This window comes from Heterodontus francisci, chromosome 9 (assembly GCF_036365525.1).
Source record: "Heterodontus francisci isolate sHetFra1 chromosome 9, sHetFra1.hap1, whole genome shotgun sequence".
NCBI lineage: Eukaryota > Metazoa > Chordata > Chondrichthyes > Heterodontiformes > Heterodontidae > Heterodontus > Heterodontus francisci.
The window spans coordinates 98,912,013-99,033,199 of record NC_090379.1 but is presented as its reverse complement, the minus strand read 5'-3'; the positions used below and the strand labels follow the sequence as shown (position 1 = coordinate 99,033,199).

The window sequence follows — 121,187 nt, the reverse complement described above, 5'->3', positions numbered from 1 at the left end:
AATGCAAGATCTTTCATTATTTAAATGATTAGTGAAACCCAAAGCTCCATGAGGGATAAATATAGAAAATTCAGGAGTAGGGAAATCTGAGAGGCTCACTGAATGAAATGGAGATCACACTGGGAGACAGCAACCATACGTCAGTTTGAGAGGATGGCCATAGGGTTGTCCTAGCTGCTTGCTTCTGCTGTGGATACTGGAGGCCAATAAACTGAATGGCTCATTGGATAAGGTGTGGGACTGAATTGGATTCCTGCTTTGTACTGTGGGAGCTGATCTGACTCAGGATGGTTGGTTGGGTCCACACTTGGTTCTCAGCATTGCTGGGGCAGGGTGTGTATATCAAAAATAACAGCCAGCCATTACCCAGTGACCCAGCCCACTGACTCCAACCCCCCCTTCCTCTGACCCTGCGGCAGAGAGTGTTAGTATGCAGCTGTCAGCATGAATGGAATTCACTCTGCAGCAAGTTAGTCTGGGAGTTCCTGTCTGAGCACAATGTTCTCCTCCAAGATGGATGACCGGCTGGCAGTGAGGCCTTGCTCCACAGCAAGGTAAGATCACAACCTGATCAACGGTGGGGTGGTCGTGGGGGGGGGGGGGGGGGGGGCACAACTCAGCAGATGCCGGAGGTGAGGCCTGGAATCTTCCTGCTCTGGGATTGGCGATTAGTACCACACCAGGTAAAAGCAGCTCACGCAGCAACTGTCAGAGATGGAGCCTAGCATCCTCTTGTGCTCTTTGTGTGGCTTAATACAGCACAAGGTGAGAGCAGTGAACTCAGCAGAGGCCGGGGATGAGGCCTGGGAACTTCCTGCTCTATGTGTTGGGCTTCGTACCACACTAGGAGAGAACATTTCACACAGCATAGGCTTTCTGTACTTCCTGTATCTTGGACAAACATATTTGCATGAAGTGTCATCAACAGGAGGAGCTCGAGCTCTGGGTTTTGGATCTTGAGCAGCAGCTGGCATCACTGCAGTGCATTTGCAAGGCTGAGAGCTACATGAATGGCATGTTTATAGATGTGGTCATCCTGCAGCTTAAAGCTAGGCAGACAGAGAGGGAATGGGTGACCGCCAGGCTGTCAAAGTGGACCAGGCAGGTAGTACAGGAGTTCCCCGAGTGCATCTTCCTCTCCAACCAATAATTTGTTCTGAATACTGGTGAGACTTATCTTTCGTCTGGCGAGTGCAGTCAAAGCTAAATCCACGACAGCATGGATAGCTCAGCTGTACAGGGGGGCAGGAGGAAGATTGGGAAAGCAATAGTGATGGGGGATTCTGTAGTCACGGGAACAGATAGATGTATCTGTGGCTGCACACTTGAATCCAGGATGGTATGTTGGCAAGTTCAGGGATGTCACTTAGCAGCTGCAGAGCATTTTGTGGTGGTGGGGGGAGGATGAACAGCCAGCAGTCGTGGTCCATATTGGTACCAATGACATAGGTAGAAAGAGGGGTGAGGTCTTGCAGACAGATTTTAGGGAACTAGGAAAGAAACTAGCAAGCAGAACCTCGGAAGTAGTAATCTCTGGTTTAATTCCGGTACCACGCGCTAGTGAGTATATAAATAGGAGAAAAGAGCAGATAAATGCATGGCTGGAGAGATGGGGCAAGAGGGAGGGCTGGGACATTGGAACCGGTTCTAGGGGAGGTGGGACCAATACAGGCTGGACGGGTTGCACCTCAACAGAGCTGAGACCAATGTCGGCACAGGATGGTTTACTCAAGCTGTTGGGGAGGCTTTAACCTAACTTGGACTGGGGAATGGGAACCAGGATGTAACATTAGAAAGGAGAAACAAGGTGCACAAAGAATTGAGAGAGACAGATTAAGAAATAGCAAGGTATTAGGTGAGTTCAGAATAAGAGGGAATGCAAGAAGGTGTAAATTAGGTTTACAGAGCATTTATGTGAACGCATGGAGTGTGCTAAATAAGGTTAGTGAGCTGCAGACGCAGATAACGACATAGAAATATGATATTGTGGTGATAACAGAGACCTGGCTCAAAAAACAGCAAGACTGGGTACTAAATATTCCTGGATACAAGATGTTTAGGAAAGATAGGGAAGGGAAGATAGGAGGAGGGGTGGCAGTATTAATTAAGGAGAATATTACAGTGCTGGAGAGAGAGGATGTCCTGGAAAGGTCAAGGACAGAATCTATTTGATTAGATTTAAGAAACAATAGAGGTACCATTACACTACTGGGTGTATTCTAAAAGCCATCAACTAGAGGGAAAGATAGAGGAGAAAATTTGCAGGGAAATTACAGAGAGTTGCAAAAACTATAGTGCAGGGATATTGGGGGACTTTAATTATCTTAATATAGACTGGGAAAGTAATAGTGTAAAGGGCAGACAGGGGGAAGAGTTTTGAAGTGTGTTCAGGAGAATTTTCACGAGTAGTATGTTTCCAGCCCAACGAGGATGGAGGCATTGCCTGATGTGGTTCTGGGGAATGTTGTGGGTCAAATGCATCAAGTGTCGGTAGGGGATCATTTAGGGAACAGTGATCATAATATTATAAGTTTAGGTTGGCTATGGAAAAGGACATGAAGTAATCCAGAGTAAAAATCATGAATTGAGGGAGGGTCAATTTCAGTGGGATGAGAATGGATCTGGACCAAGTAAACTGGAATTGTCATGCAGGCCCCCCACCTGCCAAGAATGAGGCATATTAACTTTGCCACATGGATATTAAATTTCAAATTATTGCTGGGAAGAAGAGAAGGCCTCTTACTAGGGGTTGCCAAGCCCCTGGCTGGAAAGACATTTTTGCATATTAACAGACAGTATTTGTAGACAAAGGACCATTCCCTGACCCACCCAATACACAAAGCCAGAAGTGGTTATACCAGTCACATGACTACCCTGCTGGCCATTTTGGGGAATCTTAAATTGTAGAGACTGTTTGAACTGGCAGGAAAGCTGACTGCTCCCGACTGAAGCAGTGAAAGCATGGCCAATATGGAGCAGCGTAATTCAGGGCTGGGAACAGAATTGTTAAAACTAGCTCATCTCATCCCAAAATTTGATGTGGAGGAATTTTTGTGTCTTTTCAGAAACTGGCAAGGCAGCTATAATGGCCAGCTGAGACCTGATCCTAGGTAATGATCTGGCGGGGGTGAAGGTGGTAGCCTCCCCAATAGTGAAAGAAAGACCGCAGGAGATCAGAGAGACAGGGCCGTGGCAGGAGACGATTCCCTGCAGTTTCCCTGAATGTGTAGTGAATCAGGCCATGATCAAACCAGCTCCCCCAGAGAAGACTGAATTAGCACTGCAGGCAGATGACCATGAGGTCTGTCTGTCTGAGACTTTCTTTGGAAAGTTAGGAGACCTAAGAAAGCCTATTTGTGCTCGTTTCTTTGCCTTATAATTGGAAAGCAGTGAACAAGGATTCACCAAGAGGGAGCTAAAAACACATTGTGTTTAAAAATACAACCCTGTTACAGTAAGATCAGGTGAAGGCTGAAAGGGAACCCTAGATCTCTTTCTCACCTGGTCGTAATAGGAATCAATAATTGGCAAGCAAAACTTTAGCGGAATAATGGGCTGCCAGCAGAGATGATTTGGGTACAGTAGAGGTGCATTCCCTGAGGGGGAAAGGTAAGGCAAGAAAAGCCAGAGCTCCCTGAATGATGAAAAATTTAGAGAGTAAGATCACGCAGAAAAAGGGGATGTATGACAGATGTCTAGTTGATAATACAGGTGAGAACCAAGTGGAATATAGGACGTTCAGAGGGAAAATGGAAAGGTAATAAGACAGGCAAAGAGAGAGTATGAGAAGAGACTGGCAGCTAACATAAAAGGGAATCCAAAAGACTTCTCTAAGCAGATAAGTAGTAAAAGGGTAGCAAGAGGATGGGCGGGACCAATCAGGAACCAAAAAGGGGATTTACGCATGGAGGCATGGGGCATAGCTGAGGTACTAAATCGTAAATCATAAGAAATGGGAGCAGGAGTGGACCATTCGGCCAATCAAGCCTACTTCGACATTCAAAAAGATCATGACTGATCTGATTGTGGCCTCAGTACTTTCCAGCTTATTCCCCTTAACCCTTGGCTCCCTTGTAGATCAAAAATCTCTCTAACTCAGCCTTCCCAACCAGGATCCCCCTACTCCAGGCCCTCCCCACCCCCACTCGACCAGGCCCTCCTCCCCCAGGTCCAGGCCCTCCTTCCCTCCTCCCCTTTGCATCTGTCTTTACCAAAGAAAAAGATGCTGCCAAAGTTATAGTGAGAGAAGGTAGTTGAAAAACTGGATGGTCTAAAAATTGATAAAGAACTATTGGAATGGCTGGCTGTACTTAAAGTAAGTTCAACACCGGGGCTGGATGAGATGCATGCAAGGATACTGAGGGAACTAAGGGTGGAAATTGCAGAAGCACTGGCCCTAATCTTCTAATCCTCCTTAGTTACAGGGGTGGTGCCAGAAGAGACTGGAAAATTGCACATGTTACACCCTTCTTCAAAAATGGGTGTAAGGATAAACCCAGCAACTACAGGCCAGCCAGTTTAACCTCAGTGGTGGGAAAGCTCCTGGAAATTACAATCTGGGGCAAACTTAACAGCCACTTGGACAAGTGTACGGATTAATTAAGAAAAGGCAGCATGGATTTTTAAAGGCCCATCCTATTTAACTAAGTTGATTGAGTTTTTTGATGAGGTAACAGGGAGGGTTGATGAGGATAATGCAGCTTATGTGGTGTAAATAGACTTCCAAAAAAGCGTTTGATAAATACCACATAACAGGTTTGTCATCAAAGTTAGAGCCCATGAAATAAATGGGATAGTAGCAGCATGAATATGAAGTTTACGGAGTGACTGGAAACAGAAAGTAGAGGTGAACGTTGGTTTTCGGGCTGGAGGAGGGTATACGTGGGGTTCCCAAGCGTCGGTACCAAGACCACTGCTTTTCTTGATATATATTAATGACCTAGACTTGAGTATAAAGGCTTGCTACCCGACCCGAAGGGACCCAATGACGTGTCGGGTTCGGGTCGGGTCGGGTTGCACTACCGGGTCCGGCATTCGGGCTCGTGTCGGGCCGGGTTGGACACGCTCTATCACAGGTAAGTGGCTCCACTGGTAATTTAATTTCTGGACCAGAAAGATGGTTTTGTAACCATTATTTTACCCTTGTGCAGATCAGCAAGTAAGTGAAAAATGGAAGGTAAGTTAACTGATGGTCGGGTCGGGTTGGGTCGGGCATGGGAAAAAATGGAATGACTCGGGCCGGGTCGGGCTCGGGTCTGATGTGGTTCTGTCGGGCTCGGGTTAGGTTTTTGTTTTACAGACCCGAGCAGGCCTTCAGTTGGGTGTACAGGACACAGTTTCAAAATCTGCAGATGACACAAAACCCGTAAGTATAGTGAACCGTCAGGAAGATAGTGATAGACTTCAAGAGGACATCAACAGGCTGGTGGAATGGGTGGACAATAGCAGATGAAATTTAATGCAGAAAAGTGTGTATTTATATATTTTGGTAGGAAAACAAACAGAGGCAATATAAAATAAAGGGTACAATTCTAAAGTGGGTGCAGAAACAGAAAGACCTGGGGGTATATGTGCACAAATGATTGAAGGTGGCAGGGCAGGTTTGAAAAAGTGATTAAAAATGCAAAAGGGATCCTGAGTTTTATAAAGAGAAGCATGGAGTACAAAAGCAAGGAAGTTATGATGAACCTGTATAAAACACTGATTCGGCTTCAACTGGAGCATTGTGTCCAATTCTGGGCAGCACACTTTAGGAAGGATGGGAAGGATTTTAAGGGGGTGCAGAAAAGAGTTACGAGAGTGGTTCCGGGGAGGAGGAATTTCAATTACGTAGCTATATTGGAGAAGCTGAGGCTGTTCTCCTCAGAGAAGAGAAGATTAAGAGGAGATTTGATAGAGGTGTTCAAAATCATGAGGGGTCCAGACAGAGTCGATAGAGAGAAACTGTTCCCATTGGTGGAACATTCGAGAACCAGATGACATTGATATAAGGTGAATGGCAAATTAACCAATGGCAATATGAGGAAAAACATGTTCACACAGCGAATGATTACAATCTGCAGCACACTTCCTGAGAGTGTGGTGGAGGCAGATTCAATCGTGGCTTTCAAAAGGGAATTGGACAAGTAGCTGAATAGAAAAGATTTGCAGGGCTACAGGGAAAAGGCAGGGTAGTGGGACTAGCTGAGTTGCTCTTGCAGAAAGCCGGTATGGACACAACAGGCTGAATGGCCTCCTTCTGTGCTGTAACCATTTCATGATTCTATGATGTCCCCCAACTTGAGGGAGGTGTCCAACACTCACTGTCAAGACACAAAGGTACACACACATGTGCACATGGACACAGGCACGCACACAAACACAAGCATTTATTTTTTTATCTATTTAGAGATACAGCACTGAAACAGGCCCTTCGGCCCACCGAGTCTGTGCCGACCATCAACCACCCATTTATACTAATCCTACATTAATCCCATTACCCTCTCACATCCCCACCTTCCCTCAATTCCCCTACCACCTACCTATACTGGGGGCAATTTACAATGGCCAATTCAACTATCAACCTGCAAGTCTTTGGCTGTGGGAGGAAACCGGAGCACCCGGCGAAAACCCACGTGGTCAGAGGGAGAACTTGCAAACTCCCCACAGGCAGTACCCAGAATTGAACCTGGGTCGCTGGAGCTGTGAGGCTGCGGTGCTAACCACTGTGTGTACAAATGTGCACACATTATCAATTTCCACACGTGCACACACACATTGCAACATACACAGACACAGATGCACATGAAGACTGAACAGGTGATGCAGCCTGAACAGTGAATGTCCTGTAGGTTATTCAACCATGGAGCATGTTACTAGTCTCAAACAATGCCCAAGGATTGGCTGTATGTCAGATGTGCGATTCATAAACAGCGGTTTTGCACCTTCAATGGCCTAGTGGGTAAAGAGTACTGAGCCACACAGATTGGGGAGGCCCCAGCTTCAATCTCTAGTTGGTACTGAGTCAGCTGATCCATTTGGGATAGTATTTGGGGTTTTAAAATGTTCCCCTGGGCTTGGGCGTGAGGGAAAAAGAGTCGGGGTTCCATACCTCCACTGCACACTGCTCCCACCCCCCACAACGATCTCTATCCAGTGACCACCCCCCCTCCCCATCCTACAGTCATGCGTTGATGTCAGGCTCTGCGTGTTGGTTATCCATAGTCAAATAGTGCTCCAACATGCATTCTCGGGGTCCACACCTGAAGGGACTGGAGCATGGCCCTCAGTATCGAAGGCGTTCAGGAGCCAATGGTGTATGGAGGAACAGCAGTTTTGGCAATGCACAACAGTGGTTGTCCTGCATCAGGTGACTGACAGCATTGGGCTTAGATATAGGGCACATATTCACAAATCACTAAATGTAGCAATTTAGGTTAATAAGGCCATGAAAATACAAACAAAGCATAGGGTTCATTTCTAGCAAACTAGAATTGAAAAGCAGAGCATTTATGTTATAGAACCTTGTTTAGATTTAAGGCTACTGTACACAGTTCTGGTCTCCATATTACAAAAAGGATATAAAGGCACTGCAGAAGGTGCAAAAACCGATTTACAAGGATGATACCAGAACTGAGAGGCTATAATGTGGATAGACTGAGCAGGCAGGGGCTCTTTTCTGTAGAATATAGAAGGCTGAAGGGTAACCTGAGAGAGTGTTTAAATTTGTGAAGGGGTTTGATACGGTAATTGCAAGGAAGATACCTCCACTTGTGGAGAATACAAAACTAGAGGTCATAAATATAAGATAGTCACTAATGAATCCAATAAGGAATTTAGGAGAAACTACTTCACCCAGAGAGTGGTTAGGATGTGGAACTCACGACAACAAGGAGTAATTGAAGAAAATAGCATCGATGCATTTAAGAGGAAGCTAGAAATGTACATCAGGGAGAAAGGAATAGAGAGATACATAGATAGGATTAGATGAAGTAAGGTGGGTGGAGGATTGAGTGGAGCATAAACACCAGCATGGACCAGTTGGGATGAATGGCCTGTTTCTGCACTGTAACCTTCTGTGTAATGCTGCCCTTCCAGAGTCGAGCCTCAAACTGTCTGCCACCACTCAGACTGGCACCCAGGAAACAAGCCAAAAGTTTCAGGACAAGCTAAAGAAGGGTTTCATTTTAAAATAAATAAAATCACAATACAGTGATAGTAGGAATTTTCCAATGCAGTTTGAGATACAATGTCACCAGAAAATATCTGGTTACACTTACACTGTCGTCAACAAACAAGGAATGGCAGCACCCAGGGACGCTCCATTTCAGACATTGGGAGCCAATGTAGGTCAGCGAGCACAGGGGTGATGGGTCTAGGAATTTGGACTTGCTAATACTTTCAGGTGGCCTAATTGGATTTTGGAAGAAAAATGCCAGTCAGATGCAAATTTTAGCATCTTCATCTTGAGGCCATTAATCAGATGTTCTAAATGGGTTTAAGAGACTATTAAGCACAATTCTGGAAAGAGATAGGAAAAGGGGTCTGGAAGTGAAGGCAGGTATTCTGGGAATGACTGAGGAAAATGTGATGTGCTCGTTGATGCGAGTGGGCCTTTCCTGGTCCTACCAATGGGAGGCCCTTGAACAGGCGGTCATCCATACTGCCACGGAAAGACACTTCAGTGTCAGAGTTCTTTGGTGGAAACTAATAGGACTTCTGCGTTGTGAATTTCTACTCAGTTGTATCATTTCTAATGTCAAACAAATTATTTAAATAACTTTTTTAATGTATGTATTTGACATTTAAACAGGCGTGGTTTAAGTAGAGCTGATTACACTGCATAGAGTCTTGTTTAGCTTAGTCAATAATGGTTTGCTGCATTCTTGTTCTCTGGTCGTAGCACTGCCCCTTTATACAGTTCAATGCGTTAGCACCAATTCTAAGCAGTGGGTCTGTAGTTTGGTGCCTCCAAACCAGTGGTAGTTATAATGCAGTTGGGAGGGGAGGGGGAGGGGGAAGCGTGTTGCACCCCCCTTTAAATGTCATTCCCCACACCGCCCCCAACACCACCCCTTCTCCCCCCACTAACATACACACAGTCTTGCTGTCCCTTGAGTTTAGGATTTAATGCTGTTCCCATCTCAGGAAAACGATGCAATGGGAAGGCATGGTTATAATCCCAAAGCAAGTGAAGGGACCTATCTAAAATCAATCTGTCTGCCAACATAGCATGTTTATTATTCCTGCTCCCTCTGGGGGAAGCATCTGGAGAACTGCCCCAGTGTGGCCCAAGAGCTAGCCATGAAGGGAATCGTACACACTGAGCCCCATCCCAGCATTCAGTGGTGATGTATTCCAGAGAGTGAGCACGATTGGGATTATGGCCTTTGAGACTGCTCTATTTAGGTTGCCACCGAGGTCAAGACTACAGACCCACTAACCTTTGAACCAAACCTGTTTCCTTGATCATTAGAACTCCAGGACCTCGAGTATAATTTTTCTTCCCCTTGTCTCTTGCACAGAATAAAGGGGTCCTGTTATAACACAGTGGCTTCAATACCTGCTCACCTCAGGATGGCCAGAACAATGTTAATCTGTCACAAAACTGAACCTGGCTTTCATTGTGATTCAGTGCCTACGATCCCAGATACTAAACTACTGTAGTGGTTAGTTCAGTTCAGTTACAAAGCGAAGGTTGGTTCAGCTTGCTCCACAGAACACATTTGACTTCTCCGGTCATGCCCACTGTGCAACGTGCTTCTCACCTGGAGACAGAAGAGATTACCTGATTACATTCATTGCTTGTTAAGACTGCTCTCCTTCTGCATCATTCAGTCATCCAGGTGGGGCTGTATACATGACAGTTAGTCCGCATCCCCTTCTATCTCAAGTACAGTGTCATCCTTGGCTCATTGGGTGCCATGGGATATTTTACAAACCCTCAAGAAGGCAGATGCAGCCTCGGTTTAATGTCTCATCTGAAAGATGGCAGCTCCAACAGTGCAGCACTCCCTCAGTACTGACACTGGAAGTGTCAGCCTGGATTTTGTACTCAAGTCTCTAGAGTGGGATATGAACTCACAACCTTCTGCCTAAAAGGCAAAACTGCTACCCACTGAGCCATGGTTAACACTGAGCTAATACCACATCTCAGCAATGAAATTAATGCAGTGTTCCACAGTACCCACCACTGACATTACTGAGATACATAAAGGGCTAATGTGCTTGGGTCACGACTCATGGGGCGCTGGACATGCCTTTGAACATATTGCAGGGTCAGCTACTGACTCATAGACAAGGGTGTGCCACAACAGTCGACAGTCAGGTTTATCGGCAACAGGGGGCCCCACATTTTAAGCACCATTATTTAGCCAGTGAGGGCCAAAACTGACAACAACTGAGACAAGAAATGAAGGTGTCCCAGTAGTATGTGTCACCTTCATTATCTATGTCACTAAAGTGGCCTTTTGCTTAGCAACTGGAGGGCATTAGGCTCCAAACTCACAAAACAAGCCTTAATGAGCAGGTTTAGGTAGCTGGGTGCTGGTTGGACCCATCTGAAGCCTCAAGTGTTCAAGTCTGATTGTACAGGGAACTGCCTTCAGTGCATTGGGCTCGCGACAGCTCATTACTAGCACCAGACATTGCTTAGTTACTTCCTCACATACCAAACCAGTATGTGGCCCACCTCGGCAGTAAGAGACGATACTCACTGAACTGGCAGATGTATCTGTTGCGAGTCTTGCAACGCTGGTCGTTCCAATTAAAAGCACTTGAGACTTGCAACTCAACACAGTTTCCAAAACTGTTAAAATCAAAAGAAAGTCCAATGAGTGGAATCATGATAAACTGTGGGTAATACATTGTGCATATGTCCCATCCAATTACTGTAATGTGTACAGGAGCCCTGTTCCATTACTGCAAACACTGTGTAAAGATCCCTGTCCCTTTACTGTAAATACTATGCACAGGGACGTGCTCCCGTTACTGTAAATACTGTGTATAGGGACACTGCACAGGGGCACTGTCCCTTTACTGTAAATACTGTGAACAGAGGCACTGTCCCTTTACTGTAAATACTGTGAACAGAGGCACTGTCCCTTTATTTCATTCGGTCATGGGATGTGTGTCACTGGCTAAGTCAGCATTTATTGCCCATCCCTAATTGCCCTTGAGAAGATGGTGGTGAGCTGCTTTCTTGAACCGCTGCAGTCCTTGGGGTGTAGGTAGTTACACCAACAATGCTGTTAGGAAGAGAGTTCTAGGATTTTGACCCAGAGACAGTGAAAGAATGATGATGCAGTTCCAAGTCAGGATGGTGTGTGACTTGGAGGGGAACTTGCAAGTGGTGGTGTTCCCATGATTCTGCTGCCCTTGTCCTTCTAGGTGGTAGAGGTCCCGGGTTTGGAAGGTGCTGTCGAAAGAGCTTTGGTGCGTTGCTGCAGTGCATCTTGTAAATGGTACACACTGTTGCCACTGTGTAGCAAGAGTGAAGGGAGTGAATGTTGAAGGTGCCAATCAAGCAGGCAGCTTTGCCCTGGATGGTGTCGAGCTTCTTGAGTGTTGTTGGAGCTGCATCCATCCAGGCAAGTGGAGAGTATTCCAACACACTCCTGACTTGTGCTTTGAAGATGCTGGTCAGGCAATGGGGAGACAGGAGGTGAGTTACCCACTGCAGAATTCCCAGCCTCTGACCTGCTCTTGTAGCCACAGCATTAATGTAGCTGGTCCAGTTCAGTTTCTGGTCAATGGTAACCCCCAGAATGTCGATAGTGGGGGCATTCAGCAATGGTAATGCCATTGAACATCACGGGAAGATGGTTAGATTCTTTCTTGTTTGAGATAGTCATTGCCTGGCATTTGTGTGGTGCGAATGTTATTTGCCACTTATCAGCCTAAGCCTGGATGTTATCCAGCTCTTGCCGGGTAGATGCCAGTGTTGTAGCTGTACAGGAACAGCTTGGCTAGGGGCGTGGCTAGCTTGGGAGCGCAAGTCTTCAGTACAATTTCTGAAGCGTTGTCAGAGCCCATACCCTTTGCAGTATCCAGTGCCTTCAGCCATTTCCTGATATCACATGGAGTGAATTGGATTGGCTGAAGACTGGAATCTATGATACTGGGGACCTCAGGAGGAGGCCAAGATGGATCACTCACTCAGTAGATGCAAATACTTCAGCCATCTCTTTTGCACTGATCTGCTGGGCTCCCCCATCGTTGAGGAGCGGATATTTGAGGAGCCTCAACCTCCTGTTAGTCGTTTCATTGTCCAGCACCCATTCATGACTGGATGTGGCAGGAGTGCAGAGCTTAGATCTGATCCGTTGGTTGTACGATCGTTTAGGCACGTCTATTGCATGCTGTGTATAGGGGCACTGACTGTCTCATTACTGTGAATACTGTGTACAGGGGCACTGCTCCCATCACAGAAAATACTGTGTGCGGGGGCACTGTCTCATTACTGTAAATACTGTATACAGGGGCATTGTCCCTTTAATGTAAATACTGTGTAAAGATCCCTGTCCCTTTATTGTAAATTCTGCGTACTGGTGCACAGCTCCATTACTGTACATACAGCATACCGGGACACTGTCCCATTACTGTAAATACTGTGTACAGGGGCACTGCTTCATTACTGTAAATACTGTGTACCGGGGCACTGTCCCATTACTGTAAATACTGTGTACAGGGGCACTGCTTCATTACTGTAAATACTGTGTACTGGGGCACTGTCCCATTACTGTAAATACTGTGTACAGGGGCACTGCTTCATTACTGTAAATAAAGTGTACAGGGGCACTGCTTCATTACTGTAAATACTTTGTTCAGGGGCACGGTCCCATTATTGTAAATACTGTGTTCAGGGGCACTGTCCCATTACTGTAAATACTGTGTAAAGATCCCTGTCCCTTTATTGTAAATACTGTGTACAGGGGCACTGCTCCATTATTGTAAATACTTTGTTCAGGGGCACGGTCCCATTATTGTAAATACTGTGTTCAGGGGCACTGTCCCATTACTGTAAATACTGTGTAAAGATCCCTGTCCCTTTATTGTAAATACTGTGTACAGGAGCACTGCTTCATTACTGTACATACTGTGTATATGTGCACAGCTCCATTATTGTAAATACTGTGTTCAGGGGCACTGTCCCATTACTGTAAATACTGTGTAAAGATCCCTGTCCCATTACTGTAAATACTGTGTACAGGGGCATGGTCCCATTACTGTAAATACTGTGTAAAGTTCCCTGTCCCTTTATTGTAAATACTGTGTACAGGGCCACTGTCCCTTTATTGTACATACGGTGTACAGGGGCACTGTCCCTTTATTGTACATACTGTGTACAGGGGCACTGTCCCTGTCATAAAACTAACTTCTTCCACCCTCACGCATCCTCACTGAACGACTCCAGTGTCAATGGTGTGAGCAGATATGAAGGCAGCAGCTTGTGACTGAATGCAGCTCGAGACAGTGTGAGTTGGGAATTTGATGAGTGAAGGAGTTCGGTGCAGTGAGGGAGGAGGTGCCGTTCTGACCTTTTACAATAAAGAAGAGGTCTGAGAAAGCGAGCCAGAGGCCAGCAGCCAGACATGAGAGCCCGGAAGCATTAATCAGGTGAGCAGGCAGGTGAGTAGTTGGTGTGGTTTAAGCATTTTTTTGCTCTCTAAGTGAGGGCAGTAGTTTAAACTGGCACTGGGTAGATATAAGTATTGCATTAAATTTATAGCTTAACTAGTTGAACCAATTGATATAACTACAGATAATTGTTGAGGGATATTTCTAAATCTAATTTGTTAAATAAAAGACAGTAAAGATGGCAGGGCAGGTGATGTGTAGCAGCTGTAGCATGTGGGAGCTGGCGGACACCAGTGTGAACAATGACAACCACATCTGCAGTGAATGTCTGCAGCTTGAGGAACTTCGGCTCAGAGTTGATGAGCTGGAGTCTGAGCTTCAGGTACTGCGATCCATCAGGGAGGAAAAAGGTTACCTGGATACTTAGTTCCAGCAAGCAGTCACAACCCTTAGGCTAGGTACTTCAGATTTAGTCTGTGGTCAAGGTCAAGAAGGTATGACTGCAAATGAGGTAGGTATGGGGATCTAGAAGGTAGCACTGGAGGAGCCTCAGCCCCTGCAATTGTCCAACAGGTTCAATGTTCTTGCAGTTTCTGTGGATGGGAGCAGGGAGTGCACGGAGGATGAGCAAACTGAACACAGCACCTTGGTGCAGTGGACCATACAAGTCGGGGAAGTTAAAAAGGAATGTTGTTGTAGTAGGGGACAGTTTAGTTAGGGGAATAGATACTGTTCTCTGCAGCCGAGAGCGTGAGTCCCAAAGGCTGTGATGCTTGCCCGGTGCCAGGGTTAAGGACATCTCCTCAGGGCTGGAGAGGAACTTGGGGTGGGAGGGGAAGGATCCTGTTGTCGTGGTCCACATAGAAACCACCACATAGGTAGGACAAAGAAACAGGTTCTGCTGAGGGATTATAAGCAGCTAGGGGCTAAATTAAAAAGCAGAACCACAAAGGTAATTATCTCTAGATTGCTACCTCAGCCACTAGCCAATTTGCATAGGGTAAATGAGATTAGACAGTTGAATGCAAGGCTCAAAGACTGGTATGGGAGAAATGAGTTTTGCTTCTTGGGACACTGGCCCCAGTACTGGGGAAAGAGAGAACTGTACCGTTGGGATGGCCTTCACCTGAACCATGCTGGGACCAGTGTCCTGGCAAATCGTAGGGCAGTAGAGAGGTTAGAAAGGGCTTTAAACCAAATAGTGGTTGGGGGGGAATTGAGGGGGGGTGGTGGTGGTTCACATGAGCGGGGATTTGGAAAGTTAAAGAGAAAGGACAAGGAACTAGTGCAGGGTAATGATACAGGTAATGAGAACCAAAGTGTGACAGGAAGGGATAGCATGTACAAACATAAGAGTGCACCAGTGCACGGGCGGCACAGTGGCGCAGTGGTTAGCACCGCAGCCTCACAGCTCCAGCAACCCGGGTTCAGTTCTGGGTACTGCCTGTGCGGAGTTTGCAAGTTCTCCCTGTGACCGCGTGGGTTTCCTCCGGGTGCTCCGGTTTCCTCCCACCTCCAAAAGACTTGCAGGTTGATAGGTAAATTGGCCATTGTAATTTACCCCTACTGTAGCTAAGTGGTAAGAGAATAGTGGGGATGTGGTAGAGAATATGGGATTAATGTAGGATTAGTATAAATGGGTGGTTGTTGGTCAGCACAGACTCGGTGGGCTGAAGGGCCTGTTTCAGTGCTGTATCTCTAAATAAATAAATAAAGGTCAGAGTAGACAAAAATGCTAAAAAGACAGAATTAAAGGCTATTTATCTGAATTCACGTAGCATCTGTAACAAGATGGATGAATTAATAGCACAAATTGAAATAAATGAGTATGATAGATAGACATTACAGAGACATGGTTGCAAGGTGACCAAGGCTGGGAGCTAAATATTCAAGGGTATTTGACATTTCAGAAGGACAGGAGGAAAGGAAAAGGTGGTCGGGTAGCTCTGTTAATAAAGGATGAGATCAGTACAATAGTGAGAAATGATCTTGGTTCAGAAAATCAAGACGTAGAATCAGTTTGGGTGAAAATTAAGAAGCAGCAAAGGAACAAAGTCACTGATGGGAACAGTTTATAGGCCCTGTAACAGTAGCTTCAAAGTAGGACAGAGTTTCTGTCAAGAAATATTGGGGCTTGCAAGACAGGTACTTCACTAAATGTGGGTGATTTTAATCTTCACATCGATTGGACAAATCAAATTGGCTAAGGTAGCCTTGAGAATGAGTAACTAGAGTGTATTAGGGACAGTTTCTTAAAACAATATGTTCTAGAACCTACCAGGGATCAGGCTATTTTGAACCTGGTAATGCATAATGATACAGAATTAATTAAAGACCTCATAGTAAAGGATCATATAAGCAGGAGTGATCATAACATAATAGAATTTCATGCTCAGTTCGAGGGAGAGAAATTTGGGTTCATAACTAGTGTCTTTAACTAATAAAGGCAGTTACAAGGGTATGAAGGCAGAGTTGGCTAAAGTAGACTGGGAAAATAGGTTAAAAAGTAAGATGATAGAGAAGCAGTACAGACATTTAAGGAGACATTTCATAACTGTCAACAAAGATATATTCCATTGAGGAAGAAAGACTCTACCAGAAGGATGCACCATCTGTGGCTAACTAAAGAAATTAAGGGTTGTATCAAATTGAAAGAAAAGATGTACAATGCTGCGAAAATTAGTGGTAGCCTGAAGATTGGGAAATTTTTAGAAACCAGCAGAGAATGACTGAAAAAAAATAGAGGAATAAATTGGAGTATGAGAATAAACTAGCAAGAAATATAAAAACAGACAGTAAAAGCTTCTACAAATATATAAAAAGAGAAGAATAACTAAAGTGAGCACTGGTTCCTTAGAGGGTGAGACTGGGGAATTAATAATGGGAAACAAGGAAATGGCAGAGACTTTTAACAAGTGTTTTGTATTGGTCTTCACAGTAGAAGACACAAAAAGCATCCCAAGAATAGTAGAAAATCAGAGGCAAAAGGGAGGGAGGAACTTAAAACAATCACTATCACTAGAGGAAAAGTAATGGGAAGACTAATGAGACTAAAGTCTGACAAGTCCCTTGGACCTGATGTCCTGCATCCGAGGGTCTTAAAAAAAGTGGCTGCTGAGATAGTGGATGCATTGGTTGTAATCTTCCAAAATTCCCTAGATTCGAGATAGGTCCCAGTGGATTGGAAAACCGCAAATGTAACACCTCTGTTTAAGAAAGGAGGGAGACAGAAAGCAGGAAAGCAGCCCAGTTAGCCAAATATCTCTCATTGGGGAAAATGCTGGAATCCATTATTAAAGAAGTAGCAGTAGGACATCTAGAAAATCACAATACAATCAGGCTGAGTCAACATGGTATTGTGAAAGGGAAATTGTGTTTGACAAGTTTATTAGAGGTCTTTAAGGATGTAGCAAGCAGGGCAGATAAAGGGAAACCAGTAGATGTCGTGTATTTAGATTTCCAAAAGGCATTCGATAAGGTGCCACATAAAAGGTTATGACACAAGAGCTCTCGGTGCTGGGGGTAATATATTAGCATGGGTAGGGGACTGGCTAACTAACAGGGAAACAGAGAGTTGGGATAAATGGGCCATTTTCAGGATGGCAAATTTTAACTAGTGGAGTGCCACAGGGATCGGTGCTGGGGCCTCAACTATTTACAATCTATATTAATGACTGAAATGAAAGGGCTGACTATATTGTAGCCAAATTTGTTGACAATATGAAGATAGGTCGGAAGCAAGCCGTGAGCAGGACACAGAGAGTCTACAAAAGGATATAGGAAGGTTAAGTGAGTGGGAAAAAATTTGGCAGATGGAGTATAATGTAGGAAAATGTGAGGTTGTCCAGTTTTGCAGGAAGAATAGAAAAGCAGAATATTATTTAAATGGAGAGAGACTGCAGAATGCTGCGGTGCAGAGATCTGGGTGTCCTTGTACATGAATCACAAAAAGTCAGCATGCAAGTACAGCAAGTAATTAACAAGGCAAATGGAATATTAGCGTTTATTGCAAGGAGGTTGGACTATAAAAGTAGGAAAGTCTTGCTACAACTTTACAGGGCATTGGTGGGACTGCACCTAGAGTACTGTGTACAGTTTTGGTCAGCTTATTTAAGGAGGGACATACTTGTATTGGAAGTAGTTCAGAGAAGGTTCACTAGGCTGATTCCTGGGATGAAGGGGTTGTCTTATGAGGAAAGGTTGAACAGGTTGGGCCTATACTCATTGGACTTTAGAAGAATGAGTGGAGATCTTATTGAAGCATATAAGATTCTGAGGGGGTTTGACAGGGTAGACGCTGAAAGGAGCTTCGGCTCAGAGTTGATCAGCAGAAGGCCGAGCTAGAGACACTGCAATGCCTTAGGGAGAGTGAAAGTTACCTGGACACTTTGTTCCAGAAGGCAGTCACATTCCATAGGATAGGGTCTTTTGATTTGGTCAGTGGTCAGGGACAGGAGGATGTGATTGCAAGTAAGGCAGGTAAGTGGATCGAGAAGGCAGAAATGGAGAAGCCTCAGCCATTGCAATTGTCCAACAGGTTTGAGGTTCTCTATGCTTGTATGGATGAGAGCGGGGACTGCAGGGTGGATGAGCAAACTGACCATGGTACCATGGTACAGGAAGCCATTCAAGAGGGAGGAATAAACAGGAAAGTAGTGGTAGTAGGGGACAGTATAGTCAGTGGGATAGATATCGTTCTCTGCAGCCAAGAGCGCAAATCCAGCTGTGTTGCCTGCCCAGTGCCAGGGTTCAGGACATCTGCTCGGGTCTGGAGAGGAACTTGCAGTGGGAGGGTGGAGGATCCGGTTGTCGTGGTCCACATGGGTACTAACGACATAGACAGGACTAGGAAAGAGGCTCTGCATAGAGAGTATGAGCAGCAAGGGGCAAAATTAGAAAGCAGAATCTCAAAGGTAATAATCTCTGGATTATTATCTTTGAGATTCTGCTTTTTAATTTAGCTGGATTATTACCTGAGCCATGAGCAAATTGGAATAGGGTAAATAAGATTAGAGAGTTAAATGCATGGCTCAAAGATTGATGTGGGAGAAATGGGTTTTGATTCATGGGGCACTGGCACCAGTACTGGGGGAAAGTGGGAGCTGTACTGTTGGGAATGTCTTCACCTGAACCATGCTGGAACCAGTGTTCTGGCAAGTTGTATAACTAGGGTGGTAGAGAGGGCTTTGAACTAAATATTGGAGGGGAGCGAGGGATCAACTGAGATAAGGTATGATAAATTTAAGAGAAAGAACAAGGCAATAAGGGAAATAATAATCAGATCATGGCAGGAAGGGACAGAATGTACAAAATGTACAAAATTACAGTGTCTAGATCTGGTAATGTGTAACAAGACAGGATTAATTAGTGCCTAGGTGCAGTGATCACAACATGATTGAGCTGGCTAAAGTAAACTGGCAAATGAGGTTAAGTGAAAGGTCAGTAGAGGTGCAGTGGCAGACATTTAAGGAGATATTTCATAACACTCAGCAAAGATACATTCCAGTGAGAAAGAAAGACTCCAGGGTAAGGACATGGATGGTAATCCATGGCTAACTAAGGAAGTTAAAGATAGTATCAAATTGAAAGAAAAAGCGTACAATTCAGCAAAGAGTGGTAGCAGGTCAGAAGACTGAAAAGAATATAAAAAACAGCAAAGAATGACTAAAAGAACAATGAGAGAGAAATTAGAGTATGCGAAAAAGCTAGCTAGAAATATAAAAATGGATAGTAAGAGTTTCTACATGTATGTAAAAAAGAAAAGAATAAGTAAAGTGAGTGTTGGTCCTCTACAGAGTGAGTCTGGGGAGTTACTAATGGAAAATAAGAAAATGACAGAGGAATTGAACAGATTCTTTGCACCTGTCTTCACTGTAGAGGATACACTGGGGAGGCAGTGGCATAGTAATAATGTCACAAAATTAGTAATCCAGTGCCTAGACTATTGCTCTGGGGACATGGGTTCGAGTCCCACCATGACAAATGGTTAAAATTTGAATTCAATTAATAAATCTGGAATTAAAAGCTAGTCTAATTGTGACCATGAAAACTATTGTCGATTGTTCTAAAAACCCATCTGGTTCACTAATGTCCTTCTTTTCGGGAAGGAAATCTGCCATTCTCACCAGTCTGGCCTACATGCAACTCCAGATCCACAGAAATGTGGCTGACTCTTAAAAATGCCTCTGAAATGGCCCAGCAAGCCACTCAGTTCAAGGGCAATTAGGGATGGGCAATAAATGCTGGCCTGGCCAGTGCAGCCCACATTCCACAAAACAAAAAAAAAACAAATAACATCCCAGAAATAACAGTGAATCAGGAGTTGAAAGGGGGGAGGAACTGAAAACAATTGCCATCACCAGGGAAAGGGTACTGAGAAAGCAATTGGAACTAAAAGCTGACAAGTCCCCAGGTCCTGATGGACTTCGTCTGAGGGTCTTAAAAGAAGTGGATGCATTGGTTTTAATTTTCCAAAATTCCCTAGATTCTGGAAAGGTCCCATCAGATTGGAAAGTAGCAAATGGAACTCCACTATTTAGGAAAGGAGGAAGACAAAAAGCAGGAAATTACAGGCCAGTTAGCTTAACATTTGTCATAAGGAAAATGCTGGAATCTATTATTAAGGAGGTTACAGCAGGTCATTTAGAAAATCTCAGTGCAATCAGGCAGAGTCAACATGGTTTTGTGAAAGGGAAATCGTGTTTGATTAATTTATTAGAGTTCTTTGAGGAAGTAATAAGCAACGTGGATAAAGGGGAACCTGTGGCTGTGATGTACTTGGATTTCCAGAGGGCATGTGACAAGGTGCCACATCAATGCTTACGAAACAAAATAAGAGCCCATGGTGTAGGGGGTGACATATTAGCATGAATAGAGGATTGGTTAGCTAACAGGAAAGAGAGAGTCGGCATAAATGGTTCGTTTTCAGGTTGGCAAGATGTAACTAGTGGAGTGCCACAGGAATCAGTGCTGGGGCCTCAAGTATTTACTATCTATATCAATGATTTGGATGAAGGTACACAATGTATGGTTGCTAAATTTGCTGATAAGACAAAGATAGGTAGGAGCGTTAAGAGGATATAAGGAGCCTGCAAAGGGATACAGATAGGTTAAGTGAGTGGGCAAAGATTTGGTAGATGGAGAATAATGTGGGAAAGTGTGAACTTGTCCACTTTGGCCAGAAAAATAGAAAAGCAACATATTATTTAAATGGAGAGAAATTGCAGAACTCTGAGATGCAGAGGTGTCCTAGTACACGAAACACAAAAAGTTATTATGCAGGTACAGCAAGTGATTAAGAAGGCAGATGCAATGTTGTCATTTATTGCAAAGGAAATGGAATATAAAAGTAGAGATGTTTTGCTACAGTTGCACAGGGCATTGGTGAGACCAAATCTAGAGTGCTCTGTACAGTTTTGGTCTCCTTACTTAAGAAAAGGTACAATTGCATTGGAAGCAGTTCAGAGAGGTTTACTTGACTGATTCCTGAGATGAGAAGGTAATCTTATGAGGAAAGGTTTTTATTTATTTAGAGATACAGCACTGAAACAGGCCCTTCTGCCCACCAAGTCTGTGCTGACCAACAACCACCCATTTATACTAACTCTACAGTAATCCCATACTCCCTACCACCTACCTACACTAGGGCAATTTACAATGGCCAATTTACCTGTCACCTGCAAGTCTTTGGCAGTGGGAGGAAACCGGAGCACCCAGCGGAAACCCACACGGTCACAGGGAGAACTTGCAAACTCCGCACAGGCAGTACCCAGAATTGAACCCGGGTCCCTGGAGCTGTGAGGCTGCGGTGCTAACCAGTGCGCCACTGTGCCGCCCTGTGGCTAGGTTAGGTCTGTATTCATTGGAGTTCAGAAGGATGAGCAGTGATCTGATTGAGACATGCAAGATCCTGAGGGGACTTGACAGGGTGGATGTTGAAAGGATGTTTCTCCTTGTGGGAGAGACTAGAACTAAGGGACAAAGTTTAAAAATAAGGAGTCTCCGATTTAAGACAGAGATGAGGAGAAATTTTTTCTCTCAGAGGGTCATGAGTCTGGAACTCTCTTCCCTGGAAGCAGAGGTAGACAGATTCTTAACAAACAAGGGAGTCAAAGGGTATCGGGGGTAGGCAGGAAAGTGGAGTTGAGTCCAGAAACAGAGCGATCTTACAGAATGGCAGAGCAGGCTCGAGGGGCTGAATGGCCTACTCCTGCTCCTAGTTCGTATGTTCGTAAGATGTTTCTCCTCATGGGGGAATGTAGAACTAGGGGGCATAGGTTAAAAATAAGGGGTCTCCCATTTAAGAAGGAGATGAATATAAAGACAGTAGGAAGGAACTTAAGCAAGGAGTCAGGAGGGCTAAAAGGGGTTATGAGAAGCCATTGGCAAACAGGATGAAGGAATTTCCCAAGGCTTTTTATACGTATATAAAGAGCAAGAGGGTAACCAGGGAAAGGGTTGGCCCACTCAAGGACAGAGAAGGGAATCTATGTGTGGAGCCAGAGGAAATGGACGAGGTACTAAATGAGTACTTTGCATCAGTATTCACCAAGGAGAAGGACTTGGTGGATGATGAGTCTAGGGAAGGGAGTGTAGATAGTCTCAGTCATCTCATTATCTAAACGGAGGAGGTGTTGGGTGTCTTGCAAAGCATTAAGGTAGATAAGTCCCCAGGGCCTGATGGAATCTACCCCAGAATACTGAGGGAGGCAGGGGAAGAAATTGCTGGGGCCTTGACAGAAATCTTTGCATCCTCATTGGCTACAGGTGAGGTCCCAGAGGACTGGAGAATAGCCAATGTTGTTCCTTTGTTTAAGAAGGGTGGCAAGGATAATCCAGGAAATTGCAGGCCGGTGAGCCTTACGTCAGTGGTAGGGAAATTATTAGAGAGGGTTCTTTGGGACAGGATTTACTCCCATTTGGAAACAAATGGACTTATTAGCGAGAGGCAGCATGGTTTTGTGAAGGGGAGGTCATGTCTCACTAATTTGATTGAGTTTTTTGAGGAAGTGACGAAGATGATTGATGAAGGAAGGGCAGTGGATGTTATCTATATGGACTTTAGTAAAGCCTTTGACAAGGTCCCTCATGGCAGACTGATACAAAAGGTGAACTCATATGGGATCAGAGGGGAGCTGGCAAGATGGATACAGAACTGGCTCGGTCATAGAAGACAGAGGGTAGCAGTGGAAGGGTGCTTTTCTGAATGGAGGGATGTGACTAGTGGTGTTCCGCAGGGATCAGTGTTGGGAGCTTTGCTGTTTATAGTATAGATAAATGATTTGGAGGAAAATGTAGCTGGTCTGATTAGTAAGTTTGCGGACGACACAAAGGTTGGTGGAGTTGCGAACAGTGATGAGGATTGTCAGAGGATACAGCAGGATATAGATCGGTTGGAGACTTGGGCGGAGAAATGGCAGATGGAGTTTAATCCGGACAAATGTGAGGTAATGCATTTTGGAAGGTCTAATGCAGGTGGGAAGTATACAGTAAATGGCAGAACCCTTAGGAGTATTGACAGGCAGAGAGATCTGGGCGTACAGGTCCACAGGTCACTGAAAGTGGCAACGCAGGTGGATAAGGTAGTCAAGAAGGCATACGGCATGCTTGCCTTCATCGGTCGGGGCATAGAGTATAAAAATAGGCAAGTCATGCTGCAGCTGTACTGAACTTTAGTTAGGCCACACTTAGAATATTGCGTGCAATTCTGGTCGCCACACTACCAGAAGGACGTGGAGGCTTTGGAGAGGGTACAGAAGAGGTTTACCAGGATGTTGCCTGGTCTGGAGGGCATTAGCTATGAGGAGAGGTTGGATAAACTCGGATTGTTTTCACTGGAATGACGGAGGTGGAGGAGGCGTCATGATAGAGGTTTACAAAGTTATAAGCAGCATGGACAGAGTGGATAGTCAGAAGCTTTTTCCCAGGGTGGAAGAGTCAGTTACTAGGGACATAGGTTTAAGATGAGAGGGGCAAAGTTTAGAGGGGATGTGCGAGGCAAGTTTTTTACACAGAGGGTGGTGAGTGCCTGGAACTTCTTGCCGGGGCAGGTGGTGGAAGCAGGTACCATAGAGACGTTTAAGAGGCATCTTGACAAATACATAAATAGGATGGGAATAGAGGGATACAGACCCCGGAAGTGCAGAAGGTTTTAGTTTAGGCAGGCATCAAGATCGGCGCAGGCTTGGAGGGCCGAATGGCCTGTTCCTGTGCTGTACTGTTCTTTGTTCTTTGTATGAGGAGGAATTTCTTCTCTTAGAGGGTCGCTAGTGTTTGAAATTCTCCACCTGATAGAGCAGTGGCTGATTCACTGAATATATTCAAGGCTGAGTTAGACAGATTTTTATTGACAAGAGTCAAGCATTATGGGGAGCAGGCAGGAAAGTGGAGCTAAGGCCACAATCAGATCAGCCAAGATCTTATTAAATTGCATATATAAATCTTATATAAATTTGGGGCCAAATAGCCTATTCCTGCTCCTATTTCTTGATCTTATACTTATCTGGTCCAGCTGGTGAGGCCGACTCCATGGCTTACCCCTGATTATCTGGCTGTCCAAACGCAAAACTGTAAAAGGTGGGAAGTTCCCCGGTGTCCCAACGGAAGGCATCCTTTGATGTTTTATATGTCAAGCCTGAAAGCAGTCAAAAGAGCAAATTATCTTCAAGCAAATAAATCAGCAGAAGCTTTATCCAGCCCACTGAGTAACCATTCCCTGTGTTACTGACTGTATATTTACTGATGTTAATCCAGTTCCCTCACACTGACACTCAGTAACCCCTCCCCCAGCACCCTCTGTTACTGACTGTATCTCTACTGATGTTAATCCAGCTCTCTCACACTGGAGAGTACAGTTACTGTAACACACAGAGTAGAAGGAAGCTGGCACAGAGATAATCAATGGACAGGAAATGATGTGATAAACCCAACAGCTCACCAATCCAGAAGTTGCGTGTTTCGAAGTCTGGGTCGGTAACCTCATTTGTATTCTCTAACTGACTAAGGTAAAAGGCCAGGATATCTTGAACCTTCTGGTTTTTAATTTGTGCTAAAATCCCACCTCGCTCCTAAAGAGAAACATGAGAACAAGGATGGATCAGAAAAGACCTGCAAACATGTCACAGCAAAGAGGGAGCAGGTGCAAGACAGACCTGGAACATTGTTAATATTAAGCTTTTCGAAAGTATATCTGAGTTACAACCAGTCTGGGTTGGAAACAAGAGTGAAGGCTCATTCTCTTCACATACAATGCGTGTTCAATCTCAGCAACACGGAACAGTTTTGGAAGAAACTGCAGCTGAACTTCAAGAAGAGAGCATCTTTTGCTCTCTCTCTCCCACACACACAAAGTTCCCACAGAAGTAACTTACGCCTCAAGGCAGAAGACCAGCAAAACAAGTTTGAAAGTGTGCACTGGGCCCCAAAGAGGACTGCAAGCCCTAACTTCAATCAACGACTTTACATCCAATCCAAAACCAGTAACTGACCTCCAGCTATTACTTCAAACGTTTCCCCTTCTTTCTCCTCCTCTGTCTATATTTGCCAGTTTTACCATGAAAGGATAGGGAGGCATTGTAACATTCACACTACATTTGGTCAGGTAGCCTGCCTAATATAGCATGGGTTAGATACAAAGCAAAGCTCCCTCTACACAGTCCCATTAAACACTTCCAGAGCAGGTACAGCATGGGTTAGATACAAAGTAAAGCTCCCTCTACACCGTTACGACCAGGGCTCTAGGGCGCCCCTCTCAACCTTTTCTTGGTTTGGCTGTAACAAGGTTTAATTTTTAAAAGACCTTGTTTTTAGCTTCCCCTCAGTGATTCCTTGCTCACTGCTCTCTAATTGCGATTGCAAAGAAATCAACCAGTCAGGATTTCTCAAATTTAAACAAGAAAGGTGTAGGTTTATTAATCTTAAAACTCTAATTCAGTTAAAACTACTAAAAATACATGACACAACCACACTAGCATGCATATGCGATAAACACACAAGCAAATAGTGACAGAGGAGGAGAAAGAAGGGGAAAGATTTGAAGTAATAGCTGGAATTCAGTTACTGGTTTTGGATTGGATGTAAAGTCTTTGATTGAAGTTAGGTCTTGCAGTTCTTGTTGGGGCCCAGTGCACACTTTCAAACTTCTTTCGCTGGTCTTCTGTCTTAAGGTTTAAATTACTTCTGTGGGTCCCTGGAACTTTGCGTGAGAGACAGTGAGAGAGCGAGATGCTCTCTTCTTGAAGTTCAGTTGCAGTTTCTTCCAAAACTGTTCTGTGTCGGGCACAATTCAAAAAACCCCCAGCCAACAGGTTAGTCATGTGACTAGATCCTTGTTTAGTGCAGCCCTGCCTGCGAGATTTGTGGATTTCTTCAAGCTAACCAGACACTCTCAATGGGGAGTTGGGATACTGGCTCAATGACTCTCAATGTCTCTTGATCATCACTATTGACAAAAATCCATCTGGCAAATTGAATCGGTGAATACTCGCATTATCTTCTTCATGCAACTGTCTTCTAGAATGCAAATGTACAGGCATGTTTTCAGCCACTGTTGTGGTCTTTTTAATCAAGTTATTTCAAGTCCAGTAACCATTGAAAGATAATGTTCCATATGACGACATTAATATGTCTCATTTTGGCTAGTGTGTTTTCCGTCACAACACTGTCCCATCAAACACTCCCAGGGCAGGTACAGCATGGGTTAGATACAGGGGCCTGAGGAATAAAGGCCCCCTCGACATGAAATATATAAAAGGGGCCTGGGGTATAAAGGCCACCTTAATAAAAAAAAATGGGTTAGATACAGAGTAAAGCTCCCTCTACACTGTCCAATCAGGACAGGTAACAGCATGGATTAGATACAGAGTAAAGCTCCTTCTACACTGTCCCATCAAACACTCCTGGGGCAGGTACAGCATGGGTTAGATCCAGAGTAAAGCTCACTCTACACTGTCTCATCAAACACTTCTAGGGCAGGTACAGTACTGGGATGGCCGCTGGCTGTTTGAAGCTGCTCAGCACCAGTGAGCAACAATGAGGTTCAGCTGACTGTGGGCTATGTGCTGTGTAACTGTTGCAGGGAGGGAGAGACAGAGACTGAGAGGAAGGTTTTCTACTTATTTTGTCACCGAAGGAAAGCAACAGGAAGACACAAGAACTGAAAGATATTTTGTGAGGTTGGTTGGAGCACTGAAGTCATTTTTATTGACTGTTGGGTGTTTGGGAAAGAAGAGGCCAGAAGAACCACGGTGGGGTTGCCTGTTTCAGTAGGGGCCTCCTGTGTTGGTTGTCACCATAGAATAGGGAGCTCCCTCCCCACCCCAACTAGGCCTGGGACAGTGGAGCTGTCCAGGTGAAGAGATCTTTTTCTCTCATAGCATTGGAGCAGTGTGCCTGAGCAGCTTCAGCTGCCTTGCGTGAAGACATACCCCACCCACGCAAACAGAAGACCAGTGAAAAGACTGCTCTCTATTATTATAGTTGCGAAGACTGATTCCTCCTGGTCTCCCTCAGAAGCAGTGGTTTTCATGGTCTCCAGCGAGGGGTGGGGGTGCGGGGAACCCATCCGGGTGGAAGGAAGGCGCGGTGCAAGACAAAACATCTGGAGGCGTGCCCCCAGCCACAGAAAAACAACCTGTGCCTGAGGTCAGCCCTAGGTCTGATCCTGGGGAGCCCAGGCTCAAGGAATCTGGGCAGGAGGGTGCAGAAGTAGAAGCAGAGACCTCTACTGAGATGGAGGTCTCTGAGCCTCTGCGCCCCTCCTGGAATAAAAGGAGGTGGCGCTCCTCTGATGAGGGCCCTGCGGAACTGAGTCTGTTTCTTGGCACGGGTCCTTGGGCTCCCTCCACCACCGGCACCATCAGAGCCTCAAGCACTGAGTGGGAGCCCTGTAGCCTTCATGACAAAGGCGAGGGGGAAGCCCCAGTAAATTTGGTCACTCCTGGGGAAGGGGGAGGGGACATGCCTGTGGTGGAGGAGACTGTGGACCCCTCCAGGCGACAACATTCCATCTGCCACTGGGTCATGTGTCCTGGCTGGGGTTGGGGGTGGGACCTGTGTGGATCAATCCCCTCAGCTGCCTGTTACTGCCGCCCGGGATAAACCGAACCCAAAAGGAGATTTGAACACTGTGAACATTGTAAATGGTGCCCCATCTGCTGGGCCTGTGGGCACTGGTGTGGCTGGAGATGGCTTCCTCTCTTTGCCTCCAGTTCCGGCTCTGGCTGGATTTCTGGAGTTGAGAACAACAGTCTCCTCTGGGCCGCTCACTAGCCTGGGGACAGAGCCGGGGAGGGGTCCTGAACCGTTGGTTCCCAGAGGCCCAGTTTCCCCAGAGAAACCCGGGGAGGACTCCTCCGCCATCAATCCCGGGGGTGAGAGTGTGACAGAGGCAAGACCAGCTGACGCAACAGGGATGTCTGCCCCTCAGTGTGTGATGGGTGTGTTGGCCGCTAGCAGTGACTACCTGGAGGAGGATGGGGACTCAATGTGAGGTATGGAGGACGATATTGAATCCATCGCCAGTGAGGTGGTGGACTCCCTCGTGACCCCTACTAAGTCTCCTCTCATCCCTACCGTGGATCTCTGGGACTTCCTTGCTGCTAGCAGGGATTGCCACAATAAAGTTCAGCTGGCCCTTGACTGGTGATTGGATCTGTGCTGATCATTGAGTCCACCCGTGCCGCCCTTAAAAAGGTGGGGAAGGGCGCGGACATGAGAAAGGTTGTGTGGCACCAGTTCAATGCGTTCTTCTCTGGGTTGCTGGGGGAGTGGAAGGCTACGAGCACTTCCACTCCCACCTCACAGTAAGGTGTTGGTGACGGGATCAAAGTACCTTTAACATGAGGATATCCATAGCCAGACTCAACATCAACAGCAGCAGGGGCTCTCGCCACAGCTTTTACAATCTCTCAGTCCTCAGGGAAGGGAGGTATGCGGTGAGCTTTCTTCAGGAAACCCACACCGTTATGGGATACAAAGCCACCTGGCTCCTGGAATGGCAGGGTGGGTGTCATGTTCTCCCCTCACTTCATTTCGCTCGCCAGCTGAGACTGCGTACCAGAGTGTGGCCCTTGGAGACAGCAGTGAGAGCTGGGTGTAGATGAGAACAAGTAATTCCAGTCCATCCTACAAATAGGATGCAGTTGGCTGAAAATATAAGGGTACTGCCTCTACCTGAACAGGGTGGAAGGATTCCAAGTGGCTCAAGTGACCATCATGTTCTGGACAAAAGGCGTGTCACACCATATTGCGTGTATTATGGTTGTTGGTATACCAGCAATGGATAAAATAGCATGGGAATGTGGGTCCTTTCAAACCTTGGTCAGCAACCCAACTAGGAGACGGAAACTCTGAATCCAAACTTATGTCTTGGAGCCCTCGCTGCCACTATCCCAGTTCACTGGGCCACAACAGATGAGCTCCAGGCTTAAAGGGTGGGGTCAGTCAGCGCAAACTGCACTCCACTTTAAAGCACCACTGCGCAGGCAGGAAGGAAAGATCCACCTCAAATGCAACTCAACAAGCAAGTCTTGTAGTTATGGGAAAGGGGAGAAAACGTCAGGTGCAAGATGGCACTGGCAGCCGCAGTTCCAATCCTGCATGCAGGTGGCTCAGGATATTGTTTGTTTTGATGATGACCTGGTTGCAGATCATCACCCGGTAGCACCCTGAGTGACCAAGCAGCCATTTTGAAGAACAGCACTGCTTGCTCCTGAATTGGAGAGGGGCCTATAAAATGCTCATCTCCCTAACACTCAGTTGGCTTGCTGCAGTCAACGGGCATCTCTTAATGCAGCCAAACTGCGACAGAGAAGAAAACGCGAATTCCTAACCTCACTTTAAAAGGTGGGAAAAGAAGAAAAATTCTGAAACTCGCCTGCAGGAACATGAGAACAATGCTTGACTCTGGTGATAACAGCCACCCCCAACGACGCTCAATCCTGGTGGTCCATGAGCTGGCTAGAGTAGACATTGATATAGCGGCCCTGAGTGAGGTCCACTTCTCAGAGCAAGGCAGTCTAACAGAACACAACGCTGGCTACACCCTCTATTGGTTAGGTAGACCTCAAGGTGAACAATGCCTCTTTGGTGTCGGCTTCATGGTGAAGAAGACTATCGCCACTAAACTTTCAAGCCTGCCAATCGGCCATTCCGAAAGTATCATGTCCCTGCGCCTGCCCTTCCAAGACCAGCAGCATGCAACTCTCATCAGTGTTTATGCTCCAACTCTGAAGGTGAACCCAGCTGACAAAGAGAAGCTCTACACAGATCTCCATGAACCCATCCAGAATGCCCCTTCCAAGGGCAAAATTGTCATCCTTGACGATTTCAATGTCAGAGTGGGCCGTGACAGCCTGGCATGGAAGGGAGTGCTCAGAAACCATGGAGTTGCGAACTGTAATGAAAATGGACGTTTACTCTTGGAACTCTGTGCATAAAAGCAGCTGTCCATAACCAACACCTTCCTTCAACAAAAAGATCACTTAAAGACCACATGGATGCATCCCCGTTCTAAACACTGGCACCTGATAGATTACATCTTGGTGTGCCAGTGTGACCTAAAGGACGTCCTGCATACTACAGTCATGCCCAGTGCTGACTATCATACAGACCACCGGCTCGTTTGTTCAAAGATGAACTCCCACTTCAAGCCGAAGCCCAAGAACAGGCCTAGAGACAAACCTCAAAGAAATTTCGAGTCAGCAACCTGCAAACGTCATCTTGCAGAGATAGATATCAAGCAACCTTACAGACTAGACTGGAACATCCTGATCTCACTGCTGATTCCACTCCAGAAAAACTCTGGGATCAGGAATGTGCCTACCATTGCGGAAGAAAACCACCGACAGAGCCAGTGAGATTTCAGAGCAAACAGGCACCACAGACATGGTATTTGTACTCAGACAATTACAAGAAAAGTGTCGTGAGCAAAACAAAGACCTGTACATCACTTTCGTCGACCTCACCATGGTATTTGACACTGTGAGCAGAGATGGACTTTGGAAAATCTTTGGATTTTCTTGGATGTCCACCCAGGTTCCTGGCCATGGTGAAGCAGTTTCATGAAAATCAGTACGGACGGGTCAAGCACAACAGCGACCTCTCGAGTCCCTTCCGAATCTCCAATGGCGTGAAGCAGGGATGTGTGCTGGCCCCGACCCATTTCACCATCTTTTTCAGCATGATGCTGCAGCAGGCAATGGGAGACCTTAAAGAGGGAGTTTACGTATGCTTCCAGACTGAGGGAGGCCTTTTCAACCTCAGGTGTCTTCAGGCTCACAGTCAGTCAGACCTGCAACGTATAACATGTTTTGCCGAGGTGTCACAACACTTCGGACTAAAAATCTGTTCAAAGAAAACTGAAGTCCTGCATCAGCCCGCACCCCAAAAAGAATATAAGCCACCAAGCATTGTCATCAAGGGAACCGAGCTGAATGACGTCAAGCAATTTACCTATTTGGGGAGTGTCATCTTGTTTGTTGCCATTATAGACAAGGAAGTGGACAATAGGCTTTCAAAAGCAAAGAGACTCTGCAAACGAGTGCGGAGTAACCACAGCCTCAGAGCACAGACCAAACTCAAAGCATACAAGCCATAGTCGGCCTCTGTTTGTCGCCGAGGCATGGGTCCTATACCGCCATCATGTACGCCTTCTAGAGCACTTCCATCAGCGCTGCCTCCACAGCATCCTCAAGATCTGCTGGCAGAACCGCATCACAAACATTGAAGTCCTGGAAACAGCCAACATCACCAACATCGAGGCCATCCTCCTGCAAAGCCAGCTGCGTTGGGCAGGTCACGTTGCCCGGATGGACGACAGTCGCCTGCCCAAGCTGTATGGAGAGCTGACCACTGGTAAATGGAACAGAGGGGCCCCATGCAAACGTTTCAAGGACTCCCTGAAGAAGTCCCTCTCTGTGTGCCACATCGACCATTGCCAGTGGAAAGTGCAGGCCATAGATCGTGATGCCTGCAGATGCTACATCAGGAGGGCTACAGACACCTTTGAGACTGAGCAAAGAACCAGCATGAAAGAGAAAAGGAGGAGAAGGACAGATCCAATTGCCCTCCGCAACGAATGCACTTTCACTTGCATCCGCTGTGGGACAATCTGCCGGTCGCGGTTAGGCCTGACTAGCCACCAGCAGGCCTGCAACCGATGACTACAACCTTCTCAAAATCCTGATCTGCGAAGAAATGCCAAGATAGAAGATTTCTAGTGGGGTGACTATCTTGTTGGCCATGACATTTTAGCCGGAGATCTTGGGGGTCAAGGAGCTTGTTCCAGGCTGCTTGCTCCACCTTGCCAATCGCCTGGGTAGCATTCTGCTCCACTTTGTGAATGTGTACGCGCCCAGGCCTGCCGTGTTGCAAGTGCGCCTCTTTAAAGATGTGTCCGCTCACTTGAGCTCCATCAATAGCGGAGAGTGCGTCATCCTTGGGGGGGATTTCAACTATACCCTTGAGGTAAGGGATCACTCTGGTCCCCAGCACAGCCAAGCATCACTGGAGAAGTTGGGGGAAGTGATCAGCTCCCTCAGCTTGGTGGACGTCTAGCAGAATCTCCATCCCGACTCCAGCGCCTTCATCTGGGACCTGATCCATCTTTCCCAGAGGACTGATCTGTCAGTCGCCTTTTGCTCCCTCGATCAGGAGAAGGTGTTCGACAGCAGGGTGGATCACGAATATCTTTTTGGAACTCTGCGCATGTTTGGACTTGGGCCGCATTTTGTAGCCCAGGTACAACTTTTGTACGCCGCCGCAGAGTGTCTGGTCAAAGTTAATGGTTCCTTGATGACGCCCCTTCATTTTGGGAGAGGAGTACATCAGGGATGTCCCATATCTGGCCAATTATATACCATCTGCGTGGAGCCATTCCTGTGCTTGCACAGGCCAGGCATGCGGGTCACCCTCTCGACTTACACCATGACGTGCTCCTCAGGGTCACAGATCCTGTTGACTTGCAGAGAGTACACGAGTGCCAGCAGATCTTTTCTGCCACATCCTCCATTAGGGTCAATTGGGAGAAATGTTCCGGACTCTTGGTGGGTCAGTAGTGGGTGGACTCCATGCTGGAGGAATTAACGTCTTTTGCGTGGAGCACCATGCACCTCCTCTATCTGGGAGTCTATCTGAGCCCCGCTGAGGAAGCCTGGCTGGCAAACTGGCAGGAGTTGGAAGCGAAAGTCACCACTCAGCTAGGGCACTGGACAGGACTGTTCCAAGTGCTTTCCTATAGGGCCAAGCACTTGTCATAAACCAACTAGTGGCCTTGATGCGGTTATACCGATTGGTCACTTTGGTCCCGCACCCTGCATTTGCCACCAAGATCCAGAAGAAGCTTTTTGATTTCTTCTGAGGTAAGAGGAAACACTGGGTCTCTGCTGCAGTCCTGAGTCTCCTGATTGAGGAAGGCGGTCAGTCGCTGGTGTGCGTCCGTACCCAGGCTATGCCTCTCTGCCTTCGGACCCTGCAGAGATACCTGTACATCGAGCATCCTCCTAGATGGTGCGTGCGGGCAACTTATTTTTTTCCGTTGGGGCACTGCCTTCAAGAAGACACAACAGCCTCCAGCGGCAATTTTTGCCTCTCTGAGGGAGTTGCCTGTCTTTTACCAGGATCCATTCAGAGTCTGGAAGTTGGTCGCCTCCAGTCAGTGTGCTCCCCTGCTGGCAGAGGGGAAGGCTCTGGCGGTCCTAGTGGCCGGCTCTGGGGGTGGACTGACAGGTGGAGGAGTAGCCAAAGCCTCTGGGACGCCTCTCACTGCGGGTGTCAAGGGGGCTTGGGAGTATGGAGTGCTCCCGCCCGAGCTGACACCCACTTGACCAGAACTGCTCATTGGACCCAGGCCTGAAAACCCTCCTTGGGAGGTGGTCCCACATAACCTGAGCCGCCTCTTGGAAATGCCCTCTGTGCCATTCCACACTGCATGGATGGGTTTCCTTACGGACTGCTTCTGAACATTCTCCTCTCCCTCGCCTTTGTCTGCTGCCCAGACACACCATGCCAGTCTGTGTTGCCATCTGGTGGCGAGAAGAATCTGTGGTGGAGGTCTGTCTACGTGGGAATCCTCCCCCTTTACATAAGGGACCTGGGGTGGAGGGTGCTGTACAGGGTGGTCCCATGCAATAGGCTTTTAAGTAGGTTCACGGCCCCCCAGGCTGCCTGTAATTTCTGTGGCCTGGACGAGTCCATGTTCCATGTATGTATGGAGGGTGCGAGGTTGCAGCCCCTATTTTAATATTTAAGGGGGCAGCTCCTCAAGTTTTGGCTGCATTTCAGCCCCACGCTCCTGATCTTAGGGCTCCCGTTGCAGAGGGGTTGGGCCAGGAGGAGGATCTCCTCGTCGGTCTGCTTCTGGGCCTGGCCAAGGTAGCAATTCACAGGTCCAGGCAGCAAGCCATTGGGGGGTCCGCTGACCTGATTGTCTGCCCCTCTTCACAGTTTATGCTTGCGTCCGGATGTCCCTGGAGAGGGAGCATGCGGCGTCCGCTAGTTCGCTTGAGGCCTTCCGCGACCGGTGGGCACCGCGGGGGCTGGAGTGCATTATAGATTCAGACTATGCTATTTTAATTTGAGTTGGTTTTATTTATCTGTTTTTAAATAAGGTTATTTATTTAAAATGCAAACAAAGGGGATCTGGTGAATAAAGGATCCTTGACAAAAAAGGGACCTGGGGTATAAAGGCCACCTGTAAGGGGAAAAAAAACAGGGTTAGATGCAGAGTGAAACTCCCTCCACACTGTCCCCATCAAACACTCCCAGAAAAAAAAGAAAAAAGAAACAGGTTAGAACACTGTCCCTTTAAACACCCCCAGGGTAGCTACAGCAAGAGTTAAATACAGAGAATCTTCAAATAAGGCTTGTCCAGTTTGGTCTGTTACCAGACATTTGTTCTTGGCTCCGTAATACGTGTCTGCTTCCGGAGAGATCATGAAGCAATCCCCGTCGATCCGGATATCGCAGGTATGGAATGGAAACTCCAGCTTTTCTGTGAAGGAAAAGCCATGCATGAATTAGGAATTAAAAGGAAAAATTTGCAGTGGTATGAAGAAAGAGTGGGACGAATTGGATTGCTCTTTCAAACAGCCAGGGCAAACACGATGGGCTGAACAGCCACCCTGTCTGCTATATGATTGGATGTGATGATCAGGCATCCTGGATTCCTATAGAACGTTCCGAAGTGAAAATTCTATCACACACAGAACAGGACAAAAAAATTTGTGAAAATGGATTGTAATTGCTACCAGAAAATATTACTTAAACAGAAATCTTAAATTGGCACCTATTTCTTAACTGTCTCCACTGTATAGTTCTTAGATTTGAATCACCTTCGCTTTAACAACTATTCAATTAAGCTTTGTCTTTCCCAAATGGGTTATCATCTCACGTTACCCATTAGTGGAACTAATCAGTTGTTTTTTTAAAGAGTAGCACAGGCACCATTAGCCAAATAGCCTCCTTATAGGCCATATGTGCTGAATGGTGTTTTTCTGCACATCCTCTTTTGTCATCGCTCCACTACTGGCAGCTGTGCTTTTAGCTGCCTCGGCCCTAAATTCTGGAATTCCCTCCCTAACCCTCTCTGTCTCTCGACCCCTCTCTCTTCGATAAGACACTCCTAAAGCGTACCTCTGTGGCCCAGCTACTGGTCACCTGTCCTCATGTCTCTTTTTTTTATTCATTCATGAGATGTGGGCGTCGCTGGCCAGGCCAGCATTTATTGCCCATCCCTAATTGCCCTTGAGAAGGTGGTGGTGAGCTGCCTTCTTGAACCGCTGCAGTCCATTTGGGGTAGGTACACCTGCAGTGCTGTTAGGAAGGGAGTTCCAGGATTTTGACCCAGCGACAGTGAAGGAGCGGCGATATAGTTCCAAGTCAGGATGGTGTGTGACTTGGAGGGGAACTTGCAGGTGGTGGTGTTCCCATGCATTTTCTGCCCTTGTCCTTCTAGTTGGTAGAGGTCACGGGTTTGGAAGGTGCTGTCTAAGGAGCTTTGGTGCATTGCTGCAGTGCATCTTGTAGATGGTACACACTGCTGCCACTGTGCGTCGGTGGTGGAGGGAGTGAATGTTTATAGATGGGGTGCCAATCAAGCGGGCTGCTTTGACCTGGATGGTGTCGAGCTTCTTGAGTGTTGTTGGAGTTGCACCCATCCAGGCAAGTGGAGAGTATTTCATCACACTCCTGACTTGTGCCTTGTAGGTGATGGACAGGCTTTTGGGAGTCAGGAGGTGAGTTACTCACCTCAGGATTCCTAGCCTCTGACCTGCTCTTGTAGCCACAGTATTTATATGGCTACTCCAGTTCAGTTTCTGGTCAATGGTAGCCCCTAGGATATTGATAGTGGGGGATTCAGCGATGGTAATGCCATTGAATGTCAAGGGGAGATGGTTAGATTCTCTCTTGTTGGAGATGGTCATTGCCTGGCACTTGTGTGGCGTGAATGTGACTTGCCATTTATCAGCCCAAGCCTGGATATTGTCCAAGTCTTGCTGCATTTCTACACGAATTGCTTCAGTATCTGAGGAGTCACAAATGGTGCTGAACATTGTGCAATCATCAGTGAACATCCCCACTTCTGACCTTATGATTGAAGGAAGGCCATTGATGAAGCAGCTGAAGATGGTTGGGCCTAGGACACTACCCTGAGGAACTTCTGCAGTGATGTCCTGGAGCTCAGATGATTGGCCTCCAACAACCACAACCATCTTCCTTTGTGCTGGGTATGACTCCAGCCAGTGGAGGGTTTTCCCCCTGATTCCCAGTTTTGCTAGGGCTCCTTGATGCCATACACGGTCAAATGCTGCCTTGATGTCAAGGGCAGTCACTCTCACCTCACCTCTTGAGTTCAGCTCTTTTGTCCATGTTTGAACCAAGGCTGTAATGAGGTCAGGAGCTGAGTGGCCCTGGCGGAACCCAAACTGAGCGTCACTAAGCAAGTTCCGCTTGATAGCACTGTTGATGACAACTTCCATCACTTTACTGATGATTGAGAGTAGGCTGATGGGGCGGTAATTGGCCGGGTTGGACTTGTCCTGCTTTTTGTGTACAGGACATACCTGGACAATTTTCCACATTGCAGGGTAGATGCCAGTGTCGTAGCTGTACTGGAACAGCTTGGCTAGGGGCGGAGCAAGTTCTGCAGCACAGGTCTTCAGTACTATTGCCGGAATATTGTCAGGGCCTTTGCAGTATGCGGTGCCTTCAGTCGTTTCTTAATATCACGCGGAGTGAATCAAATTGGCTGAAGTCTGGCATCTGTGATGCTGGGGACTTCAGGAGGAGGCTGAGATGGATCATTAACTCGGCACTTCTGGCTGAAGATTGTTGCAAATGCTTCAGCCTTATCTTTTGTACTGATGTGCTGGGCTCCTCCATCATTGAGGATGGGGATACTTGTGGAGCCACCTCCTCCAGTTAGTTGTTTAATTGTCCACCACCATTCATGACTGGATGTGGCAGAGCTTAGATCTGATCCGTTGGCTATGGGATCGCTTAGCTCTGTCTATCGCATGCTGCTTATGCAGTTTTGCATACAGATAGTGCTGTGCTGTAGCTTCACCAGGTTGACACCTCATTTTGAGGTATGCCTGGCGCTGCTCCTGGCATGCCCTCCTGCACTCTTCATTGAACACCTGGCTTGATGGTAATGGTAGAGTGGGGGATATGCTGGGCCATGAGGTTACAGATTGTGGTTGAGTACAATTCTGCTGCTGCTGATGACCCACAGCACCTGATGGATGCCCAGTTTTGCATTGCTAGATCTGTTCGAAATCTATCCCATTTAGCATGGTGGTAGTGCCACACAACACGAAGGAGGGTATCCTCAATGTGAAGGCCGGACTTCGTCTCCACAACAACTGTGCAGTGGTCACTTCTACCAATACTGTCATGGACAGATGCATCTGCGGCAGGCAGATTGGTGAAGACGAGGTCAAATATCTTTTGTGTCTCATTGTCATATTTTGTCTGACAACACTCTTGTGAAGTGCTTTGGGACTTTATACGACCTTAAAGATGCTATATAAATGCAAGTTGTTGTTGTTGGTTGTTTAATTCTATGATTGCAAAACTCGCCTTCAATCATTTACCAATCGGTTACAAATTAAAATTGTCTGAAACACTTCACATAGCTAAAGGCCAGTTAACAAGAGTGCAATACAGATTGTGAACAGAAAGCTATTTAATATCACTCCGAGAACTTCCAATGGCAACTATCTGGTACTGCAACAATAAGTAACAACATACCCAAGGGCTGGGACTAGCACAGACACCTGGAGTGGTAAACAACCTCCAGTTTTAATGAGTCTAAAGATTGCTTCCATTAACGTGCGATGAGTTTTGACCTTGGGGTATCTCGTCAAGGCTGACCTGCTGTTTCTGCAGGAGTGCGGAATACTACACTTCAGCATATAGACGAAATGGTCATGATGGTGGTCCCACAGGCCATTGATCAGGTCAGGGTGTGAGAATAAGAAATACTGAAATGTTGTTTCTACAGCTTGTGGAAAATTACCGAGAAGTCATTTCTACACAACATAATGAAATCACTGAAAAAGAGAACTGATAAGGGTATGTAAGTAAAGACCTTGAGACAGTACGGCAGTTAAAAATTGTGCTTAGGCAGAGAAAAGAGAAACAGCAAGAGTTAGAACAAAGGATGTAGTGAATAAGAAACTGCCCCACTAAGATAAAGGCTGACAGCTGCAAGTTAAAACACACAATGGAGAGCCAAATAAGGTAAAACAAAAACAAGAGTTAGGGGCTAGAAAGTTAGAGTAGGGGGAGAAGTAAACAGAGGAGGAGACTGTAGCAACCATAGGATAGGTTAGTGTCATAATATGTTATAACCAATAATGTAAACTAAAGGCGTGGACAAATGGATTTGTATTGTATAAACATGAACTGAATATGTTGATCGGTGTGCCTGCTTGTAGGACACCCGATCTTGCAAGAACGTTAAATAAACTTACTTCTTCAGAGTTTGACTTGGTGTAAATTATTATTAAGTGGGCTACGTTTCTCACAATTGGGGGCTCGTCCGGGATCTCTTCATCATTGCCGGGACCGCGGCCGACGACAGACGAGAAGACGCGTCCCGTTAATTTAAAAACGGTCTCGTTTCTCTCGTTGGTAGCGGACCCGAGTAATCGACTGAAAACGATCCTAGGGAAGTCACTCTGAATGTGTATTTAGTGCGGCAGGTACACACGTGAAGTCAGGCAACTCCGTGCACGGACCAAGGTAAGAAAAACGACTTTTAAGTATTATCTTGGTGACTTATGGTTAACTGTAAGATAAGACCTTCTAAGTACTAAAAGTCCTTGAGGAGTGAATTTTACAGTCCTGCAATATAAGACCCTTCAGCTAGGAGGTGAGTACTGTATGGTATAAGACCCTTCAGTTAGGAGGTGAGTACCGTAAGGTATAAGACCCTTCAGCTAGGAGGTGAATACCGTAGGGTACAAGACCCTTCAGTTAGGAGGTGAATACTGTGGGGCAGTATAAGACCCTTCAGCTAGGAGGTGAGTACTGTATGGTATAAGACCCTTCAGTTAGGAGGTGAATACCGTAAGGTATAAGACCCTTCAGCTAGGAGGTGAATACTGTAGGGTACAAGACCCTTCAGTTAGGAGGTGAATACTATGGGGTATAAGACCCTTCAGCTAGGAGGTGAGTACTGTATGGTATAAGACCCTTCAGTTAGGAGGTGAATACCGTAAGGTATAAGACCCTTCAGCTAGGAGGTGAATACCGTAGGGTACAAGACCCTTCAGTTAGGAGGTGAATACTGTAGACCATGGGAAATAAATCGTCTAAAAAGGAAGACGATGGGAGACAAGGAAAGTCTGCCGGCAACATCCCTCCAGAAAGTCCATTGGGACGGATGTTGGAGTATTGGGATTTAGAGTCAAAAACCAAGGAGAAAAAGACCCAAATATGATCTAAGGACAGCAAGAAGGACCACCCCTAAACCCGACGATAACGACGACGATAGAGACAGAGAGTCTCCTAAGACAATGATGCCCTTGAGAGAGGTAGCAATAGGAAATAATGAAATTGGATTTGTTAGTGCACCATTAACGTCAGGAGAGGTAAGAGCGTTTAAAAAGGAAATGAAAGTCCTCGTAGAAGACCCCTTAGGATTGGCAGTCACAAAATTTGAATAAGGCCTTCGAAGTAAGACAGGAAAAGGATGAGACTCCCTCAAATTTCTTACAGCGATTACGGGACACAATGAGGAAATATTCAGGTTTAGATCCAGAAGACCCGGTTGCCCAAGGACTCCTTCGAGTCCATTTTGTAACAAAATCATGGCCAGACATCCAAAAGAAAATTCAAAAGATAGATGGATGGAGTGAAAAACAATTGGACGAAATGCTCAGAGAAGCGCAGAAAGTTTTCGTTAATAGAGATGAAGCCAGAGAAAAACAGTGAAGCTTAAATGAGATGGTAATTGTACAAGTGTTCCACCCTTTTATGTTGTAAACAAGTAGTTGAAGCCCCTGCAAAACTTATGCCTTTACAGAGTTACCGCAGGCCCCTCTTATGGCACAAGCAGGCGACGTATTGAGTGCGACCCCTCTGGGTGTTGAAGGCTGTTTCTAGACAAATAGAGACCATTAAAGGCACCTAGGTGGGATCAAAGGATTGATTTTTAAAAAATGTTTTGAAGAATCAAAGGGGGGACTGTGAGAACAGAATTTAGATTTTAGAATTTTTAAGAACAGAATTACATGGGAACATTTAAGATGAAACAATTAATCAGTCATGTATTGCTAACAAGCTAGCTTCAGTGCTGCAGGGAGGGACAGCTCATCAGAAATGACTTCATAACTTCAGGGCTGCAGAGGCAACTTGGCCTTGCAGCTGGTACAGCGAGAGAGAGAGAGAGAGAGAGACATTGTACTTCAACAGCACTCTTCTGATCACCCAGACATGACAATCCTAGGGGAAAGTTAGAATGAAAAACATACCGACCAGGCTAATACACGCCCCCTTGTTAGAGGGTGGCTCAGCCTACCCTTCTGATTCAGCAGTTGCTGAGTTTTTTATATTTGCTTTTATATTATACTGTTTAAATATTATTTGAGTAAATAGATCCACATAATCCTAGTGAATATATATAATCATATATAAGTTGATCAGTAGAGAGAAGGTTATCATAGAATGATAAAAGGGGGGAATGTGGAAGTGAGCAGAAAGGCATGGCACTGGTACTTGAAACAAGGTTACCCTGGACAAAATGTTTACCTGTAGCGATACTCAGAATTCGGACAGCCCCGAGAAAAGATGTGGGACTGTCCCCTATGAAATGCTATTCGGATTACCCTATATGGGAACCAGGGGCGAGATGCCAACCTTAGAAACTAAAGATTCATTTCTAAAGAACTATATACTGGCGTTGTCTTCCTCATTGTCATTCCTCAGGAAGCAAGGCCTGTTTGCACAGACCCCACCTCTCGAATTTGCAGTACACAAGATCCAACCAGGAGATTGGGTTCTGGTGAAATCGTGGAAAGAGACTAAACTACAACTGAACTGGGAAGGACCATACCAGACTCTCCTAACCACTGAAACAGCCATAAGAACGGCAGAAAGAGGTTGGACCCACTACACAAGAATCAAGGGGCCGGTACAACCCCCGGCCGAGGGAGGAACTTGGACAACCAAATTAACAGAAGAACCATTGAAACTAAAGCTAAAAAGACTTTGAGTAACGAACTTTTTTTTTCGCGAGCGCGGAAATACTGTCTGTAATATTGTGTACCTTCTCTCTCTCTCTCTTTCTTTTCAAAAGTAGCCAGGAAATAAAATGGGTTGGATGTTTTTGTATGCAGTATTAGTCATCCCAGTAATGGGAAAAATAACAATGTGGGACGGAACTGACGGGGACAACGGTACACAGAAATCCCCAAGAGCCAGGACCCTCAGGTGGTAGAAGTAGACTTATGTTTCCTAATCCCATGTGGGGGCATACATAACCAAAGAAATTATCATGTGGAGTCCCTCCATTATTATGGGGATGGACTACTAACAGGAGACCCACTCCCACCAATTATATCCATTCACCAGAGCCCCATAAAACCAGGCCCAGATTGTCCAGATAAGGAATGCAACCCTATATATTTGACAATAAAAAGAACCGAGTGGACAGAAACGACTGGTGGAATATCCATCCAACGCCATCGGAATGGCTCAATAACAGAAGAACGACAAATCAAAACTATCCACTTCCAATTAGACAACAAGGTGTTTGGAGTAACAGTTAGAGAAGGGAAAAAGAAAGGTGAATTAAAATGTTGTTTTCAGGTAACAATAGATAAGACTGGTAAACCATCTAACAAACTAAAAAGGACTTCTCATAACGATCCTAACATAGTAAAAATAATAGAGGTAAAGGACCTGAGAAAGACAATTGAGATAGAAACCGGTTACGGGGACACAAATGCCTGGGTAGAATGGATAAAATATACTGTAAAAAGTTTGAACAAAAACAATTGCTATGCTTGTGCCTCTGGTAGACCGATAGCTCAAGTAGTACCTTTCCCGCTGGGGTGGGAGCGTGACCGAAAGGGCATGGAATGCATGTTAGCCCTATATCAGGATAAGACGGCTTGGGGTATTCAAACTTGCATATCCTTGTCATTAATGTTCCCTCCCCTAGAGAAAAAAGATTCAAGGACTCCCCCTTCATTTTTAGCCACCAGTGTGAATCACACATCATGCGTAAGTCGACATGGTGCGAAGCTAACCAGAAATATGGGAGAGTTGAAGTCATGCATAGAGACTGAGGACGTAACTGGAAGAGTCAGGGGAGGGAGCTACTCATCATTGAATGTCCCCAGAGTGGATTTATGGTGGTATTGCGGAGGGAAAATCCTGAGACAGACCCTACCCTCCCAGTGGAAGGGGACGTGCGCAATTGTTCAATTGGCAATACCATTCACCTTGGCATTTGAGAAACAAAAGATAATAACGAGGGAAAGGGGTAAAAGGGAAGCGATAGCAAACTCTTTTGACGACCAGGTGTACTTGGATTCCAAAGGGGTCCCAAGAAGGGTACCTGATGAATTCAAGGCCCGAAACCAAATGACAGAATGGATAGTATCAACGGGAGTACAGACATTGAGAAGGCGGCTGAAATAATGCTCAGAGTATTTGAGAGGACATATGAGACCCCTCCTCAGTATGTAGAAAACAACAAGGATTAAGTAAAAGAAAAGGGGGAATTGTGAGAATAAGAAATACTGAAATGTTGTTTCTACAGCTTGTGGAAAATTACCGAGAAGTCATTTCTACACAACATAATGAAATCACTGAAAAAGAGAACTGATAAGGGTATGTAAGTAAAGACCTTGAGACAGTACGGCAGTTAAAAATTGTGCTTAGGCAGAGAAAAGAGAAACAGCAAGAGTTAGAACAAAGGATGTAGTGAATAAGAAACTGCCCCACTAAGATAAAGGCTGACAGCTGCAAGTTAAAACACACAATGGAGAGCCAAATAAGGTAAAACAAAAACAAGAGTTAGGGGCTAGAAAGTTAGAGTAGGGGGAGAAGTAAACAGAGGAGGAGACTGTAGCAACCATAGGATAGGTTAGTGTCATAATATGTTATAACCAATAATGTAAACTAAAGGCGTGGACAAATGGATTGGTATTGTATAAACATGAACTGAATATGTTGATCGGTGTGCCTGCTTGTAGGACACCCGATCTTGCAAGAACGTTAAATAAACTTACTTCTTCAGAGTTTGACTTGGTGTAAATTATTATTAAGTGGGCTATGTTTCTCACAAGGGGGAAATGATTCCTGTTCCTCAGGCCTGGGTATTCTGCTACATGGAGGCAACTTCATCATCTCCGAAGTTAAGGAAAGCTGTTGCCTCCTTCTAGCGGACGCAATGTACAAAAACGCTCCGCTCCGGTAAATCAACGTGTACGTCCCAGCTCTAAAGAGCAAGTGGCTGACTGTCCTTCAGCAGCTCCCACTGCTGCTGGCGACGTCCAGGCCGGTCATTCTAGGCGGTGACTTCAACTGCATCATCAATGCAGCTGGACAATCCAGCAATGACGACAGCAAACTGGACGCTGTGTCCTGACTCCTGATGGAAACAGTAAAAAAACGCCAAGCTTCATAACGTCTTTAGCAACCCTGCAGATGGAGTGCAGTGTAGGTACACCTGGTTCAGACCAGATGGGTCCATCTGTTCCAGGATAGACTTCCTGTTTGTGTCCCAAGCGCTCATGGTTAGATCCACCGATGACAAGCCAGTGTTCTTCTCTGACCACTGCCTCCTACTGGCCAACTGTCACTTACAGGATGACCAGAGGGTTGGCAGAGGGACATGGAAGCTGAACGTGAAACTGCTGACCCCAGAGAACATTGAGGAACTCAAAGGGATTACAAAGGTTGGAGAACCGTGACAACTCTCTTTGAGTCTCCAGTGCACTGGTGGGAGGTGATCACGGCGAACATCAAGAGGTTCTTCATCTTCAAAGGTGTTCAGAAGGTGAGAGAGAGACAGAGGGAAATGTCTCGACTCCAGAAAAGTATGCAAAATCTTCTCCGGCTGCAGTCGATGGGGGTCGAGGTCAAGGAGGATCTCCATGAGGTGAAGAGCCAGCAGGCCTCACTTTTTGCCATGGAGGCCTCCAAGATCATCTTCCTGTCCAGAGTCCGCTCCGTTGAGCAGGATGAGATGTGCTCGAGTTTCTTCTTCCAAAAGGTACATCGAGAGAGTTCTGTGATCAGCAGCCTGAAGGAGGAGGATGGCTCAGTAACTCTCCGCAGTCCAACATACTAAAGATCAGCAAATCCTTTTATGCTGGGCTGTACGACATGAAGCCCACAGACAGCAAGGACTCCCAGTCTTTCCTGTCATCTATCACGGAGGTCTTAGATGACAACATGCAGGAGAGTCTGGACAAACTGCTAACTCTGGATGAGCTGACAAAGGCCATCAGGTCCTTCGAGACGAGTAAAATTCCCGGAAGCGACGGTTTACCAGTTGAGTTGTATTCGACACTGTGGGACTGGATTGGCCCAGACCTGCTGGAAGTATGTGAGAGTATGCTCCTGGCCGGCAGCATGTCAGAATCCAGGAAGAAAGGCTTCATTACCCTCATCTACAAATGGAAGGGGGAGAGGGCGGAAATCAGAAATTGGCGGCCCATCTCACTGCTTAATGTAGTCCACACAATTCTGTCTGAGGTCATCACCAAGCCAAGTCTGCTCTGGAGTTAGCGATTCACCCCAATCAGACCTGTACTGTACCCAGCAGGTAAATGTCTGATAGTCTCACACTACTCAGGAATACGATCGCCTATGTACGGGACAGTGGGGGCAGACACCTGCCTCACCAGCTTGGACCAGGAGAAGGGCTTTGACAGAATATCATACACATACATGATGGAAATGCTCTCCAAAATGGGATTTGGGGATGGAATCCACAATTGGATCAAACTGCTCTACGTAAACATCAGTGGAGCAGTTTCAATCAATTGGTGGGAATTGGAAAGTTTTCCAATCAAATCTGGAGTCCGGCAGGGCTGTCCTCTCGTGCGTCTTGTTCATTTGCTGTATCGAAACTTTTGCCGAGTCCATCAGGAAGGATGTAGGCATTAGACAGGTGACAACCTCAGGCTACAGAGGCACTCAGGTCAAAGCTTCCATGTTGATGGACGATGCCCCTGTTTTGTGCTCGGATCTGGATCAGTTAGCAGACTGATGAGCATCTGCGACCAGTTCGAACTGGCTTCGGGAGCCAAAGTAAATCACAGCAAGAGCGAGGCCTTTTCTTTGGGAACTGGGCATCAATCCTTTGTCCCCTTCACTGTCAGGTCAGATTACCTGAAGGTGCTGGGGATATGGTGCGGAGGGGCTGGGCATGTGCCAGAAACTGGAAGGAGTGAGCAGCCATGGTAAAACAGAAACTGGGCAATGGGAGCAACGTTCCCTTTTCATTGTGGGTAAGAACCTGGTCATCAGGTGCAAGGCGCTCTCGGTGTTGCTATACATGGTGCAGGTCTGGCCCATATTGTGCTGTGACGGTCGCCCAAGCCATCTTCCACTTTATCTGGAGATCGAAAATGGACCGTGTCCAAGGGACATGATGTTCAAACCTCTGGATAAAGCAGGAAAAAATATAACCAATGTCACCCTCATCCTGATGGACATCTTTATCTGTAGCTGCATCAAGCTGTGTGTAGACCCCCTGTACGCAAATAACAAGTGTCACTACGTGCTGACGTTCTATCTGTCCCCGGTGTTACGAAGGATGGGTCTGGTCACGTTGCCGTGGATGCTCCATTCAGTTGAACCGTGTAGTACCACCTGTCCCTTGTGGAAATGTTTGTGTAGAGAAACACCTTTGACCAAAGTCCATCAGGCAGTGGTCTGGACGGAATGTCCTCGAGGTACTGCTGGAAAAGGAGATGGTGGATCCTGTCGGATGGTTCCCTGAGCAGACTGTCAAACTCATTTGGCAGAATGCCTCATCGCCAGAACTTTCAAACTAACACCAAAACATAGCTTGGCTGGTGGTGAGAAGGGCCCTCCCCGTCAGATCCTTCCTGCACCACCAATGTCTCACTGCCTCCACACGCTGCCCTTGAGGCGACTGTGATGGAGAAGAGCCTGTCGCCCACTTCCTTCTGGAATGTGCCTTTGCAAAGCAGATTTGGAAAGAGATGGAGTGTTTTTTGTCGAGGTTCATCCCGAGCAGCTCCGTAATGCAAGTCTCAGTGCTGTACGGGCTGTTCCCAAGGACATACTTGAGATTTCTTTTAAATCTTTCATGGGACGTAAGTGTCGCTGGCTAGGTGACATTTATTACCCATTCTTAATTGCCCTTGAGAAGGTGGTGGTGAGATAAAGATCAACTGCAGTTGGAGCACCAGCAACTCAGTCAAATATGCATATTGGTCTGCCTGAAACTTGCTGGTCTTCCAGTGCAAAGAGTTGTCCACGACCGAGTGTTGCAGACTGGCACATTCCAAGGTCTAGGACTACGTGCTGAGGGACTACACAAAAATTTGGGGCAGCCGCCACAAAGGCTCAATAGGGGAAGGCCACAGTGTAAGGCCTTCCTGCCATAGTATACTGAGGGGCTGGAAGCCGTGTAAAACCGCTTGGGCTATCCGCACCAGAGAATGTTCGACACAAAATGTAAATGCACATTGTAAATATAACCTGAAATGGCAGTCTAGTGAGGCACCTCATATACTGTATTGAAAGACATCAATCAGTATTGAACTTTGAAAAATAATTCAAATTGGACATTACATAATGTATCTTAAAACATTTTATGAATAAAGTACAGTTTTGGAAAAAAAGGTACTGCAACAGAACAGCAAGATAGAGAAAGGATAGGGATTTACCAGATTGAGTGGAAACTACACATCTTTGCCCCCAGATTACTGGAAGCTCTTCACTTCATTGAGTACTTGATACAGTATGTCTGTACTTGCCCTCATATCAGAAGCATGGATGGTTTCCTCTTGAAGGAGGCCATTACATATACACTGCTTCCACCTTGCTCCGAATATCTCAAATTCTCCAGTCTCTACTGGACAGGCCTAATGCTGTACGTAGATTGTAGAGTTTAAATTCTTATTTTACAGACCTCATGTCTGGGGTCTACAGTAGATAAATTAACAGAGATTGATTGCTATGATTCGTCAACAACTCCTATATCATTATATCAGGTGGCTATGAGGATGGTAGAAGACAAACTGGATGGACCTTGGTCTGCTTCGTCTAGAAATTTCTACATTCCTATCACTTTAAACCTGGCCAGCAGGTCCAATTGGGAGGTCAGTCTCCTCTGAAGTTCCATTTTTAAGTCCCATCATCCATTAAATTTCACCCTTCCAGGATAACATAGACTTTCCATTCACTGAGCAGATTAAAGGGCAGCAGTGCTGAGGCCTGTGAACAACCAGTTCGAATGGGGAATCTGGAGCTATAGTCAATCAAGTGAATGGCAGATTATCGAGTCCTGGGAACATAAGCAGATGCCTTTCTGCAATGACTGCACCGTGTTGGTGATACAGTGTGATGTAAGAATGACTGACTGCTCAGTTGGTTTTAGTTATAAGTCAGCGAAACAGACCCAACCTTAGCCGTTAAACTTAATCGTGACTCCTAACCTAAATCCCTAATCCTAATGCTTAAACCATACCATAACCCTAATTTCTAAATCCAACCTTAACCCCTAAACCTTACTTTAAACCTAATGGTAACACTAGCCCTAACCCCTAAACCTAAGTTTAACCCCTAAGCCTAGCCTCAATTCCTAACCTTAGTGCTTAACCCTACCCCAAAGCCTAAACTCTTAACCCTGAGTCTAAACCCTGAGCATAACCTTTACTCTTAACCCTAATGTCTAAGCCTAACAGTAATCCCTAATCCGAACCCTAGTTTTGAGTAGTTGTGACATGCTAAAGGTGAACCCATCTACGGAGACTTGTTGACTTATATGCCATTCTGCAACTATCAGAGTTCCTTCATCTTGTGCCTCAATGTGAATCTGTTGCCACTCACCCCCACAGAGAGCACCACCAAATCCCACGTCACACATGCAGGAGCACTCTTCCTCTCTGTACTTGCCATGAATACACTGCATACTGCACCTAACTGGGAGAAAAGACAAAGCATTATTACAAAGACAGACTATATGTAACATCTCAATGACCCAATCTGTTCCCATTATACTACAGAACCTTAGCCACAGTGAAGAATTTGAATCTCATTAGTTAGAATTCCATTCAATAGACTAAAGAGCCATATTCATCTCCATTATGGCTGAGTGAGTACTGCTTATGCCTTTCAGTTCAAAGGTTGTTGGTTTAATTCCCACTCTAGAAATAGGGAGCATAAAATCTAGGCTGACATTCTGAGTGCAGTACTTTGGAGGTGCTGTCTTTTGGATGAGGTGTTAAACTGAGGCCATCTCTCTCCTGTCAGGTAGGCATAAAAGCTCCCAAAGCTGTGTCTGAGAAAGAGCAGCAGCATCGTCCCTTCTGTCCTGGCCAATATTTATCCCTTAGCCAACATCACTAAAACAGATGATGTGGTCATTATCGCATTGTTATTTGTGGTGCCTTGCTGTGCACAAATTGGTTGCCATAATCCCTACATTATCAAAGTGACACTTTAAAAAAAGTACTTCACTGGCTGCAAAGTGCTTTGGAATGCCGAGGGCACGATAGATGTAAGTCTTTCTTTTATAAAGGTCAAAGAAAAGTTTCACAGTCCGAGGGGACGAGCGGGTCCCACCTCCTCATTCCTTGTACGTACCCTGGCAGTATCGCCCAGTGAATCCTGGAAAGCACTCACATCGACACGAGCTCATGTTCAGCTGACCTCTGTTACTGCAGCTCATCCGACACGGGTTCCTGGGGACCTCTGGAAGAAAAGAAGGAAAGATTTCCATTTATATAGCATACAGTGTAAAGAAATGTGATAGTGACCAGATCATCTGTTTTAGTGATGCTGGTTGGGGGATAAATATTGGCCAGGACACCAGGGAGAACTCCCCTGCTCTTCCTCAAATAGAGCCTGAAAAGGCAGACGGGCCTTGGTTTAATGTCTCATTCGAAAAACAGCACCTCTAACAGTGCAGCACTCCCTCATTACAGAGAATGTGAGCCTGCTCAGGTTTATGGAGTGAGGTTTGAACCCACAATCTTCTAACTCAGGGCTGAAAGTGCTACCACTCAGTCATGGCTGACACTTGAAGATATCTAAGAAAAGAGATTGCAAGAGGTCTGAGGAGAGAGGAGGTAAGGATTCTGGTGTTAGGCTGGGAAAGTCCAGTGGATTGGAGAGGGTGTGGGGAGGGTGGAAAATCAGGCAGTGAGCTGTTCCGCCATTTCTGCGTAGACCAACAGTGGAACAATCAATCCAGAGTGCTTGATACACTCCTAATTTCCTACAGAACATTGCAAATCCAGAGAGCTCTAATTAATCAAATAATAATAATAAACGCACAAAGTGTCGTAAATAAGGTGAGCTACAAGCACAAATCGTCGTGTGGGAATATGATGTAGTGGCAATAATGTAAACTAGGCTTAAAAATGGTGAGGACTGGGTGCTTAATATTTAAGGATACAAAGAGTTCAAAACAGGTAAGGGAGAAAGGGAGGTGGGATAGCAGGGAAGACACTGTATTGTTAGAAAGAGATGTCCTTGAGGGGGCAAAGACAGAATCCATTTGGTCAGAGTTGAGAAGCAAAAAAGGTATGAGCACCGCAGCCTCACAGCTCCAGCGACCCGGGTTCAATTCTGGGTACTGCCTGTGTGGAGTTTGCAAGTTCTCCCTGTGTCTGCGTGGGTTTTCTCCGGGTGCTCCGGTTTCCTCCCACATGTCAAAGACCTGCAGGTTGATAGGTAAATTGGCCATTAGCAATTGCCCCTAGTATAGGTAGGTGGTAGGGAAATATAGGGACAGGTGGGGATGTGGTAGGAATATGGAATTAGTGTAGGATTAGTATAAATGAGTGGTTGATGGTCGGCACAGACTTGGTGGGCCGAAGGGCTTGTTTCAGTGCTGTATCACTAAACTAAACTAAACTAAACTAAACTAAACTAAACTAAACTAAGCTACTGGGGGTATTCTCTAGGCCTCCAAATAATGAGAGATAGAGGAGCAAATCTGAGGGAAATCACAGAGATGTGCAAAAGCTATAGGGTGGTGCTATCGGGGGACTTTAATTACACAGATATCAACTGGGATAATGTGAAGTAAAGGGTAAGGTGAGGGAGGAATTTCTGAAATGTGTTCAGGAGAACCTCCTTGGCCAGTATGTTCTCAGTCTAACAGGAAGGAAGCAATGCGAGATCTGGTGCTGGGGAATGAGGTGGGCCAAGTGGACCAAGTGTCTGTGGGGATTTGGGTAACAGTGATCATCGTATCTTAAGGTTCAGATTAGCAATGGAGAAGAGCAAGGAACAATCTAAAGTAGAACTTCTAAATTGGAAGACAGATAACTTCAATGGGATGAGAAGGGATCTAACGGGGGTAAAATGGAACCAAAGATTGACGGAAAACCTGTAATGGAGCAATGGATGATCTTTAAGGAGGAGATATTTCAGGTACAGGCTAGGTGCATTCCAACAAGGGCGAAAGGAAAGGGAACCAAAGCCAGGGGTCCTTGGATGATGAGGGAGATAGAGAATATAATGAAACACAAAAAGAGGGCGTGTGATGCATGTCAGGTAAATTCTTCAAGCGAGAACCAGACCACATGCAATAAGTTAAGAGGGGTAATAAAGAGGAAAGTACGACTGGCAAAGAGAGAATATGAGGATAGAATGGCAGTTAACATAAAAGGGAACCTAAAAATCCTCTTAAAAAGCATGTAAATAGTAAGTGGTGGGATGGGGCCTATTAGTGACAAAGAGGGTGATATATGCTTAGAGGTGGAGGGCAAGGCTAGAATGTTTAATGAGCACTTTGTATCAGTGTTTATTAAGGAAGAGGATGCTGACAAAATATCATTAGAAGCGGAGATGGCAGAGGTAATGGATAAGGTGAAAATTGATAGGAAGGATGTACTGGAAAGGCTGGCTATGCTTAAATCGATAAGTCGCCTAGTCTGGATGGCTTACATCCCAGTTTGCTAAAGGAAGTGGGGAGTGGAGATAGCGGAAGGGCTTGCCATAATCTTCCAATCTGCCCTAGATACGGGGACAGTGTCAGAGGATTGGAGAGTGGCATTATTCAAGAAAGGGTATAAGGACATTTCTAGTACCTACAGGCTGGTCAGTTTAACATCAGTGGTGGGTAAGGTTTTAGAAACAATAATCAGGGGAAAAATCAACAGGCACTTGCAGAAGTTTGAGTTAATTAGGGAGAGCTAGCACAGATTTGTAAAAGGAAGATCATATATGACTAATCTAACTGATTTATTTGATGAAGTAACAGAGAAGCTTCATGAAGGGAAAGCAATGGATGTTGTCTATATGAATTTTAAGAAAGCCTTTGACAAAGTAGCACATAAAAGGCTGGTTAACAAAATTCAAGCCCATGGAATAGGAGGGTCAGTGTCAGGTTACATAAAAATTTAGCCTAAGGACAGAAACCAGTGAGTCATGGTAAATAGTTGTTTTTCAGATTGGAAGGTGGTAGATAGTACAGTATTTTGCTTTTATTTTAGTGGTAGATAGTAGTGTTCTCCAAGAGTTAGTGCTAGGACCACTGCTTTTTTGATATACATAAATTATTTTGATATTGGAATATAGAATAAATTTTCAAAATTTGCCGATATACCAAACTTGGAGGTGTGGCAGACATTGAGGATGATACCAATCAACTGCAACAGGACATAGATAGGCGAGCAGAATAGGCAGACAAGTGGCAGATAGAATTTAGTGCAGAGAAATGTGAGATGGTGCATTTTGGCAAAAAGGATAGGGAGAGGCAATATAGACTAAATGACACAATTCTAAAGAGTATAGAGGGACAGAGGGACCTGAGGGTTCATGTGCATAGATTTTTAAAGGTGGCAGGACATATTGAGACAGTAATTAACAAAGCATATGGGATCTTGGGCTTCATAAATAGATGTATTGAGTATAAAAGCAGGGAGGTTATGTTAAACCTTTATAAAACTCTGGTTAGCCCACAACTAGAGAATTGCAACCAGTTTTGGTCACCACACTTTAGGAAGGATGAAAGGGTCCTTGAGAGGGTGCAGAAGGGATTTAACAGAATTGTTCCAGGGATGAGGGATTTTAGCTACAAGGTTAGGTTTTAGAAGCTGGGTCTCCTTAGGGCAAAGGAGATTGACGGGAGATTTGATAGAGGTGTACAAGATTCTGACAGGTTTGGATAGGGTAGACAAAGAAAAGCTATTCCCATTAGCTGATGGTACAAGGACTAAGGGACACAAATTTAAGTTTTTGGGCAAGAGATGCAGGGGGAATGTGAGGAAGAACTTTTTTATGCAGTGAGTGGTAATGACCTGGAACTCGCTGCCTACAAGGGTGGTGGAAGCAAAGGTGATGAATGATTTCAAAATGAAATTAGATGAGTACTTGAGGGAAATAAACTGACAGGGCTACAAAGATGCAGCTGGGGAATGGGACTGATTAGATTGCTCCCTTGGCTGATGAATCAGTGCTTCTCCATGTTGAACACCAATTGGAAAAAGCACTGAGAGTGTCAAGGGCACAAAACATATTCTGGGTGGGGGACTTCAAGGTCCATCACCAAGTGGCTTGGTATCACCACTACTGACCTAGCTGGCCGAGTCCTAAAGGACATCGCTGCGAGACTGGGTCTGTGGCAGGTGGTGAGGGAACCAACAAGAGGGAAAAACCTACTTGACCTCGTCCTCACCAATCTACCTGTCGCAAATGCATCGGTCCTTGACAGTACTGGTAGGAGTGACCACTGCACAGTTCTTGTGGAGACAAAGTCCCGTCTTCACATTGAGGATACTCACCAGCGTGTTGTGTGGCACTACCACCATGCTAAATGGGATAGATTTCAAACAGATCTAGCAGCTCAAAACTGGGCATCCATGAGGCACTACGAGCCACCAGCAGTAGCAGAATTGTGTTCAGCCACAATCTGTAACCTCATGGCCCAGCATATCCCCCACTCTACCATTACCATCAAGCCGGGGGACCAACCCTGGTTCAATGAAGAGTGCAGGGGGACATGCCAGGAGCAGCACCAGGCATACCTCAAAATGAGGTGTCAGCCTGATGAAGCTACAACACAGACTACTTGCGTGCAAAACAGCGGAAGCAGCGTGCGATAGGGCTAAGCCATTCCACAACCAGCGGATCAGAGCTAAGCTCTGTAGTCCTGCCATATCCAGTTGTCAATGATGGTGGAGAATTAAACAACTAACAGGAGGAGGAATCTCCACAAATATCCCCATCCTCAACGATGGAGGAGCCCAGCACATCAGTGCAAAAGATAAGGCTGAAGCATCTGCATCCTTCTTCAGCCAGAAGTGCCTCCTCCTGAGGTCCCCAGTATCACAGATGCCAGTCTTCAGCCAATTGAATTAATTCCACGTGATATCAAGAAATGGCTGAAGGCATTGGATACTGCAAAGGCTATGGGCCTAGACAACATTCTGGCAATAGTACTGAAGACCTGTGCTCCAGAACGCGCCTTGCCTCTAGCCAAGCTGTTTCGGTACAGCCACAACACTGGCATCAACCCGGCAATGTGAAAAATTGCTCAGGTACGTCCTGTCTGCAAAAAACAGGACAAATCCAACCCTGGCAATTACCGCCCCATCAGTCTACTCTCAATCATCAGCAAAGTGATGGAAAGTATCCTCGACAGTGCTAACAAGCGGCACTTGCACAGCAATAACCTGCTCACAGACGCTCAGTTTGGGTTCTGCCAGGGCCACTCAGCCCCTGACCTCATTACAGCCTTTGTCCAAACATAGACAAAAGAGCTGAACTCCAGAGGTGAGGTCAGAGTGACTGCCCTTGACCGAGTATGGCATCAAGAAGCCCTAGCAAAACTGGAGTCAACAGGATTCAAGAGGACAACTCTCCACTGGTTGGGGTCATACCTAGCACAAAGGAAGATGGTTGTCCCAGGACATTACTGCAGGAGTTCCTCAGGATAGTGTCCTAGGCCCAACCATCTTCAGCTGCTTCATCAATGACCTTCCCTCAATCATAAGGTCAGAAGTGGGGATGTTCACTGATGACTGCACTATGTTCAGAACCATTCGCGACTCCTCAGATACTGAAGAAGCCCATGTCCATATGCAGCAAGACCTGGACAACATTCAGGCTTGGGCTGATAAGTGGCAAGTAACATTTGCACCACACAAGTGCCAGGCAATGACCATCTCAACCAAGAGAGAATCTAACTATCTCCCGTTGATGTTCAATGGCATTACCAAAGCTGAATCCCCCACTATCAACATCCTTGGGATTATCATTTGATTTATGAATGGCAAATCATGTTTGACGAACATGTTGCAGCTTTTTGAGGATGTTACTAACAGAATTGATAAAAGGGAGTCGGTGGGCTTAGTATACTTGCATTTTCAGAAGGCTTTTGCTAAAGTCCCCCACAGGAAGTTGGTTAGCAAAATTAAAGCATTTGGGATAGGAGGTAATATACAGGCATGGATTAAGGATTGGTTAACAGGCAGAAAACAGAGAGTAGGAATAAACGGGTCATTCACGCATTGGTAGACTGTGACTAGTGGGGTACCGCAAGGATTAGTACTTGGGCCCAGCTGTTCACAATATATATCCATGATTTAGATGTGGGACCAAATGTAATATTTCCAAGTTCACGGATGACACAAAACTAGGTGGGAATGTGTATTGTGAGCAAGATGCAAAGTGGTTTCAAGGGGATTTGGACAGACTTAGTGAGTGGGCAAGAACATTGCAGATGGAATATCATGAGGAAAAATGTGAGGTTATCCACTTGGTGGAGGAATAGATGTGCAGTGTATTTCTTAAATGGTAAGAGATTAGAAAGTGTAGATGTGCAAAGAGACCTGGGTGTCCTTGTCAATACGTCAATGAAAGCTAACATGCAGGTGCAGCAAGCAATTAGGAAGCCTAATGGTATGTTAGCCTTTATCACAAGGGGATTTGAGTACAGGAGTAGCGAAGTCTTGCTTCAATTGTATAGAACCTTGGTTAGATCTTGTGAAATGATTCATTGCTTAAAACACTAAGTTAAAATACAAGACCACAGTGTAAAAATTGAAGACTTTACGTCCGAGGAGTGTTGGTTGAAGACTTCAATTTTAAGGAGTGATGAGTGAAGACTTTAAGTTTAAGGAGTGTTGGGTGAAGATTTTAACTGAAAACTAACATAAAAATGACTGTTGATGATCTTAAGGAGCAAACACTCAATGTGTTTGCATGCCAATCTTCTGTACGAGATTTTAACACAACGAAAATAAACAGCGCCAGTATAGTCCGTTCTGAGCCCCTTTAAGAAATATGTCTTGCCAAGAAACCTTATTACAAATCGCTGATTGGTTTAATCTCAATCACCATTTTTAACATCTCCACTAATTGCTCCAAATATTTGTAGTACATTGGGTTAAATGTTGATTTCTGAAGATATCACCCAATTAGCCAAGAAGATACATTGAACCTGACTCAGACAAAAAAAAGTCTGTGATAGTAACAGGCTAGTAATGATAAAGTTTATGTCAGTCTGGGGTAAGTAATAACAGAGCCTTTGACACTGAGGTTCTAATAACGGAATCTATGACAATGAGATTTGTAATAACAGAGGATTATTACGCAGAGTGTCAATGGCATGGTATATAACAGGTTAACTGTGTTATTGCAGCTACTCACCGCATAGCCCCCCATGGTGGTCCCAGGATTTAAAACAGCCTGACATGCGGGAGGTGCAGAGAGAGCATGAAGTCCCTTCCTTATAAGGAATGATCGTTCTTCCATTGATTTTCCAGTTTCCTCTGAAACACAAACACTGTGTTCAGTGCTCTCTAACAAGCAAAGTCAAGCAGGAACAGAAAGCAATACTCTTCGCAGAAGCCGATTTTGTAACATTATGGTCCGGTACATCTGTCTACCAAGTCTAGTCGGTTCATTCAATTGGGTGACCTGGTAAGGAATGGAAGGATTGCAGCAACTCAGTCACACCACTGGGGGGCACTAGCCACTTGTGCTGAGGCTCCAATTTCATCCTCCCCAGGGTTGGTGCTGAAGTATTTGGATTGGGTCTTGAACCCATGGTCTACTAACTCAGAGGCAAGAGTGCTACCACTGAGCCATGACTGACACCTTTGATAGCTTATCACATTGAAACAAAACGCTTTAAAAGGTGGAATAAAACTGCAGGAGGAATAAATTGCAAGTAGGCTGTATTTAAAAAATAATCTTTGAAATCTTTCGTCTATTAGTTATAAAAATATTGCAGATAGAATAAAAGCTGTTTGACTGATAGTCAAGAATTATTCAATCAGGTAATAAAGGGCCCATTCACTTTCCAATTGGATATGGGAAGGCAGGCCACTACAAGGATGGACATTTCGGGTGACCAATGACATGGGGTGTGGGAGCAGGGCCATTGGAGGGAGGTGGTCATGTGATGATATCTCCAGGAATAAATATGTCCAACTAGAGTTGGCAACCCTACCATTAATAGCGTCTTACCCTGGGGAATAAGCACAGATGGCAATCTCCGTCCATTCTCCATGCTGAAAACAAGCATGTTTCCCACATCCGACCTTGCTGGAGGTAGCCCAGACAAGCTGTAAAATAAACACAAGGACATTAGGGTTCTCTCCGACTCATGCTTTCACTTTTCTCTTACCTGTTGGACCCCAGTAAGCCAGCTGTGACTGGGATTGAGCGACCCTCAGAGGAAGGGCACAGGGCAAAGAGCACAGAGCAGTGTAAAGGGCACAGAGCATGGCACAAGATAGGGCACAGGGCAAAGGGCAAGACACAGGACAGGGAATAGCCCAGGAAAGATGTGAGGGCATTGGAGAGAATACAGAAAAGATTCACGAGAATGGTTCCAGGGATGAGGAACTTCAGTTATGAAGACAGATTGGAAAAGTTAGGACTGTTTTCCTTGGAGAAGAGAAGGCTGAGGGGTGATTTGATAGAGGTATTCAAAATCATGAGAGGTCTGGACAGAGTAGATAGAGAGAAACTGTTTCCACTCATGAAATGATTGAGAATGAGAGGGCACAGATTTAAAGTATTTGGTAAGAGAAGCAAAAGCGACATGAGGAAAAACTTTTTCACGCAGCAAGTGGTTCAGGTCTGGAATGAGCTGCCTGAGAATGTAGTGGAGGCAGGTCCAATTGAAGCATTCAAAAGGGAATTAGACAGTTATATGAAAAGGAAGAATGCGTAGGGTTATGGGGAGAAGGTGGGGGAATGGAACTGAGTGAATTGCTCTTCTGGAGAGCCAGTGTGGACACGACGGGCCAAATGGCCTCCTTCTGCACTGTAACAATTCTGTGATTCTGTGGGCAGACACAGAGAGGTTGTTTCTCCTAGCTGGGAAATTTAGAACATGGGGGCACAGTCTCAGGATCAGAAAATGTCATGGAGAAATGGATAGGGACCAGACTTGGAGTACCAGCAAAGTTTCCGACAGATAATGGAGGGAAACTTGCCAATGACAAGTTCAGAGATATGTGTGAAAACATGAACATTATGGTCATGAATACTGCAGCTGAAAGTCCTTTCAGCAATGGGCTCTGTGAAAGGAATCACGCAGTGATCAATTAAATGCTGCATAAAATCTTTGTTGATCTACCAGGCTGCCATTTCACAACTGCCCTGGCATGGGTGGTTCATGCAAGGAATTCACTCCAGATGGCTGCAGGATATAGTCCTTATCAATTGGTCTTTGGCCAAAATCCCAAACTGCCTTCTGTGCTGTGTGATTGTCCTCCTGCTCCAGGAAGGGCTACAATTAGTTCAACTTTTTCTGGATATTTGAATGCTTAAATGCAGGGAGTCAGGTTTTCATCAAGGCTGAGGTCTCGGAGAAAATTTGGAGAGCTCTGAAACATTATATAAGACCATGTGAGACAGAATTTAATTCAGGAGATTTGGTGTATTATAAAAGAGAGGTTCATAGGGAATTGAAAGGCCCTGATAAGGTAATAGGTCATGATGGTATGACAATACATATCAAACATGGCAATCAAACTATTAAGGTGAATTCCTCATGATTAATCAGAAATAATTACAAAATCTTGGACTCTGAGCTACTGTAAGAAATAAACGAGGCTCCTTGTACCTCAAGTATTCATGTGTTTTCTGATGAAGATCCTGAGGAACAGTATAAGGTAGATCAAGGGCTGGATAATGGTAATGTGAGTGATTATGAGATACAGGACAAAGCTATCACATCCAAAGGCCAATTATCCATAGTGGGTACTTGAGTGACAGATATTCTATTTTCAGAAAGGAGACAAATCCAATTGTGGTAATTACAGGGGAGTCTCCCTACTGCCTGGCACAGGGAAGATCACCGCAGAATTCTTCTCAACCTCCTCCTTCCAGTGGTCGAAGAACTCCTCCCAAAGTTGCAATGTGGATTTTGCCCACTGAGAGCCACTACAGATATGATCTTCACTGCATGGCAAATCCAAGAAAAATGTAGGAAGCAGCATCAACCACTGTACATGGTCTTTTTTGACCTCACGAAAGCCTTTGACTCTGTCAATCGTGCGGGTTTATGGAGATTCCTCCTCAAGTTTAGCTGTCCTCAGAAATTTGTCACTATCCATCGCCTACTACATGATGACATGCAAATGATAATCCTTACCAACGAAACTACCACAGACCCTATTTCAGCGAATAACTGGCATCAAACAAGGCTGTCTCATCACACCGACCCTTTTCGCCATCTTCCTTGCCACAATTTTGCACCTCACCTCCGGCAAACTCCCCACAGGAGTGCAGATATCCTACAGGATGGATGGGAAATTATTCAACCTCCATTGCCTCCACTCCAAAACAAATGTCACTCCAACTCAGATATTGAGCTTCAGTATGCAGATGACGTTTGTGTCGGTGCTCACTCAGAAACTGAGCTCCAAGTCATCCTTGGCTCCTTCACTGAAGCATACGAGAGGATGGGCCTTACTTTAAACACCTGGAAAACTAAAGTCCTTTTCCAACACACTCCTGCAGCACAAAATCATCCTCCGTCAATCAGAATCCACGGCGAGACTCTGGAAAACATGGACCATTTCCCATATCTTGGGAGTTTCCTCACAGCGAAGGCAGATGTAAATAACAAAATCCACCAACCGGCTTCAATGTGCCAGCTCTGCCTTTGTCTGACTGAGGAAGAGAGTAGTCGAGGACCAGGACCTCAAACCTGGGACTAAGGTCATGGTGTACCAGGCAGCAATGATCCCTGCACTCCTCTATGCTTCAGAGACTTGGACAATCTATAGGAGGCACCTCAGGCACTGCAGAATACCACCAACGCTGTCTCTGAGAATTCCTTCACATTCATTGGCAGGATAAGTGGTCTAATGTCAGTATCCTCTCCCAAGCCAACATTCCCAGCATTGAGGTGCTAATCACCCAAAACCAGTTTCCCTGGGTGGGCCATGTCACTCACATGCCTGACACTAGGCTCCCGAAGCAATTGCTCTACTCTGAGCTTCGCTGCAGCAAAACACTCCCAGGAGGACAAAGGAAACTCTTTAGGGACATTCTCAAGGCAACCCTGAAGAAAACCAACAGACTAACTGACTCATGGGAGTCCCCGTCCTTTGACCGCACAAAGTGGAGCAGGTACGTTCAGGAAGGTACTGAGCACCTTGTGAGATTTCGACGGGAGCACGTGTAACCCAAGTCCAGGCAGCGAAAGGAGTGCACAGCCCCCCCCAAGTAACTCACCTATCCAACTCTTCCAACACCACCTGCCCCGCATGTGGTAGAGTCTGCGGTTCGCGCATCGGACTCGTTAGCCATGTTAGAACTCACTGAACCAGAGTGAAAGCAAGTTATCCACAGTCCTAAGGGACTGCCTAAAAAGAAGCATTCAAGAGGGATTTGGGTTATTATTTCAAAGGAAGAATATGCAGGGCTATGGGGAGAAGGCAGGGGAGTGGCACTAGGTAAATTGTTCCTTCAGAAAGCCAGCACAGGCATGACGGGCTGAATGGCCTCCTTCTGTGCTGTAAGCATTCTATGATTCAATGATTCTACGATCAGTTGAACTGGTTGAGCACTCAGACTAGACCAGATGTCAGTTTTGATATATTGGAGTTAAGTACTACGATGAAACACGCTAGATTGAATATGTTTTAAGGGCAAATAAAACATTTTTAAAAGTTAAATCTGGAGAAATGTGTACTTAAGTTCCCATTTTTAGGTGACTTAAAGAACATGAAACCAGTGATTTTTAGCAATGTTTCACATGCTAATCTTCCTGATGGGTATTCGAGTGCAGCTGGTTTGACAGTATTTCTGATGAGTAAAAATGGGAAATGTTGTCCTTTAGCTTGGGAGGCTAAGGAAATAAAAAGGTTCTTAAAAGCACTTTAGCTGGTGAACACTGATAGCAAATATGGGGTTCTGCATGTCAAATATTTTTAAGTGAGATTCTGCATAAGGGGCTTGCTGAAGATAGTATAGCCATTGAATGTTATGTAGATAATCATTCATTTCTGCGATAATGTACACGCTACGGAAAGTGTGAGAGAAGGTTACAGATTGACCTTGCTGGCCTTGAAACAAATGCTGGAGAGAAAACAAGTCTATAAAATGAAATAAGTGGATGCAAGTTATCAACTCTCTGATTGTATTACAAAACGAAATGCATGTAATAAGAAATTGTTAGGGGTCCTAGAGGAGAGGCATCTCACAATTTAATGCTTTGTCCAGAATATGGTGGCTTTTGATTTAATTTGTTTTAAAATTTTGGTTGTGCATGTTAACTCTAATTTTTATTTAAAGAGAAATAAGGGAATTTGTTAATTTTATATTAATTGTGTTTAATTATACGCAGGTGGTGGGCATTAACTAGGGATTCACTTGCGCTCCGAAAATAGACACGGACTAAAACTGTGGTTGTTTGGCTTGGAGATGTATGCTTATAATGTGTAACTCTGTAAATAAACATAAGAGTGTGTAAAGATTGGCTTCAGTTCTATCCCTCACCAACTGGGTTTCTGGAATAGAACACCGGATAGGATATAGCATAGGGCAGGGCGCAGGGTAGATCACAGAGCAGGAAAGCACATAGCACAGGACTGGACATAGTGGTAGATAACAGCACAGATAGCACAAAACAAGTTAGGCAACATTGCACGTACCAAGTCATTGTGACAAGGAGCACAGATTTTAAAAAATCCACCAATTAATACAAATTGGGCAGTAAATCATCTGGTGATAGTCCACCCTTAAGTTCTGCTGTAAATGGAGGCAGTTTGCTCAGTTTGTGGGCACCAACCTGTGTGTAATGATGGCAGGAGGCGTTGTATTTGCATTGACCCGTGTGATAGTGATAGTTCTGAGCCTCCCGGAACCACAGGTCAATGATGTCGGAGACAGACACTGTTCCATCCAGCGAGGAATGATAATTCCAGCCGATCTCCTCCTCCCCCTCATCCCTCTGAGCCCACTGGTCCTGGTGATTCCTGTGGCAACTGCCCGCCCACAGCTGTGCCAGTTGGGCAAGTTTCTCACTCCATTCCTGCAGGGGAAAACAGCCAAAATGAAAAGAGTGGTTACACCGTCCAGATTAATAACAATCTCCCATGGTCATGGCTTCCATCTTTCAGTAAGATGTTAAACCGGGCCCTATCTGTCCTCTCGGATAAACCTATAGCACTATTTCAAAGAGCAAAGAAGCACTCCCTGACGTCTTGGCCATCAACCAACATTATTGAAACAGATTCTGGTCATTAATTACATTGCTGTTTATGGGAGCTTGCTATGTACAAATTGGTTGCTGCATTTCTTACATTACAACAGTGACTACACTTCTAATATACTTCATGGCCATGAAGTGCTTTGGGACGTTCTGAGGTTGTGAAAGGTGCTATGTAAATGAAAGTCTTTCTTCCCTTCTTTCTTGCTAGAGTATGTCAAAACCGAGACTGGAGCTCCCCAGGGTAAGCAGACTGTCCGGACACTCCTCCATCCCATGTAGGTCAAATTTCAGAGTTGCAATACTGTGTGTGAGGCCCATTATCAGAGTGAGAGGCATTTTTAAATCATTTGAAGGTATCCTGTTTATTCCTCAAATACTGGGCTGGATTTTGGGTCAGCAGCAAAAGAACAAGTGCTTGCCTTTCATTAGGCTGACATTTTACAGGCATTGAATGGCAATTTGTGGTATTTAGGGATCCTTCTCAGCATGGCACCCCTCTACAGAGGATCTGTGGTGTGTGTTAGCAGGGCAAGCAATAGCGTAGCTCTTCAACCAACCCTCACTGAGACATACAAGCCCAATATTGACTCGGGTGGGGGGAGGGGGGCAGGGTGTGGGGGGGGGAGGTGGTGGGGGTGGGATGGTGAGTGCACTCGGGTTGGAGTTTTGACTCTAGCGGGTGTGCTTTTCATTTTCTACAGGATCCCTGTTGGGAGGTCAGCCTGATTAACAGGCTTGGTTTCCAGTCAGGTGGGGAGCAGGAGTAGGTAGGGGACCTGCAACTGTGTTAGTGGGACAGTTGGGTCCAATCTTTGACGCCGGGGATGGGCGGGGGGGTACAATCCATGTGGGATGGGGGAAGGTGGGGAGCGGGATTGATCCCTGGCCAAGGTTGGAGGTGGAATGTAGGAGGGGTGCAATGTCAGGGGAGAAGGTAGCTTGGGGGACCCAGGGGAAGCCCTCCTTCTCCTCCAGGCCCACAAGCAGTGCTACAAAGGCACTTAACTTCATCCCGAAGCTGTTCTCACCTTTTTTCAGCTGCCAGGTTTCCTGAGGCCCAAGGAACCCGGTTGACCATGATTAAACCTATTAGAAAGGTTAAATGTGAGGCTCCCAGCCTCATTATAATGTTGAAATGCCCAACCCGCCTCCTGGGAGCGGGTTCACTGCTCGCCTCTTGTCCCTTCTCCAATAAACCAAGAAGTAGGTGGATTAGGGTCTGCTTTGAAATTTAAAAAATTTTACATCTCACCTGACCCCAACCTACCCATTTTTGGGAGTTAAAACTACCTCCGCATAGTTTAGACCACAAAATATAAATTAGAATAACTTAATGTAAAATCATGTATAGAAAACACAATAAAGAGAGAGAAAGGTGGGATTAAGAGTGATAAAAGTGACAGAAAAAGTAAATAACATTTTTTTATTTTTATTTAAAAAAAAATCTCCAACAATAATTCAATCTGACGGAATGAGACTTTATGGCCAGATTTTTACGCACCCCCACAGGAGCGGGCTGGTGGTGGGGGGTGGGGGGGGATGGGGTATCGTAAAATTGAGTGGGAGACAGGGGTACCATTTCTGATGCCTTCCCACCCCCACTGCAATTTTACGACAGGCGGCTGCAGCGAGAAGTGGCCCACCTGCCCCAAGCCAATCAAGGCCCTGAAGTGGCCAATTAACTGCCACTTAATGACCTCTTCCCACCCCACTAGTATTTTACTATCAGCGGGCGGGCACCTTAGGCCACACTTGCAGGCTGGGGTGAGGGGGGAGTTGCCGTCCTGTTTGGGCACCCTGTGCCCCATGGAGGGCACACCCCCGAAGTCCCAAGTCCCTCCAATGAAATAAAGTCCCCCACACACAATTGCACCCCCTTGCTTCGCCAGAGCCCGGCCGATTGTCCCCAGCGCAGCCCCAAAACCTACCTCTCTTCTGGGACCGATGTCCACGATCCTGCCTCAGATAGGTGGAAGTCTCGCCCAAGGCCAATTAAGGGTCTGGGAAGCATAAAATCCTAGTGTGGCTCCCAGGCCCGGCAGAGGCGAGCTTGCCGGTGGGTGCGGCCTCCCACCCAACATAAAATTCCGGCCCACACTTCAAGGTAAAATTTTCAGGGCCAGGGAGGTTGTTTGGCAGTAATTAGGTCTGCTAGAAATTCACTTAGACCTGGATGCAGAGGGCTTACTTTTTATAAAGGCAAAATACTGCAGATGCTCGAAATCTGAAACAAAATCAGAAAGTGCTGGAAGTACCGTTTCAGGTCTGTGACCTTTCATTAGAACTGGCAAAGGTTAGAAAAGAATTAGGTTTTAAGCAAGTGAATGGGGGTGGGGGGTTTGTGGGGAATAGAACACAAGGGAAGGTGTGTGATAGGGCAGAGGGCGGGAGGGATTAAATAACAAAGCTGTCCTGGGACAAAGACAAAGAGCGTGTTAATGCTTGTGGGGAAAGACAAAGCATTAGTCCAGAGAGAGTGTTAATAGCAGAATATAGAGCAGCTCTATCTACATGAAAAACAGGCACATGGTTAAAAATAAAATAAAATTTAAAAATATAAAAAAAGGCCAGTCATGCTCTGAAATTATTGAACTCAATAACTTCTGCCGTGTTTAATCCAAAATCCAGTGTGTAAACACTATAAATTCACGCCCTTCATGAATGTGTATGCACAGCGGCAAGGAACAGGTGTGATGAAGCATGTGGAAAAACAGTGCAAATCGGACAGCAACTAGCTTTTCGCTTCTAGCTGCACACATGCAAACAATGGAAATTGATTTACTCCATAATAATGGTGAGCTTCTCTGTTATTTCTATTGCAAAAGCCAGGCCACTGTATGTATGCAATTGTATAGATTTTCTGTTTTTTGAACAGAGTAAGGGCTACTCACTGTGTAACTGTCCAGTTACTGTTTACTTAGCAGGGTAAAGGTAACTCACCGTGTAACTGTGTAGTCACTTTTTAATAAGGGTAAGATTTATTCAATTTGTAGCTGTACAGAGTCACTATTATTCAAAGGTACCGAGTTTATGACACCTCACATGCACCACGCTCCAAGCCTGTGCTTTGTTTAGGGCGCAACACATTCTAGCCCATATGTCATCTGTATATATCCTTTCAATACACAATACATTTCACTGTTTTACTGTTTGCATTACATGCTCCAGACTGCACATCCTGTGTACTGCATTTCTTGTCGAATACACTTCTGTCCATGTATTTTCCTGTGTACAACCTGTGTGTTACTCCACATACAACATACTACAGTCGGTGTGATATCCCATGTACAACACACTCCAGTCTGCGTGTTACCCTATATGCAACATGCACTTGTCTGTACCAAATTCTCCATCGATCATTGTCAGTTTGATTTTGTTCGGCTTTTGATCCCGAATAAACATTTGCCTTTATAAGAACAAAATCATCAAATTAGGGACGTCTGCCAAGTGGGAGGCTTTTAAAAGTGAGATAGGAAGAGTTCAGGGCCGGCATGTTGCTGTTAGATGGAAGGGCAAGGCTGGCAAGTTTAGGGAACTTTGGTTGACGAGGGATATTGAGGATCTGGTCAGGACAAAGAAGGAGGCATATGTCAGGTATAGGCAGCTGGGATTGAGCAAGTCCCTCGAGGAGTATAGGGGATGTAGAACTACACTTAAGAAGGAAATTAGGAGGGCGAAAAGGGGCCATGAGATTTCCCTGGCTGATAAGATAAAGGAGAATCCTAAAAGAGTCTATGAGTATATTAAGAGTAAAAGGGTAGCTAGGGAGAGAGTAGGTCCCCTTAAGGATCAGTGTGGCAATCTATGTGTGGAGCCATGGGAAATGGGTGAGGTCTTAAATGAATATTTCTCATCCGTATTTACCGTGGAGAAGGTCATGGAAGCTAGTGAGTTCAAGGGAGGGAACACCGATATCCTGGAGCATATCAACATTACAAAGGAGGAGGTTTTGGAGGTTTTGAAGCGCATTAAAGTGGATAAATCCCCAGGGCCTGATCAGGTGTATCCTAGGATGCTATGGGAAGCAAGGGAGGAGATTGCTGGGGCCCTGGCAGAGATCTTTGTATCATCGTTAGCCACGGGTGAGGTACCGGAAGACTGGAGGATAGCTAATGTTGTGCCTTTATTTAAGAAGGGCAGCAGGGATAAGCCAGGGAACTACAGGCCGGTGAGCCTTTCATCAGTGGTGGGAAAGTTATTGGAAGGGATAGTCAGCATGGCTTTGTGCGTGGGAAATCATTTCTCACAAATTTGATTCAGCTTTTCAAGGAGGGGACCAAGAGGATTGATGAGGGCAGGGCGATGGACATAGTAAGTTTGCAGATGACACCAAAATTGGTGGTATAGTGGACAGTGAAGAAGGTTGTCTAAGGTTACAACAGGATATAGATCAACTGGGAAAGTGGGCAAGGGAGTGGCAAATGGAATTTAACGCAGCCAACTGTGAAGTGGTGCATTTTGGGAAGTTAAATCAGGGCAGGACATATACAGTGAACGGCAGGGCCCTGGGGAGTGTTCTTGAGCAGAGAGACCTTGGGGTGCAAGTACATAGCTCCCTGAAAGTGGCAACACAGGTAGACAGAGTGGTGAAGAAGGCATATGGCATGCTTGCCTTCATCGGCCGAGGCATTGAGTACAAGAGTTGTGACGTCATGTTACTGTTGTACATAATGTTGGTTAGGCCGCATTTGGAGTACTGTGTGCAGTTCTGGTCGCTGCACTACAGGAAACATGTGATTAGGCTAGAGAGGGTGCAGAAAAGATTCACAAGGATGTTGCCTGGTTTGGAGGGCTTGAGTTATAAAGAGAGATTGGATAGGCTGGGTCTGTTTTCCCTGGAGCGAAGGAGGCTGAGAAGGGACATGATAGAAGTATATAAAATTATGAGAGGCATAGATAGGGTAGATAGCCAGAGTCTGTTTCCCATGGTAGGGGTGACTAAAACCAGAGGGCATAGATTTAAGGTGAGAGGGAGGAGGTTTAAAGGGGATCAAAGGGGTAAATTTTTCACACAAAGAATAGTGGGTATCTGGAATGAGCTGCCTGAGGAGGTGGTGGAGGCAGGAACAGTAGCGACATTTAAGAGGCATCTGGACAGGTACTTGAATGAGCAAGGCATAGAAGGATATGGAATTAATGCAGGCAGGTGGGATTAGTGTAGATAGGCATTATGGTCGGCCTGGACGCGGTGGGCCAAAGGGCCTGCTTCTATGCTCTACAACTTTATGACTCTAGTCCATCTCCAACAAGTCCTCCCCCTGCACATCTGTGGTAACTGGGCAACCAGATCACTGGATATGTAAACACCACATCTTATTTTCAAACTGACCCTGGCATGAGTGAACCGCATTTCAGAGAAGATTCCAAAATCCTGGCCATTACAAATTAAATAATTTGTCAAGCATTTGGGAGCGATGATGAACTTTTGGAGGAATGTATTGAGACTGGAGGCAGCTGGGAGCCAGGTGTCCCAGAGAAACACCAACCTCACCCCCCCGCCCCACCAGCTCAATAAATACAAGCTAATGTGTCTGAGGGCCCATGCTTGTCTAGTCAAGGCCTCTTTTAAGGGTGTTTGCAAGAATTATCACCTCTTAAAGAACAGCAGCATTCTCCAAAAAGGAACAACTTCAATTTAATTTTTCATTAGGAAGGGTGAAATGCATCAAAGATTTTCCTACATGTGTTGGAGATTGGTTGCTGGGTGGTGGGAGTTAAGTGAGGCTCCCTCACACGCGTAAAATTATTAGGTTACTATCTTACAACTGGTGACTGTGGCAGGACTTTTTTTATTCGTTCAGTGGATGTGGATGTCGCTGGCTCGGCCAGCATTTATTGCCCATCCCTAATCAGCCTTGAGAAGGTGGTGGTGAGCTGCCTTCTTGAACCGCTGCAGTCCTTAGGGTGTACGTGCAACAACAGTGCTGTTAGGTAGGGAGTTCCAGGATTTTGACCCAGCGATAGTGAAGGAATGGGAATATAGTTCCAAGTCAGGATGGTGTGTGACTTGGAGGGGAACTTGCAGGTGGTGGTGTTCCCATTCATCTACTGCCCTTGTCCTTCTAGGTGGTAGCGGTCACGGGTTTGGAAGGTGCTGTCGAAGGAGCCTTGGTGAGTTGCTGCAGTGCATCTTGTAGAAGGTACACACTGCTGCCACTTGGTGCATGGCAAGCGTTTTTAGACAGAAGGGAAGGATCTCAAGTTTGTGAAGTTCCGAAGAAGGGTCACTGACCCAAAACGTTAACTCTGCTTCTCTTTCCACAGATGCTGCCAGACCTGCTGAGTGGTTCCAGCATTTCTTGTTTTTATTTCAGATTTCCAGAATCTGCAGTATTTTACTTTTATCTCAAGTTTGTGAGTCTGGCCAACACGCGTCTTGGGAGGGAAATCCTTTGGGGAGGGTGGAGATCTTAGTAGACCCACCAGTGATTAAAGGCACTCAAAATGAGAATATATAAAGAGAATAGATAAAGCTATGTCGTCTAAAGGTGTTAAACAGGTCCTCGAGTAGAAATACCAGGAAGTTTAGAGTTAATTCAAGAGAGGATAGGCCAGAAGAAGTTATAGATAGAGAAGGTGAAAAAAACCTTCTGGTTTTCAGCACTCATCTTTGTGCTCAAAGAGATGATGAGATTATGAACCAGATAGATAAAGAGATAGAGTGATTGAATTAGCATATCCAAGAGGCTGCTACTCAGAAAGATACAGTGTACGACCATACTGTTCCAACAGTAGCACGTTTCTAATCTGAACGCTGGTGCAGCCGTGACTGATACTCAGGAAGCTAAAAGTCAGTTGAAACAGCAGAAGGAAAAGAATGAGTGTTTGAAAAGGTATTTGGCAGACGCCAGGAGGACACTCAGAGAAGTGATTAGCAGACCACAATGGGAAGAGGATCACGCTCTGTGCCATCTTCCAATTTACAAACTGCAGGAAAGATTGGGGAGACAATGGGCAATTGTGTCTGCAATAACCATGAGAGTCACAGGATCACAGAATTATTACAGCGCAGAAGCAGGCTGTTTGGGATAGAAATGCAATACTGTACCAATGTGCCTCCTGGTTTGCCATAGTCATGTGACCTTTACCATGAGGGACTCTGACTGGAGGCAGCCATTACAGTGAGATGCATTAAAGACAGAGTACACAGCAGACTAGTGTCCAGTGAGCTCATTATATAGTGTCAGCGTGGAGCTGAGACTGACCTTTGAAGAGCTGTAGTGAAGCAGCTACGGAACAAAGGCTGCAGGAATGGTCACAACTGCTAAAAGCTGCTAAAAGCCAAAGGAAGCCACAGAAAAGAAACAAAGAAATAGCTGAAAGCACAGGGTAAGACAATGGCTGCAAATTTTCCTCTGCCTGCGCTGGTTGAAATGAAAGGCGATTTGAAACAGAACTGGCAGTTCTTCCACTTGCAATGGCAAAATTACGAAATTGCGACAGATTTAATTAACAAACCAGAGCGGCTGCGAGTAGCTACACTTTTATCACTGTTAGGGAGAGATTTTTACAAAGTGTATTCCACCCTAAATCTCTCTGAAGAACTAAAAAAACAGACAGCAGAAATTTTGAAAGCCTTGAAGGCACGCTTTGAACCCCAAGTGAACGTAACCTATGAACGGTGCGTGTTCAATATTAGGGCCCAAGGTGAAAAAGGGTCCACTGATCAACATGTGACTGTATTAACACAACTCGCAGAATCCTGTGAATTTGCACAACTAATAGATAATCTAATTAACGACAGGATTGTATTAGGCATAAGAGATTCCGCAGTGAGAGCATGTCTCCTGAGAGAGGAGAAGCTGAATCTCAGGAAAGCAATCGAAATGTGCAGAAGAGCTGAGGTTGTGAATCAGCAGCTAGAGCATATTCATCGCAGAACAGACCAGGCCTTGCATTATGCTGATAAGACATTCCAGGCTGAAATTACCATACTACATACAACAGGTTGGTTCACATGGGTCAATCTTTTTTTTAATTCATTCATGGGATGTAGGCATCACTGGCCAGGCCAGCATTTATTGCCCATCCCTAATTGCCCTTGAGAAGGTGGTGGTGAGCTGCCTTCTTGAATCGCTGCAGTCCGTTTGGGGTAGGTATACCTGCAGTGCTGTTAGGAAGGCAGTTCCAGGATTTTGACCAAGCGACAGTGAAGGAACAGCGATATAGTTCCAAGTCAGGATGGTGTGTGACTTGGAGGGGAACTTGCAGGTGGTGGTGTTCCCATGTATTTGCTGCCCTTGTCCTTCTAGTTGGTAGAGGTCGTGGGTTTGGAAGGTGTTGTCTAAGGAGCCTTGGTGCATGGCTGCATTGCATCTTGTAGATGGTACACACTACTGCTACTGTGCGTCGGTGGTGGAGGGAGTGAATGTTTGTAAATGGGGTCCCAATCAAGCAGGCCGCTTTGTCCTGGATGGTGTCGAGCTTCTTGAGTGTTGTTGGAGCTGCACCCATCCAGGCAAGTGGAGAGTATTCCATCACACTCCTGACTTGTGCCTTGTAGATGGTGGACAGGCTTTGGGGAGTCAGGAGGTGAGTTACTCGCCTCAGGATTCCTAGCCTCTAACCTGCTCTTGTAGCCACGGTATTTATATGGCTACCCCAGTTCAGTTTCTGGTCAATGGTAGTCCCTAGGATGTTGATAGTGGGGGATTCAGCGATGGTAATGCCACTGAATGTCAAGGGGAGATGGTTAGATTCTCTCTTGTTGGAGATGGTCATTGCTTGGCACTTGTGTGGCGCGAATGTTACTTTCCACTTATCATCCCAAGCCTGGATATTGTCCAGGTCTTGCTGCATTTCTACATCGACTGCTTCAGTATCTGAGGAGTCATGAATGGTGCTGAACATTGTGCAATCATCAGCGAACATCCCCACTTCTGACCTTATGATTGAAGGAAGGTCATTGATGAAGCAACTGAAGATGGTTGAGCCTAGGACACTACCCTGAGGAACTCCTGCAGTGATGTCCTGGTGCTCAGATGATTGAGCTCCAACAACCACAACCATCTTCCTTTGCGCTAGGTATGACTCCAGCCAGCAGAGGGGTTTCCCCCTGATTCCCATTGACCTCAGTTTTGCTAGGGCTCCTTGATGCCATACTCGGTCAAATGCTGCCTTGATGTCAAGGGCAGTCACTCTCACCTCACCTCTTGAGTTCAGCTCTTTTGTCCATGTTTGAACCAAGGCTGTAACGAGGTCAGGAGTTGAGTGGCCCTGGCGGAACCCAAACTGAGCGTCACTGAGCAGGTTATTGCTAAGCAATTGCCACTTGATGGCACTGTTGATGACACCTTCCATCACTTTACTGATGATTGAGAGTCGGCTGATGGGGCGGTAATTGGCCGGGTTGGACTTGTCCTGCTTTTTGTGTACAGGACATACCTGGGCAATTATCTACATTGCAGGGTAGATGCCAGTGTTGTAGCTGTACTCGGACAGTTTGGCTAGGGGTGCAGCAAGTTCTGGAGCACAGTTCTTCAGTACTATTGCCGGAATATTGTCAGAGCCCATAGCTTTTGCAGTATCCAGTGCCTTCAGTCGTTTCTTAATATCACATGGAGTGAATTGAATTGGCTGAAGTCTGGCATCTGTGATGCTGAGGACTTCAGGAAGAGGCCGAGATGGATCATCAACTCAGCACTTCTGGCTGAAGATCGTTGCAAATGCTTCAGCCTTATGTTTTGCACTGATGTGCTGGGCTCCCCCATCATTGAGGATGGGGATATTTGTGGAGGCACATCCTCCAGTTAGTTGTTTAATTGTCCACCTGCATTCACAGCTGGATGTGGCAGGACTGCAGAGCTTAGATCTGATCCGTTGGTTATGGGATCGCTTAGCTCTGTCTATCGCATGCTGCTTACGCAGTTTGGCATGCAAGTAGTCCTGGGTTGTAGCTTCATCAGGTTGCCACCTCATTTTGAGGTATGCCTGGTGCTGCTCCTGGCATGCCCTCCTGCACTCTTCATTGAACAAGGGTTGGTCTCCTGGCTTGATGGTAATGGTAGAGTGGGGGATATGCTGGGCCATGAGGTTACAGATTGTGGTTGAGTACAATTCTGCTGCTGCTGATGGCCCACAGCGCCTCATGGATGCCCAGTTTTGCATTGCTAGATCTGTTCGAAATCTATCCCATTTAGCACGGTGATAGTGCCACACAACATGATGGATGGTATCCTCAATGTGAAGGCGGGATTTCGTCTCCACAAGGACTGTGCGGTGGTCACTCCTACCACTACTGTCATGGACAGAAGCATCTGTGGCAGGCAGATTGGTGAGGACGAAGTCAAGTATGTTTTTCCCTCGTGTTGGTTCCCCCACCACCTGCCACAGACCCAGTCAAGCAGCTATGTCCTTTAGGACTCGGCCAGTAGTGGTGCTACAGATCCACTCTTGGTGATGGACATTGAAGTCCCCCACCCAGAGTACAGTTTGTGCCCTTACCACCCTCAGTGCTTCCTCCAAGTGGTGTTCAACATGGAGGAGTACTGACTCATCAGCTGAGGGAGTGCGGTAGGTGGTAATCAGTAGGAGGTTACCTTGCCCATGTTTGACCTGATGCCATGAGACTTCATGGGGTCCAGAGTCGATGTTGAGGACTCCCAGGGCAACTCCCTCCCTACTGTAGACCACTGTCCCGCCACCTCTGCTGGGTCTGTCCTGCCGGTGGGACAGGACATACCCGGGGATGGTGATGGCAGTGTCTGGGACATTGTCTGTGAGGCATGATTCCGTGAGTATGACTATGTCAGGCTGTTGCTTGACTAGTCTGTGGGACAGCTCTCCCAACCTTGGCACAAGCCCCCAGATGTTAGTAAGGAGGACTTTGCAGGGTCGACAGGGCTGGGTTTGCCGTTGTCGTTTCCATTGCCTACATCGATGCCGGGTGGTCCGTCCGGTTTCATTCCTTTTTATTGACTTTGTAGCAATTAGGTACAACTGAGTGGCTTGCTAGGCCATTTCAGAGGGCATGTAAGAGTTAACCACATTGCTGTGGGTCTGGAGTCACATGTAGGCCAGACCAGGTAAGGACAGCAGATTTCCTTCCCTCAAGGACATTAGTGAACCAGATGGGTTTTTACAACAATCGACAATGGCTTCATGGCCATCATTCGACTAGCTTTTAATTCCAGATTTATTAATTAAATTCAAATTCCACCATCTGCTGTGGTGGGATTCGAACCCATGTCCCCAGAGAAATACCCTGGTTTCTCGGTTACTGGTCCAGTGATAATACCACTACACCACCGCCTACCCTAATCGGTGCCAAATGGTTTGTGACTATTGGAGTGATGTCTGCAGAAGAAGAATATAAAGTCAACATAAAGTGCCAGATGGACACCGGTGCAACATCATGATTTTCACAGACCTGTGCAAAGTGGCTCAATGTGGCTATCCAAAAATGAAGCCCTCAAAAGTAAGGTTGGGACTATATGATGGCACCAAGAGGACAAGTTACTTTCAGCCGATTGCAATGACAAGAACGAAGATCTGAAGTTCCAAATCATAGACGGCAAGCAAAGGCCCTCAACTCAGCCGAAGCAATCCTAAAGCTTGGACTGATAAGGATCAATGTGCAAAAAGAGAAAACCCAGGGGATGGCCTGGAACGAGAACACTTTTGCCAGTCGCAAGATGACGTGGGTCATACAGGCAGTAAGGAAGAGGAAAATCTGGCAGTTGTCTGCTCAGGTGCCCCGAGGTGGAAGCTGTGGGGAAGGGGCGCCCGGACTCCGCAGAGTGGACATACAAAACCAAGGTGAAATGGCAGAAAGCCAAATTTCATTTTGACAAAACTGCCAAACCATCGCCAGAATTGAGCACTGGAGAGCCAGTCAGGGTACAAACCTTCAACGCGCTCAGCCAGAGTCAGCCCAAGTGGCAACTTGGGACCTGCATAGAGCAGTTGTCGCCTCCATCATATGCAGTGGCAGAGAAAGACCAGAGATACCGTCGCAACCGCATGCACACATGCACAACTGGAGAAGATGTTCCTTCACGGCAGGCGGCCAATCAGGAAGATGAGAATTCTCCAACTGCAGAGACCACAGAACAACCATCAGCCCCAGAGGTCCACATCACCCCAACAACAGAAATGCAACAACAGTTACCGTGGCAACAAGTGACAAGGGAACGACACTTGCCGGAGAACGAAAATCAACCAGATGAACAACCAACGACAACACGCACGCGCACCATTAAGAGACCAGCACGATTTAATGACTATGTGTGCAATGCAAGTGCAGAGACTGACAAGAATGATGAACTGTTAATGCATGAGAACAGTAGTGTGCGTAGTGGGTAACTCGGACAACTCACAGTGTAAATGATGATGCATGCAAATTTGTTTTTTTTTGTATGAAAAGGTGGATGTTTGGGTTAGAAATGCAATTCTGTACCAATATGCCTCCTGGTTTGCCATAGTCATGTGACCTCTACCAAGAGGGACTTTGACAGGGGGCAGCCATTCCAGTGAGATGCATTAAAGACAGAGTCCACACCTGATCGGTGTCCTGTGAGCTCAAAACAGAAGCCATTCTGCACTGGCTCTCGGAATGAGCGATTCACCAAATACCATTCCCCTGCCTTCTCTCCATAACCCTGCACATTCTTCCTTTTCAAATAACAGTCTAATTTCCTTTTGAATGCCTCGACTGAACCTGCCTCCATCGCACTCTCAGGCAGTACATTCTAGATCCTAACCACCACTGTCCCGACCTCCTACGAGGACAATGTTGGAAACATAGATTGGGGAGAGCCGGAGTGGGAAAGTGAGAGGTCTAGCACTGAGGAAAGAGGGACAACTTAGGAGTTGAAATCATCACTCCGGCTGATAGTAAATGCTGTCAGCTTCTGTGTCAAGAAAATGCTTTTAAGGTTGAGCAGGAGGAAAACGGTCAGAAAATGAAATAAGTTATAAGAGAAACTTAAATTTGGAACCATCACTGGGACTGGTGGCCAACTTCTGTGCCGAGAGAAATTAAATAAGAAAATTTTAGCAAAACTTAAAGTGAGTAAAAGCAAGTTGCTGTATCTTTTGTTCGAGTCTTTGTGAATGTTGAAAGCTTCCACGAATGAATGTCCTTTTCTCTGTGTACTTCTGTACTGTACAGCTAACAGTTATTAACCCTTTGTAATACAAACAAGAAATGCTGGAAATACTCAGCAGGTCTGACAGCATCTTGTAGAGAGAGAAGCACAGTTAACATTTCAGGCCAGTGACCCTTCATCAGAACCCTTTGTAGTCTGGCTTTAATGTTTAAAGCATGAGTCTGTTATTTGTTCTATTTATACATGTATATATTTTTGTGGGAACCTTGACTCATGTTCTGGTTGTGAACTAGTTAAAACTAGTCTTCCTTGGGCTTGGTCATGGGAATATATCACAGATTTTTGGCACTGTGAATTCATAACCCATTACAGGAATCAATGGGCTGGATTTAATGCACTTGCTGCCGGGAGCAGTGGTGGGCAAAAGATGGTGGCCCGCACGCTGGAGTACTGTGTACAGTACTGGTCCCCTTATTTAAGGAAGGATGTAAATGGGTTGGAGGCAGTACAGAGATGGTTTACTAGACTAATACCTGGAATGTGCAGCTGTCTTACGAGGAAAGGTTGGACAGGCTAGGCTTGTATCCACTGGAATTTAGAAGAGTAAGAGGCAAATTGGTTGAAACATATAAGATCCTGAGGGGTCTTGACAGGGTGGATGTGGAAAGGATGTTTCCCCTTGTGGGGTCACTGTTTAAAAATAAGGAGTCGCCCATTTAAGACAGAGATGAGGAGAAATGTTTTTCTCTCAGAGGGCGTAGGTCTTTGGAATTCTCTTCCTCAAAAGGCGGTGGAAGTGGAGTCTTTGAATATTTTTAAGGTGGAGGTAGATAGATTCTTGATAAGCAAGGGGTGGAAGGTTATCGGGGGTAGATGTAACTGTGGAGTAATCAGTTCAGCAATGAACTTATTGAATGGTGGAGCAGGCTCGAAGGGCCGAGCGGCCAACTCCTGCTCCTAATTCGTCTGTTCGTATGATGTAATTTATCTCTCTTTTAAAAAAAGCACGTGCTGTTGTGTTCTGTGTGTAGTTAATAAGTATTGGTCTGAATTAAGTTTAAATTATTAAGGTTATGATGTGAAAACTGGAGTTAGTGACCACAATGAAGTTCCAGTTATTAGGCTTGCTCATATTAAATGTTGATTGGTGTGAACTGGAATTTGGCAAAAAAGGTGTTTGGAAACAATTGGAGTTTAATCTAAAAAGATGTCTCCTTAGAGAATGTGTCATTTGAAGTTTGGGCAAAGTTGAAGAAAAGATACCAAAATACTTGAAATAAAAACAGTTTAAAAAGGCGTTTCATTTGGCGTTTGGCTCTTTATCGATCGGGAAATTTAAAAAAAGTTACATAAAGTGACGCAAATGCGTGCATATGAGAAGTTTCCTCCTCCTCCACCCCCACACCACCCTGTCCGCCCCCGCCCCCCCCCCCCCCCCACTTAAAAACAAGCTGGGAAGTTCTGCCTTTCTGCTGACAGCTGTTTTTTCTATTTAATTCACCACACAACTTTTGTATTGCTTTTGTACTATATATTGGACATTATTACATTTTAAGTTTCTAAAGTGACAGATATAATTGGACACTTGAGCAGTGCCAAATGGATTCTTTGTGTCTTTTTAAATATGTGACGATGACATATGAGCAAGAACAGCAAAAGATCCAACAGCTTTAAGAATTTAAGAACTTATGGTGACAATTTTGACTAAAGGCTCTGCCTTTTCAAAGACTTTTGTTACTTGTTATCTCCCAAGCCAAAATGATTGAGAATGGGAAATATGGAAGTTACCTTTAATCTGATTGCAAGCATTTCAGTCTCTAGGCTACCACCCATGGCTTTGGATTCTGTCCATGTTTATGATACTAATGCTGGCCATAGTATTAGAATTAGAATTAGAACATTACAGCGCAGTACAGGCCCTTCAGCCCTCGATGTTGTGCCGACCTGTGAAACCATCTGACCTACACTATTCCATTTTCATCCATATGTCTATCCAATGACCACTTAAATGCCCTTAAAGTTGGCGAGTCTACTACTGCTGCAGGCAGGGTGTTCCACGCCCCTACTACTCTCTGAGTAAAGAAACTGCCTCTGACATCTGTCCTATATCTATCACCCCTCAACTTAAAGCTATGTCCCCTCGTGTTTGCCATCACCATCCGAGGAAAAAGACTCTCACTATCCACCCTATCTAACCCTCTGATTATCTTATATGTCTCTATTAAGTCACCTCTCCTCCTCCTTCTCTCCAACGAAAACAACCTCAAGTCCCTCAGCCTTTCCTCGTAAGACCTTCGCTCCATACCAGGCAACATCCTAGTAAATCTCCTCTGCACCCTTTCCATAGCTTCCACATCCTTCCTATAATGCGGTGACCAGAACTGCACGCAATACTCCAGGTGCGGCCGCACCAGAGTTTTGTACAGCTGCAGCATGACCTCGTGGCTCCGAAACTCGATCCCCCTACTAATAAAAGCTAACACACCATATGCCTTCTTAACAGCCCTATTAACCTGGGTAGCAACCTTCAGGGATTTATGCACCTGGACACCAAGATCTCTCTGTTCATCTACACTACCAAGAATCTTCCCATTAGCCCAGTACTCTGCATTCCTGTTACTCCTTCCAAAGTGAATCACCTCGCACTTTTCCGCATTAAACTCCATTTGCCATCTCTCAGCCCAGCTCTGCAGCCTATCTATGTCCCTCTGTACCCTGCAACACCCTTCGACACTATCCACAACTCCACCGACCTTAGTGTCATCCGCAAATTTACTAACCCACCCTTCTACACCCTCTTCCAGGTCATTTATAAAAATGACAAACAGCAGTGGCCCCAAAACAGATCCTTGCGGTACACCACTAGTAACTAAACTCCAGGATGAACATTTGCCATCAACCACCACCCTCTGTCTTCTTTCAGCTAGCCAATTTCTGATCCAAAGCTCTAAATCACCTTCAAACCCATACTTCCGTATTTTCTGCAATAACCTACCGTGGGGAACCTTATCAAATGCCTTACTGAAATCCATATACACCACATCCACTGCTTTACCCTCATCCACCTGTTTGGTCACCTTCTTGAAAAACTCAATAAGGTTTGTGAGGCATGACCTACCCTTCACAAAACCGTGCTGACTATCTCTAATGAACTTATTCTTTTCAAGATGATTATAAATCCTGTCTCTTATAACCTTTTCCAACATTTTACCCACAACCGAAGTAAGGCTCACAGGTCTATAATTACCAGGACTGTCTCTACTCCCCTCCTTGAACAAGGGGACAACATTTGCTATCCTCCAGCCTTCCGGCACTATTCCTGTCGACAATGACGACATAAAGATCAAGGACAAAGGCTCTGCAATCTCCCCCCTAGCTTCCCAGAGAATCCTAGGGTAAATCCCATCTGGCCCAGGGGACTTATCTATTTTCACACTTTCCAAAATTGATAACACCTCCTCCTTGTGAACCTGAATCCCATCTAGCCTAGTAGCCTGAATCTCAGTATTCTCCTCGACAACATTTTCTTTCTCTACTGTAAATACTGACGCAAAATATTCATTTTACACTTCCCCTATCTCCTCTGATTCCACACACAACTTCCCACTACTATCCTTGATTGGCCCGAATCTAACTCTAGTCATTCTTTTATTCCTGATATACCTATAGAAAGCCTTAGGGTTTTCCCTGATCCTATCCGCCAATGACTTCTCGTGTCCTCTCCTTGGTCTTCTTAGCTCTCCCTTTAGATCCTTCCTGGCTAGCTTGTCGCTCTCAAGCGCCCTAACTGAGCCTTCACGTCTCATCCTAACATAAGCCTTCTTCTTCCTCTTGACAAGCGCTTCAACTTCTTTAGTAAACCACGGCTCCCTCGCTCGATAACTTCCACCCTGCCTCACAGGTACATACTTATCAAGGACACGCAGTATCTGCTCCTTGAATAAGCTCCACATTTCGATTGTTCCCATCCCCTGCAGTTTCCTTCCCCATCCTACGCATCCTAAATCTTGCCTATTCGCATCATAATTTCCTTTCCCCCAGCTATAATTTTTGCCCTGCGGTATATACCTGTCCCTGCCCATCGCTAAGGTAAACCTAACCGAATTGTGATCACTATCACCAAAGTGCTCACCTACATCTAAATCTAACACCTGGCCGGGTTCATTACCCAGTACCAAATCCAATGTGGCATCGCCCCTGGTTGGCCTGTCTACATACTGTGTCAGAAAACCCTCCTGCACACACTGGACAAAAACTGACCCATCTAAAGTACTCGAACTATAGTATTTCCAGTCGATATTTGGAAAGTTAAAGTCCCCCATAACAACTACCCTGTTACTCTCGCCCCTGTCGAGAATCATCTTCGCTATCCTTTCCTCTACATCTCTGGAACTATTTGGAGGTCTATAAAAGACTCCCAACAGGGTGACCTCACCTCTCCTGTTTCTAACCTCGGCCCATACTACCTCAGTAGACGAGTCCTCAAACGTCCTTTCTGTCGCTGTAATACTCCCCTTGATTAACAATGCCACACCCCCCCCTCTTTTACCATCTTCTCTGTTCTTACTGAAACATCTAAATCCCGGAACCTGCAACATCCATTCCTGCCCCTGCTCTACCCATGTCTCCGAAATGGCCACTACATCGAGATCCCAGGTACCAACTCATGCTGCAAGCTCACCCACCTTATTCCGGATGCTCCTGGCGTTGAAGTAGACACACTTTAAACCAGGTTCTTGCTTGCCAGTGCCCTCTTGCGTCCTTGTAACCTTATCCCTGACCTCACTACTCTCAACATCCTGTACACTGCCACTACAATTTAGGTTCCCATTCCCCTGCTGAATTCGTTTAAACCCCCCCGAAGAGCACTAGCAAATCTCCCCCCCAGGATATTGGTACCCCTCTGGTTCAGGTGAAGACCATCCTGTTTGTAGAGGTCCCACCTACCCCAGAAAGAGCCCCAATTATCCAGGAAACCAAAACCCTCCCTCCTGCACCATCCCTGCAGCCACGTGTTCAACTTAGTAGTAGGACTGTTCATACTTTGCTATTTGAGGCAGCTTGTGCGACAAGTGCATTACAAGACATGAAGCTTACAGCTCGCGGCTTTTCTCGAAAATAGCAAAATAGTCAATGAGGGGCCGACAAGGATATCTTCCCCTCAAGTGGGGGAATTGTAAGATTATTAGGTTACTAACCAGAATACTAATTGTTAAAATCTAGCTATTATAAACTCACAACTGACTTATTATAAACTAACATTTCACTTTATTACACATCTTCTTTGTAATATGGTAAAGTGGGAAAACTTAGCAAATAGGGCACAATATAGACAGGATGTCAAGCTAGAGGGATTCTGGGATTTTACGTCAAGTTTTAAAAAACCCACTTACAGCAAAAAGGGTGAGACCTTGAAGGCATTCAGTGAGAGCAGTTTCTGTCAGAACAAAATGTAGATTTGTCTCCCAATGAGATAAGGAACCACAGAATGTATAAGTATGGGGATATAGTCGTCAACACAAAGGGGATTATTTATGTAAAACCGTAAGGCTAGCAACAGCCACAAAATAATCCTTGGTTGGTTAAGGAAATCAAACTTTAACATGAGGCTGAAGATGATTGGGGAAAGGGAGGGGTTAAATGGATAGCAGTCAGGATAAAAGATGCCTTGTCTTTGTCCCTGTGCGGCTCAGAGAATTTTTAAACAAACAGGAGACAAGAGAGAGGGAGAGAGAAGAAGCTTAAAGTCCTAAAACTTGAAGACCAAAAGCTGCAAGAGAAACTAGTCATGTGCTCTCGTCATCCAGTTCCTGATACAGATTGTATAATCCACATCAGACTGTTAATCACTGCCTAAGTTTGTGACTATAGTTTATCTGAAAACTTAATAAACTTGTCCTTACCTTTTCTCAATAAAGTTGATGCACAACAAAGCTTTGCTGCCAAGTCTGTTCCTGCCTTAGAAGGGGGCGTAAACCCCTCAAATCTTACACACAGTATGCGATTGTGTAACATTCTCAGTTATTCCTTCCCTCTATGATGTCTACAGTTGGGTGGTGTTCACTATCTGAGCGAGATTCTGGTGTTTTACAAATCCAAGGACGCTGTTCTGAGATAATTGAAGCAGCAGCAGGAGAAAGGGGAAGAAAATCAGCAGGCAGCAACTGGTAGTCTTTTATTTCTTTTGAAGGACTTACACTTATGCAGCATCTGCACAACCTCAGGACATCCCGAAGTCTGATGGAAGATCTAGACGTGCCAATTTCAGTCTCATTTTACAGTGTGGCGTCCTGCACAACTATCAGTTTACCCCAGTGATAAATGGGTAGATTGTTAACTCTCTTCCATTTTGGTTCACTCAATGCATAAGGTTAAGTTTCACAAGGGACTCAATGTTGCCCAGTTGCCGAGTGACGTTTGGTTGGCTGGGCGGGAAGAGGTACTAGTTGAGAACTGGGAAATGACATCTTACCAGGTCTGCATAAACCTGCAGCTTGAACCTAGAGGCCAAAGGAAAAGGTTCCCAGAAGAGAAATAGAGGCAGCCTGCAAAAGCTTCATTGGGTGGTTGCAAACTGAGTGGCAGGAGGTCATGACCCCCAGTGACTTTCCTGTTTTAGGTAAGTTTTTAGAAGAAGAAAAAAACTTAGATTTATATCATGTGGTTCACAAAATTAGGCGATCCCAAAGTGCTTTACAGCCAATGAAGCACTTTTGATGTGTTGTCACTGTTGTAATGGTGGAAATGTGGTAGCTAATTTGCACAGAGCAAGGCCACACAAACAGCAATGTGATAATGACCAGATAATCTTTTTCAGTGATATTGGTTGAGGGATAAATGTTGTCCAGGACACCAGGGAGAACTCTGCTCTTTTTTAAAAATAGTGCTGAGGGATCGTTTACATATACATGATCCCAAAAGGGGCCTGGGTCCAAAGTCTCAACTAAAAGACAGCACCTCAAACAGTGCGGCACTCCCTCAGTACTGAGTGTCAGCCTGGAGTGGGACTTCAACCCATGAACATAGGACTTAGTAACAGGAGTAGGCCATTCAGCCCTTCAAGCCTGCTCCGCCATTCGATAAGATCATGGCGGATCTTGTTGTGGTCTCAACTCCACTTTCCTGTCTGTCCCCCCCCACCTCCTCCATAACGCTTGACTCCCTTGTTTATCAAAACACTGTCTGACACAGCCTTGAATAAATTCAATGACTCAGAGCTGAAAAGTGTGATCTTTATGCTCTGGTGCCCTCACGTGTTTCCCACTGGATTTGTTGGATCTACCTCTGTAAATTTTGTTTGGAATGGTTTTGGACTTAATTGAACATGATATCCATCTGGGTATTAAGGATTTTGCTCAGACATGACCTCCCCCTCCTGAATCCCTGTTGACTGTTCACTAGCTTATTTAATTGATTTCCATTATTTTATCTAATATATGACAAATGGGTCTGTAATTGCCTCTGCCTATTTTGCCCCTTTTTTGAAAATAGACAGTACATTAGCCTGTTTTGTGTCTCCTGGCACCGTCCAGTGTTCACGTATTCCTTCAGAATGACTAAGCACCTCCTAAATCTCATTCCTTGTTTCTCTCTGTGCTTGGGGACTGGTATCATCTACCCTGTGGTTTACTTTCAGCATCTTCTGGACTTCCATATCATTTACATCGAAGTGTTTAGGTTGGACTGTGTTTTTGCTCCAGGATGCAAGTTTTTTGTGACTTTCCTAGTGAATACTTGGAGGAAGTAATTATTTACTATAACTGTATTCTGCTTATCCTCGGGTTCAACACTGTTAATATCATTCAGGCTTCTGACTTTCTCTCTGACTTATTGGATCCTAAAGGGACTAGATAATGTAGACTATGACACGGCCTGCACTTGAAGGTGTGGGGGTAAATTCAAAAGAAATCTTTGGTAACATTATTTCAGTGAGACAGTGGTAAATCTGTGGAGATACTGGAAGCAGTTGGTTCATTCAAACACAAATTAAATTGACTTGTTTCAGAAAATAATATTTTGAGATAATGTATATAAGTAATTTGAGAAGTGGTAAGTGTAGCATGCTTGGGAGGAACAGAGTTCTTTGGGCCTATGGTTCCTAAAGCTCTCCACTACATGCATCATGTCTGGGTCTACTGTAGATGGAAAGAGATTGAATACAGTGATTCGTCAACAACTCCATTATCTTTGTACCATGTGACTACTAGTATGTTGGAGGGCAAACTAGACGGACCATGGTCTTTTTTCATCTCGCAATTCTTGTGTTCCTATAATACTGAAAGAATTTCTTACTATTATGTTTTGCCTCTTTTCTGTTTTCCAGGTCTTTCTTTCCCTCTTGACCATCTGTTTGACATGTATATTTATCCCAGAACATCTCAGCCTCTACTCTGCATGATTTGTAGATGGAATCTTTCCTCTTTATTTGAATCACTGGACTAATTTGGGATCACACATATTTAGTCTATACTTGTTAATCCTAGATCTATATTTAGGCCGCATGGTCAGCATTATGCAAAAATCTTCCTCATGCCCTCCACTGGACTGCTTCTGAACAAGCCCCTTGCAATTTGCTTAAGCTCTTCCCCTTTTTCCTCGAAGTTGGCCTTTTCAATTATATTCTTGGTTCATGATCCTCAGTACTTCTCAATCCCAGGAGAGTTGCAAGAGACATCCATCACATAATTGTTCATCATTAAACAGCGCCACCAACCCCCTTCCTAACAGCACTGTGGGTGTACTTCCCTCACATGGACTGCAGCGGTTCAAGAAGGCAGCTCACCACCACCTTCTCAAAGGCAATTAGGGATGGACAGTAAATGCTGGCTTAGCCAGCGTCGCCCACATCCCACGAATAATAAAAGGTATTTCCTCGGTGCTGCTCCTGTTCTGCCGCAATACCTCAACTCGAACCAGGGCTTCTGTTGCATTTCTGGAACAGTTACAACAGAGATTCCCAGCCCATATCGTTGTAAATAAAACTGGAGATGATATACTTTGGTTCCCCTTGCATCTTTTCTGGGGGAGGGGTTGACGATTCTTCAAAGGTTGTCCATGATTAGTCAACTACCTCAGGAAGCTAAATAATTTGGGAAAAGAGTCAGGCTTGCTCGTCTCAATGGCCTTTTCTCCTTACATATAGTTTGACTTGTTCCTACATCGTTGACTGATATTTCTCCTACCCCTTCCCCAAATGTCCAATGATGGGGCTTGTTACCTGCTTGATGACGAGGCTCAGCTCTGTGCTTGTCTTCCTATTAGATGTTTCTACAAAACTCTTCTGTTGCAAGGAAATAAGGAGCCACTTGGCTCAAAGAGCTCGTTTACATTCTTCAGGCCTTACGTGTATCGCAGAACTGGCACCAATACAACATGTGATGACTGAAAGCTTGTGTTCTCCATTTGGGCTCTGGTTTGCTTGCCAGTAACACTGTGGTGTGCTGAATGGATTTGCATGGGTCAGTGTGTGTGCCAGGGGAGATCCAACACTGTTATATACATAAAACTAACTTGCAGTCACAGTTGGTCCTGACTCCAATACACCTTAAACTCAATCATGCCTCTTTTTACACACTGACATCCTAATATAAGGAAGACTGCCATCTTATACATGGTAACCCAACCTATAGAATTCTTGCCACCTCACATAATGGCCAGAATTTTTAAAGCTCGCCACTGATCTTGGCGAAGAAGTAGAGGGGACGGGCATTCCGTCCCCGGTAACAGCGCCAGCGCCATTTTTAAAGGGCTTCAAGCCCTACAGGTCCATTTAAATTTTTAAAGGTACAGGTCTTTAAAAAATAAATTTGCACCTTTATTAGCAGTTTCAATCCCCTCTCCCACCCACCCAATGACTACTCAATTTATTAATTGCCCTCTCCCCCCCAAAAAAGCCAACTCTCAATCCCAACCGTTCCCCCGAACTTTCTTCACGTTAATCTTCAACCCCTTCCCACCATTCCCTCAACCAATAGCAAGAATTTCCCCGCTCCCCACATCGCCCTGAAAACTTCACTCCTCCCCCCTCCCCACCAGTGCTCCACCTCGGATCTCTGAACAGAGATTCAAACGCGTGGGAGTTCTGGCAACCAGCCGGAATATCAGAGCAGGATGACCATCGCATCAAGGTGGGTCTTTAATCATGTAATTTAAATAAATTAAAATATTTCAATTGGGTTCCCATCATCAAGTAGCGAAGGGGTCGCCACGAGGCCTCGCCGCCACTGGTAATATGCGGCGGGGCCTTCCCGGCATCGAGGCCCTTAGCGGGCCTCTCCCAGAGGTATTTTCTGGGTCCTCTCGCCACAACCCCCGAAGTTGGGAGGCTGGTAAAATCCAGCCAATTGTAACCCAGCCTAGAGAACTCTGTCATCTTGCTCACTGTAACCCCAATCTATCGAATTTTTCCATCTTATACGCTGAAGCACCAACTTATAGAACTCTTCCCATCTTACAAACTGACATTAAAAATCAAACCTCTCGATCTCTACTCTTGCATGGTAGTAACTTTGCATTATATCACTGCAGTTTTAATTAAGGAATATTGCTCTTTTTAGTACCCAAATCATATAGTTACAGTTAGTTATAGACCTCTGCCATCTTACATACTGAACCCCAACCTACAGAACTCTGCAAACCTACACCTGGTAACACCACCCTATAGAATTCTGTCATCCTATACCTGGTAGCTCCACCCTGTAGAACTCTGCCATTCCACACATGCTAACCCAACCTTTAGAACGATTACAATTTGAAAACTGCATACTGAAGCTGTAAACTCTGCTGTTTGCAGATTTTAAACTCAAACTCTCTCAACTGTACCATGATATAGACCCCTGACATTATATTGACTCAATCTCTAAAACCTCTCCACTTTAGGCATACTCAATCCTGCTACTTATACACTGTAAACACAAGCTATATGACTCCTTGCAGGTTGAACCCAACCTTTCTAACATTGTCATTGTGTCACCATATAATCATACCACTCGTTACCACCTTGTTAATTTTTGCTTTTATTCTTTTCTAATATATAATTGGAAATACCCTCTTTCATATTTCTTATGAGGAGGGGAGGGGAGTGCACACTCCTCATGTATTTGTAAAAGTTTGCTCAAGCCATTTTTGAGGCAGTAGCAATAGTAGAAGAAAGGAGACTGTCTGCGGATGTAGTTGATATGGACTTCCAAAAGGCATTCGACAAGGTTGCACGCAAGAGGCTGTTCTTGTAAAATTAAAGCTCATGGAATTGAAAGCAAATTATTGGCATGGTTAGGAGATTGGGAGATTGGTTAGGCAGTAGAAGACAGAGAGTAGGGATAATGAATATGGACTTGAATTGGAAGGATGCGACTAGTGGATCTGAGCTAGGGTCTCAATTATACACTATATTCATTAGTGATTTAGAATTCACAATAGAGAACCGTATATCCAAGTTTGCTCACGACACCAAGATAGGTGGCATAGTAAGTAACGTAGAAGGCAGAATAAAATTACAAAGAGACATAGATTGAATGAGTGGGGAAACTGTGGCAGATAGCTTTCAATGCAGGTAAGTGCAAGGTCATCCATTTTGGACACAAAACAATAGAGCCGAGCATGGTTTTAATGGTGAAAAGAAGGAACAGTGGAGATCCAAAGAGATTTGGGTGTCGCTGTACACAGATCACTAAAATGTAGCAGTCAGGTACAAAAATTATCGAAACAGCTAATGGAATGCAGCCTTTATAACTAGAGGCATAGAATATAAATGGGAGGTAGTTTTGCTACAGCTATACAAAGCACTGGTGAAACCACATCTGGAGTACAATATACTGTTCTGGGCAATGCACCTTAGAATGGGTATACTGGCCTTGGAACAAATGTAGTACAGATTCACCAGAACATTATCAGGACTCCAAGGGTTAAATTATGAGGAGAGATTACATAAACCAGTCTTGTATTACCTGTAATATAGAAGGTTAAGGGCATGTGATTGTGGATTTTAGGATTGTGAAAGGAATTAATAGGGTAGATAAAGAGAAATGTTTTCTGCGTGTGGAGGAGACCAGGACAAGGGGACATATCCTTAAAATCAGAGGTACGCTATTCAGGAAAGAAGCTCAGAAACGGTGCTTCATGCAAAGGATGGTAGAAGTGTGGAACTCTCTTCCATAAAAAACAGTAAATGCTAGTTCAATTAATAATTTTAAATCTCAGATTGTTAGATTTTTGCTAGACAAGGGTATTAAAGGATATGGAGCCAAGGCAGATGGGTGCAGTTAGGCTTCAAATCAGCCATGATCTCATTGAATGGCAGAACAGGCTCGAGGGGCTGAATAGCCTACTTCTGTTCCTATGTTGGATTAGGACGAGGCAGTTATAAGGCCTTGAAATTGAGTGATGTTGTTTGCGCTGGGTCAGTCTGTGCAGTGTGGTCCCCTACCTGTACAAGGTCGACAGGGAAGTCTGCAGTGCTGGGGTCTACCTGCCTTTCATCATGGGTCATGGCAGCCTTCCCCACTTTGCCAGATTTCCCAAGCATTTCTCCTCATTCTGTGATTTTGCTGTACCCATTTTACTAATCCTTTGGACCCATGTTTTATTTATTTATTTTTATTTAGAAATACAGCACTGAAACAGGCCCTTCGGCCCACCGAGTCTGTGCCGACCAACATCCACCCATTTATACTAACCCTACAGTAATCCTATATTCCCTATCACCTCCCTACACTAGGGGCAATTTACAACAGCCAATTTACCTATCACCTGCAAGTCTTTGGATGTGGGAGGAAACCAGAGCACCCGGTGAAAACCCACGCAGACACAGGGAGACAAACTCCGCACAGGCAGTACCCAGAATCGAACCCGGATCCCTGGAGCTGTGAGGCCGCGGTGCTAACCACTGCGCCACTGTGCCACCCATGTTTTGTTTGTACACTTGTCCTATTTGCACCATCATCCCTTTTGTCATTTAATCACTCCTGCTTTCCACCCTATCACAGACCTTCCCCATTGTTCTTTCCCCCCATTTTCCCTGGCCTTGTACTTGATATAAACTGTTAAATCTCTAATGTTAACTCTGTTTCTCTCTCCTAAGATGCTGCTTGATCTGCGGAGTGCTTTCCAGCATTTCCTGTCTCTAGTAGGCTTTGGTCAGGTGGGATATGTTCCTTGATGTAATGAGATCATTGCTGTCCTGACCATGTCACTTGGCAACCCGCTCTTTCAGTTTATAAGAGTCCCCGGCTTTATCTCGACAAATGGAGGTGCCTCTTTAGAAGGAAATGCATTGCATTTATATAGTGCCTTTCAGGACCTCGGGACATTTCAAAGTCAATGAAGTGCTGTTAAAGTGTAGCCACTGTTGGAATGTGAGAAAAGTGGCAGCCAATTTACGCACAGCAAGCTCCCACAAACAGCTATGTGGTAATGCCCAGCTATTCTGTTTTTTGTGATGTTGACTGAGGGATAAATATTGGCCTGGACACCAGGGAAAACTCCCCTGTTTTTGTACAAGTAGTGCTATAGGATGTTTTCCATTCACCTGAGGAGGCACTTGGAGCCTCATTTTAATGTTTCAACTAAAAGACGGCACTTCTGACAGTGCAGCACTCCCTCAGTACAGCACTAGGAGTATCAGCCTGGATTAAGTGCTCAAGTCTATGGAGTGGGAACTCAAACACACAACCTTCCAACTCAGAAGTGAGAACTATCAACTCAGCCATGGTCCAAAGAGAACAAGGGTGGTTCTTTGGAGTTATGGTGGAGAGAGCTCGGTCTCACAGATCCAGAATACAGACTGCCAAGTAGTTGGGTTCTGGCGGGGGTGGGGGAGGGGGGGGGGTGGGGGGGCAGGCAGGAGGATTGATTTGGAATTCCCACGGTTGGAGTGTGAGATGGTAACAGCTGGGAGAGAGACAGATGTTCATTGTTTATCTGGATAGTGTTGAACTTTGGAGCAAGCCATTAGCCGACTAAGAAAGGCACTAAGGACCACAACATGGTTCCAAACTCCTAACCCTTTGAGGGATATGGTCATGCGGATTTGCAGAGGGCTGAATATTTTAGCGACTCTAATTCATAACGCTTCCTGCCAACATCTTTGGACATGAAAGGAGACAACAGCTGGTGTCAGGGCTGAGGCTGGGGCAGTCCAAACAGGTTATAAATACATGGGTGAGGTTTATAACATCAGCTGCATAATGACTGAAGGGATAACTCAAAGTGACAAACAGGAAGGGAATTGCACACATTGCTCACATGCGAGGCAGAAAACAAATCATTACAAATATTCCCAGTAAACGTCAATCAGCAGGCAAACAATTCGGAACAGTAGGGGGAAACAAAAAAACACATCACTCACTGGTATTCCAAGGGAATGTTCTTCCCTGTGAGGACCATGGATACAGTATCATGCAGATATTATAAGCATGGGGTTACAGTGACAGGGGCAGCTGATATCAGTGTACAAACACAGAGCTCCTGCTCTCATGCAAGCATGGGACTTGGGATGAAACTCTGATGTGAGGGCCTTCCTAATACAGGCGAAGGTTTGATGTCACAATGTGCAGCTGTTTTCACTGCCTGGTTCAAGTCATACTCTGGAGCCTTGAGCACGTAACCTAGGCTGACACTTCCAGTGGAGTACTGAGGGAGTTCTCCAATGTCAGTGGTGCCACCTTTCAGATGAGGCCTCGTCTGCCCCCTCAGGTAAAAGACCCCACTTCACTATTCGAAGAAGAATGAGGGAATTCACCCCGATGTCCTGCACAATATTTATTCCTCCACCAATGACATACCTGGTCATTACCACACTGTTGTTTGTGGGATCTTGTTGTGCTCAAATTGGCTGCTGCGTATCCTATATTATAACAGTGATTACATTCCAGAAGCACTTAATTGGTTATAAAGCACTTTGGGACGTCCTGCGGTTGTGAAAGGTACTATATAAATACAAGTCTTTCTTTCTGATATAAGCTCAGTTACAGATGCAGCGCAGTCTCTGGTCCAATACAGCCTGATGCCTTCCATTCTGAGCCCATTTCAACCTGCCCCATGAGAAAGCTCCTTCCAGCTTCTGGTGCTCTGACTCCCTGGGTTAATGTTGTGACTCTCCCTCAGTTCTCCTTCCCTCACCCACCTCTCTGTCCCTCCCACAGCTCTCCCTCCCTTTCTCACCTCCGTTCCTTCCTCAGCTCAACTTCCCTCCATCAGCTCTCCCTCCCTCCCTCAGCTCTCCTTCCCTCCCTCAGCTCTCCTACCGTCCCCAGCTCTCCGTCCCTCCCTACGCACTCCTTCCCTTCCTCAGCTCTCCTTTTCTCACCTGCTCTTCGTCCCTCCCTCAGCTCTCCATCCCTCCATCAGCTCTTCTTCCCTCACCCACTTCTCTGTTCCTCCCTCAGCTCTCCCTCCCTCCCTCAGCTGTCTGTCCCTCCCTCAACTCTCCCTCCCTTCCTCGTCTCTCCTTCCCTCCTCCCCAGTTCTCTGTCCTTCCCTTAGCTCTCCGCCCTCCCTCAGCTCTCCTTCCCTCCTACAATGTACAGACTTTTAAACTGCGTCACTGATCTCTTGTGTTAACTTCTCTCATTATTTGACCTTGCTGATGACTGACATTTCCTGATCTAAAAACAACATAGGTGTTTCTATATTGCAATAACAGTGTGTGTAGAGAGATCAGATGACCGAAACTGAAGTATTTCTTAAATCAGGATCTCAAGCAGTGACAAAATGAAGCATCACACTGGTCCATTACCCTTGCCCTTCCTGCACCTTGAGTTGCTGTGATGAATACTGAGTGCAGTAGTTTTGACAAAATGTTTCTCCGCCATTCCAGCTGCTAGCTCAGAACCTGGCTGAACTTCAAGGCTGTTTAAAGCGTATAAGAGGACAAAGTGCATGAGGTTCTTATAATGATTACAAAAACCCATAAAGAGCGTTTATACTCACGCTCCAATATCCATCACCTATGGCAGTGTTTATACTCACCCTCCAATATCCATCACCGATGGCAGTGTTTATACTCACCCTCCAATATCCATCACCTATGGCAGTGTTTATACTCACTCTCCAATATCCATCACCTATAGCAGTGTTTATACTCACCCTCCAATATCCATCACCTATAGCAGTGTTTATACTCACCCTCCAATATCCATCACCTATGGCAGTGTTTATACTCACTCTCCAATATCCATCACCTATAGCAGTGTTTATACTCACCCTCCAATATCCATCACCTATAGCAGTGTTTATACTCACTCTCCAATATCCATCACCTATAGCAGTGTTTATACTCACCCTCCAATATCCATCACCTATAGCAGTGTTTATACTCACCCTCCAATATCCATCACCTATAGCAGTGTTTATACTCACCCTCCAATATCCATCACCGATGGCAGTGTTTATACTCACTCTCCAATATCCATCACCTATAGCAGTGTTTATACTCACCCTCCAATATCCATCACCTATGGCAGTGTTTATACTCACTCTCCAATAGCCATCACCTATAGCAGTGTTTATACTCACTCTCCAATATCCATCACCTATAGCAGTGTTTATACTCACTCTCCAATATCCATCACCTATAGCAGTGTTTATACTCACCCTCCAATATCCATCACCTATGGCAGTGTTTATACTCACTCTCCAATATCCATCACCTATAGCAGTGTTTATACTCACTCTCCAATAGCCATCACCTATAGCAGTGTTTATACTCACCCTCCAATATCCATCACCTATAGCAGTGTTTATACTCACTCTCCAATAGCCATCACCTATAGCAGTGTTTATACTCACTCTCCAATATCCATCACCGATGGCAGTGTTTATACTCACTCTCCAATAGCCATCACCTATGGCAGTGTTTATACTCACTCTCCAATATCCATCACCTATAGCAGTGTTTATACTCACCCTCCAATATCCATCACCTATAGCAGTGTTTATACTCACTCTCCAATATCCATCACCTATAGCAGTGTTTATACTCACTCTCCAATATCCATCACCTATAGCAGTGTTTATACTCACTCTCCAATATCCATCACCTATGGCAGTGTTTATACTCACTCTCCAATATCCATCACCTATAGCAGTGTTTATACTCACTCTCCAATAGCCATCACCTATAGCAGTGTTTATACTCACTCTCCAATATCCATCACCGATGGCAGTGTTTATACTCACTCTCCAATAGCCATCACCTATAGCAGTGTTTATACTCACTCTCCAATATCCATCACCTATAGCAGTGTTTATACTCACCCTCCAATATCCATCACCTATAGCAGTGTTTATACTCACCCTCCAATATCCATCACCTATGGCAGTGTTTATACTCACTCTCCAATATCCATCACCTATGGCAATGTTTATACTCACTCTCCAATATCCATCACCTATAGCAGTGTTTATACTCACTCTCCAATATCCATCACTTATGGCAGTGTTTATACTCACTCTCCAATATCCATCACTTATGGCAGTGTTTATACTCACTCTCCAATATCCATCACTTATGGCAGTGTTTATCTTCACCCTCCAATATCCATCACCTATAGCAGTGTTTATACTCACTCTCCAATATCCATCACTTATGGCAGTGTTTATCTTCACCCTCCAATATCCATCACCTATGGCAGTGTTTATACTCACTCTCCAATATCCATCACTTATGGCAGTGTTTATCTTCACCCTCCAATATCCATCACCTATAGCAGTGTTTATACTCACTCTCCAATATCCATCACTTATGGCAGTGTTTATCTTCACCCTCCAATATCCATCACCTATGGCAGTGTTTATACTCACTCTCCAATATCCATCACTTATGGCAGTGTTTATATTCACCCTCCAATATCCATCACCTATGGCAGTGTTTATACTCACTCTCCAATATCCATCACCTATGGCAGTGTTTATACTCACCCTCCAATATCCATCACCTATGGCAGTGTTTATACTCACTCTCCAATATCCATCACCTATGGCAATGTTTATACAAGAAGCTACACAGGACCATTATCGGAATGAAAATTGACACTGAGCCAAGATAGAGCCATTAGGGCAGGTGACCAAAAGGTGGTCAAAGAAAATCCTCATAAAGGAGGAGCGAGAGGTAGAGAGGCGAAGAGGTGTAGGGTAGAATTCCAGAGCTGAAGGCACAGCTGCCCATGGTGGGCGAAAGGCAGTGGGGGATGGACAAGAGGTCAGAGTTGAAGGACTGTAGAGTCAGCATACCGCTTGGAGTGTTTAGAAGCAGCTCCAACCAACTTAAGGTATTTGTAACCCCATTTCTAACTGATATGGCAATGTAGTAGTTATGGCACTGAGCTGGTAACTCAAAGGTCATGAATCCCAGTCCCACCATGGTGAATTGCGAAACTGAATTTGTTCAATCTGGTGCATGTTGAACTGGCACAAGAATAAAAATGTGGCCATAAAAATTTCTAGGCTTTTGTACAAAAACCTAACTGGTTCACAATATCCTTCAGAGAAATGAATTTAGCCACGCTTCATAGTCTGGGCTACATGTGACTCTAATCCCATACCATATAGTCAGCCTTTAATAGACTAAGTTCAATGGATTTATGTCCGGTAAATGTATCAAGGACTATGGAGCAAAGGTAGGTAAAAGGAGCTGAGGTACAGATCAGCCATGATCTAACTTGGGGTTCACCAACAGGTCGATCGTGAGTGACTGGTAGCCCGCTGTCAGTCTTTGAGTAGCTCGCATAAAACGTTGAAAAATTGCACTTAGAAAGAAAAGTTTTCTCTGAAAAAAGAGAAAAGAACTACTCATGAGCGAATGTAGACTCTGACAGTAGTATATTACGATCTACCCATCTGTATAAGGGGGATTATTTGATGTGCCTCTGCTCTTTGACCTGTACCTGGCCTGGACACTGCACCTGATGCAATCCTCACACTACGTGTTTTGATTCTCATTGGCTCCCATTGAGGACTGCTCCAACTGCCGCACGCTTTCCAACCAATCACGGCTGACTTTACATCCGCCGGTGTCAGGGCCAACCAACTAGAGGCTCTTTTTCTTAGCAAGGCCCAGGTGAGCATGTCCGCAGATAATGATCTGCACCTGGAGGGAGCAGTCGGACCCAGGGAACAGTCTGTACTTGGAGGGAGCAGGAGGGAGCAGTTGGACCAGGATAAGGGAGTCGCTAGCTAGCTAACGATTTTTGAGGGGAAAAAGTTACCATAAGCTGGAATCACGGATGCTGAAATTTTGAACCCAACTCACCAACGAGCATCTGAACGACTCCATCAGATTGCCCCCTTCACAAGGTTGGTGGACAGCTTACAGTGCCAAGTATCACATTGGAATAAAGTTAAGATCCGTTTTCCTTCATATTAAATATGATATTATAATACAATTAGAACAGCTACATATAATAAAAGCAAAATACTGCGGATGCTGGAAATGTGAAATAAAAACAAGAAATGCTGGAACCACTCAGCAGGTCTGGCAGCATCTGTGGAAAGAGAAGCAGAGTTAACTCGAAACGTAAACTCTGCTTCTCTTTCCACAGATGCTGCCAGACCTGCTGAGTGGTTCCAGCATTTCTTGTTTTTATAGAACAGCTACATATTTAGTTTTCATTTACCTATCCAATTTTTTCAATATCATTTTAAGTGGCTCCTGATATTTTTTGTTTGTCAGAAGCAGCTCTCACTAAAGAAAAGGTTGGTGAACCCTGATCTAAGTGAATGGTAGAGCAGGCCCGAGGGGCTGAATGGCCTCCTCCTGTTCTTATACTCCCTCATGGCAATAAATGCTGGCCTTGCCAGTTTTGCTCACTTCCCAAGAACAAGTTGAAAAAAACACTCTGGGAGAATCACACTCACCAAATAGTCCTTGTTGGAGTACTCCTCGGCTGCCAAATCACTGCCTAATAAGGTCAGCTCTTCCCCTCCCTATCCACAAGCCAAGACTGGCAGTGTTCAAATGAGCAGCAATAATATAAAACACTGTAAAGATTCTAGGTCAGATGCCCTTGTAAACTCAGACAGGGCGCGGCACTTCAAAGAATAACACCAGAGAACTGGAACAATGCCCTGAGCAAAACGAATGATACTAGCTACAGTATGTACAATTCACAGAGAACAACAGCATAAGGTCAGAAAACAAAGCCTTGGATCAGAGCTAGGGTTTTCCACCCACTAGCATTGTCCTGGAGTCTCCAGGAATTAAAGATTAATCTCCTGGACACTGCTGCGAGCAACTCAGGGAGAGAAATCATAGGAGCATTAAAATTATTGAGTGTTTTTTTGCACACAGCAAGACCCACAAATAGCAAAGAGATACATGACCAGATAAATTATTTCAATAATGTTGGTCGAGGGATAACTTGGCCAGGACACCATGGAGATCTCCCCTGCTCTTCTTTGAATGGTGCCGTGCCATCTTTTATATGCACCCGAGAGGACAGATGGAGCATCAGCTTAACATCTCATTCGAAAGATGGCAACTCTGCCAGTGCAACACTCCTTCAGTACTACACTGGAGTGTCAGCCTGGATTATGTGACCAGGTCTCTGGAGTGGAACTTGAACCCACAACCTTCAGAGGCAGGAGTGCTACCCACAGAGCCATGGCAAGCTAGTTCCCCTTGGTTGGTGTTGACTTACAAAATCTTAAAAAGCTGTTTATTTTCTCTTATTTTTCAGGAAGAAAAGAAAAACACCTCCACTGGCTTCTTCCCTCTCTCTCCTTGTGTTCCCATTAATGTCCCACTCAGTTTTCTCAAAAGCACTGGCTGTTATTGGTGACAGCCACAAAAACAATCTTCTATCAAGGTAACAGAAGAAGTCGATGTAAACACTTCAGTTGCTGACTCATTGGTCTTCAATGAAACTGTGAAGACCCAGAGGTTGCCTGGAGACAATGTTTTCACCCCCGCCCCCACTCCCCAGTAAAATATAATCTTTTTTATCGAGTGAATGTGATATTTGAGGGGTTGTACTCAGAGAGTGGCTTTGATCTGTTGATTAATCCAAGAGGAGTCGAAAGGACCGAGCTCTTTTAACTTCTGTGATTATCAATCCTTTTAATAATAGTGCTCACGTCCAGATCTCTATGATGTTCTCTAAAGCCCAGGAGGTAATGTAGGAGGATTCAAGGTGTCAGTCGTGGCTCAGTTGGTAGCACCTCTGAGACTGAAGGTCTCACTGGAGAGACCTGAAAACACAATCCAGGCCGACACTCCTATGCAGTATTGAGGGAGTGCTGGACTATTGGAGGTGTCATCTTTCAGATGAGACGATAATCCTTCTCACTCAGAGGTGAGAGTGCTACCATTGAGTGTTGGTTGACGCTCAAATTCTAAGGGGAATTCCCATTGAGAAACCCAATATTGTGAATGTAACAAAAAAATTAATGGCAATGCCTGAATACTTGCCACAAAACCTCCTGCTCAACTAAGGAAAGAACAGAAAAAAAAAGAAAAATTATTCAGAAATAACCTCAATATGCTCCAAATGAGATACTGAAGCTGTCTGTGCCCGCATTCAGCGAGACCTGAATGACATTTAGGTTTGGGCTGAAAATTGGCAAGTCACATTGGTTCTCTAAAGCCCAGGCTATTGCCAACAAGACAGAATCTAACCATCTTCCCTCGATGTCCACCACCATTACCACTGCTGAATCCCCCACCGTCAACATCTTATGAGTCACCATTGACTAGATTCTTAACTGGACCAGCCATATAAATACTGTGGCTACAAGAGCAGGTCAGAGGCTTGGAAATTTGAGGCGAGTAACTCACTTTCTGACTCCCCAAAATCTTTCCACCATCTACGAGGCACAAGTCAGGAATGTGATGGAATAAAAGCAACATACTGCGGATGCTGGAAATCTGAAATAAAGACAAGAAATGCTGGAACCACTCAGCAGGTCTGACCTGCTGAGTGGTTCCAGCATTTCATGTGATGGAATAATCTCCACTTGCATGGATGAATGCAGTTTCAACAACACTCAAGAGTTTCGACACTATCCAGGACAAAGCAGCCTGCTTGGCTGGCACTCCATCCACAACCTTCAACATTCACTCGTTCCACCACTGGTGCACAGTAGCAGCAGTGTGTACCATCTACAAGATCCACTGCAGCAACTTGATAAGGTTCCTTGGACAGCACCTTCCAAATCCATGACTTCTACCACCTTGAAGGACAAGGGCAGCAGACGTATGGGAACAGCACCACCTGCAAGTTCCCTCCAGGTACACACCATCCTGACTTGGAACTATATCGCCATTCCATCACTGTCGCTGGGTCAAAATTCTGGAATTCCCTCCCTTATAGCCCATCTCAGCGCCACCGTCTCAAGGGCAATTAGGGATGGGCAATAAATGCTGCCCTAGCCAGCAATGCACACATCCCATGAATTAACAATCCGAAGTTTTACTACAGGATTCTTTAAAAACACTTCCATAGACAGCACACTCCAGTCGTCCTGAGTGCCCATCGTATATGGGCAGATAGATGACTGAAGACTTTACAGAGGCAAATTGTATGGACTTCTAAATTAGGTGATTGTGGTTTAATTTTATTATAATGATAGGAGATTTTGACACAAGCACAAAACACCACTGGAAAATTGGATGGGGTGCTAAATAGATGAAAATCTGAAATACCAGATGGTCATCTCCCTGAATCTCCCCCAACCCGGCACAGTGGTGCAGTGGTTAGCACCGCAGCCTCACAGCTCCAGCGACCCGGGTTCAATTCTGGGTACTGCCTGTGTGGAGTTTGCAAGTTCTCCCTGTGTCTGCGTGGGTTTCCTCCGGGTGCTCCGGTTTCCTCCCACATGCCAAAGACTTGCAGGTTGATAGGTTAATTGGCCATTATAAATTGCCCCTAGTATAGGTAGGTGGTAGGGAAATATAGGGACAGGTGTGGATGTGGTAGGAATATGGGATTATTGTAGGATTAGTATAAATGGGTGGTTGATGGTCGGCACAGACTCGGTGGGCCGAAGGGCCTGTTTCAGTGCTGTATCTCTAAACTAAAACTGAACCCAGTATCTTACAAACCTGTCTCTCTCTCTCTCTCCCCTATGTCACAACAGCTTATTTATCCTATCCTTCTCCAAGCATTATACAATTATCCTTATAACAGTGTGAAGTTCCGCTACATCTCCTTCGGCATCCTATAGCTTTACTTTACCTGTCTCAGCTTCACAATACCTCTGCATCAGGACAATACAGCACCATTACCTCTGATATCATTCCGTTCCTATCATTCCTAATTCTCTGTTATGAGTGCTTGCATTTTTTTGTTAAATTCTGAGGATTTTATGAAAAACAATTCCATAGATACTGGACTTTGGTCTTTTTAAAAAGATCATCAGAAGGTCTTTTGGATTCAGCTTGCAAACAACAGTTACTGGAAAGCACCTGTTTTCAGATAAAAACCCAGTAGGGAGCTTTTTTGACTTGGGGAAGATGTTTACTAAGAAGTGACAGGTCAAGATTTATAGGGGCCAGGAGGCTTCACTCCTGAGATGTTTTTGGTTTCACTTTGGACAGGCAGTTGGAATGTGGACAGTGTTCTGAAAAGGAGTAAAAGAATCAACCTGCCAAGGACAAACCCCAACTCAGTCATTTCTAGTTCTTGGAAAAGCTTGCTAGTTTTTCTCATCTCTTTGAGAAGCTCTTAAAAGCGAGTGTAAGAAATAGAGAAATTGATGCTGCAGTTCTCCTGAAAAGCCTGCCTCAAACCTCCATTGCTGCATTTCTCCTGGAAGCCTAAACAAACTGATCTTCAATGTCGCCTGAATAGAACTGTTCTAGGAAGATCCCAGTGACAGCCGTCTACGCATTTTTGGGACGCCAAACCAAAATAAAGGACATCTGACATCTTTCCATATCTTCTCTTTTTTCTTCAAGAATTAGCAAGTATTTGGCCAAAGTATTTGTTTTTCCCTTTTATGTAATACAGCTCTAAAAAGAAAATCTCTTTATTTTCTCAGTTAACTGGTGTATGTTTGTGTGTCTGTGTGTGTGTGTGTGTGTGAGGGGCCAAGGTAAAAGGGAACTTTCGTATTTCAATCTTTGCTTTGCTTTGTTACTGGTTAAGACTTGTTTTATAATAAACTGATAATTTTGTTGTTTATTAAAGAAACCTGGTTGATGCATTTTATTCTAGGATAAAAATAGAGTCTGTGATTGACCGTATCAGTAACTGGGAAAAAAATTAAACTTATGTTGTGACCTGTGGAGAAGTGGAACTAAAAAAAACAATGCACTCTTCCCGCCTCGGTCATAACACTAGCAACACTGCTTGCCTCATTACAGCCATGTACAACTCATTCGGCAAAAGGCTTCCTCTTTCATCATCTATAACTGAGACAATGGGGGAATTTTAACCCCTAAAGACAGGTGGGTTGGGCACGGGTAGGAAGATAAAAAAGTTAAAATTCTCAAACTCAACCCCAATCCACCCACTGCCGAGATGGGGAGAGGTTGAGCGGCCAAACTGATCGCAGGAAGTGGGTTGGTCTTTAAAATCTTGCAGGAGGTGACATGCCTCCATTATAACTGTGTTTTTAATACCAACCCATGGAGGCTGTGTTTCCTGGAGTTCGGAAATCCCTGCAGGTAAAAGAAAGCGAGAGGGTCCTGAACGATGAAGTGCCTTTACAACAGTGCTTGTGGGCAAGGAGAAGCAGGAGTGTTTCCCCCCAGGACAAGCTAACATGCAGGCAGCTGGACCCCTTAGCCAACCCCTACCCTTACGATGTCTGATTCACAGCCCCACCCAACAATGTCAAAATTGACCCTACCAACATCCCAGTCCCCAATATCCTATACCCACCCCATGTTGTCCACCCACCACAGCTTCCCAACCCCCAGCAATGTACAACCTCCCCATGCTGTCTGACCCCGCAATGTTTGACCCACTTGCGATGCTCCATCCCACAAATTGTCCTACTCCTCGCGATGTCCCACCGGCGTGATGGCCCATCCCCCACAATATTCCACACTCCCACGATGCCATACACCCCCATGATGTCCAACCCCCTCCCCACAATGTTCGGCCCCATGGTGTCTCACCCCTCCATCCCCACCATGGTGTCAAACTGCCCGACATCTGCATCCTGGCTGATTTCTCATCCAACAGCCCGTCTGGCTGTCAGGTAAACTTCAAACAATGTAAAAGACATTGTGCTGTTAACTTTGGCAGGTCGTGCAGGAAACCCATAATTCTGGGCTTCCCACCCAAATCCTCCCACCCCACTCTCTTCCCAGTTGTGAGAAAATACTCACTGCGCTACTTTTGTAACCTCCCTTATCTCTGTAACCCCATCCAGCTCCACAAGCCTCTGAGATCTCTATGCTCCTCAAATTCTGGCCTCCCCAATTTTAATAATTCCCCTATTGGCAGTTGGGCCTTCAGCTGTCTAGGCCCTAAGCTCTGGAATTCCATCCCCCTGCCTCTCCATCTCTCTCTCCTATAAACAGGGCGGCACAGTGACGCAGTGGTTAGCACCGCAGCCTCACAGCTCCAAGGACCCGGGTTCGATTCCGGGTACTGCCTGTGTGGAGTTTGCAAGTTCTCCCTGTGTCTGCGTGGGTTTTCTTCGGGTGCTCCGGTTTCCTCCCACAAGCCAAAAGACTTGCAGGTTGATAGGTAAATTGGCCATTATAAATTGTCACTAGTATAGGTAGGTGGTAGGGAAATGTAGGGACAGGTGGGGATGTTTGGTAGGAATATGGGATTAGTGTAGGATTAGTATAAATGGGTGGTTGATGTTCGGCACAGACTCGGTGGGCCGAAGGGCCTGTTTCAGTGCTGTATCTCTAATCTAAACACTGCTTTGTTCTCTGACCAATGTATTCGTCACCTGTCTGAACTTCTCCTGATGTGACTCCGTGTCAATTTTTATTTGATAATGCTACTGTGAAGTTCCTTGGGATGTTGTGCTACATTAATTGTGCTATTTAAATGCAAGTTATTGTTCTGGTAGTTTTTAGTCCAACAAATACAGCCTTGCTGTACGTAATCACAGCATACTAGACATTCCATGAGTAACAAGAAGATGTGTTACCAAAGACCCCGGGTGCCGACCTGCGATTTTCATCTGTCTTTATTATGCGTTATTGTTGCTTAAATTTCACTGAGCAAACTTGGAAAATATATCTTTGTGGGAACTAGGGCACAATCTCCTTATGTCAGCAGGGAGTGTCAGACTGGGGAGATTAGCGCTCTTTGACTGGATATCAGTAGCCCGGCTGATTTTTTTTCTCTAATCTTACTGCTCCAATGCTGAACACCTTCACCCACGGTCAGGAGCTTCCTCATGTCATACAGAGTCTTATTTTGATCATTATTAGGAACAGCATTTTTTGGGGTAAGAAAGGCTGGGCTTTTATTTGCTAGGTTGTCAGAACAGCAAGCAACAAAGGATCTAAAGTAAATGCCTTGAGTTATTTGAAGGCTCTTTATTGACAGGTCTTCTTGGGGATCATATTACTTAATATTGGGCCAATTAATTATCCAGTCCTCTCCTTTGATAGAGAATTTCACTGAAACATGGCTTAGGTCATAGTTGGGAGTTCATTCATTTGTTGTCTGCCTGGGTTAGAACACTGGTAACCATGGTGATTTTCTTTCCTAAACAGAGTATATGGCAAGGCCAACATGCTCAATAAAAACATCCTTGTCTATTGAAAGGGAGCTGGACTTTCCTCCCCACTCCCTCCTTTAATCTCACACCATTCTAGGCTAAAACCCTCTTCTTATTAATGCATATTTTTAACTGCCCCATTATCAGTGAATTTTGCCATTGAGAGTTCATCAGACCACCGCACCAGAAGGACTGGAAGGAAAAATAAAATCAGCATAAAAATGGATCCAGGTCATTAATACAAAGACTTGCATTTATATAGCACCTTTCACAAGCTCAGGGCATCCCAAAGCACTTTACAGCCAGTGAATTGGTTTTGGAATGTAATCACTATTGTAATGAAGAGAAACAGCAACCAATTTGCACACAGCATGGTCTCAGAAAGAGCAGGGGATAATGATCTGTTTTTGTGATGTTGATTGAGGGATGTATCATAGCCAGGTTACCATGAGAACTCCCCACTCTTCTTTGATTTAGCAGTATGGGATCTGTTTCATCCACCTGAAGCAGACAGGCCTCAGTTTAATGTCTCATCTCAAAGATAACACTGCTAACAGTACAGTGCACCCCTACTGTTGCACTGGGAGTGTCAACCTAGATTATAGTCAAGTCCCTAAAGTGGGACTTGAAACAATGGTTTTCTACTTCAGAGGCAAGAGTGTTACCACTGAGCCACAGCTGACTAAAACACATTAGCCAATGTTAGCTGGTATGTAGGCAAGCAGGTGGCGAACTCTTCCATTGGCCACCTGGCTGAAGAAGGATTCAGTCTAAATCGGCCCTTTCTTGGGGCTGGATGAACTCCGACTCTGACCTAGGCCCAGACAGACCTATGCTCCCACTTAAGGGAAACCTTGGTCTATACACAACCTGCCTGAAATGAGACTTGGTCTAGGAATACCCATCCACCTCATGACCTCAAGAGGCAAGAAAATAGCAACAGGAGACAAATGGCAATAAAGTGATTTTAAATAGATTTCAAACAGCACAATTGGATGATTATTGGATAGAAATAAAGAACCCACATCTTCAGAAATGTAGATTTATTAGTCTCATTACATGGTGGAGATTCTCCTGACGTAAAAAGCAACGTAACATCAAGGCTAAAATCTGATAGTGATTTCTTGTTTCCATATTGTGTTCTGAAGAAGATGACAACCAGACTAAGCTCATGACAATTTCTAAGCGAGCTGCTACATACACCAAAAAAAAGTGAAATAACAAGGCAAATTAGTCAGTGAAACATTAGCAAGTTATTTTTTCTAGTGGGTTAGACGAATGGAAATGTTTACTATCAAAACCTTCCACTCTCATGGCAGTTTGCTAACATATAATACTGCAGACTGGCATGTGCCTCAATGAAATAGTTATCCAAATTTAGCTAGGACCCACTTTGCCAGTCGGGCTGTCACTGGTCAGTGTATATCGGATAATCACAGCAAGTTTCAGCCCAGCAAAATTTCCTGAATTTATCTTGAAGCTGAGGTGAAGTTGACAAACGACCTACCTCCTATGGTATCAGCTATGTGAGACCTGTTATACCTTTTAACATGCTGAAGCCAGGGTGATATCCATTTACTTAGTTTAGATTCAGGATGACAGCAAATCAGAGGTAATAAATGAGCCAGAATTTACAGCAGACAGCAAACACATGCCACTTACTGTTTTTTAGACTTGCCCTTGCCCGTTTAGTTTCCATGAAACTTTGCACTGTAAGATCTGGGTTTTGTGGTCAGTGTAGTGTTTGACTGATCAGTTTTTATTGCTTGGGCCTCTGGGTGGAGCTGCTGAGCAACAGTGGAACTGTGGGAGATTTCTGGAAGCATCCAGGAGACATTTGGAATCTGTCTCACAGACCCAGGCTGCTGTCAAGATACGTGCCCAATCTGTTAGACCTTTTATTGCTAATGTTAATGTGCTTTAAATAAACCAGTTAGTTATTTAACACAGTGTGATATCTGCATTGCTCAGAGTTAAATCGGATATCAAAATTAAACGCAGTCAATATGGAGAAGGACGATGTAGGTATAGAGATCAGGGAGGGGGATTGTGATATACTTGAACATATTAGCATTGAAAGAGAGGAAGCATTAGCTGTCTTAGCGGTCTTAAAAGTGGATAAATCCTCAGGCCCAGATGAGATGTATCCCAGGCTGTCATGTGAGGAAAGGGAGGGCATTGCAGGGGCTCTGACACAAATTTTCAAATCCTCTCTGGCCACAGGAGAGGTACCAGAGGATTGGAGGACAGCAAATGTGGTACCATTATTTAAGAAGGGTAGCAGGGATAAACCAGGTAATTACAGGTCGATCAGTCTAACATCTGTGGTTGGAAAACTACTGGAAAAAATTCTGAGGGACAGGATTAATCTCCACTTGGCGAGGCAGGGATTAATCAAGGACAGTCAACATGGCTTTGTCAGGGGGAGATCGTGTCTGACTAACTTGACTGAATTTTTTGAGGTGGTGATGAAATGTGTAGATGAGGGTAAAGCAGTTGATGTAGTCTATATGGACTTCAGTAAGGCTTTTGATAAGGTCCCGTATGGGAGATTGGTTAAGAAGGTAAGAGCCCATGGGATCCAGGGCAATTTGGCAAATTGGATCCAAAGTTGGCTTAGTGGCAGGAGGCAGAGGGTGATGGTCGAGGGTTGTTTTTGCGAGTGGAAGCCTGTGACCAGTGGTGTACCGCAGGGATCGGTGCTGGGACCCTTGTTGTTTGTAGTGTACATTAATGATTTAGACATGAATATAGGAGGTATGATCAATAAGTTCGCAGATGACACGAAAATTGGTGGTGTCGTAAATAGTGAGGAGGAAAGCCTTAGATTACAGGACGATATAGATGGGATGGTAAGATGGGCGGAGCTGTGGCAAATGGAATTCAATCCTGAGAAGTGTGAGGTGATGCATTTTGGGAGGACCAACAAGGCAAGGGAATATACAATGGATGGTAGGACCCTAGGAAGTACAGGGGTGTACTTGTCCATAGATCACTGAAGGCAACAGCACAGGTAGATAAGGTAGTCAGGAAGGCATATGGGATACTTGCCTTTATTCGCCGTGGCATAGAATATAAGAGCAGGGAGGTTATGATGGAGCTGTATAAAACACTAGTTAGGCCACAGCTGGAGTACTGTGTACAGTTCTGGGCACCACACTATAGGAAGGATATGAGTGCACTGGAGAGGGTGCAGAGGAGGTTCACCAGGATGTTACCTGGGCTGGCGCATTTCACCAATGAAGAGAGACTGAAACGGCTAGGGTTGTTTTCCTTAGAGCAGAGAAGGCTGAGAGGGGATATGATTGAGGTATACAAAATTATGAGGGGCATTGTTAAGTTAGATAGGAAGAAACTTTTTCCCTTAGCGGAGGGGTCAATAATCAGAGGGCATAGATTTAAGGTAATGTGCAATGGTTTAAAGTGTATTTGAGGAAAAATGTTTTCACCCAGAGGGTGGTTGGAATCTGGAAGACACTGCCTGAAGAGGTGGTAGAGGCAGGAACCATCACAACATTTATGAAGTATTTAGATGAGCACTTGAAACGCCATAGCGTACAAGGCTATGGGCCTACTGCTGGAAAATGGGATTAGAATAGTTAGGTGCGTGACGGCCAGCAAAGAAATGATGGGCCGAAGGGCCTGCTTCTGTGCTGTATAACTCTATGACTCTAACCCAGCGTAAACACAACAGTCAGCAGTGAAGCAAGGCTTCTGGCTGAAAGCCTCACTGTGCGAGCTAGTGATTTCTGGCGAGGACTTTAACTCTCCCGCCATGCATTGGATTGTTGTATTCTTTAATGGGCATTCCCAGTGTGGAGCTGCAGTGATCTCATCAAGCTGTTCAAGAAGCCAGTCACTTTAAAGGATTTAAAGGAAATGAAATGCACTAAAATCAAATTATATTTTACAAATTTTCCATAAAGCAAAATAAAGACTGGGGAATATATACGGGTTGAAGGGGTGAAGGTTGAAATTGAAATATCATGAAAAAACTTTTTTTAATAAAAAATTATTATTTAAAAATTTTACTTTAAAAAATCCAGTAATTAAACATGGTGGAGACATTTAACAATCCTCCACAAAGATAAAATTATTTTTTCGGGGCCAGAGCTGTTGTTCAGCAGTAGTTATTACTCAAATTGCTGTTGAAAGCCTAGTTTCACCTAACTGAACAAGGTGCAACTTTTCATGGGGCTTCTAAAAGTGATGTGAGAGCGTAAAAGGGGAAGTACTCGCACATCAACTGATTTCACTGATCGCTGGTTCTGTGGGGAGGCAGTGGGGTTCCAGACATAGCTTGTGGTGGAACACTGAATGACAGACCACAACCTCCGGATTTCCATGTTAATCTGCACTTGCGCTAAATCCTGCCATTGTGGTCAGTTTCAGAGGAGTAAATGATGATGAATGCTGACAGAAACCCCGCAAATTCAGGACCTAAACTGCTGTAAATGGGAGATGGAAATGACACGGCATCTCTATAGGGCAAGCAACTGTGCATTTCCTCAACTAATTAGATTGAAAGATTGAGGATTGTCCAGTGCAGAGTCTGAACCAGAAAGTGTCAGTTAGAATAGTGGATTCAATGTCAGACCCAGTACAGAAAGCAAAATAAAGAGAGGGAAAGAAAGATTGGATTAAGAAAGATAGAAAGTTGAAAGAGACAGAAACAAGAATTTTTAAAAAAATTACAACAATTAAAAGTTGAAGGAATGGAATAGTTAATTTTCAGTCCCAGGGAGGTTGTTTTGACAATAATTAATAACGGGTTCCTTGACTGAAATGGACAAGTGCTAAGTTTCTGTGGTGAGTTTAGTCTGTTGACACTTTGCATGTTCACACTATTTAATGCTTTTGAACAAAGAGTCAGACAGCATGATGCCATTTTCGGGAGGCATTAAGCGGAGCAGCACATGCGCCCTCGCCTGAAGTTGCTGTGCAATTGGCACATAAATACCCATACTCTTAGCCCCACCGTTATCTTGACAGTAAATTCTGGCCCATGTTTTCAGACTTGTGTGGTGAAATTGTGCAGTAATTATGGCCTCAAACAACAATGCAGTATAAACCAAACAGGTAGCACACCACAGAATGATCTGACAATACTGTATCATATCAATTATCACAGTCAGATTAAGCGCTTCAGAGATAAATTACAGTGAGACCCATTATTCTGGGGTTTGATTTAAATGGGCCTTTTCTCCCACAGATCTTGATCAGGAGCTGACCTCCACCAACCTCACGGCTACCTAAATTACAGATAGCTGATATTTGAAAAGGATATAGTTCACTCTCTCTCGCATTGAATGCAGGAATTTAGTGTGCTCAGGTACCCACAATGGTAGGAAATTATTCCTGCCACAACCTCAGCTCAATCCCCCAGATTGCTGCAGTTAGGACTTTGCCCGTTTTATCCATATTCCAACTGACGAAATTCAGTTCAAGGCCTCAAAAATAACCCTTCAGGAGGTTCAAGAGTCACTGTGCCCCCTATTCAATTGTGACTCTGTTACCCTCAATAAAACTCAATGTTAGTCCCTCCGATACTGTACACCTCACTGCATAACCGTTATGCTATATATCTTACTGTCTGTCACTGTTACACTATATATCTTACTGTCTGTCACTGTTACACTATATATCTTACTGTCTGTCACTGTTACACTATATTTCTTACTGTCTGTCACTGTTACAACACTACAAACAAAACAACTTATGTTTATATAGCACCCTTAACACAATAAAACATCCCAAAGTGCTTCACAGGAGCATTATAAAACAAAATATGGCACCAAGCCACATAAGGAGCTATTAGGTCAGATGACCAAAAGCTTAGTCAAAGAGGTAGGTTTTAAGGAATGTCTTAAAGGAGGAAAGCGAGGCAGAGAGGTGGAGAGGTTTAGGGATGGAATTCCAGGGGATTAGGTCCTAGGCACCTAAAGGCACAGCCATCAATGGCGCAGCAATTAAAATCAGGGATGCACAAGAGGCCAGAATTGGAGAAACGCAGATAACTCAGAGGGTTGTGGGGCTGGAGAAGATTACAGAGATAGGGAGGGGCGAGGCCATGGAGTGATTTGAAAACAAGGATGAGAATTTTAAAATCAAGACATTGCTTAACCGGGAGTCAATGTAGATCATGCAAGCACTGTGGTGATAGGTGAACGGGACTTGGTGCAAGTTAAGACAGGGTCAACAGAGTTTTGGATGACCTCAAGTTTATGGAGGGTAGAATGTGGGAGACCAGCCAGGAGTGTGTCAAGTCTAGAGGTAAAGAGGCATGAATGAGGGTTTCAGCAGCAGATGAGCTGAGACAGGGGCAAAGTCGGGCAATGTTATGGAGGTGGAAATAAGCGGCCTCAGTGATGGCACTAATATGAGGTTCAAAGCTCACTTCATGGTCAAATGTGACACCAAGGTTGTGAACAGACTGGCTTAATCTCAGACTGTTGCCAGGGCGAGGGATGGAGTCAGTAACTAGGAAACAGTGTTTGGTGCGGGGACTGAAAACGTTGGCTTCAGTATTCCCAATATTTAATTGGAGGAAATTTCTGCTCATCTAGTACTGGATGTCGGATAAGCAGTATAGTAGTTTAACAACCGTGATGGAGTCGAGAGAGGTGGTGGTGAGGCAGAGCTGAGTGTCGTCAGCATACATATGAAAACTAATGCTGTGCTTTGGATGATGTTACCAAGGGGCAGCATGTAGATGAGAAATAGGAGGGGATCAAGGATAGAACCTTGGAGAGTCCAGAGATAACAGTGCGGGAGCAGGAAGAAAACCCATTGCAAGTGCTACTCTGGATACAATTACATAGATAAGAATGAAACCAGGTGAGAGCAGTCCCATCTAGCTGAACGACTGTGGAGAGGTGTTGGAGGAGGATGGTGTGGTCAATTGTGTCAAAAGCTGCAGGCAGGTCGAGAAGAATGAGGAGGGAAAGTTTACCTTTGTCACAGTTACATGGATGTCATTTGTGACCTGGTTAAGAGCTATTTCTGTACTGTGGTGTTGGGGGTGGGGGGGCGGAGGTGGGAGAAATCTCATTGGAGGGATTCAAACATGGAGTTGCAGGAAAGCTGGCCACGGTATGGAAGGTGACAGCACATTCTAGGACTTTGGAGAGGAAAGGAAGGTTGGAGATGGGGTAGTACTTTGCAAGGATGGTAGGGGTCAAGGGTAGTTTTTTTTGAAGAGATGAATGAAGATGGCAGATTTAAAGGAGAGAGGGACAACACCTGAACAGACAGGACCATTTACAATATCGGCTAACGTTGGGACCCGGAGGGCAAGTTGGGAGGTCAGCAGTTTAGTGGGAATAGGGTTGAGGGGGATGGAGGTGGGTGCTGTAGACAAAGTGAGTTTAAAGTGGGCATGAGGGGAGATAGGAGAGAAACTAAAGATATTTGTGAGTTCAGAGCTAGGGCAGGGAAGAACTTTGGAGAAAGTTTGGCCAGGTGGGCTTGTGGAAGGGTGAGAAGCGGGAAAGGCAGTTAATTGGATGGTATAGATCTTACTGACAAAGAAGTTCATGAGCTCCTCACACTTGTTATTGGAGCTGAGCATGGAGGAGATAGGGGAGAGGGATAGACTGCATATCTCACTGTCTCTGTTACTCTGTATATCTCACTGTCAATCACTGTTACACTGTATATCTCACTAACTGTCCCTGTTACATTGTATATCTCACTGCCTGCCCCGTTACACTGCACATCTCACTGTCTGTCCCTCTTACACTGTATATCCCACTGCCTGCATCTGGTCCACTGTATATCTCACTCTGTCCCTGTTACACTGTATATCTAACTGCCTGTAACCGTTACACTGTATATCTCACTCTGTCCCTGTTACACTGTATATCTAACTGCCTGTATCAGTTACACTGTATATCTCTTCTCTGTCCCTGTTACACTGTATATCCCACTGTAAATCCTAGTGAAGTTATGTACCAACTTGCTCCAGGAAAGCCCTATTTCGTGCCCAAGATTTCAGTCCATGATCAGAACCTGTCAGCAGCGGATGTTCACTTATCTCAGCAACACACTCTCTCGAGCTGTCTATATTGATGAGAAGACACATGCAAGAATTACCAAAGTGTAGCCTTAGGCAGACATCGAACCCAAGTCTGGGAATGAAGAGGAGTAAGTCTGCCTACCAAACTGAAAGTCTATAGAGCAATAGTCCTGCCCATTCTGCTCTAGGCATGCGAGACTTGGACTGTGTACCAGCGTCATGCCAAGAAACTCAACAACTTTCACTTAAGCTGCTTTCGGAAACTTCTGAAGATTAGATGACAGGGCAAAATACCAGTTACTGAGGTGCTCACCCGAGCTGGCATGCCAAGCATCCACACCATATTGAGACAGTCACTACTGAGTTTGGTTGGTCATGTAACCAGAATGCCTGACACTCACTTACCAAAGTGAACCTTCTATGGAGAGCTTGATTCTGTGGTGCGATCTCACGGTGGTCAAAGGAAACGCTACAAGGACACTCTGAAGGCTTCGCTTAGGAGTTTTGATATCAACCCCGAGTCCTGGGGGAAGCTTGCCCAGGATCGCTGCACCTGGCGCAACCAAATAAAAATAGGTGCAGCCGCCTTCGAAAGCAAGCGCAGATCAGAGGCAGAGAAAAAATGCAAGGAGAGGAAATCCTGACCCAGCAGCTCATCCAAAGCTCAGTACCCAGTTCTATTTGCAGCAGAACCTTCTGGGCACAGATCAGCCTTAGCACTCACCGATGTACCCACCGGAACTCTACCAAACACCCCAGATACATAGGAACATAGGAATGAGAAGTAGGCCATTCGGCCCCTCGAGCCTGCTCTGCCATTCTATAAGATCATGGCTGATCTGTTTGTGGACTCAACTCCACTTTCCTGCCCACCCCTGATACCCTTTGACTCCTTTGTTTGTCAAGACTCTGTCTACCTCTGCCTTAAAAACATTCAATGACCCTGCCTCCACTCCTCTCCCCGGAAGAGAGTTCCACAGACCCATGACCCTCTGAGAGAAACAATTCCTCCTCATATCTGTCTTAAATGGGAGACCCCTTATTTTTAAACTGTGCCCCCCAGTTTTAATCTCTTCCACGAGGGGAAACATCCTTTCAACATCCACCCTGTCAGGTCCCCTCAGAATCCTATATGTTTCAATAAGATCACCTCTCATCCTTCTAAACTCCAAAGAATACAGACCCAACCTGGCCAACCTTACCTCATAAGATATCTCTCTCATCCCAGGAATCAGTCAAGTGAACCTTCCCTGAACTGCTTCCAATGCAATTATAACCTTTCTTAAGTAAGGAGACCAAAACTGTACACAATACTCTAGATGTGGTCTCACCAATGTCCTGTACAACTGTAGCAAAACACCTCTCCTTTTTATATTTGATTCCCCTTGCAATAAACAACAACATTGCATTTGCCTTCTTAATCACTTGCTGTTACTGCATATTAACTTTTTGTGTTTCGTGAACTAGGACACCCAGATCCCTCTGCATCTCAGAGTTCTGCAATCTCTCACCATTTAAATAATATGTTACTATTCTATTTTTCCAGCCAAAGTGGACAAGTTCGCATTTACCCACATTATACTCATTCTGCCAAATCTTTGCCCACTCACTCAACCTATCTATAAATAACCCTTTCAGACTCCTTCTGACCAGATGATGGACATGGTCATCTTTGCCTCAAAGGATGAACAGTAGCATCCCACTGTCAATCCCTGTTACACTGTATATCTCACTGTCTGTATCTGTTACACTGTATATCTTCCTGTCTGTTCTTCACTTTCTTCGATGTAACTCACTGTCAATTAATTATCAGGTGACCCTGAGATATACAGAGGGGCTTAAGCCAATATCCAGTTAATCCATTAGGCCCTCTTGATTGAACAGCAACCAACGCTACTTAATTACTGACAGCCCTCTCTTACCCTCCCTCTATCTCACTGACTGTCGTCTATTACCCTCCCTGTCTGCCGTCTATTACCCTCCTTGTATCTCACTGACTACACTCTATACCCTCAGTATCTCACTGACTACCCTCTCTTACCCTCCCTGTCTGCTGTCTGTTACCCTCCCTGTATCTCACTGACTGCCCTCTATTACCCACAGTATCTCACTGACTACCCTCTCTTCCCCTCCCTGTATCTCACTGATGGCCCTCTATTACCCTCCCTGTATCTCACTGACTGCCCTCGATTATCCTCTGCGTATTTTTTTGTATTTGTTCATGGGATGTGGGCATCGCTGGCTAGGCCAGCATTTATTGCCCATCCCCAATTGCCCTTGAACTGAGTGGCACGCTAGGTCATTTCAGAGGGCATTTAAGAGTCAACCACATTGTGGTGGGTCTGGAGTCACATGTAGGCCAGACCAGGTAATGACAGCAGATTTCCTTCCCTAAAGGACATTAGTGAACCAGATGGGTTTTTGCAACAATCACCAATGGTTTCATGGTCACCATTAGACTAGCTTTTATTTAACTGCCGACTTATTAATTGAATTCCAATTTCACCATCTGCTGTGGTGGGATTCGAACCCATGTCCCCAGAGCACTAGCCTGGACCTCTGCATTACTAATCCAGTGACATTACCACTGCCTCCCCAACTACCCTCTATTTCTCTCCCTGTATCTCACTGACTGCCCTCTATTGCCTTCAGTATCTCACTAACTGCCCTCTATTACCCTCCTTGTATCTCGGTTTTATGCTCTAATACTCACAGCTCCAGCGACCCGGGTTCAGTTCTGGGTACTGCCTGTGCGGAGTTTGCAAGTTCTCCCTGTGAGCACGTGGGTTTCCACCGGGTGCTCCGGTTTCCTCCCACAGCCAAAGACTTGCAGGTTGATAGGTAAATTGGCCATTGTAAATTGTCCCTAGTGTAGGTAGGTGGTAGGAGAATTGAAGGAAGGTGGGGATGTGGTAGGGAATATGGGATTAATGTAGGACTAGTATAAATGGGTGGTTGATGGTCGGCACAGACTCAGTGCTGTATCTCTCTATGACTCTATGACCCTCAGTATTTCACTGACTGCCCTCTGTTACTCTTTGTGTATCACAGTGTTCTGCTCTATTACGCTCAGTATCTCACTGACTGCCCTCTATTACTCTCTATCACAGTGTTCTGCTCTATTACCCTCAGTATCTCACTGACTGCCCTCTAATTACTCACTGTGTATCACAGTGATCTGCTCTAATACCCTCAGTATCTCAATGACTGCCCTCTATTACTCTCTATCACAATGTTCTGCTCTAATACCCTCAGTATTTCAATGACAGCCCTCTAATTACTCTCTGTGTATCACAGTGCTATGCTCTAATTCCCTCAGTATTTCAATGACTGCCCTCTATTACTCTCTATCACAGTGTTCTGCTCTATGACCCTCAGTATCTCAATGACTGCCCTCTATTACTCTCTATCACAATGTTCTGCTCTAATACCCTCAGTATTTCAATGACAGCCCTCTAATTACTCTCTGTGTATCACAGTGTTATGCTCTATTACCCTCAGTATCTCAATGACTGCCCTCTATTACTCTCTATCACAGTGTTCTGCTCTAATACCCTCAGTATTTCACTGACTGCCCTCTATTACTCTCTATCACAGTGTTCTGCTCTAATACCCTCAGTATTTCACTGACTGCCCTCTATTACTCTCTATCACAGTGTTCTGCTCTATGACCCTCAGTATCTCAATGACTGCCCTCTATTACTCTCTATCACAATGTTCTGCTCTAATACCCTCAGTATTTCAATGACAGCCCTCTAATTACTCTCTGTGTATCACAGTGTTCTGCTCTATGACCCTCAGTATCTCAATGACTGCCCTCTATTACTCTCTATCACAATGTTCTGCTCTAATACCCTCAGTATTTCAATGACAGCCCTCTAATTACTCTCTGTGTATCACAGTGTTATGCTCTATTAGCCTCAGTATTTCAATGACTGCCCTCTATTACTCTCTATCACAGTGTTCTGCTCTAATACCCTCAGTATCTCACTGACTGCCCTCTATTACTCTCTATCACAGTGTTCTGCTCTAATACCCTCAGTATTTCAATGACTGCCCTCTATTACTCTCTATCACGGTGTTCTGCTCTAATACCCTCAGTATTTCACTGACTGCCCTCTATTACTCTCTGTGTATCACAGTGTTCTGCTCTAATACCCTCAGTATTTCAATGACTGCCCTCTATTACTCTCTATCACAGTGTTCTGCTCTAATACCCTCAGTATTTCAATGACTGCCCTCTATTACTCTCTATCACAGTGTTCTGCTCTAATACCCTCAGTATTTCACTGACTGCCCTCTATTACTCTCTATCACAGTGTTCTGCTCTAATACCCTCAGCATTTCAATGACTGCCCTCTATTACTCTCTATCACAGTGTTCTGCTCTAATACCCTCAGTATTTCACTGACTGCCCTCTATTACTCTCTATCACAGTGTTCTGCTCTAATACCCTCAGTATTTCACTGACTGCCCTCTATTACTCTCTATCACAGTGTTCTGCTCTAATACCCTCAGTATTTCAATGACTGCCCTCTATTACTCTCTATCACAGTGTTCTGCTCTAATACCCTCAGTATTTCACTGACTGCCCTCTATTACTCTCTATCACAGTGTTCTGCTCTAATACCCTCAGTATTTCACTGACTGCCCTCTATTACTCTCCATCACAGTGTTCTGCTCTAATACCCTCAGCATTTCAATGACTGCCCTCTATTACTCTCTATCACAGTGTTCTGCTCTAATACCCTCAGTATTTCACTGACTGCCCTCTATTACTCTCTGTGTATCACAGTGTTCTGCTCTAATACCCTCAGTATTTCACTGACTGCCCTCTATTACTCTCTGTGTATCACAGTGTTATTCTCTATGACATGTAACCATTCCCCCAAATGCAGACTTTGAGGCTTGTGATGAGCTCATTTGTGACACGGCCTCTGCACCCTGTGAATAACTTCTGCCAGCGAGCTCCGGTAAAGCTGAAAGTTTTGGAAGTAGGGCAGTGTGCACTTACAGTTCAGGGAACGAGAGAGGTGATTCGACTCACCATTTTCTGCATGTTTGCTGCAGGGGGCTGAACTTTGCTCCTGAGACGGTTGTGCTGGGCCAGGATGGCAAAGCGTTCTTTGGGCCCCAACTCTGCAAGGGGAAAAGTGATAAAAATGTAAAATGTAAATGCTGGAGCCTGGCCTGAAGATCTCCATGGCAACAGAATGTGCCTCAAAGGTCCAATTCTGACTCTGGGCATTAAAAGCAATATTTTACTTATTCATTTTAAACTGTTGAAAAAAATAATCTTTGTAAACTTCGAAAGGTGCAATCTGACCCCTTTTAAGATGATTCTAAAATTAGTTACACTTGCACAAGATGTCATCAGAGACTGAAGGCATTCTGCTCTTAAGAAGGTCAGATTGAAGTTTTTGCGACCTGCAAATTTGCATCTAAACGTTTTATCTGAGAAAAAAACCTATTATTATTAACTGTAACGCCCTGGGAACAGGGGCAAGTATTTAATGATTGATGCAGCTTTTAAATCATCTGCAAATGCAACTCCCCCAAAACTTGTTCAGTGTGCAGGAACATGGGGAGAGCCCCAGTCTCCTACCTTGCAGATCCCAATTCAGAGTCCCTTTCCCCGGCGCTGCATCTGCCTCTGCCGTGGTAGCTGCCACCACCAGACTGGCCAACAGGATCGGTAGACCAGCCGGTCGTTTCATCTTGGTCGGCGGGGTGATTAGAGGAGAAAGTCCGATGCAGGGTTCACTTGCTGCGGTCTGACTGCACTGTCTCCTTCTACTGAGGCGGTGCAGCAGGGAGTGGAGAGCCAGAGAGAGAGAGAGAGAGACAAACAAGCAGGCAAGGGAACAGAGAATGCAGCCCTGACACAGCCAGAGGCGGCTGCAAACTGCATGCACTGTCCCATAACTTCATCCAGAGGCTGCATCCATAGACTGGGGTACACACAGCACCATTCAGTAACAGCATCGAGAGACAGGGGTACACACTGCCTCATTCAGTAACAGCATCTAGAGACAGGGGTACACACAGCATCATTCAGTAACAGCATCCAGAGACTTGGGTACACACAGCATCATTCAGTAACAGCATCTAGAGACAGGGGTACACACTGCCTCATTCAGTACCAGCATCCAGAGACAGGGGTACACACTGCCTCATTCAGTAACAGCATCTAGAGACAGGGGTACACACTGCCTCATTCAGTAACTGCATCCAGAGACTGGGGTACACACAGCATCATTCAGTAACTGCATCCAGAGACTGGGGTACACACTGCCTCATTCAGTAACAGCATCCAGAGACTGGGGTACACACAGCATCATTCAGTAACTGCATCCAGAGACTGGGGTACACACAGCTCCATTCAGTGACTGCATCCAGAGACTGGGGTACACACAGCATCATTCAGTAACAGCATCCAGAGACTTGGGTACACACAGCATCATTCAGTAACAGCATCCAGAGACTGGGGTACACACAGCATCATTCAGTAACAGCATCCAGAGACTTGGGTACACACAGCATCATTCAGTAACTGCATCCAGAGACTTGGGGACACACTGTCCCATTCAGTAACTGCATCCAGAGACTGGGGTACACACAGCATCATTCAGTAACTGCATCCAGAGACTGGGGTACACACAGCATCATTCAGTAACTGCATCCAGAGACTGGGGTACACACAGCATCATTCAGTAACTGCATCCAGAGACTTGGGTACACACAGCATCATTCAGTAACAGCATCCAGAGACTGGTGCACACACAGCATCATTCAGTAACTGCATCCAGAGACTGGGGTACACACAGCATCATTCAGTAACTGCATCCAGAGACTTGGGTACACACAGCATCATTCAGTAACAGCATCCAGAGACTGGTGTACACACAGCATCATTCAGTAACTGCATCCAGAGACTGGGGTACACACTGTCCCATTCAGCAACTGCATCCAGAGACTGGGGTACACACAGCATCATTCAGTAACTGCATCCAGAGACTGGGGTACACACTGTCCCATTCAGTAACTGCATCCAGAGACTTGGGTACACACTGTCCCATTCAGCAACTGCATCCAGAGACTGGGGTACACACAGCATCATTCAGTAACTGCATCCAGAGACTGGGGTACACACTGTCCCATTCAGCAACTGCATCCAGAGACTGGGGTACACACAGCATCATTCAGTAACTGCATCCAGAGACTTGGGTGCACACTGTCCCATTCAGCAACTGCATCCAGAGACTGGGGTACACACAACATCATTCAGCAACTGCATCCAGAGACTTGGGTACACACTGTCCCATTCAGCAACTGCATCCAGAGACTGGGGTACACACAGCATCATTCAGCAACTGCATCCAGAGACTTGGGTACACACTGTCCCATTCAGCAACTGCATCCAGAGACTGGGGTACACACAGCTCCATTCAGTAACTGCATCCAGAGACTGGGGTACACACAGCTCCATGCAGCAACTGCATCCAGAGTCTGGGGTACACACTGTCCTATTCAATAACTGCATCCAGAGACTGGGGTACACACAGCATCATTCAGTAACTGCATCCAGAGACTGGGGTACACACAGCTCGATTCAGTGACTGCATCCAGAGACTGGGGTACACACAGCATCATTCAGTAAATGCATCCAGAGACTGGGGTACACACTGTCCCATTCAGTAACTGCATCTAGAGACTGGGGTACACACAGCATCATTCAGTAACAGCATCCAGAGACTGGGGTACACACTGTCCCATTCAGTAACTGCATCTAGAGACTGGGGTACACACAGCATCATTCAGTAACAGCATCCAGAGACTTGGGTACACACAGCATCATTCAGTAACAGCATCCAGAGACTGGTGTACACACAGCATCATTCAGTAACTGCATCCAGAGACTTGGGTACACACAGCATCATTCAGTAACAGCATCCAGAGACTGGTGTACACACAGCATCATTCAGTAACTGCATCGAGAGACTGGGGTACACACAGCATCATTCAGTAACTGCATCCAGAGACTGGGGTACACACAGCATCATTCAGTAACTGCATCCAGAGACTGGGGTACACACTGTCCCATTCAGTAACTGCATCCAGAGACTTGGGTACACACTGTCCCATTCAGCAACTGCATCCAGAGACTGGGGTACACACAGCTCCATTCAGTAACTGCATCCAGAGATTGGGGTACACACTGCCCCATTCAGTAATTGCATCCAGCGACTGGGGTACACACAGCTCCATGCAGTAACTGCATCCAGAGACTGGGGTACACACTGTCCTATTCAATAACTGCATCCAGAGACTGGGGTACACACAGCATCATTCAGTAACTGCATCCAGAGACTGGGGTACACACAGCTCCATTCAGTGACTGCATCCAGAGACTGGGGTACACACAGCATCATTCAGTAACTGCATCCAGAGACTGGGGTACACACAGCATCATTCAGTAACAGCATCTATAGACAGGGGTACACTCTGCCTCATTCAATAACAGCATCCAGAGACAGGGGTACACACTGCCTCATTCAGTAACAGCATCTAGAGACAGGGGTACACACTGCCTCATTCAGTAACTGCATCCAGAGACTGGGGTACACACAGCATCATTCAGTAACTGCATCCAGAGACTGGGGTACACACTGCCTCATTCAGTAACAGCATCTAGAGACAGGGGTACACACTGCCTCATTCAGTAACAGCATCTAGAGACAGGGGTACACACTGCCTCATTCAGTAACTGCATCCAGAGACAGGGGTACACACAGCATCATTCAGTAACAGCATCTAGAGACAGGGGTACACACTGCCTCATTCAGTAACAGCATCCAGAGACTGGGGTACACACTGCCTCATTCAGTAACAGCATCCAGAGACTTGGGTACACACTGTCCCATTCAGTAACAGCATCCAGAGACTGGGGTACACACTGCCTCATTCAGTAACAGCATCCAGAGACTGGGGTACACACTGCCTCATTCAGTAACAGCATCCAGAGACTGGGGTACACACTGCCTCATTCAGTAACAGCATCCAGAGACTGTGGTACACACAGCATCATTCAGTAACAGCATCCAGAGACTTGGGTACACACAGCATCATTCAGTAACAGCATCCAGAGACTTGGGTACACACAGCATCATTCAGTAACAGCATCCAGAGACTGGGGTACACACAGCATCATTCAGTAACTGCTTCCAGAGACTGGGGTACACACAGCTCCATTCAGTGACTGCATCCAGAGACTGGGGTACACACAGCATCATTCAGTAACAGCATCCAGAGACTTGGGTACACACAGCATCATTCAGTAACAGCATCCAGAGACTGGGGTACACACAGCATCATTCAGTAACAGCATCCAGAGACTTGGGTACACACAGCATCATTCAGTAACAGCATCCAGAGACTTGGGTACACACAGCATCATTCAGTCACTGCATCCAGAGACTTGGGTACACACTGTCCCATTCAGTAACTGCATCCAGAGACTGGGGTACACACAGCATCATTCAGTAACTGCATCCAGAGACTGGGGTACACACAGCATCATTCAGTAACTGCATCCAGAGACTTGGGTACACACAGCATCATTCAGTAACAGCATCCAGAGACTGGTGTACACACAGCATCATTCAGTAACTGCATCCAGAGACTGGGGTACACACAGCATCATTCAGTAACTGCATCCAGAGACTTGGGTACACACAGCATCATTCAGTAACAGCATCCAGAGACTGGGGTACACACTGTCCCATTCAGTAACTGCATCCAGAGACTGGGGTACACACTGTCCCATTCAGTAACTGCATCCAGAGACTTGGGTACACACTGTCCCATTCAGCAACTGCATCCAGAGACTGGGGTACACACAGCATCATTCAGTAACTGCATCCAGAGACTTGGGTACACACTGTCCCATTCAGCAACTGCATCCAGAGACTGGGGTACACACAGCTCCATTCAGTAACTGCATCCAGAGACTGGGGTACACACAGCTCCATGCAGTAACTGCATCCAGAGACTGCGGTACACACTGTCCTATTCAATAACTGCATCCAGAGACTGGGGTACACACAGCATCATTCAGTAACTGCATCCAGAGACTGGGGTACACACAGCTCGATTCAGTGACTGCATCCAGAGACTGGGGTACACACAGCATCATTCAGTAACAGCATCCAGAGACTGGTGTACACACAGCATCATTCAGTAACTGCATCCAGAGACTGGGGTACACACAGCATCATTCAGTAACTGCATCCAGAGACTTGGGTACACACAGCATCATTCAGTAACAGCATCCAGAGACTGGTGTACACACAGCATCATTCAGTAACTGCATCCAGAGACTGGGGTACACACTGTCCCATTCAGCAACTGCATCCAGAGACTGGGGTACACACAACATCATTCAGTAACTGCATCCAGAGACTGGGGTACACACTGTCCCATTCAGTAACTGCATCCAGAGACTTGGGTACACACTGTCCCATTCAGCAACTGCATCCAGAGACTGGGGTACACACAGCATCATTCAGTCACTGCATCCAGAGACTGGGGTACACACTGTCCCATTCAGCAACTGCATCCAGAGACTGGGGTACACACAGCATCATTCAGTAACTGCATCCAGAGACTTGGGTACACACTGTCCCATTCAGCAACTGCATCCAGAGACTGGGGTACACACAGCATCATTCAGTAACTGCATCCAGAGACTTGGGTACACACTGTCCCATTCAGCAACTGCATCCAGAGACTGGGGTACACACAGCTCCATTCAGTAACTGCATCCAGAGACTGGGGTACACACAGCTCCATGCAGTAACTGCATCCAGAGACTGGGGTACACACAGCTCCATTCAGTGACTGCATCCAGAGACTTGGGGAACACACAGCATCATTCAGTAACAGCATCCAGAGACTGGTGTACACACAGCATCATTCAGTAACTGCATCCAGAGACTGGGGTACACACAGCATCATTCAGTAACTGCATCCAGAGACTTGGGTACACACAGCATCATTCAGTAACAGCATCCAGAGACTGGTGTACACACAGCATCATTCAGTAACTGCATCCAGAGACTGGGGTACACACTGTCCCATTCAGCAACTGCATCCAGAGACTTGGGTACACACAACATCATTCAGTAACTGCATCCAGAGACTGGGGTACACACTGTCCCATTCAGTAACTGCATCCAGAGAGTTGGGTACACACTGTCCCATTCAGCAACTGCATCCAGAGACTGGGGTACACACAGCATCATTCAGTAACTGCATCCAGAGACTGGGGTACACACTGTCCCATTCAGCAACTGCATCCAGACACTGGGGTACACACAGCATCATTCAGTAACTGCATCCAGAGACTTGGGTACACACTGTCCCATTCAGCAACTGCATCCAGAGACTGGGGTACACACAGCATCATTCAGTAACTGCATCCAGAGACTTGGGTACACACTGTCCCATTCAGCAACTGCATCCAGAGACTGGGGTACACACAGCTCCATTCAGTAACTGCATCCAGAGACTGGGGTAC

The 121,187-nt window shown here is 45.3% G+C and overlaps 1 protein-coding gene across 1 annotated transcript; it reads right to left on the bottom strand.

Moving 5' to 3' along the window:
• Window positions 1-7,166: 7,166 nt before the first annotated feature.
• On the bottom strand, window positions 7,167-115,435 carry LOC137373932 (C-type lectin domain family 18 member A-like). The gene is made up of 12 exons (XM_068039581.1): window positions 115,215-115,435; window positions 114,657-114,748; window positions 61,490-61,732; window positions 56,704-56,801; window positions 55,882-56,003; window positions 48,862-48,969; window positions 48,106-48,198; window positions 34,440-34,546; window positions 24,494-24,623; window positions 24,094-24,190; window positions 10,695-10,786; window positions 7,167-9,746 (listed from the first exon to the last, which is right to left on the bottom strand). The coding sequence occupies exons 1-12, from the start codon at window positions 115,324-115,326 to the stop codon at window positions 9,718-9,720; spliced, it is 1,323 nt and encodes a 440-aa protein (XP_067895682.1). The 5' UTR covers window positions 115,327-115,435; the 3' UTR covers window positions 7,167-9,717.
• Between the last annotated feature and the right edge of the window lie 5,752 nt (window positions 115,436-121,187).

What these genes read in the sequence shown, in the direction of transcription:
- LOC137373932 (XM_068039581.1), bottom strand. Translation starts at nt 115,326, where the DNA reads ATGAAACGACCGGCTGGTCTACCGATCCTGTTGGCCAGTCTGGTGGTG. An exon ending in TGGTGGTGCTCTCTGTGGGG is followed by an intron (nt 34,547 to 48,105) that starts GTGAGTGGCAAC and finishes TTTCCTTCACAG; the next exon opens with AAAAGCTGGAGTTTCCATTC. An exon ending in GAGCCAAGAACAAATGTCTG is followed by an intron (nt 24,624 to 34,439) that starts GTAACAGACCAA and finishes GTTTCTCTTTAG; the next exon opens with GAGCGAGGTGGGATTTTAGC.